Below are 144,179 nucleotides of genomic sequence, written 5' to 3' on the forward strand. Positions count from 1 at the left end.
TGAGCTCAAACCACGTGATGGTCTTCCGGTTTGCAAACACTTAGTTCCAATTATTACATAAGTGAACCTGCACCCATCTAAAACCACCTTTCAGTTACACACCTCTAAGTGTCATGACTATAAGTTTCTAGTTTGTGATTGCTACTGAGCTGACAAAGTCTATCCATACACAGACATCTGCCAAAGTTCTCAAACAGCCTTTGTGGTGGTACTTTCTACTACAAAAGGTGTCTCCAGGAATACATTTTGCCACAATGACACACGAGAACACAAGCTTAAATGGTGAGAACAATACCATATCTGTTATCACTGCTGGTAACAAAAAAACGTTGCTGTGACGGTAATCCAGGTAGCAGGTTTTTTTTGTGCCTACACATAACTGGAATGGGTTGGGTTAGCTATTTTGAAAAATACTTGAAGCAACATGAACGAGACAGATGCGTCAAAGATGTGGATTACATGTAGGGGTCTTTTGTGTAAATAGGTTTCTAAAAATGTAGCTCTCTTAGATAATTTGTTGATATGTAAAGCTCGGACAGATAGACAGTGGTTGTGCTTCAAGTTTAAAGGGGTCACTTACTTATCTATTTATGTATTCATTTATTAGTTCTTAAAATAATACAATACCTACATCAGTCCATAAGATGTTTTGTTTAGTGAAGAGCACCTTTGACAGATATGGCAGCCAAAATGCCACCATGTTTTTCCTACTCTTCTGGGTAGATATGCCAAATGTCAGACTGGTTGGATGAAGTATCATCGATGTGCAATAACTTTTAGGCTCTGTAGAAATGCCCTACAGGTTCAGAACCACATCTTGGCTAAATCATATCAGAATTTCACATTTTTTCTGAAGTAAATCCTCGCAAGTCCCACTGAATAAATGAGCATGTGTGGAGATGCTATTAGTAAAGTTATATTCATTACCCATTTTTCTCCATACAGAATATTAGATACTGTGGCCAATAACGATGAACTGATAAAATCTGCATTTCATCAGATCACATGAATCATCTTGTCTTTAGCAGGTTAGGTGTTCCCCAGTAAGGCAAGGCAAGACTATTCTATTTACAGTGCTGTGAAAAACAGATTTTTTTTTTTCCCTTCCTGATTTCTTACCATTTTGTAAATTTGAAAATGTTTTTAGATAATCACAAAAATTTGAATATTAGACTAACATAACTTTTTAAATTGTGATTTTATTTATTAATGTAAAAAAAATGTCATAAGAATGATGAAAAGGACAAATATAAAGTGCATTTTAAATCAATATTATTATTATATTGTTATCATTATTATCATTATCATTATTATTCATTGCTGGATTTATGTGTCAGATGCTTCTTTTGTGGTCAACCACCTTGTTAAAGAACAACTTGTTGTGCAAGTTAAATTGTAGTAGAAATGAGAGAAAGTCAAATAAAGTTCACAGATAAGTGCATTCTGATATAACAATAAAAAAAAAGCACAATACCCCTAAACTTTATGTGATTAATCTATATATTGACCCAGAGACTTTCACTATAGGGTATATTTAAAATCCAAATAAATTATTTGATGCACAGAAAGTCAGTTTAAAGATCTGAGCCCTGCAGTGATATGTTTTTTTTGTTGTTTTTTTTTTTGTATGTGTGTGTGTATGTGTGTGTGTGTGTGTGTTTTATGTTTCTTTTGAGCAAGCAAATCGCTGCATTGTGTGGATGTCTTCATCTCCGCAAAATGATTAATAGTGACAATTTGGAAACCTTTGCGATCAATTTCAAATTTCTCCTTGATTTGAAATTTATTTAGCTTTACGCTGAATTATAATGTTGCACTTTTCATTTTCATAATGCTGCTGGAATCTTTTCTCTTTCCTTCACAGACCCGTAAATCCTTCTCACCAGGAACCATGTGATTCTCCCAGCCTCTGGCTTCATGGCTCAGGTTTCACCCTGACATACAGTATAATATCAGTCTAGAAAGCTCAGGTAGGCAGGTGTTTGCCTTAATTAAGAATGAATTCAAATGGGCTAAAATGTCAGAAGCAGGATGCACCTAATTTCTGTTGTCAGCTTAAGACCAGAGGGTCTGAATATTTATCTAAGTAGGACAATCTTTTAAAAAATGTGCTTAGACTGATTCCAGGAAGCAAAAAGTAGAGGAAAATGTGAAAAACTCAAAAGGAACAACTTGTTGATGTGTCATTTGTGAAGTGTGGTTATTGAACACTTCCATTTAATGTTATTTGACTTTCTTTCTGTAAATAATGAATTTCTTAGTAATTTACATTGTATTTATTTATTTATTTGTAGCTACTAAAAAGTTAAATGCGGTAAAGTGAAATTTTCTTTAACTTGAAGACAACGTGACAGCTGACCTCATAATGTAACGTGTAAAGTGTAAACAGGTACATGTCCACTTGCCAAATGTGCAACCAAACACTATAAAAATAAGAGAAAGTTAATCATGATCTCTTTGTTTCAGGCTTTAGTCTAGACTTTCCGCCGCATTATTTCTCAGACTTCCAAGTCGTATCCGTTGTATTTTTAACTAAGCTTGTCAAGAAAAAAAGCTGCGTAGCTCATAAAAGACGCAGATTAAGGTGACGTCAGAAAAAGATCATTTACTTTATATACAAAGCAGAAGATGTAAGGTGTGAGGAAGCTGGACGTCCATCCCAAGGAATCTCCCTCCATTTGTGACCATTTACCGGCACTAATTGTCTGTTCATACACACTTAATTCGCCTGTTTATTTATAACAAACAAAAAATATATATAATGGTGTTTTGAATCCAGTAACTGGTTGACAGTCATGAGGAATAACCTCCTGTATATCTTTGTTTCCTTCACCAGATATAATCGCTTCAGTTCAAAATGTATTTATTATTTTGTGTTGCTGTTGGTTTGTACATAATCATGATAATAAGAATGACTTTATATATAAAGCACTTTCAAAGTGTTGTACATGGCAATTAAAAAGACGTAAAATAAGAGTAAAACAGACAAGTTTGGCCTCATGGCAAAGTTACCAAGAGGGTCTTCAGTTCTGCTTTAATTACCTCTACAGAACCCACCTGCCTGACGTCTTGAGGAAAACTGTTTCATAGTGTCGACATCCAGAAAGACAAACATGCTCACCAAAACAGTTTTTTCTCCTTGGAGACCAGTTCACAGGGAACAAAAAATATGAGAAGAAAACTAAGATTGCTCATGGTCAACAAAATCAGATGGGGCAAGCAGCAGCATTTTGAGAACTTTACTGTAATTCTATTCTATTCTACAGTCATTTAGCAGATGCTTTTATCCAAAGTGACTTACATACACACATTGGGGGGGAACTTAGGGTTCAGCGTCTTGCCCAAGGGCACTTCAGCGTATAGTCAGGGGAAGCCTGGAATCAAACTCTCAACTTTCCGGTTACAAGCCGACTGCTCTTCCTCCTGAGCTACAGCCGTAATAAATGCAAGAAGTCACAAAGGCATGAAGAAGACTTTAGTATCAGTGACAAAACTGAAAGAATTTGAATGTTTCTACGATGATAAAAAGCAACTTTTGTTCCCTTCTTCATATGAAGGTAAAACGAGAGGGTCTGATGAAACAACACACTGAGATTCTTTGCTGTGTCCCTCCAGTAAATCAGATAACTGCAGATGATCAGATGACTCCGAGTAGATTTAGTTACAGCATCAAATAACAGTTTAGACTTGTGCTTATCATGTTCATGGTGTTAGAATAAGCAGCCTTTGCAGTTGACATGGCTAGTTGATAAAATAACTATTTTTCAAAGTATGAAAGAATCTGGATTGATGCCACTGGAGCTCAGCTTTTCTGTAATTTCTCAGCAAGTTAAACTTTTCCAGACAGGCAGACGATGGTCTAAAACCAATGTATGATCCTAACATGTGAGTACAGACACAAACCGTGCGAGATGAGTTAATAAAATGTATAAAATCTTTGACTGGTGGCTTATCGTCACAACAGAAATTCATGCAGAGCACAAAAAAAAAAAAAAAAAAAAAAAATCAAGTAACTTTTTTTTTTTTGTTTTTTTTTTACAAAACGTGACACCACAAAATTTATCTAAGAGACGGCTAACGAGAACCATATTCCATATGTTGATGTAATTCCATTAATTTATCATAGTACTTTGCTTATTTGTGCTTATTCATTACAAACTACATGTTACTGTATGGACTAACCTGGCAGCGATTGCTAAGGTTGTACATTTGCCGTTTTGTTTCTGGGTCACTTCCTTCATATGTATCATCGTTGGATGTGTGTCATGCATTGTTTGCACCTTGTAGATTTATTCCCACGATGATTGCTCGTGAATAAGGTTTATTGTTTCATTTCATATCCTTGTGGTGGCTTCATCCTTGTTACTGTAACATACAGCCAAGCTTATTCACACTAAACTGTGTCACCATTAGTCTTTTTTATACTGTGAAGCGTTTTTTTCCGCATTACATCCTTATGGTTGCACTTCTATTGTTTCTGGCACAGCTCGATACATAAAACTTTCTTATACAATGAGGTTTATTGTTTCATATAACCTTCTTGTTTGAATGCATTGTTGTTTCTGGCTGAGATTTATTTATATCAAACCCTATTGCATCCAGTTAATTAAGAGAAATCAATAAAACTTAATACTTAATTAAAGCTGATTGCTATGAGCTACTAATTAATGTGACATTAATTCAATACTTTTTCTCCTTTTTGTGACAGTAAATAAAGGTAAGGGAGAAGGAAATCACACTATTCTGTGATTTGCAGCTTAAAATACAAAGTTTGTTGGTCGTGCTACAGCTTTTTCAAATCATGTATCGTTTACATTTCTTTTAGGTTAATTTTACTCAAATCTATTGTATCTGTATTTAAGAACGCCTGCAAAACAATGCTTAAAAAAAAAAAAATAAATAAAAAAAAAAAAATCACAAAATCAAAGACACAGACAAGGATGACTTTAACGTAGTCTATTGGGGAGATATGCAAATAAAATCAATGATGAACAAGTTGCATGCAGTGTTGTGTACGTTTTGACAGTGACCCAGAATGCAACAAAGCAATACCACTTGAACCTTTTGTAGCTGGATTTTCCCTTTTAGAATATCATCCTTGTTGGCTTTGAACTAACACATAAAAAATACCCAAACAACATTTCCTGCTGAGTACAAAAAGAAGCCTTTGTGCTCTGGGACATACCGTTCAATAATCACTCTCTTTAGCTACAAATCTGAAACTCTACTTCAAGGGAAAAATCCAGTGTTTAAAACATTCTTTTTTATATATTAAGGGATAAAAAATAGTTATAGTATAGTTATTGATGTCAGTATTACTGAACAGTGACTCCACTCCTCCAGTTGTCCTGGCAGTTTGGATGTCTGAAGAAAAAGTTTGGTTTAGGAAACTTTTTTAAGATCCTAGCAAATAAAAAAAAAAAGTTAGAAAGACCTTTAGACAACACAATTAAAAGGCTCTGCACCATACTCATCACCTTCCACACATACACGGATTTTCGACTACTCCAGCTTTTGTCTAATAGCTGTTGGGGGGGGTTATGGAGTGGGTAAGTAGCATTAATTAACTTTATAGAACAGATCTTTTTGTTAAATACTTGTTAAAAAAAACAAAAAAAAATAGAAAATCAGGAAAAGAAAAAATGAGCCATCTCACTTTGAACAATCCCATGATGGACAATTTGTTTTCATTGTGATTTACTTTGTTTTGCTAAACAGCAACAGACTCATAAAGACAAAACGAATGGGCACCGAATCTCAGACTTATGAGCTGCATTTACAAGTTCAGATAGTCTGATAAAGCCATGCGCACATGATCAAACGGGCGCACATATTTCTACTAGTCTTGTAATAGGTATCTTAGTCAACGTGTAATTTTAACCTCAGTCAAATTGTTGAGCAATTGCTAAGCAAGAATATTATTTCAAGAAGTATGCAAACTGATGTGGCATCTTGGAAAGATGTGTGACATTCTTCAAATGGCACCTCAGCATGCACTAAGCGCATGAACAGAAGCGAGCAACCAATCAGCTTCAGCCGGGTGCATGCAGCACGAATGCAGGTGACAGATATGTTGATGATAAAAGCTGGTTTATCAGTGAGCCAGGACTGTTTCAGAAGCAGCTACGATGAAGGGGTGAGAAAAGAACAAAATTCTACGGGGTGTCACTTATAATATAACTGGCATTGTTCTGTGAAAGTGTCTGCAGAACTTTGCCGCATACAACAGAAAAACACTTGTTTTGTATATTTCTTATTCAGCAATGCAAAAAAGCAGTTTGCACTACAAGCTATTAAGAACACAGTAGTATTTGCGTCATTTCAACAACCGCATTCCAGCAAGAGTGGATTTTACACAAAAAGCACAACATTGCAAATAGCCCAAAAGACATTTATTCTAGTAATAACCATGTATCTAAAGTATCACATAAGAAAATATTACAAAAACAGACTGAGCACGCTTTATAATATCTCAGCTGCGGCTCACTAATCATAACAAGTGTGTTTAAAAAACAAAAAAACATTTTTCCTTTGCTTGATAATAGCTTGTTAGTCTAGCGGGGTGGGAAACCTCTATGCAGCCCTCCCCTGCCTCTGAATCCTCCTCTATCCCCCCGGAAATTAGGTCGATTTCTTTCTCGGCCTCTGTCCCCGCCTCTACCAGCATTTGGCCCACCGCGTCCCCCTCTGGGTGCGCCACCTCCACGGTCTGCCTTCAGCTTAACAGGAGACTTGGGTCGCAGCCTCTCTATTTCCTCCGTGCAGCCAGACAGGTTCGACTCGGGAAAGGGGAAATGAGAGGCGTATGTCTCTGGGTTGAAGTTGGTGTTTGTCAGAGTAGGGCCTACTGTCAGCCAGCCTACAAATGAGCCCCACCAAGAAAAAAGAAAACAAAAACACATCGAGGTTGAGAAAGCGAAAGAGGAAAGCAACCACTCTTATTTGTTGTTGTACAAACATCGCTCATCTGAACGCAACACAAACCGTCCATCTCACCTGGTCTGATGGTCGAGTCTCTTCCAAACAAGTGCAGCCTCCTGCGGCCCAAGCAGAAGTGTTCGATGATGTGGAAGATTTCTACTGGCTTCTCCACATTCCCCATCTCGGGCTCTTCGGTGATGATCAAATCGATGTCCACATTGGCATGGATGAAGTCCCCATCTGTGCTCCTGCGCACTGTCCCCTTGATTCCCATCAGGCAATGTTCCTGGAATCAAAGTATTTACATCACTGTATGCTGCATTCAGTTTGCTACCAGTGTAAATTTAACAACAGGTCTGTCACTAACGTTACCTTTCTAAAAGGAAGATATATTTTATCAGAGACATGGCATCCTCAAAATGGGCTGTATTAAAATTGCATTTGATTTCAGCTGAACTTGGGAGTCATCTTGTGATATTAAAAAACGCTCCTTTCTTGTTCACCCGAAACCGAAATGTTTTCATGCCATAATTCTAGTCTGGCTGTAAGTCAATTGTTTATTTTGTATGAGTGCGCATATGCACAAAGATGTGGTTTAAGTCACACCTTGAAAAACATCTTGATAGAAAAAGAAGAGCGAGTTTGACAAGAAGTAACAACAAAACTTGGCTCACTTTATTTTTCTTTATTTTTGCTCCGTGTCCAGGTCTACAATACCTGCAAGAAATCTGGTTTCTTGTTCTGTCTATAAATCTATCTATCTATAAATCTATAAATAAACCTATAAATCTATCTTTAAATCTATCTATAACCTATAAATCTATCTAAAACCTATAACTATCTATAACTCTATAAATCTTCTACCTAAAATCTATAAATTTATCTAAAATCTATAACTATCTATAACTAGCTAGGTAGCTAGCTAGCTAGATAGATAGATAGATAGATAGTTGCTGCAAATTGCGGCCAAGTTGTTGCAATAACTATTTGTAGTACTTTAAATTAGTTTCAAGCAGACTTACAATGTCCCATCAGTCTTATACTTACAGGATATAAATGTACAGTAGATTTAAAATGTCTACTGGTTCTATGTGTTTCTGTTCATTGTACCTTGGTCCTCTGGAAAACCGCTTTTGGATCCAGTGCCTTGGTTTTTCCAGGGTTGTTCTTGTTGGTCTTGATCCAGCAGATATCCTCACACCTCCTGAAGCCCCACTTCCTCAGGCACTAAAAACCAGAGTGAAAAGACAATGACAAATGCACCATATATGAAACCCAAGGATATAATTTGACAAGCATTAAAACCTTTAAAAGGTCATACTTTTTTATTAATCTAAAATGAATGTATTAAAACATTGAGAGAACAAATGAACAAGCAAATCCTGAACTTCTAACTTAAGTTAATTTAAAGAAAACGTAAATAAATTCTGCTGTCGCTGATCTTTGGTTCCAAGTCTGATAATGGTCCTGCTATGAATATATTTACTGACTGATGTGATAATAACTGAATTTTACCAATAAAAACAAACAAAAGATCAAAATCATGTTGTCAGACACAGCAGTGAACAGGAAGTAAACCACATTTATGGTGCAGAAATCCAGCCAGTTGAGTCCTATACATACCTGGCTATACCTACACTATAAGTACCATGTTTGACTCTAAAATGAAACTTAAAGTAAACACTAAATAGGTGGTAAAAAAAAAAAAGCAAACAAAAGAATTAATTTATTGACTGATTCAATGTTTCTAACTCTATTTTAAGCCTCTTATATTGTTCATTTGTTGAAATTTCTTAAATGTTTTCTTTTCTATTGGTTTTATGGACTCTTAGGAACAGGAAGAGCCTGAACGACATACAGTTGTTTCTCTGTGTCCTTTATTCGCTCAGCTATCAGGTTTGTTTTAGTTCTGACGGCGCTCTTTCACTAAATTTATATTTTAACTGCAACTTTTATCCACATTCAGCGTAGATATTATTGCAATCTTTTGTTTATCTTTAAAAAGACATTTTGTGTTCATATCCATATCTGTCTAGACTGCTGAAGCACAGACATGTTTGTTTCTATCCTGATTGTTGACGTGATTTGGAAGCAGGCGAGCTGTAAATCAATAGCTCTTTTGAGATCAATAAAGCTGTCTTTTAACTTGAAATAGTTGTAGTTTTGATGACAAAATAAACACTTCACTTTTGTCTGCGAAAGAAAACTACTTATGTTACTTTGTGCTGCTTTAAAAAGATAAATGACAAGAAGATCAATTACTGTTTTAGTTTTACAACTTTAATCTCTGCAAACATCACCCTGCTGCCAGTTGGACTGGTTATACTGTATTGTGTGTATTGTATTTATAGCCTGCACTGGCTTCCCAGCTTTCGCAACACAGGGCAGTACAACTTGGACAAACAAAAGATATCACCTAAAATTTCATTTGCTTTAAAGGTTTCCAGGCTTTGTTCTTTGTTCATTTTCATGAACTTATTTGTTAAACAAGTCAAAAATCATCAGACTTTGTCAAACACTGATTTTTTTTTCCCCTTGTAAAAATCATTCTAGTATAAAAGCATCTGCTTGTTTCATAAAATTAATAATAATCATTTTAATAACCCCCATGTTCTTGTATTGTAAAGAAGTGGATGGAATGAAACAAATGTTAAACACAGTGTTTATTTTAGAAAAATAAAAGAATAAAGCTACATAAATTCCACAGCTGAGATAATAGATATAATCGCCGGGCGAGGCTGTGAATCATTGCTGCTGAAAAGTTCACAGGACATGCGTCACAGCGGACTTTACAGCACTGCAACAAAGGAAAACAAAACCCCTGCTTGTTGACATGAATTGGAGTAAATGTGCATATGCCTTAAATAACTAAAGTAGTAAGACAAACACAAAAAGGTAGCAAATGACACTTAATCCTTTTACATCATAAAAACTCTTATATAACTAAAAGAACTAAAGTGTACTAATCCAATCACCTTCAGAGACTTATAGGATATCAATGAACATGGAGTTTAAACAATGATTGCTTATTGTAGAAGAAGGAAAAAACAATGTGAGCAATACAGCAGACAGCTTGTTTTGTGTCCAACGCATGTTTACGTCTAAATGTGGAGTTGGTGTTCTGTATAGATTAAATTAGATTGAGTTACCATCCTGCCCAGGTCAAGTCCTTCTCCAGAGCCACACCAGAGAAAGACGAAGGAACGCGGCGCTGATATCTCCTCAATTTCAAGTCTCATGATCTACAACAGCGGAGAGTAAAGAATAATGAAATGAAGCCATAGTTAATATCATTGGAGTTTGATTATTGATTCACATACTAGTCTGAACCACTGAATGCAAACTGGCCAGAGATGCAAGCAAACATACGTCATCCCAGGTCCAGAAACGTTCAGTGTGGCTGATGCCTGACTCTCTGTAGTATTCCTCTAAGGGAGGCTCAAGCAGAATCACATCAAACTGGCACTTCAATTCCCGCAGGTCAAAGTGCTCTGGATCAGCCTGGAGATACCTTAACGGACACATAAAAACACCTTTTTTAGATCCTTTTTTTTTTTTTCCATCTCAACACTGTAAACATTCATGTCATGACTACTGGGGTGGGAAAATTGAATCAAAAAATTGAAAATCAGAATTTTCTGTTTCACAATTTCAAAATCGATTTTTTTCTTTCAACTAAACAAAATTAATCCAAAATAAAATTTTTGTCATTTTTATTGGTTTTATTGGTCTTTTTACTTGTCTTCTTGGGCATTATAGAAGCAGAATGGTGGTCAGGCTACTGTGGTGCTTTCTCCTCACTGAAATCAGGAAAAATAACTTGCAAAAAGAAGTTTTATAATTTTCTTTTTTTTGTTTTGTTTTTAAGCTACAAACTTCATCAATATATGAAGAATTTTGAGAATCGCAACTTAAATCGAATCGGCAACCAAAAAAATCGGAATTGAATCGGGACAAAAGCACATTGTCACAGCCCTAATGACTACATACATGGGAGGGATGTTGGTGCTTGCAATGAGCTCATCTTTCAGTCTGATCAACTCTCGGAGTTTAGGATATTCCTCAAATCGATCCGCCAAGCCTTCAATAAGTAAAGAAGGAGAAATGTTAGAACACATGCACAAGCACACATGCATGGTTATAAACACGAAAAAAAGAAGGCAAGCAGACACTCACCAACATCTCTGATGAAGTTCTGTGGCCTGTGTCCTGTGTCCACAAAGTGTTGACAGTAGTCATTGTGAGGGTTTAAACTTTGGGTGCCCTGATGGAGAATGAAGAGGAGAAGCAGGACATGGAGAAATGGAAAAAAAAAAGAAAATAAACAGATGGATGTTTGTGTCTATTTCCATATATATTTAACACTATATAACCCCAGAGAAACTTTTAACATTCATTACTTTGCAGTTTCTGTAACAGTTAAAAACATGTGGCCATTTGTGATAATATGTCTGGATGAAAATGTAACATGAGTTATGCTTCTAATTTTTACAACAACTTTGTAGGGTTGATTTTTTTTTTAAAGTTTACATCACGCACACCCTCATAAAGATAAAACTAGGTGCCGGATCCAAAGGCAACTCATGACAAAAACAGAAAACTAGGTACGTATTGTGAGTTACCTCTGGTGTGTGGATCTACTTTTCTATTTTTGATTATGATGTACATCATACACTCTTCAAAGATTCTCCAGCTCAGGGGTGTCAAACTCCAGTCCTCGAGGACTGGTATCCGGCAAGTTTTTGTTGTTTCTCTGCACCAAAACACCTGATTCAAATCACATGGATCTCGCAACTTCTTGTGAAGCTATTTATTCATTTCGGTCCAGTGTGTTGGAGCATGGAGACAACAGAAACCTGCAGGATACAGACCTCCAAGGACCGGAGTTTGACACCTGTGCTTTAGCTCATTAAAAGCATATCATTGGATAAAAGTTGGAGTTTAAAGTTAAAATTCCTGACTAAATAACTAGATATCTATGTAACACATTGATGCATTTCAATTAAACTCATGACAGCAGCAGTGGCTGAAGCTGCTCTAAAGCATATTTTCTTAAGATGAAGAATTTGCAAGTTAATCTTTGTTTTGCAAAGACATATATATATATTTGTAAATCTAAAATCAACTCAGGAACTTGCTTTTAGAAAGAAGAAGTAACTTCATCTTGTTCACGCTGCACATCTTACTGCAGCCTTGTGATGAAGAATATTCAAGAATTCCAGTTTGAGTTTCATTTTCACCAGCCTGTTTTTTTTTTTTTTTTTTTTTTTAAACATAGATCTATGAGTTTAAAATGACCATGACTACCAGGCTGATGCGTGACTAGTTTAATAAACTTTAACAGGAATGGTTTCAGGCACTTTTCACCTGCCTGTTCTCATCAAAACAAACAAACAAACAAAAAAAAAAAAAGATAGAATGGGGTTATGGAATAATGCCAGATGAATCATCTGACTTTGCTTGGGACATTCTTCCGACTACACCCAAACTCTGTGTCACTAAAACTCATCTACCAGACTTGTCCTTCAACATTCAAAGCAGCTATAATAAGACTTGTTTATCTCAATGTTTCCATCATGTGATAAATGAATGACAGGTTTTCAGGTAAGAACATCTGATGACAAAGCAATATTTTTATTTCAATCACTTGCGGTTTTATTTTAGCTTCTTACGTCAGTAAATTCTAACATTTTTTTCTATATTAACAACATCATGTGGCCACCAGAAATATATAGAACATTGTGTAAACCTAGTGAAAAAGAGACTTAGGGCAGAGTAGAAAGTGAGTCAACAGATGGATATCTTTGCAATGTCCTGTGCCGATGCAGATTATTCACTAGGGCAGCCGTTGGCTCATACTTTCTGAACTTACAAGAAATTTTAATTCAACCTTATTCTGCATTATATTCTGCACTCTGTCAAAAGGAATATCTTTTAATACAACTCAAAGTATCTAAATAAGTTTCCCAATAAATGTCCCAACACAGCCACACCTGTCAGGCTGCAGTGCACATTTCCCTGCATAACGTTTTCCAACTGAGTCAACAGCAATGACCTCGAAACAGCAGATTATATGCGCCATTAATCATTTTACCAAGACATAAATCTGTCCACATAAATAATAGCACAGAGGCCAATGAGTGAGCTGGAACAAATACAAGATTGTTTTATGTATTTGTTTTGTGAAAGAATGAACTTCCTGGAGCTGAAACCGATCTTGGCAGCATTATTACACCAAACAAAATGAAAAATACTTCAGATATGACAGTGTAGATCACAACAGGTTATGTTTTGTTCCTTCTAAAATACCAGCTGCTGGTATCTATAACATACTTGTGTTGCAATGATGCTGCCTTAAAGTTCATGAGATTTATATATGCTTATAATGCTTGGCATGTAACACTTTGTTAAGCCATGTAAGAACAGAAAACAGTGTAACAGCTTAAAAAGTGATGAAACATTATATCTATTGTATTTTAATCAAAAGATAGTTTTAAGTGAAAAGTTACAATTAGCAGGTTTTGATTCATATGAAATCATTTCAAATAATTCAAAGATTATGTGAAATTGATATGAACTGCTATCAAACTTTTAAATTTTGTTTGGAAGATATTGTTTTCCTGGAGAAAAATAGTCAGTCGTAGCTATACGTCATCTTTAAAATTGGTCAGGATGGCGGTAAAGGTGTGGACCCATATGCAGAGACGAGAAACTGGAATGCAGGATCAAGACTGTGGTAATCGGTTTCGAAGGAACTCAGGCAATTAACACAATGATCCAGCAACTGAGAACACAAACCAAGGGGTAAAAATGCAAAAAGGAAGTAACTCGACACAGATGAAACGAATCAGAAAGTCAAAATAGGTGAACTAATGAACGGGAACTTAGACATGAGAGAACTAAACAAGGAAAACTACAAACTAAAACAATAAACCAGAATTACAGAGAAACGCAAAATATCATATCATGACAAAAATCTTTTTTTTTTCTTTTTTTTTTTTTTTTAACAATTCACAATTAGTGCATCTATAGCAATTACTAAAAATTGAATGAATGTTGATCATGTTTAAAAGAACGTTTTCAAACCTTGAGGAAAGTACTGGAATCCTTATAAACTTCTTCATATGGATTGCTCTCATCTGGCTGCTGCACCTCCACTTCATCCTAACAGACAAAAAAGAAAGAATTTTTTTTTTTAAATGAATGTACAAAATGCTCAATTACTATAACCTGAAGAAATTTCAGTTCAAATCAAACATTTTTTTTTATAAAGTGCTTTTCCTGCCAAAAGCAACATAAAAGGCTTTACATAACAAAAGCAGGTATTCACACACAAGTACACAGTAAAGCCGTGATCCTAACAAAACAGATAAAAAGCTTTATAAAATAACGTGCTAAATTTGACAACAGTATCATATTTTAAATAATATTAAAATTGCCCTGATTATTAAAATACTACCAATAGCCACAAATGTGAGAGAGGTTATCTTAGGTTTATTTTAGGTTCAAATCGGCATGTTTCTTTAAAGCTGGAATTGATCCTTATTTTATCAGTCTTTATTTAATGTTATTTCCTTTTCTCTGCTTTCTTGTTTTGAATTTAGATTTTGCTTCTTATTCTCTAATGTTTAATCTCTGTAAAGCACTTGGAATTACCTTTTTGTTATGCTATATAAATAAACTTGTCTTGCTTTGCCTAAAGAACTGTCGGCTTAAAAAAAGACACGTGGCTGCTTTTCATTACATGGCTCAACACAAGTAACTCCAGTTTATTTTTAGGGGGTTTTCTGGTAAGTAGTACCTGGAATGAAACACTTTTCTCTCTTCCTTTTGAAGCCCCAACCCAGTTTAGGTTACTACAGGTTACTTGGTTACTGGCAAGTTGAGAGGATACTACATGGTGACGTAAAAACACGTCACCAACCGGTTGACAAAATTCTCATCAGCAACAAAAACAACAAAGTTTCTGCAGGCCTGAGGCTCTGAACATGAACTGGTGCACCACCCCCTTTTTTCTGCATAAAGAAGTCATTTACAAAGCAGGAGTTTTTAAAACTGCCGGTGGGAAATGCAAAATATCGCATGTGGATATCCCTTCTGTACATATGGATAAAATATCCACATGCATGAGGATTGGAATTCATAAACATGGTTTATAAAGTTATATTTCGGTTCAAGAACCAAAGATCACAATCAGACAATGTCTTCTGATCAAAATCTTAAAATGATCAATGGTCATTGTATAAAAGACTTTTAAATAGCTTTAAATGGATGATGGAACACTAAACACACTCACAGGTAAGACTAAGCAAGGCAAGAAGTGGGGTACTTATTTTGAACTGGAGCAAATCTTTTAGCTAGTCATTTAAATTGTAAATTTTAATTAATGAGCCAAAAACTAGAAGTTAATCGCCATTCTCTGAGGCTTTGCAGCTTCCTACGCAGAAAGTATTTCACCAAGTTATTCATAAATCCTTACTCAAACACTTGTCATTATCATACCAGGTGGAAGGTAATCATTATATCTTATATGCCAAGTTTAAGGCTTCTTTAGCCTGTATGGACAGAAAATGTTCATATATTCAGATGTGATTGCACTTACTTTCTGTTCTTCGACATCTTCCTCTGTCTCCTCTCCTTCCGTTTGAGGCTTTTTTTTGGAAGGTGGGGCTAAGTTATCATATGAAGCCCTGCAAAACACAAAAATCTTATTTGATTTCCATCTTTCACTTTTATAATGCAGTATCATCCATGTTAGGGGATTATGGAAGATCAACCTAGCAGGGGAGATAACACATTATCATTGGATAATATGTTAAGCGCTGCATGATACAACTTAAAGTCGTAGTGAAAACACGTGACCAATGCAGAACTGGCAAAAATCTTTGATGTAGTTCTATGATTTCATGGACTAGCTATGTGGAAGCATTCTTTTTTTTTCTTAGGTCCAATGAAGTGATCAAATATAGTCATGTGCTCAGTGAAGGGCTAAGCTAATTCTGGGCCAATATTAAATGATTACAGCAAAATCTTTCCAGAAGATATCACACCAATTTTAATGTGTTCAAAATTTGGATAGATCCACCCATGAAAATCACACCCTTAAAAGGTGAAGATGGTGTATTTATGCCATTTCATTCCCTGATTACCAGACACCTCATCATCCCCTCCTGGTGCTGCAAATAATATTAATGAAAAGTGTTCAATGTAAAGAAAAACATTTTCAGTCAATTCAATTGTTGCTGAAGCATCTAAATAAAATGAGCATTTAGCTCTGATCATGACTAAGCAAAACTATGTAAACTCGTCTGTAGTATTTTAGATTTCTAGAAATGCAAGGGAAATACTTATCAGCAGTCATATATATATATATATATATATATACTACAACTGTTAAATCACTGTCAAACTCGCGCCAGCGTGGTATTTGTTGGTTCTGGTTTTAACACGTGTCTGTATTGTTTGTGCAGAGATTTTTATCTCACCTGCATGTTTCTCTTGTCTCTTCGATCTCTTTTAGCTCATCTTTACTGTTTAGGACAGCTCCGATACTGTCTGCGCTCTCCGCTCCCAACTGTGGTTTGGAAAAAAAACCCCAAAACAAAATATGAATGAGCAGATTTTGGATCATCTCTATTATGGTGAGTATTGCCTGCATCACTAGTCTACACCGTTCTTGTCTAATCAAACTATAACATAGTTGCTGCAATTAGCTTAAACCACTCGAATAGCTCCAAAATGCTGTCATATTTCTATTTTTTCCTGTTTTTTTTTTTTTTTCTTTCTTTCTTTCTTTTTTTTTTTGGTAAACAGTGACCACTGAAACGTTTGCTAAGTCCAACAGTTACGTTTGCTGGCTGGTTAACAACACAACTTGCTAATAGCCGGGAAGGCTACTTGCCTGTTGAGCTAACAGTTGTCGCCTAAGCTTTTGTTTCTCCCGAATCTCTTGGAGTCTGCTGTTCATTTCTCCTGTAGACCTTTAATAGAAGTATTCAAACCCCTTAATCGTTTATGCGTAAGTCTTTAAATGGAGCAAGTGGTAGCACTCATCCGCTAAGTTGAGATAACTGCTTGAATTCACATTGGGTTCGCTCGTTTTTCTACACCAACACATACGGTGATGAATGTTGCCTTGTATTCATGAAATCGGTGATAACCTGTGTTACTGGTACTGGGGTTTTTTCGCCTGGGATAACCTTGGCCTCTGAATAGGGTAGATAAGGGGACAGAAAATATAAAAAAGAACTGGAGTTAAATTTACGGAGCGTTAACTCCGCTTCTCTGGACTCATACCGGCTTACGTCTTCAGTAATAGGAGTTAACATTCCTGAATGAATGGTCACTCTATGATGATGTCATCAACCGGGACGCTTGTGTTTGACGTTTTCTTGTTTTCCTTTCAAGTCTTGAAGCGTCGGAAAAGGAAAATACTTGCTGTAGACAGACGACGAGGGTCGCTGTGACATCGATTAGCTCCGTCTGTCTGCAGAAATACTCACAAAAACTGCATGCTTTACGGCACGATAAGAACGATGTTACAGATTGCATAAAAGTGTCACACAGAAAGTTTTTTCTGTTTGTTTGTCATTTTCCTTTGGTTGGTTTTTGCGCCAACAAGCAACTAATGTGGTTTTCATAGAAACTTTGCAGACTGAACAACAGGTGCATGAAGCAATACTGCAGGCTGTTGAAGGTAAGTGCTTTACCTAACGATTTGTACAATCATAATCATAATCAATCCTCTATATTTCCTAAAAACTATACACTCAGAAGTCTGGGATCTTGTTCACAATAATTTTTCAAAGGAATCCTCCTGCAGTACATGTTTTCAATTAAACCATTATTGCAGGGGGGTATTTTTTAATGTAAAGGGTAACTCATTATTATTATTATTATTATTATTATTATTATTATTATTATTATTCATAATATAATAATAATAATGATAAAAATAATATCATTATTATTATGAACCCTACAGGTGATATTATGGGGTGGGAAGGGAGTAAACAACAACAACAACAAAAAGCCTGTTGCACTTCATGGAAGGACCTGCGTCCAACTGGACAGTCCACTAGCACCCTCCTACGATGTCCTCTATGGTTTGATTTTGTGCTTGTGTTGTTCACACTTGATGTAAGTCGCTTTAAAAGATAAAAGCACCTGCTAAATGACTGTAGAATAGAATAAATTAAGCCTCCAAATCAAAATAGTGTTATTAATAAATTATCCTACAATCTAATAATAAATGAACATGCACAGTTACTCATCATTATTTTTCATGTGGATTGAGTAAAACAGGCTGGATCCAAACTTTTTAGTCCTGCAAAGCTGACAATCTGACATCATGATGAGGTGGATTCATGTTTTACTAAGCAGATATACCACAGCAAAACAATAGTTCCTAGATGATACTGAGCAAGAAGTAAGATGAAATAAACAACAACAAAAACAATCAAATAAAACAAACCAAATAAACAAGTCAGTCTACAGCAGTGTTTTTCAACCACTGTGCCATGGCACAGAGATTATCAGGTGTGCCCTGAGAAATGACCCCATTTCACTTTACTGGTCTAAAAAGCAGATCTGTGTTCATCCAAACAGACCCCAGTGAAAGATAATAAAATTCCTTCTTCTTGTGTTTATCTGATTTCTATTCAAGAGGCTTTGACAAGATGGACTTTATATTAATAATAATATGTTGTTGTTTTTTTGTTGTTGTTTTTTTAAAAAAAAAATATAAACATGTTGGTTTGTGGTGAGCCTTGTGATTTTTCAGTGAAAAAAAAGTGTGCCTTGGCTGAAAAAAGCTTGAAAAACGCTTGTCTACAGTCACAGAGCAGTGACTGCCTGATAAATGTGTTGCTGCATTCAGTTTGATGTTCTGTTTAATCGTATTGTGCTGAAAAATCGCAGTTTGATGGAATCAATCACTGTTGATGGATTTCAGTCGGTGGGCTGGCTGCCCATCATCCCACGCAAAGAGAAGAGAGAGAAAGACAGAAAAAACACAGCTCCATCGATCCTCGCAGTCTTCTCTCTCGTCCCACGGACGAGATGAAGCCATGGGACTGAGTGGATGACTGCAACCCCGTTAGCTGATGAGTTCACCGCATTTCTACCGGCGCACAGTCTCAGCCGGAACATGGATGTGACATTTCTTGCTTCTTTAGCCGTACTTGTGGCTTCCAGCGGCTGCTTTTCCAGCACCGTCCCTTTATTCATCCCGCCGTTCACCGATTGCGCCCGGAGCCGTGGGAAAGATGGCTTTTACCGTGGAGCTATAGACGTCACCGAGTCTGGCACCCGGTGCATGAACTGGAGCGAAGTGTCCGGGTTCAAGGAGCGCCATCCGGGTAAAGGGATAGGAGAGCACAACCACTGCCGCAACCCTGACGGCAGGATCAGACCCTGGTGCTTTTTCAGGAATCACAAAGGCAGAGTAGACTGGGGATACTGCGACTGTAAACAAGGTAAACAAACAGGCCTGCCTGGAGAATACATGGCATTGTTTTTGGCAGAGCAACAAAGATCCTCAAATGTGTACTGTGTAAAGAAAATATCAGATCAAACTCATGTAAGCCTAAATTCCCTACATTAATGGAATGCTGATAAACATTTAGTGATGTTATCAATCTGGGCTGATGAGAAGTAACTCTCTCTATTTTGAAGTAACTCTGAACATCAAGATGCTTTCTCTTTCAGAAGTGTGTCTTAAGGTAAACGGGAACAAGAACATGCATGCCGTTGTGACTACGCAGGTATATAGCCTAAAGTAAAACAGCAGGTTTGTCGGCATGCAGTAAAATAAAATGATGTGAGAACATGAGGTACAAAGAGCCTTGCAACTCTATTCCTTCATCTCTAAGTCAATCGCTGCTTTGAACGATGTAGAGTGTGTGATTTCCATCTGGCACAAGCTGGGAAACCTCTTGTATTTTTAGTCTTAGTGTACGCCTCTTTCAACATCATGAGGATAAATTATCACAGTCAGTCATTCATTGAATATATCTTAATTCAGTTATCAGAGATATTTAAACAACTGAATGTCGATAAGTGAGGTGCTGAGTTTGGTTTCTGTATTTACTGGCTTTTGCACACAGAGGACAGACTGAGTACTTTCTAGTGCAAGTTCACATACTGATAGCAGCTTGAGACAGACCTCCACCTGTGCAAAGGACTATTTATGGGTATATGTGTGTCAACAAGGACGTTCATGGAGGCATTCTCAGTTGCCCACCTGACTCTTCATAAACACATACTCATATGTACTATCAAACAGCAAACAGCACAAACACCATGTATAGAAAAAAGGAAATAGCACAGCTGGTCAGTTCTACCCAAAATCCTTGTGTTATTGTCTCAGTACTAACTGCAGTAAAATACAGTCGCAGTATAACTGAAGCACAATATCTAGTAGTTTTCTGGTTGACATGAAGCGCAAAAATCTGAGGATGTGGCAAAGGGTAAAATTTTATTATTTTTTTTTACCTTTTTAGACTTTGTTATAACTATTTCTTCTGTATTATCACATTTGTTAATTTTGTGGAGCAGATTAAACACCATATATGTGTTAACTGTTTTAAACTGAGTACTTTTCAGCATGCAAACCTTTTTAGTCATCATTTTCTTCTCTCTTTGTGGGTCAAACTCTTCTTCTTTTTCTTCTCCAAGATCTAAACTGTCTCCCTTTTTTTCTGCCCCGCTACTGCATTCTCTGGTCTTTTAACCCCTAAAAATAAACTAAAATTGTTTTTTTTTATCAACATAAGACTTGTTATGTAGCAAGTATTTGACTGTACGACTTTTATTGGACACTTTTTTATGTAACTGGATCCTTTCGTTGCAGCATCACCTGCTACTGGAGAACAGTGTGGCTTCAAAGATCAGTCCCATTTGTTACTGGTCTGAAATAAGTGTTTACTCAATCTACAGTTATTTTTGTAGCCTGGAAATGTGTACATCATTCAGATCTAAAAAAAAAAAAAAAAATCTCAGCTTTCTAATGGTGTAATTGAAAAGGAGACTGAGTAAAATACTCATTTAGTTTCTTGTCCAGCTCATAGGACGTCTGGTAGCAGATTGTTTACGGTTTCTTTTTCTCCACCACAGGCTCAGTGCGTCTGCAAGGAGGCCGCTCTAAGCTGGATGGCAGAGTGGAAGTGCATCTGGGAGGAGTTTGGGGGTCTCTGTGCAGCAATGACTTCGCGGACAAAGACGCTGCAGTGGTTTGCAGACAGCTGGGCAAGGGGTGAGCAGGGGCACACATGCATTCACTTGTTGCTCGTATGTGCAGGAGTCGCTGCTCTTTCGGCCTCCTCCTCTCAGATACATGTGCAAACACAGGCGCAAGTGCAATCACCATCTGTCATAGAAATGCTCAAACTGAAGCTGTATGTGGACGTCTGACAGACGGAGCAGTTTGATGTGAATGTCAGGAGTGTTCCCAACACGGCACTGTACTTCAGGCAATCTCCTCCTTTCTCTGCAAAGTCTTTGTACTTTTCTAGTATGACCCTTACATTCCAACCCTTCATTCCCCAGAGGTATTTAAATACCTTTAGAGCTAAGCTATTTGCGCTTTTACAAGCCTACTCTTTTCCTCAAGCTTGTTTCTGTTTCACACATGCGGGTTTTCTACACTATGGCATACTGTCATGTTGGAAGAGCTCACAAGGGAACCTGCAGACAGGTCATACATATCAATATGTACTGTGCCTACTGTGCCGACTTGAGAACACAGTGGGCATTCACGGGGCTGCCTTGGAGTGGTTCCGTTCCTACTTAGCAGATAGGAGTTTTTGTGTGAGATTGGGTGACTTTGCTTCATCCTCGGCCCCCTTGAATTGTGGCGTGCCGCAAGGATCAATCCTTGGTCCGCTCCTTTTTTCATTGTATCTGTTGCCGCTGGGGTCTATTCTCCGAAGGCTTGGTGTGTCTTTTCATCTTTATGCTGATGATAGCCAAATTTACATTCCCCTCAAACGTCAAGAAAGCTTCAGTGCCACTGAACTCTTAAAGTGCACTGATGAAATTAAAATTTGGATGTCAATAAATTTTTTGCATTTTAATGATAAAAAAACAGAGGTTCTTCTTCTTGGACCTAGCAGTGTTGGTGATGCTGTCTCAGTTAACCTTGGATCCTTGTCACAGTTTGTTAAGCCTACTGTCTGCAATCTTGGTGTGAAAATGGATCAGGAACTTAAATTGGACAAACAAATTAGTGCTGTGGTGAAAGCAAGTTTTTTCCACCTGAGACAGCTTGCAAAAATAAGGTCCTCACTCTCAAGACATGATTTTGAAATTTTGATCCATGCTTTTGTAGCTACACGGCTTGACTATTGTAACGCCCTGTACTGTGGGATCAGTCAGTCCTCTCTCGCACGGCTGCAGCTGGTGCAGAACGCTGCAGCGCGTCTTTTAACTGGATCTCGAAAGTCTGACCATGTTTTACCAATTTTGTCTTCCCTTCACTGGCTCCCTGTCCGTTACAGAATTGATTTTAAGATTCTTTTATTTGTTTTTAAATGCCTGAACGGTCTGGCCCCTCACTACCTGTCAGACCTGCTGGTGAGGTATTCCCCTACACGCTCTCTGAGGTCCACAGATCAACTTCTGCTTGTGGTTCCTAAGACGAAGCGTAAACTGAGAGGTGACCGAGCTTTTTCTGTTATTGGTCCCAAGTTGTGGAATAAGCTGCCCCTGTACATTAGACAGGCTGAATCGCTTCTTGTTTTTAAGTCTTGTCTGAAGACTCATTTTTTCTCTTTGGCGTTTGACTAATTTAAAGGGTTGTTTTACTATTAACAATGTGCTGATGCCCCATTATGATGTAAATATGTATGTTTTATTGTTTCTTCTGTACAGCACTTTGGTCAACTTTGTTGTTTTTAACGGTGCTTTATAAATAAACTGGATTGGATTGGATTGGAATAGTGTTCATAAGACAGGTGTCGTCAGTTAAGAAGGATTGCATTCCCTAGAGGGCCGACACACTATGCATGCACTACACGTGCTGTCACTGACACCAGTCCAGGTCCTCCCGACGAGAATGCGTGCCTCTATACAATCATGTTAGTATGTGCACATGCACACAGGAGTCAATGAAGGTCTGACGTGGGAATGAGAGAGGGCAAATGTCAGCCGTATGTCAGCTGGAATCTTTGGCAATGACTTTCACATGGTTAGTTATTGAAAGCTGTTGGTCATAAAACAGTGGACTGCTGTGGCCTCGCATTCATAGATCACCAGCAAGCAGACAGCTACAGATTACTGCTATCAGGTGAAAACAGCTGCTTTGCTTAATGCTCCAATATATTGGAGCTAAGCTGGAATTTGAAGCTCATGTTAGTTTTTATTATTTTAAGTATGTCAGGTCGTGCTCGTGCGGTTCCCCTGTTTCGGCCAGGCATGGCCAAGCTGCATCAAATAGCACTCCACTGTCAAGGGGAAGAACCAGACCTGCTTCAGTGTCCCAAAACTATCTGGAATGGACAGGAATGTTCTCTGGCTGCAGCCATCACCTGCATTCAGCAGCAAGGTAGGCCAACCATCTGGGGAACTATTTCATCTGGGATTGATATGTTGATGTATTTGCATAAATGTGTAGAATCTGATGAGTCTGAAAAACCTCTATAACTACAATGAAATGCCTTTTATATGTCATTCAAAATGGAAAAATAGTCCCAACAGCAGTCGTGACGCTTCCTATACGGCTCGTGGGAGGTCAGTCGGAGTCAGAGGGCACGGTCGAGGTGTTCCACGCAGGACAGTGGGGCACCATATGTGATGACCAGTGGGATGACAGTGATGCAGAGGTGGTGTGTCGACAACTGGGCCTGAGGTGAAAAGACATTTTTTTACAAAAACACACAAATAAAGTGATGTTATTTATCATTTTTGTATAAATCTTAAACAATTAGCATAAATTAAAATATACTGTTGAATGAGAAAATTAGGAATCAGTGCAAAAGAAAGGAAGCGAAGCCGTGTTAATGTGGGTGTCAAGCCATTTTCTCCCTCTGTCTCCAAAAGTATGACAAGTATTCTTTCCATTCAGACACACAGAGAGAAGAGTGAGCAGTAAAGAACATCTGGGGGTCAAACAGTGAATCAGGCTCATTGTTCCAAGATGAATCCTCGCACCATGGAAATGTGCATATTTAGCAACACTCTATTCTCTGCAAATGAGTTGCAGTGTTTGTATTTGTTCAGCAGTGTTACGCCGTTTCTAAGACATAGATATGACATGTAGCACGCCAATTTTATGTGATCTATAATTGAAATAAACTAAAAAAAAAAAGAAAAAAAGTGGAATACCCAGTTATTTGTCAGGCATGACCAGTCAGCACATCTGTTTTTCATTCCATTCGTGCTACTATAAAGCCGACTTTCTATTCTTCTGTATATGAGGTGGTGTTTATTTTAGCTTTTTTTTGCTTTTTTTTTCATAGCGGTGTTGCAAGAGCTTGGGGCCAGGCACACTTTGGCAAGGGCTCAGGCCGTGTGTGGTTGGATGAGGTGCGGTGTACAGGCAACGAGCTCAGTTTGGAGCAGTGTGTAAAAAACGCTTGGGGAGAACACAACTGTCTGCACTCTGAGGATGCAGGAGTGTCCTGCAGCCCACTTACAGGTAGGCCAACAGGTTTGCTAAGCAATGCAAAAATGGCAAAAATGCAAGTGTCATTCACACAGGCATTTTACAAGCTATGTAAAATGCCACACCTTTGCATGTTAAAGTTCGTACTCATGACCATGAACACTGTTATTGCAGATGGTTGATCTTTTTTTTTACCTCCGGTTTGAACTTGTAAATCTCAGGCATAACAGACAAGACAAACTTACATTTTTATCTTACAATTGTAGATGTCAATGTAGCTTAAAAGAACATTTGTTGATTAATTTCTGCATTGATATTATGACAGGATGACGTATATGCAAAAGAAAGAGAGTAAATAAGAAAGCTCCTTTTATACATTAGATTTAGGGATTTAATATGAAGCTAGACTATTGTTCAGGTGAGCAAACAATTTAAGAGAAGGATAAGATTTTGAGGTGACTATGTATATATATATATATATATATATATATATATATATATATATGTATATCTTTTTTTTTTTTTTATTTAAAAGAAAACTAAACAAGACAACATACATGTTTGTTAAGATGTATCCCTATAACTCAGCTTAGTTTATCACAGCCTTACTTATATAACACTTTATTAAACACACATGCCCAACCTAAAGAAAAAAGTACACAACATCTACATAAAAAAATCTACTACTAAACTTTGTCTGAAAACCAGAGAGTTCCTGTCTAACAAAATCCAAATCAGCATCTGGTTCCATTGTTGTCTGTCTGTCTTTGTCTTTCACTGCAGATGGTACGACCAGGTTGGTCGGGGGTGCAGGAAATCACGAGGGGCGTTTAGAAGTCTTCTATCATGGTCAGTGGGGGACAGTGTGTGATGACGGCTGGACAGACTCCAACACACAAGTTGTATGTCGGCAGCTTGGTTACAGGTACTGTGCAGGACGTGTAGATTCATGTACTTTCTCATACAATTATGTCTTTTACTAAGAATAAATTTAATTACTGTCTTTGTGACTTAGTGTGTGGGTATGTGTGTGTCTTACAGGGCAGGTGAGATGCTCCTCTCTGAAGGACTAGATATCACTCCAGTCCCACGCTTCGGGGTGGGGTCAGGTCCTATTCTTTTGGACGATGTGTGTTGTACGGGGAAGGAACCCAGCCTATTGTTGTGCAACAGGAGGGAGTGGCTCCGCCATGACTGCACACACCATGAAGACGTTAACATCATCTGCAACCCTGAGCGGGGTGGAGGCACTTTTCCATCTAGTAAGACAGCATCTTATCTCACTGAGACTTACCTTTATAGTAACAGATAAAAGTACTATATACAGGTTTGTTCAAACTAAACTAACCAATGAGTCATGAACATTTCCAGTTACTGTCTGGACTTAGAAACATTAGTATTTACCTTCACAAAAGGGGGGTTGATACGTTTATAATGGTTTAAGTATTTAAAACGCTTTATGAAAATACCATATCATGTACACCAATATTTTTTCAAACAAGATTCAGTATCATACAGAAGGGTTTCTATCAGGACAGTCTTACTGCATTAGATCATTTAATGCAGGAAAAATAAGACTATGATAAATTGTTTAAATTTATTACGTAATTAATGATTTTAATAATAAGATTTAAGGAGGAAGTTGGTTCATATGTGTACGATGTGGAAGGTAAGAAAACTCCAAAGTAATTTTACATTTAAATACAGATCAAATCAGCGAGAGTCACAGGAAAGCCGTGAACAGAAATAAAATGTGAAGGACTGACTGTGTGTCTGCATCTGCTGCTCTGAGAAGCACCATCTGCAGGTCGGAGAAAACCTGGTGCTCCATTCAGGTACCATGAAGTTGGTACTTGTTTTTTGTTTACTGTAAATCTAAATGTAATTGTAATTGTTTACTGTAAATGTTTTAAAAACAGTCTTTTATTTTCTCTTCATTGCTACTTCACTGGGCTGCACGGTGGCGCAGTGGTTAGCACTGTGGCCTCACAGCAAGAAGGTCACTGGTTCGATCCTTGGCTGGTTTGGTCAGTGGCCTTTCTGTGTGGAGTTTGCATGTTCTCCCCGTGTATGCGTGGGTTCTCTCCGGGTACTCTGGCTTCCTCCCACCATCCAAACACATGCATGTTAGGTTAATTGGTCACTCTAAATTGCCCCTAGTGTGAGTGTGGTTGTTCGTCTCTCTGTGTGTGGCCCTGCGATGGACTGGCGAGCTGTCCAGGGTGTACCCTGCCTGTCACCCAAAGCCAGCTGGGATAGGCTCCAGCTTCCCCGCGACCCTGAATTGGAATAAGCGGTTCAGAAAATGAATGAATGAATGCTCCTTCACTTCAGCTGATTTCAGATATCAAACAGACCATAATTGAGTAATTAAGTCTTTAACTTTGTAAACATCGACTGTTTTCGGTAAGTTTCTGTTATTGTTTTTTTTTTAGTTTCCTTTTGTTAACATTCGGTCTAAACTATGGGTAGTCCCACACTCCACGTTCTGATTATAATTTTCAGATAGCATGATACTTTTCTCTTGTTTGCCCAGAAACAAGATAATATTTTGGATGCTTGAAACCAAATTTGTTTACATGCTCTTAAATCCTGATTATTGTGGTGTGTGTCAGAAATACTTAAATACTTTATTCCCGTTGTAGAGCAACATGTTCTTCAGTGGTTATAATCACTTAAGGATGCCACAGCCGAAATAATTTTATAATTCAGTTCAAGAGATGATTATACTACTATGTTAACCTCGCCACATTGGCACGTATGATTTCCATTAGATGTGGATTAGAATCATTTCTACTGGTTATATGGAGTTTCCCCCAGACCACAGTATTTCCTAACACCATGTTCTGCCTTTATATCTATATTTGTTTTTGTAAATTCAATTGGCCCATTTGGAGGTTAACTCTGGAAAGACAAGCAGTTGATGTTGGCCAAATTTCCTTTTGCATCTCCAGTTTTGTGAAAATAACTATGAGAATATATTTTTTTACTTTAAGCTGCTGTACTAAAAGTAATAAAGGACCAGAGAAACTTGGGCCTCCATGTGCGCTTTACAGGAAAGGAGGAGCAGCAAATCAGCTGGTGAGAGAGTCAGTAATTTCCCCTCAGTTTAAAACTAGATAATGGAAATCCAAGCTGACCTGAAATCTGTTTGTATGATCTCTGCCAAACCGAGTCTGCACCTAATTAGATCTCATCTCTAAGAAGGAAAGCCGACATTTTCCAAGAGCCAGACGATGTAATCTGTGAATACCCCAACAAGCATTGCCTGTAGTTGCACCACCAGTCCCAGTTAGTGGCTGCTTTTTTTTTTTTTTTTTTTTTTTTTAAATGGCGATGATTTGATAAACTTACTGGAAAACTTTACCAAATTCCAAAATCACAACAGGTATCAGTGGGTTGTGTTAACACAGTACCAAATAGCACTCTAATGGCACCTCTCTGTACGTGCACACTGACTATTTTTCATACTTGCTGAAACCTTTAGGAAAGCCTGAATTGCAGCATCATTAATCACGTGGCGTCGACACCCTCCAGGCACCAATAAAGATGTGGTAAAACTGGAGATGGATGAGGCAGAGCAGTGGCTCAGATTTCACACCACTGTAAGAGTCTCGATGTAGGATGTCCTGTACGTTGTCAGGATAAGTCAGTTCAATGTCACTGGAAGACTTCTGTGTGGTTTTTATATCCCATTTGATGATAAGTTGGAAGATATTACTGCTTTGTCTGGAGAGCTCATACAGATTGAAATAGCTGTTTCATTAGGTAGGTTTTAGGAGGCTTATCTTGTTTGGCAAGAGCCTGAGGGACACTCGTCCTACAAACATCCCACGTAAGAATTGTGTCATAATTGCAATCTGTGTGTAACTTTGTGTATGTGTTTGAGTGTTTATGTGTGTGTGTAAATCCCTCATTCCCCCCCTCCCACAGGCAGATTGGTCGGTGTTTATTTTGGAGAAGGAATAAAAAAGCAGATAAAGCAGGCAGTGCTTTTGAACTCTTTCTCTCAGCCTGGTTCACTGTCTGTTAGACACTAATGTAATGTTTGTGCTGCATGTGTGTGAAATGTCTGTTTGTGTGTTACCCATGTGGCAACTTAATTGCATTTCCATCAAGGTTTTTCTTTCTTTATTTTATTTAAATTGCTGACACAGCTGAAAGGACACCAAACATGTTAACAAGCTTATAAATATAAAATATGATGTATTGATAGAATGTAAACACTGTTAAAAGCATTGGAAAGGGTTCAACAACAGTTCAGTGCATTATGTGCATTTACATTTAGTCATTATCCAAAGTGACTTATAAGGAAAACCATTAAAGAACATTAAGAAATACTAATGGCTTTTTTTTTTTTTTAATCTGGCAAAATGTTGTTATAGTTTGGTCATTTTTAATGTTTTACACAACTCAATTTGTACATACCCAACAGTGATCCATAATGTTTATTATTTACACAGAGTTAGACACTGTTTCATGTAGAGCGTGACAAAAGATGTCAGTAAAAACCAACCGGGATTGGATAAGTTTTGCTTTTCAACATGTTTCAGCTTGTTAAAGATTTTTACTAAACTTATAACAACAGGTATAGTTGTTATTACTCAACAGTGCTTTGGTTTATCTTCTGGGTTATCTCCAGTCTGGCTAGTGACAGAGTCAAAATGATGGAACAGTGCAGTTTGCACGTCTGATTTAATTATATGATTTTTGGCTCTAAAAGCTGAATAAAATGTCAGATGAATCCACTCCTCAAAGTGCACGGCTTGGGATTCAGTTCAGACTTGTTCCATGTTGAAAATGCTGCATACATGTTGTAAGGTATGACCTAGAAAGACCGCCTTTGCAAATTTAATGAAGAAATGTCGTGAACATGCACAGGAACAGTAAAATGTTGTCAGATTAATGGAAAGGAGTGCATGTTGAAAGGAGCCTCTGCAATATCCTTTTGAGTGTTTGTGTGTTTGTGTGTTTGTCAGTGAGGGGGGAATATTGTTGGTTTTTTTAATCAAGCAAACAAGCACAAGGATTTTATGAACAGCGAAAACCAGCAAAGAAGTAAACATTCCCACAGCTACCTCTTCCACCTTAATCCGACCCCCTTATACTGTTTATATCCCACACAAAATCACTCAGTAAGTGTCTGATTCCGTGTTCGTACTTCATACAGTCGCAAAGAGTCATTTCAGGCTGAAGACGTTAAATAATTAATGGTTTTACCTGGGTTGTGTGATGTCTACAACTGGTCAACACGCAAGTTACATTAGTTTTTAAACTATATGTTAAGAGAAAAAACCCTCTTTCTTCTGTAGCAACCAGAAGTCAGAATGGAAACGGAGAGTGAAAACGTCAACACATGGAAAAGTCATTAGTGTTCACTGTTCACTAAGACAAGATTAGCTTATGTGGTGTTCTTGGGCATCTGTGTGCACAGAGATAATATTCAACATGAAGAATGAGTGCGTGAAGGGAAGCAGTGAGTGAAGAACCAAGCGAGAATGGGAATAAATAATCTGCACTGAGTGAACAGTTAAAAAAAGAAAAAAAAAAATTAGCCATTCAAACAAAAAAAACCCAACAAAAACAGAAAGGTGTTTTTACTACTCCTTCTTTAGTGAACGTGTGTCTACATGCCTCTGTGTTCTCTCAACGTGCTAGCCTGGAGGATCGGGTTTGTTAGGAATGTGTGTGTTGTTACTATGAGCAGACTATAGACTGTATGGAGCAGACTGAGTCTGAAGTAGTTTAAGTGAACATAAATAAATCTTTGCCAACATTGTATGTCTGTATTTTGTCAGTTTAAATTGAGGCAGATGGGAGCTCACCGCAAATCTGGCTCTGTGTTTTCCTCTTCATGGAAACCCCCCCCCAATGATGGATTTATTGGGTTTCTTTCGACAATATTTTCAGGGCTTTACATAGCTACGTAAAGTGAAAATATCTGCTGTCTACTCGGATTCTCTGCTTCGTAAATCAAACCAAAGTGTGTGTTTCCTGCAGGTTTGCCAGTAAGGCTTGTGGGAGGAGAAAGCTCCAGGGAAGGACGTGTTGAGCTCTATCTGTCTGGTCAGTGGGGGACGGTCTGTGATGACGGATGGACTGATCATGACGCTGAGGTGGTGTGCCGGCAGTTGGGCTACAGGTATTTTTTATGAACACCTGCATGTGAATGAATGGGCTCTTTCAACAGCCTGAAACCCTCCTGGAGTGCAAACAGAACCATTTGAAGTGGCTAACACCACACCCCATCCTACTGGTGTGAATTTGAATAATAGCAGATAACACATGACACATGCGTTTGGAGCTTTTACAGCATTTTGTTACCTAATCTTGTATTGATTTATCGTTTGGTTGAAGACATACAAAATAACTTGTTAAAGTTACCATTTGCAGACCAAAGACTAAAATTGGGCCCCTCCTCCCTGGCCAGTAAAGTGAGATTGAGGTGGAGCAGCATCTGTGTTTGAGCTGGACAAACATGATACACTGATAAAGCGCCAAGTTTTCCTCTGTCTGGCCTGCGTGAAATACTAAAGTGGAACAAGTTATGCCATAATATGCGCAATTTTTGTTCTGATTGAATCAGAGAAATCAGGCTTTGTTTGCAAATGTTCCAGAAGCAATCACATCATAAATCACAAGAAAGTACACCCAGCTCTATGTATATCATCACAAAACCTTGACAGAAAGTGCCACACACTCTGCCAAGCTTTATCTGAAGATTATTATTGCAAAAGCATGCCAAAAGAGAAAATGAGAGGATCAAAGAGTGGGAAAGTTGAACCGATTACTTCATGTGCTGTGAGCGGATGATGGCTGTCCAAAGGCCATCACCCAAACAGCTCAAGAAAATAGCTCATAAGAAACTGAAGATAGCAGCCTCAGCTACAATACTTCCAGTGGACCTGAAGACATTTTTCAGTGGGATTACTTTTGTCTGCGTCTACATGTTGTTAGGAATATTTTGATTAGTCTGCCTTTAAAAAGATTGCTGCTTATTGATTTACTTGTTGTGAATGGTTACAAGATTACTCTAAAAACTAGGAATGTGTGAACTTCTAGAAGTCTGTAGTATCGGTTCAGAGACATTTGTCCTTTAGGAATGAATGAAATGGTTGAGTACTTGCATTAAAACTGTTGACTGTTCATGTAATTCAGACATTACTTTGTTAAGAAATCAGAAAGAAACAGTTGAATGTGAGCTTTGAGTTTCCTACAGGAGCCCATTTGGATGTCTTACACCCCAATCCATCAACTGAGCGTCTCTTCAAGCTTCCAAAGATGCATTTAGTGTCTACAACACATTAAGTGTGTTGCACATCAAAAAACCCTTCTCTGTGATACTTGCAACATTTCAAAGCCTCACTCTTTTTCCTTTTTAGCTTTATTTTTGTGTCTTGCTTGGACTCAGGATGTTGGAAAAATGATTCGGCAGTGGAGAGAAACTTAGTTTTGAAATGCGGCTTTGCAATCTGATCGCTCTTTACATTAAACCCACTTAAGTGAATCCAGACTGCCTGGACTGTTTGCAAAATCCATCACCACCTCTTAGACTTGGCATTTGTCTTGTGCTTAACCGCCTGCTTCTTTGTCTGTTCTATGTCTCTAAATCTTTCTGTTTCTACTTCAGACTTCATCACACATGTCCTAACTTTTAGGATTAGCAACAACCCCAATTCCAAAAAAAAAAAAAAAAAAGTTATGCTGCGCAAAATGTAAATAAAAATAAAATTCAGTGATTTCCAAACTTCACAAACTCATATTTTATTCTTAATAGATCTTAAACCACTGAGACACTTTACTTTTTCATGGAAAAGTTGAACTCATTTTTTAATTCACTGGCTGCAACACATCTAAAAATGTTGTAACAAAAGGCAGGAAAAACAATAGTTGTAAATAAAAAATGGAGGAGCATTTGACAACTAATGTTATTTGGCAACAGGTTAAATAACATGACTGTATTACAGGATCATTTTTGAGCGGCAGAGTCTCCCCGATGTAAAGATGGGCAAAAGTTCACCAATCTGCAACAAATTTTATCTATAAAAAATGTGGAAAAAGTATTCCTCTACTTTAAATCACAAAGACATCGGAGATCCAACCATCTAAAATATTGTCAAAAGATTCAATGAATCAGTAGGAATCTATTTGTACATGAAATGAAATGAAAAATACTTTATTACTCACTACAGGGAAATTCAATATTATAGTAGATAATAATTGGACAAGGTTTAATTTCAAATCTGAATTCTTTGTGGTCTTCTTGTTATCAGTGGACAGTTGCTATGGAGCTTACATTAGAGCTTATGATATGGGCAACTTACAAAAGTGTGAAGGCACCATTAATGCTGAAAAGTATATATAGGCTTTTAGAGCAACATCTGCTTCCATCCAAACAACTTTGTTTTCAGTGCATTGCATGTTGTTTTCAGCAAGATAAGCTAAACCTGTCATGATGGTTTGCTGTTTTGTATCTTAGTTCTAGTTCTCTCTCGTCTAGTTTTCTGTTGTGCTTTCCTGTTCATTAGCTCACCTGGTTTGATTTTCTGATTCATTTCACCTGTGTCTAGTTACTTCCTCCATGTATTTATACCCCCTTGGTTTGTGTTCTCAGTTGCTGATCCATTATGTTAGTCTAGTGGAGTCCTCAGCCCCCCCCTTGCCCTGCATGTCTTCTGTGAAAGCTCTATGTGTGGATGAAAGTCACATCTGGAGTGCATCACTGTGGGTGAGCTGAAGGAGATGCTTTAGAGTTGTGTAAAAGTCATGTTAGGACCATCATTTTGTGTTATGCAGGGTGCGGTGTCATCTTATTACATAGCCGATCCCTAAAGAGACATAGGTTGCTCTGATGACCACAAAGCAAAAAATATCCATATATACACACAAAGCTGGATCCAAACATGTAGGAGTTATATTCAAAGTTACAGTCAAAATAAACTTCTTAATTGCCTAAAAATACTATATTAGTATTATTTGTCTCACAATTACTTTTCAAGACAAATAAAAATAGAATGCAATGATTTATTAGAATATTTTGATCCTGCATCTAACTAAGAACAGAGGAGAGATAATATCAACTGTTAAGAAAATGTATCTATAGATTTCCCAAATATTTGCTTAGTAGAAGTTTGATGCTACCAATATTTTTCAAAGAAGTCAGCACAGAAGTTTGTTAACTAACATATTATCTTGAAGAACACTTGTGTTTGGGAACTGGGGAGACTGGTTTCTGTTGTTTAAAGAGGAAATGGTTTCCTCATTCTCACTTAAATCAAAGTTGCTCAACAGTTCAGTGTGTCATTTATTATCTTTTTGATCTTACATTTAGGTAGAAGTTTTCAATGAGCAATATGGGCAATAAGAGGTCTGGAGGGGAAGAAGGCGATCCAGAAGAACTGATGTTTGTGCTTTGAGTCCCTCTGCTCTTTAATCAGGAGGATTCCATGATTTCCAGAAAGATTCAGATGTTTAATTTTCAAATCAAAACACAGTTTTCCAGATAAACCTTTATCATAAATTAGCCCTGTTGTATTGTTTTTTTGTTGTTGTTGTTGTTGTGTTTTTTTTTAATTATTATTATTTTTATTTGTTTTAACCAGAAGCTGTTATACAAATCACAGACAATTCACTTTTGTGTGATTTTTTTTTTGTTTTCACAAATTGCTCTGGACTTGATTCATTTCTTACCAGAACAGTCTGTTGTCAAATCATCCTATTTTCTTTATAATTTTGAGAAGTTGAAAAAAAAATATTTTTAGCCTTCCAGATTAAATTGGTTTTGTTGAATAGTTTAATAATGCACACTGTCTGCAATGAGGAGAAAATAGCCAGCTTTGTGTCCATATCGCCAACATAGTGAGTGCACTATGTAGTGTGCTATATCGTTTATCCCTATGTAGTAAATGAGGGGTTAGGAAATAGACTGGACATTCGGACACAACCAAAAACACTCTCATTTCAGCATCGATGTGCTTCTGTGTTACAAAAATGACAGTTTTCTTTCAGTAAAAACATGATGGAAATGTTTCCAGAAAGCACTTGTGTCTGTAGCCCTTCAGCCACCCTGAATCTTTCATCACCTCCCTTCAATATTTATAACCAATGTACGGAAAAAGTGTCCAGAATAGTTTATTGACAGTGCATGAAATAGGTTCTCTGAAAACTCACTTTGTTCCCACTACTATCTTGAGTTTGTGTCTAAAGAAGACTGTATTGATTTTTAAGCTGTTAGAACTGCGTTGCCACGGAAACACGCCAAGCAGGTGTGATGTCAGTCTCCAAATGACTCGGAGGTTTCCCCTCTGCATGCTAAGTACTGCTCAGGGAGCTATTGGGTACATTGATACAACACTTGATGTCTTAGTAAGAGACATGAGATTCCCATCGGATGACTGGGGTTGCAAAACTCATCGCCCACCAAACACAAGGGATGAAACATAAAACCCTCTCTCTCAGTTATCTATCAATCTTAATTGAAATCAGTTACAGCCTACATTCACAAGCACAGACTCTCAGAGCTGATTGAAAGTAAAAGTCAGAGTTGAGATAAAGACACAAGTTAAGCTGATGTCATGTTGTATAAGTTACACATCATAGCCTGACAATGTTAAACAATATGTAAGCCTGCATGACATCATCTCTTACTCTTCTGACTTTTGTTTTAAAAAGCTGCATTTTTATTGCATTTTTAGCCACCTATGACTGTTTTTATCAGTTATCTTGTGTCCAACACTGATAATCCAATCCATCCTCTCCAGCGGCATCGCTAAGGCCCGTGTGATGGCGTACTTTGGGGAAGGGACCGGCACCATCCATGTGGACAACGTGAAGTGCAGTGGCGAGGAGCGTTCACTCGCAGACTGTATTAAACAGATCCCCGGCACACACAACTGTCGCCACAGTGAAGACGCCGGGGTCATCTGCAACTACGGTGAATCGCTGCACAGCAACAAAGAGGTGAAAGGTCAGTCAAATAGTCAGGCGTGGTTCAGCTTAACGTTTCCCTGAAGACAGATAAACCTTCTTTGGTTGATGTGGAGCGTCGCAGAAATCATAATGTGTTTAGCAAACCTTGCCAGTATGTCCAATAAGCCAAACAGCTGGGAAAAAAATAAAAAGACTGAAGAAAAGTCAAGCAGTAAAACGTTTAGCAGAAAGTGTGGGACTGCTGTGAGCGTATAGACATCCAGATGTTAGAATGGGAAAGCTGTATTATAGCTTCAACCTGTCTGTCATACGTCAGGGCTGACTCACACAATGCTATCAATTACATGCACATGTGCAGTTGCTACCTTTTCTTGCATGGACCTACTTTTGCAGCTAAGACCAGTTCAGCAGTGTGTTTTGTGCAAAGACCAGCATTGCATACACTATGAAACTGATCTCTAGTTTATTTACTTTCTAATCGAATTCAGCTTCACGTTTGGGTTGTAGAAGATTCATTTCAGCCATTATGCTTTTGACTAGTCTAAATATTTAATAAGGGCAACATCTGAGCTGAAATGTATGGTTTAGCAATCATTACCCTTCCACACGCTCTCACTTATACACGACCAGTGGTTCCTTCTTTTGTCTCTGTCAGATCCTGTCAGCTCAATTTGTGGTCTGCGGCTCATACACACTCGCCAGCGTCGAATCATAGGAGGGGAAAACTCTCTGAGGTAAGCGGGAAGGGACAAAGGAGATTAATAACAGCCCACAGAGAGAGCCAGTCGGGCAATGACCACAATACTAGTCCACAACCTACAGATGGAAAAGCTACAAAGAAGGAAATTTCCAATTGAGTAGACTAGGGCTGTACTAGAATTTAGGAAAGTATAATGTGGCTGACACAAAAGCTCTTCATTATAAAGAAACAAAAGTCAAATTCATGGTGTGTGTGAGCTGTTGTTTGCAATCAAGAACCTTGGTTTCAATTAATATTTCTTCTCTTTACAACAAATTACTCAAAGCGATTTGAGGAGGTTGTTAGCTGACTTTTCCTGGGTATAATTCAAGTATTCACAAGATCCAGCAGGGATGGCTGCCAAATTAGTTTTTAAACACATTCATCCTTAAAAACCGAAAAACATTAAAAGATCTGCTCAAAATATGGCAACCTTTTGGCACTCCTGCAGCTTTCATGGCAATAAAACGTATTAGGAATGTTGTACCTCTGTCAGCTTACAGGCAGTGAAAATAGCAGCGCTCTCCGTTATCATGGAACAATGTACTTTATGGAGCACAGGGTCGCCAATATGCCAGAAAATCCAGATTGACTTTTAATCCAAATGACGAGTGACTAAATTTCAGCTGTTATCAACTAATTAGTGGAGAATGAGGGCAGAACCATCCCACTTTATCACCCATCTTCTGTTCTGATAGCATTTTAAAGCAGGAGAAGCCTCCCCCAATAAATTTAATTTTGGCGCTGTTGCGGCTAACTGTCCAACGCCATTATCTTCTTCAGCTGCTGCAGGCTAAACACGGGAGATATTGATGACGCGCACTAAGATGTATGTTCTCCTTTTTGCGTTTGTTTATTTTCATTGTTACTTTAAATAAATTACAACGAACAAACAATACGCAGAGTAGGTCACTATACAAAAAGCATCTAATTGTGGTCAACAAAAAGTTCACTCCTGAGCTCACCCTCACTTCTGCATCCTTAAAGCCAAGCGATGCGCTCAGGTGAGTGCAACTATTTCTAACGTGTGCATTCATACCCAAAGTGACACACCCTCCACCCAAGTGCCAATCAAGCATGCACACATCAGCATATTCTCAGACATTAATGACTTATAATATGGCTCCTACAGGCGCTTTACAACTGTTGAAAAAATTCACAGACTCTACAATGTCATGGAAAACCAACAAGTATTTAAGCATTATGAAGCAAAAGGGAAGATGAAAATATCAGCACAGGTTGGGCTTTTTTTTTACGAGGTTTCTTCAGCTAAAGCCTGAGCTGAATAGGAGGAATAATCTGTGGCCTGCACTGCACGTGTTTTCAGACACAAGACCAAGAGCGAAAGGTCAAACAGGCAACCGGAGGCGCAGAAGTTTTATTATTGTAGTTCTTACTGCAGGAATGTGTACAAGTTTGGAGAGACAGAGTTTAGATTCACATTGCCTTATGTAAACTCATTCCTCCAGGCATGTTAATGTTTTCAACCTTCAAAAAAGAAAAAAAAAAAAGTCACATAAATCACTTTATTGAAACAGCAACATGCTAATGTGAACTCAGTTATGCTGTGAATGACAGTGAAACATATTTTCTAACTTTGACTGAAGAGAGTTAGTTTTGGTTAGTTTTTGCACTAACACATCAGTGTGAGCAGATTTATACACTTTGAGGATTAATGCGTGTATGCTGTACTGTGTGTTCATGTTTAAAAGGAGTGGTTGGCCATGGCAGGCTGCCATTCGCTTGCGAGGATCTAAAGGAGACGGGAGGTTGGTGTGTGGAGCAACTCTTATTGACACCTGCTGGGTCCTCACCTCAGCACACTGCTTTAAAAGGTCAAAAACACACACACCGACTCATACACAAACACACATACTTTTATTTTTTGTTGAAGCGTGGAAGTTTTCATGGAAATGCGAGTGTGCTTCTGCATGCATTTGCCTTGCCTGATGTTTCAGGTTTCATGATGTCTAGCATGAAGTTGATAATGCTGCTTGAAGTTTGACCTCGATCTAAACCCTGCTACATGACCTGCATACATCGTCAATATATTCAGGCCTGTCAGATACCTGAGAAGCTTAAAGATGTCAGCTTTAATTGGTGCTGGTTTGGCTGTGGTTACTGCAGGTGGCAGGGAGAAAATGATTGCATTAACATATACAGTGGCCTCAACACAGTGTAAGCAATTTGAAATCAATCACCTGGAACGTGCAGAAGAGAATCTGCATATGGTGCATGTTGGGTTTCACATTTAATATCTTTTGGTTTTGTTTCCCAGATTTTATTCAAAGTCTTTGAGTTTATAGAAGAACCGCAATTTCTTACAGAGAGTAAGAAGCTCCACCACTAAACACCCTAATGCGACATTTTAAAAACATTCCCTCAAAGCACATTTGGGTTATTTTCTGTGATGGATGTAGAAACTTTAAAGGGGGACCTCCGGTTCGAAATGTAAAGAAACAACATACAGGAACTGTATGCAGGCCTTAGACTAAAGACCACTTGTAACATAGTTGGAATGTCAATGAGCGGTAAATAAATAAGACTTTATAATCAGTACATACATGGCATGAAATGATAACTTCTGCTCAACTTAAATGTCAATTTAAAGGCATATTATTAGTCTACAACTAAAGACTGATATAAGGGTGTTGAACCAGCAAGAGAAAGTAAATTAGAAGTTTTACGCCAACAAAGTCACAATTTATAATTGTGTGTTGTAATAAACAATTCTCTGAAGAGAAAAATCTCTAGTAGTGTGTGTCTGTGTGCTCATTGTGTTGTTTTGACGCCCCTAGTCCTGTAACGCCTGAATTGTATTTTTTCACACTTTTTTTTATGGTTGAATATTTTAATAATCATAGCAGGCAATCATTTTGAAAATGACTGTTCAAGGGCTAAAAGGGACTGTTTTTAACCTCAGAACATCAATAAACTCACTGGTGGGCATAGAGACGGGTGTCAAATTGAGCACAATATGCTTAACAAAAGGTTTAGGTGTTAGGGTTTGCTTAGTTGGCAGGACCTCCACACAAAATGAGAGACACATGAACTTCTCTACCAGGTTCTTTATTATCTACTTTATCTCTAAAGAGGGCAGAGGTGCTGGGCCGGCTGGGACCAGAAAGGCAGAAAAACAAGCAGGATCTTAGATTTTCAGATAAACTGAGAGACACGAGTGAACTGGTTGGGCCGTATGCTGGTAAGCAGACGAACTGGCAGTGGCTGGAGAGCAGTCCACAGTCTTATCCTCCAGGCTGGAATGAGGAACAGCTGCTGCAGCCGATCAGCGCACACACACACCTAGAGAAAATCATCCTGACAGGTCCCAACAATAAGTTGTGCAGAGGTCTGAGAAACTCATGTTAAAGAGTTCAGTTAAATAAAAGGTCCCTATTTCCTGTTAGAAGTCGTAGCAAGTAAAATTAAGTCCACAGCAGAACTATTCAGTCCTGAAGCAAAACTCTGCTTGTAGCATCCCCACAGTGAAACATGGCGGTAGCAGAGTCATGATGTGGGGATGTTTTTTCATTGGAAAGGACTGGGAAATTAATTTAACTTGAAGCAGTAATTTATGGGACTAACTTCAGGCTAATTTTAGGAAAATCTGTGAGTCTTCCAGAGATTCTAGGTTTAGGTTATACATCCCCTGGTATTATGTATTCAGCGGCATTCGTTTGTCTTTCTGCCTGTTAGCAAAGTAACTCAATAAGGTTAAATCATGATGAGGATGAGGACAGTTTTGCCACTAAAGGGTTTAACTTAAATAAAATGCCTCCTATTAAAAAAAAAAAAAAAAAAAAAAAATCATAACAATGCCTTGCAGAAGTCTGCAGTCTCTTAGTGCTTCTAATTAATCCACTAATTAACTGATGAATTTGTTAGTTTGTCTGCATGCATGCTTGTTTGTTTATTTTCTTTTAAAGCTTGTGTCTTTTCTTGTTTACTGTTCAAATATTTCACACTTTCAAGTCGGTACGTTGATGAAAATGTCTAATTCTTACAAGAAAACCATTTTAATTTCAGATTGAATTTAAAGAACAGATGATAAACGCCAAGGTAGATGAATAATTTTGCTAGGTACTGTATGTCGGTGTGTATCGGGACAGATTTTGTCAACAGTTGAGAAGGATTCAGTAATAAAACTTGATAAAGGTGTAATGAAAGCCAAACTGGAAGCTGAGTATGAACAGAGGTTTGGCTCAGTCAGCAGCTAAAAATTCTTTTAAAAATTCTTAATGTAATTTAATTATCATATGATTCTATCCTATGGTATAGTACTGTAAGACTTTTCTGGTCTCTAGTGTCGTTTTTTTTTTTTTCTTCTTTTAAAAGGCATTTTACTCAGTGATACTCAAACACCTGACGGTACTTCTCTCTGTCGGATCAAATATCAGTCGTCCACGCATCATGCTCAAAGCTGTTCTGGCTGTGACAGCTTTGAGAAGTAATTTGCTGTATGTAAGCCAGATCACACAGGACGAAATGGGGACTTCCGACTTGACAGTGTCACCTTTCATGCAGGGTAACCAAAATAATGTCACGCTCACACAAGAACACACAAACACTAAACATACTCTGTAATAAATAAACAAACACATAAAAGCAATTCTGTGAAAATGTTATTTTGCTCCGTTAGAAAAAATATGAAAAAAGTGGAGCGATTTATTGAAATGTGCAAACCTAAATAGAAACACAGTAGATCAGGAAAAAGCGCTGTTCTGTTCTTACCCATTTATATTTAACATGACTCTTTTTTTTCTTCAACACAGTCTGAACCCTTGTAGACAAAATATCCTGTTATCTCTGCAAGTAGTCTCCAGAAAGAGTTCTCCAGGCTTCTTAAAGGACTTTCCAAAACTCTTCCTTGGCTGTAAAAAGGATCAAGCTTCTGGGGAGGATTCATCATTCTGAAACACCTGTTTGCCCCGACTTTCAGTTATTGTGGAGAGGTTCCCAAACTGGGGGGCCCAGAGTTTTCACAGCGCAGCAAGGCTAAATTAAACTTGGGAGTTGTTAAACTGGATAAATTTGTAAAAGTACTCATAGGAAATGATGATGAATCAACAACAGCGACTTCAAGTAATAAAACAAAAAGAGAACAAACTATGATGGAGCAGATCTGTCCCTGCTTGACCAGGAATAGTAATAACCAATGGCGGGTAATAATGAGACCATAGTCTTTTGCATGTACCAAATTTTTTATCATCTAATATAATGAAGTCTGAAGCCAAACAAGTTCCAAAACCACTTGGGGACTTTTCATTCTGAACACAAAGAAAAGCCTGTAAGTTACTTTAGAAATAAACTATCCAACTATCATATATAGCAAAGTTGTTTTACTAAAGGAGTAATAGAAAACTCCACTCACTTGAAGTAGTTTGCAGTGATTCCTGGTTTAAAATGTTTCACACTGAAGCAGAAGAATGAATAATAATACTGACACTGTTTTAATTATAGTTACCAATACAGCCACTAAAACTAAAGAAGCATTTCTTCGTATGTTTCTTTGGTTCACGTGACGGGAGGGGGGGCTCCACATTATTGTCGTCGATGAAGAGTGGGCCCTGCAGAAAAAGTTTGAAAACCACTGCCTTAACGTTTTCTCCTCATTTCCCTTCATTACCAATTCCCATGTCAGATATTGTGTATATACACACCTTTATTCCTAAAGAATTTATTCTTATTAGCCACGCTTTTATGGAGGCCATTTCTGATGATGCTTCTGTAAACAGTATCAACTAAATATCCAGATGCATCTCACAGGTCATCATTTGGATTTTTAAAGTTACATATTTCTTTAAGTTTTCACCACCAAAAAGCAGCTGAAAAGTATTTCTTTCCTTCTCTTTCTTTTCCTTAAAACAAAGAAAAGATTTTTTTTTCTTAATGGATTCTTCTTAATGGTTAAAAAACAATTAATATTGTTAGTATTAACAATTAATGCTGAAAATTTGAAAGTTATGGTTTAAAAGTCACTTACATTTGGTCATGTGATATCTAAACCAAGTGGTACAGATGGCAATGTGGCAGATTCATTCCCACAAATATTAAGATTCACTACAAACATGGTAGTGACTCTGAATAATATCTCAATATTATCATGTTAATCTCATTATTAAACTGTATCTACTTCAGAATAATTTAAATATTGATAACAAATTATGCATGCATCTTTGCAACAGCCTGCTAATAACAAAGTGCTGGACTGATACATTATAAAATGTCTTTTTTTGCTGAGTTGTCTGGAGACGCAGCAGAGGTTCATCCCTTGAGTCTGGTTCTTTTTGTGTGCTTGAATCATTCACAGTTCAGTATTTAACTACTTAATTAAAACATATTTCAATGCAAAAGGACTGAAAATGAGTGAAAAGTCTTGTTCATTGAAAAGTTTTAATAGAGCTTTAGAAGCCTTGAAAACTATTGCTCATGACTATTTGGAAAAGTTCGAATGAAATTTGTCTCCTTGGAAGTGAAATATTAATAGACAAAGCACAGCTCAAGACTTTTGCACAGAACTGTATTTACACACATACAGACTTCACATAAATCCATGAACAAGTTTGCACGCCTGGCTTTTTAATTTGCAGACAAGCTGTCCGGTGCAGTGAGGAAGATCATGTCACTTTGTTTCTTACACTCCCATTAGGAGGTTCATTAAAAGTGCCCTCATGTCAGCGGTCACATGCAGTTAACGCATTAAACCTATTTATACCTTGTAACTGTACAGCCGGGGCCTCTGCCAGCAACAATATAACTGCTTTCAGTAATAACTACATGTAAAAGGTGGATTTCAATCCGGATTTTCCTTCAGCCCTGAAACATTGCTGGTTATCTTATATTACACCATAACCACTACTAACTTTGTGATGTGTGTTTGCGTCCATGTGTGTGTGAATTTTTATGTACTTAAAAGGTTGGTCAGCAGGGTCTGCGCCCTGCCAGAAACTCAGTGGCATTCACAGGTCAAGAGATCTTTCCGGAAACACTCCACCATGTGTAACTGGACACAGACTCTTGGCTCAATCGAAAGGCCTTCTTCTTTCACTCCACTTCTCATCTTTCTCCACTCCCCCCCCCCCCCCCCCCCCCCCTTTCCCTGTCTCACCCCGTTCCCCTCTCTCCGTCTTTCGCACTCCATTTTTAAGAGTCCAGACATGGATGACAAGTGCATGGAAAGCATGGAAAACATTCTGTTACATTCAGAATAAACCTATGTGTCAGACAGAAACAAAACAAAGATACAGCAACAAATTCATGTTCATCATTTATTAAACTATTTCTGAGGCATGGCGGACACAAACACTCCCTCAGTTTCTACTCTTTCCTTCCCTCTGCAGGTACGGAAACAGCACCAAGCAGTACAAAGTGAGAGTGGGCGACTACCACTCCCTCGTCCCCGAGGAGTACGAAGAGGAGTACGGCGTTGATCAGATTGTTCTCCATCCAAACTACCTCTCACACAGCAACGACTACGATCTGGCTTTGGTTCGTTTGTCACCGGGGGCGATGGGCCAGACACCGGGGGAGTGTGTGTCGTTCAGCCGTCATGTCCTTCCCGCTTGTCTGCCCATGAGGAAAGAGAGAGTCCTTAAGCAGGCCAGCAACTGTCACATTACTGGTTGGGGTGACACAGGTAGCAATCTGTGTGTGTGTGTGTGTGTGTGTGTGTTGAGTGGATAGTCTTTAATGCATAATACAATTTTACAGAGAGGAATCAGCACCTGTTGATTAGAAATGCTTTGTTACAAATACACCTGAGCCATAAAAAAGAGAGGGCAACCATAAAAATCCCAATTTTAATGTTTAAAAAAAGAAACACAATGTTTGTTAATTCAATTTTCTTTCAATTCAGCTTTATTTGTATAGCACCACTTCACAACAATGTTGTCACAGGGCACTTTACATACACAAATCAACATACACATCATTTCCAGCCAATTCATACAGATCCTATAATAGAAACCAACTGATTGCATTGAGTCATGACTTGGATCCAATCCCCCATCCTGAGCATGCATGAGGCGACAGTGGGAAGGAAAAAACTCCCCTTTAACAGGAAGAAAACCTCGGGCAGAACCCGGCTCAGGGAGGGCAGCCATCTGCCTCGACTGGTTGGGGTGGAGACAACAGGAAAGACAGAACAACATGTACAACTGCACTTAATCAGGAAGATCTGCTGAAAAAATGAGAAATAAGTTAGAGACGGCAATATTGGCATATATTTATACATTAATATATTAGAGTAATAGAGCGAGGTACTTCTCAGTGCATCAGGTGACATCCTCATTGCTACATAAGTAAAGGATGGCTAGACTACCCATAACTATAAGAGCAAAGAGCATAACCTGGATAGTTGGGTCCCGTACATGCAGACTACAACTTTGGAGAATATAATAAAGGAAAACAAAAACATTTTCCTTTTTAAATGTATTTCTCTTTAACAATTAAACTATTTCCAAAAGAAAAATATACTTTTGAATCATTTTAAAGTTCAACCACAAAGCCAGCTAAAATGAAAATGAATCCCTCCCCAAAACATCGCACATGTTTTACTTCATTTTCTGTCATCCTTGCACATATCACCACACACACACACACACACACACACACACACACACACACACACACACACATCTGTTAGTGATCTTTAAATTACATGCTGATGTCATTTATCATGGCAACTTAAGACCTGCAGAAGGTCACGCTTGCACTATTCGAGAGCATGTACCCCCCCTAAGTATGTTTTTATCTCCGTCATTCTGGTGTGTGATAAAATGTGTATGTTCGTGTGGGTGGGTGTGAGAGAGAGAGAGCGAGAGAGAGAGAGGGCGCTTTGCTCGTTTACTTAAGTAAGGCGACACAGGCTATTTAGAGTGTGTGATGTTTAGCAATGGCAATTTGACTCGAAGCTAAATGTCTGCTTTGTACAGCTGTTTGTGTTTGGCTATCTGCTGCTCTTGTGTCACACATGCAAGCATATTTTCCACATGCGCAGCACCTGGAGCTGCCGCAGATTGTACGGTACGGTGTGATTATAGGGATTTAGAAACAAGAAATAAGAGATAAAAAGAGAACACCCACAGAGAAGTCTTTGTGCTGCTAGCGAGGAAATTCTTAAAAAAAAGAAGAAGAACAAAAAAAAAGGCTGGGAATTCTGGTTGCATCAAAGAAAGCTACTTTTGACATGGTCTGAGACCTTGAAATGGATTCATCGCCATTAAAAACGTGACAAGAATGCAGTCAACATCAATCTGTTGTGCTTTAGCGCAGAAATGTACCTTTCACCAGCCATGTACTTGTGAACAACATACATCTTAGGATTTAAAAAGCAACATATGTGTGTATATGTGGCCAATGAGGAGCTTGATTTTCATTGGCTCAGATCTTTAACATGTTGTTGTGTTGGTATTCTAACATTTCTTAAAACTGTGCATCATAATCTGTGTAGAGAAAGTGGTGCTTGAATATACAGGTGTGTGATTGTTCCAGATGCAGGTGTTTTATATGGAAACAGAGATTAGAAAATATCAGGTTGCTGGAACTTTAACTTTACTCATCACCATTTAAAAATGCCCAATTAAATTCTTCCAAACGTTTCATTTTAAGCTCTTTCTTTTTCAGGACGTTCATACTCAAAGACCCTGCAGCAAGCGCCTCTGTCCCTTCTCCCAAGGCGACACTGCCAACAGCATTACCATAATGCCTTCACAAGCCGTATGCTCTGCGCAGGCAGCATCCAGCCAGAAAGGCGTGTGGACAGTTGCCGTGGTGACAGTGGAGGACCATTGGTGTGTGAGCGCCCAGGAGGGGGTTGGGTGGTTTATGGGGTTACATCCTGGGGTCACGCCTGCAGGACACAACAGTCCCCCGGTGTTTACACCAAAGTGTCAGCTTTTAGTTCCTGGATACGCAAAGTCATTGGACACGAGGAGAAACAGCGATGAAAGGTGACGGAAAAAGCTGAGCGAGCGGCTCTCAGGACTTGATTCGCTGCAACCAACGTAGCAATTATGCTAGTGATGATGTCATGAAATGATTATCTGAGTGAAAGTTTTGGCAATTGATAATCTGACAAACAGCAAAAGGTAAGAGGACAATGCTGGACTTCAATCTCCTGGATTTTTTCAAACTTTTTTTGAGAGCAGAGCTCTTTGCTGTTATCCAAGTCATCAGCACTTATTGTCATAATTTCCCTTCAATGTTTCAGTGTTAAAGTATTAAATCAAGATCACCCATGAATAAGCCATAACTTATAAGTTAAAAACCAAAACTTCTGTTGTTTTGCTCTTGCATACTACACATTTTTTCTAATGTTTTTTGTGCTTACTTTTGTTACAAAGTGATAATTTATGGTAGCAATTATGTAACTATATTGAAAAGGGACCAAACGTGTGAAAACAGAATGTCCATGCATGTCCTCATGCATGCAGCACAAGCAAAGATATGACGTGAATTTGCCTACTTGCACTATAAAAACCCTCTTTGGTGTTTTTACTGCATGATATTCAGTGCTCCTATGTTAGTCAGTGCAGTCACATTGACATTTGATGAAGTGAAATGTCTCTAAACCTCATTTTATTTGTGTTTATGTACATTTCTTCATTCTGTTCATTGTTTTACTGTGTGTGTGAAGCAGATTTCAGGTCTTAATACTCCTCAGGCTTTTTTTTTTTTTTTTTTTACTTAATATGCTACATATATCAGTCATTGCATATGTGCTGAGTGGTGTTTGCTCCGACGGGAAGGCGGTTCGGAATTGCACAGAACAGCATTTTTCTAATGGCGCTTCATTGTAGCGACACTTGGTTTTTACGACATTCATGTTTCTGATACTGAGGGAAAACACTTGAAGAGATGGATCCTACACTTCCTCATTGTATGTTGTGTACTTTTTGTCATGTAATGAACTATAACACCTCCTCATAAACTAACATTTCATAAGAAGTCAGAGTTTGATGTGTTTTTATTCTAAACAGTTAAAATGTTTGATTGATATTAGTTGTAAGCTGTTTCTGTGAATGATGTGTATCAAATGGCTGTTGCACTTTATGTTACACATTGTTGCCCTGTATCTGTCAGAAGGTATCTGCTGCAGCAATGGAGCTCATCCAGGTTTGCCTCTGGCAGTGAACTGTCAAACAGAGCACCCCCCCACCCATGTCAGACATTGTGTATGCACACACCTACACACAGCTTCAGTGGTATGTCACGCAGTTAACATGAATGGCAGCCAGTTTCTGACTTGTCCTCATTTACAAGGCAAACAAGAAGCAGGACCAGCATTTACACCGAGAGGCTGCATGAAATTTGATTTGCGTTTGGTGTGTCCATCTTTTAATCTTTATGTGATTAACCCGGTTTGAAAAATTGGAATAATATTGAACTGTATTAAACCTGTGCATTTAATTATTATGCTATGTGCAGTTTTTAAACTGGATATTTGTAAAAAATAAAAAAAAACAAACACACACACACACACACACACAAAAGGCTTAGATAACTTATTTCACCATTTTCAATTCAAATATACACAAAACTTTTATTAGAAGTTTTGTTTTAATTTAATGCGGTTTAGCCTTTAAAAGTTTCAGGCAACCAAAGATGGTTGAATTGAATTATTTCCCTTTAGACTTGGAAAGCTAGTTTTCCTTTCAGCCATGATTTTGCTGTTAACCTTCAGGCAAGATTGTGTTTCTCTGCAAATTTTCACTTGTAATAAATCAGTATTAGCACAGGTCGATCCTTAAGGAGGTTGTTGTTGTTTTTTTTTTTTTTTTTTTTTTTTACTATAAACAGATAACTTATAGTATTAACACCGTGTCCTGTCTTTACAGTTTCCTGCCTCTGTTCAAGTAGCATTTCAGTCTCATTGCACCCTCTTGTGGTCATTATTGTACATTACAATAACAAAAAATAATACCTGTGCCAACTAATGTTATGCATTTTTTCCTCAATAAATCTATTGTTGTATATTTGGTTCACTATTATACAAAAATTGGACAGACAGATGAGGGTAGGGGGGTTTGAGGATTTTCCATTAGACCTTCGGCCACAACAACAAATCTGAACAACACAAAAGAACAGCTGTTTTTTTTTTTTTTCCATCACCAATAATTAACTAGTCTTTAGTGCTGACTGGTTGATCACTGGTCTTTCTGTGTGTTTAGTATGTAATGAGTGATGTTTTAAATCTTTTATTTCTCTGTAGGCTAAAGGGCTTTGTCTTAGCATGTAACTACTATATTTCACTGCAATATTTTTAAATGGTATTATGCAGTAATTTTAAGAAATCTAAGGTACGATTGAAGTTTTTAATAAAGAGTATACACAAATGAACCTGTAAATGGTTTTGTTTTTCACATTGTAAAGGTTGATAGTTTATATTTAAGAGTTTTCAAATTCCCTGTTCATACAGTGAATCTAACCAGTTAACAATGGTCCTGCTGGGTGTTGCAACGACTGGCGACCACACTTTAATGCATCTTATCTTTGCCACTCCATTAAAAATTTCTTAAACTAACTACAGTAGAATAAGCTGCTGTTGTAGTCAAACGACGCAAAGTCCGCAGAGTAGCAGCAATTCACAGTTGTACTTTATCTGAACTTTTATACAAATAAAAAAAAAAAAAACAAAAAAAAAAACATCACTATAAATTATGCTGGAATGACCCAAAACAAACTGCTGTGAAGAGACAGTTTGTGAATAATTTCTTCCTTATTTTATTGACTGATTAATGTGCCCATGATTTTAGTGTTGACAATCTCCTGTGTTTTAGTGGACTCTTTTAGAGGACTTTAAGCAATACAACACGTCACATCAATGAATTTCAGATATGCTATGCATTATGTAATAATGTATCATTAATATGTTAATTATAATTTGTATTACTGGTATGAATGTGCCAAACAAGGCAGATCCCATGCATTAAAGTGGTAACGTACCCTTGAGGTAAAACTAATCGTCCCTTAAAAACAGCTGTGACCTAATTAAATGCATCCAGTTGAAATGCTGCACACAAGGTCACTCATCTGTTCTGGCATGCTCATTAAAAACAACAATAACATGATAAGATGTCAGTCATATGCATTTCTTTAATTTTGGTTTGGTGTTTGACATATAGGGTTCTTTGCATTCAAACTGAATCTGAACAACAGAGGCCACTGGTTTGAAAAAGGAAATTGTGAATGTTGAGACTTGAATGAAACACTGACTAAACAAAACTTACCTGCAGTTTCATCAGTTTCAAGGGGATCTTAAAGAATTTGTGAATTAGGTGTGATATTTTGGTCGTTTTTACTTCCACAGTTCACATCTCCTCAGTCTGTAGAACTGAGATCATGCTCTGTTAGATAAACACATCCTCTGCATGGTTAACTTAAGAGTATAATGCCTAGGCTGAGCTTTTTGCTTTCAGTTACTCATTTCCAGTCCAAACCTGCCAATGAAAGTGTCAAATGACATCTTGAATGGGCGAAACAAGGATACCAGAACTACTAAAAACTAGTTTTACTTAAAAAAATAATTTACAAAAAGAAAAAAGAACCCATAAAGACAGGTGACAGCTTGTCAATCACCCTGAGTCCATGCACTTATCTCACAACCTTATTCTTTAAATGTGACAAAATTCAAAAGAAAAAACTCAAAAAGGGGGAAAATGCAAACCATAAAGTTGTGAGGCTTTTTTGTTCCTTTTTGTTTTTTTGTTTTTTTTTTGTCTTGAAGAAAGGTGGAACTGAACTTAGTGCAAAGTCATCTTAATGGGAACCACACACAGCTGACCAGCGCTGCTCTGGCAACATAAGTTATAGAAAAAAATAAAACAAAGATGAATCATAATCAAAGTCACTGCAGGTTTGCATGAGAGTCAGTTCAGAAAAGGGTTTGAGAATCAAGGACGCCAAATCCTCATGGTTTCCCATAATCCTCTGCATCAGTATAATGTGAGGCTTGCCTCACTATTATCCAGAGCTGTGTTCGTCTGTAGCATCCATCCATCCATCCATCCATCCATCCATCCAGTTCCAGCTCACAAACTGTCTTTGCGCTATCATGACTTCTGCTCCGTTCAGCAGCATCACAGCTCATAGATGTGATAAGGCATCCCGTCCTTGTCTTCACCTCAGCGTGCGCTAAAAGGTGGCAGCCATTGCATCTGAAAGTCAGGTGCTCCTCGTCTCTTCTTCACTGCCAGCGTCTCCATCTTTAACCCTGGTTCATGGATGCAAAGGTTATCTAACCTTCAGAAAGTGTTAGAGAGGGATTGGATGGGGAGAAAAGCAGAAAAAGAGATGTGAAAATGGGACAAAGTAATTTAATTGCACTTTTGTTTACTTATTGATTTAAATGCCAACCGTGGAAATGGAAAGAAAACATGCTGTGAATTCTGTGAGTGCAGTGGAAAATCTAACCAGACATACCAAGTGGCTCCCTGTGATTCATCTGTATGATTCACTGAGTCCACAAACAGAAAGACTAATGATGTTGAGCAGCGCAGAATAAAAGGGACTCTGCAGAGATCACGGCTGTCATAGTTTATGGATTTTGTTATTTGTTTCTTGGTTTTATTGTTAATCTTTGGATTTACATGTTTGGTATTCAAGTCAGCTTTAGTTTTAAATTGGTTTTCCTTCTGCTTTCAAAAGCTTTTGTTAAAGTTTTATGTTGGTTTTCTTGTATCTGTTGTTTCTGCACTGCTTGTGTTTTCTTTTCAGCTTTAGATATATATTAGGAGTGTGATTATACCTCATTATACAATAATATTAGCGATTAGCAATTAGCATTTAGCAATGAATGATCCAATACCGTGCTCATCCGTCATGCATTGTTGTGTTATGTTGACCTGCAAAGGGACTAAAGACAGCTTTGCTATAATCTGGTATACTTACATAGATGTTTATTAATATGCACTTTCCCTTTCTATGAATAAAAGTAGACTTAAAATAAAGTGAAATTTGAAAGAACATGCAGACTTCTCAACCGTTGCTTTGTTCAAGCAACCACTTCTTTCTTTAATCACATTTGATGGAAAAAAAATGCAGACATCCAAAGGCTTGCTATATAACTCTACTAAATGTAAACTGTAATACCTTGCTTTTTGTTATAACTAAGTTTTAAAAATATTTTTCTGGGACTTTTAGCAGGAGCATAGTTTATATTACATCCTGCTTTTCATCGCTGTTACGGCCCAAGCCTGCTGGAATGTGGAGGAAGATGTCCCAACAGCCGCACAAGACCAGGATTGGCCAGCCTTCTGCATCTCAGCCTCTACCCCTTGGCGCTTTAGGATTGGTGGAGGACTTTTCAGGACCAAGGCTCATTGGCTACCTCCTCTGCCACTCTCCTATTTAAGGGACATCATCAGCCTCATTCAAGGCAGCTGTGTTTGAGTGTGACACAGTTTGCCACTTTTGGACTGTTTGTGGGTTTTGCTGAGGTTTTGCCTTCTGGGACTTTTTTTTTACTTGCTGTAGAGTTACAGAACCTGTTGTGTTTTGTCTGTGTTTACAGAGTTGTTTGGGTTTTATTTTATTAAGACTTTTTGACTTGCTGTAGAGTTACAGACCTTGTAGTGTTTTGTCTGTGATTAGAGTTGTTTGGGTTTTGTGTTATTGTATTAAGTTATCTCTTTTGTATTGGGAAATTTTGAGTTATCCCTTATTGTTTTGGTAAATTCACCTATTTGTAAATAAATCTTATTGGTGAAATTTTAGTTGCCACTCTTTTGTGTTGCAACCCCCTTTTTCCCATAGACACCACTGGGGTCGTAACATAGTGGGGGCTCGTCCGGGATAACTTACTTTTCCCAGTGACTTTGTAGTTAATTGGTTTAATTTTTCCCTGGTGTGTGTACTTGCATTGTATGAGAAGACGAGGCATGGTTCAGTTTGATTTGGAGCATTTCCTTCGGGATCCCTCCCTGGATCAGTTTGACTCGTGCCGCAAGGATGATTTGTTCCTTATAGCAGGTCACTTTGATATTCCGTGTTCTAAGCAACTGGTTAAGAAGGATCTTAAGGCTTTGGTGGTGAAACGCTTGGTGGAGTTGCAGTTTCTGGTGGTGACTGACGTTGGAACTCCTGAAACAAAGGCTGTGTCGCCTGTGAGGTTGGTTCCCTCCACTGCGGCGGTGTGTGATCAAGCCGAGCTTGCTGCTCAACTGGGTTCTGAGGAACCGGAGGTGAAAAAAAGAGATGGAGATGGCCAGCCGGTGACTCCTGCCACTCTTCCCCGCTTTGATCCCCTCTCTGGCAGCAGCTCTGACGGCTCACGAGTTGAGGCACGTCTAAGAGTTCAGCTAGCCCGTTTACAGCTGGAAGCCCAGGAGAAAGCTCAGCAGAGACAAATGCAGCTTGAGATTAAAAAGCTGGAAATTGAAGCTGAGAAAGCTGTGAGACTACGCCAGTTAGAGCTGGACTCCCAAGCAAGGCTTGGGCTCTCACCACCCTCTGCTAGACCTACTGGGTCTGCAGCCTCAGTACAGCCTACCAGTCCTTTGGACATAACCAGGTTTATTGCTTTAGTTCCGGAATTCTGAGAATCTGAAGTGGACTGTTATTTTGCAGCCTTTGAACGCATTGCACATGCACTGCAGTGGCCTCAGGATGTTTGGTCCCTTCTCATCCAATGTAAATTGCACGGAAAAGCTCAAGAGGTAGTAGCAGCACTTCCTCTTACAGACAGTTTAAAGTACGACATTGTGAAAGCTTCGGTTCTGAAAGCTTATGAGCTTGTACCGGAAGCCTATCGGCAAAAGTTCAGAACATTTAAGAAAAGCCCCGCTCAGACCTATGTGGAGTTTGCCAGGGAAAAAGGCAATCTGTTTGACAGATGGTGTTCTTCATGTGGCATCACAAACTTTGAAACTCTAAGAGAGTTGATATTGTTAGAAGAGTTCAAAAATTGTCTTCCTGAACGTCTTGTGGTTCACCTAAATGAACAGAAAGTGCATGAGTTGTCTTCTGCTGCGGTGTTGGCAGATGAGTATACGCTGACACATAAAACAGTTTTTCATTCAACCGTACCAAAAGCTGAATCTGTACATGAAACTGTTCCTGTTGTACTGAAGACACAGAGAAAAGAGGTGAGGGAATGTTTTTATTGCCACAAAACTGGACACCTCATCTCCAACTGTCTGGCTTTGAAGCATAAAACTCACAACTCTCCATCAAAACCTAAAAGTGTTGGTTTGTTAAAATCAGGATTAGGTATGATGAACTCAGTTGACTGCACCCTTGACCCATGTTTTCAGCCCTTTGTAATTACCGGAGCAGTTTTGCTGGCTAATAATCCATCTGAGGAAAAACAGGTATGTGTTCTGCGTGATACAGGTGCATCCCAGACTATTATATTGGCTAACACATTACCTTTTTCTGATGCATCATATGCTGGGTACAGTATCATTCTCCGAGGTGTGGAAATGGGATATGCACCCAGACCAGTACATTTGGTGCATCTGAAAACTGATTTGGTGACTGGAAGTTTTCCAATGGCTGTATGTTCAGCTTTGCCCATTGACGGTGTTTCTCTGCCACCTGCAATGTCATTGCCTAGAAGGAGAGTAGTTCCTGCCCTTGAGGTTCTTGACGTCCTGGTAAAGTCTGGTATTGAAAGCAAAATATCCACGACGTGTGTGCTCACTCGTGCTCAAAAGCATAAAAAGAAAACAGAAAATGTTGAAATTGATTTGTCTGACAGTTCTCTCATGTCACTACTTTCAGGTGGAGTTACACAGGAGGGTACTGCGGAGAACGAAACAGTGTCTGACGTAAAAGTTCAGAAAGCTCTGCAACCCCCTGTTGACCTCACACTTCCGGTTTCACGTGCACGGCTGGGTGCCGAGCAGAGGAAGGATCCTACTTTGCAAAAGTATTTTGAGGAGGTGGTGAGTGCCAAGAAAGCAAGTGCAGATACTGTTGGTTTTTACATTGAGAATGACATTCTGATGCGACGTTGGTGCCCTGTAGTGCTACCAAATGCTGATTGGAATGTAGTAACCCAGATTGTGGTGCCATTGCTTTTCCGACACCAGGTGATGCATTTGGCTCATGATGGCGCATGATCGGGTCATTTAGGCATTACCAAAACCTACCAGCTCATACTAAAGCATTTTTACTGGCCTGGTCTTAAGTCTGATGTGACTAACTATTGTCGTAGTTGTCATACCTGCCAGATTGCTGGGAAACCGAACAAACCCATTCCCCGTGCCCCGCTTCATCCAATCCCTGTTGTGGGTGAACCATTTGAGCGTCTCATTATAGACTGTGTGGGTCCACTCCCTCGTACTACATCGGGAAATATGTTTCTGCTCACTTTAATGTGTGCATCAACTCGGTACCCACAAGCCATCCCCTTACGCCGGATTACTGCGCGCACCGTAATTAAAGCAATGACAAAATTCTTCTCCACATTTGGTCTTCCCCGTGTAATCCAGACGGATCAAGGATCTAATTTCATGTCAACAATATTTAAACAAGTACTACGTGAACTAAATGTTCAGCATGTGACCTCTAGCGCCTACCATCCTGAAAGTCAGGGCGCATTGGAGAGATGGCACCAGACAGTAAAGTCAATGCTACGTAAATATTGTTTAGAGAAAGAGAGAAACTGGGATGAAGGCATCCCCTTTGTGCTGTTTGCAGTTCGCGAAGCTCCCCAGGAATCGTTGGGTTTTAGTCCTGCGGAACTTATTTTTGGCCATACGCTTCGGGGACCCCTCCAGGTCCTCAAGGAGAAGTTACTAGAATCCCACACATCACCAGAAAGTAATGTATTGGACTTCGTCTCCTCCTTTCGTGAGCGTTTACATCATTCACGTGCCTTTGCTGCTGAGACTTTACAGACGTCTCAGAAAGTGATGAAACAACATCATGATAAATCCGCTGTTTTACGTGGTTTTCAACCTGGGGATAAAGTTCTAGCTTTATTGCCTATGCCTGGCTCGACCTTAAGTGCTCGTTTCTCTGGTCCTTACGTTGTCCAAAACAAGTTAAGTGACACTGATTATGTCCTTTCTACCCCTGACAGAAAGCGCAAAACACGCGTGTGCCATATTAACATGCTAAAGCGCTATGTGACACGTGATCCTGTTGCGTCTCCATCAGTTTCAACACCAATGGCTACTCATAGTTCCGCTCTCATCATAGCAGACTCCCCTCAAGGTTCCCCGGATGAGAGTATATCCACTCGGGTTGTGTCCAGATTGACTCCGCGATTGTCAAACTCAGAGATGTTAGTCTCTGCCCTTTTCTCTGCAACATTTGACAGAAAAGCAACATACAGACATTATGTCTCTGGTGCATGAACATTCTCAGCTGTTCAGTGATGTACCAACACGTACGACTGTTATTGAACATGACATTGATGTTGGTAATGCAACACCTATCAAACAACATCCCTTTAGAGCAAATCCAACCAAAAGAGCCCAGATGAGTAGTGAAACTGACTATATGCTTCAACATGGCTTTGCCAAACATAGTTCTAGCCCTTGGAGTTCACCATGCCTTGTTGAGACGAAACCTGATGGATACCCCAGGTTTATTACTGATTATCGGAAGGTGAATGCTGTAACTGTTACCGACGCATATCCTTTACCGCGGATTGAGGATTGTGTTGATACCCTTGGTGCTGCTCGTTTTGTCAGTAAGCTGGACCTTATGAAAGGATATTGGCAGGTCCCCCTCACTGACCGAGCATCTGAAATATCAGCTTTTGTCACACCAGATAGATTCCTGCAATACACAGTAATGGCTTTTGGAATGTGCAATGCACCAGCCACCTTTCAGCGCTTGGTGAATAAGGTCTTGTCTGACATCCCAAATTGCAATGCCTATCTGGACGACTTGGTTGTATACTCCCCTACCTGGGAAGAACATGTAGCTGTGCTCCGTAAAGTGTTTTCTCGTCTTGTGAGCGCGTCGCTTACCTTAAACTTAGCCAAATGTGAATTTGGCAAAGCGACTGTGACGTATCTTGGCAGGCAGGTGGGACAAGGTAAAGTGCGTCCAGTAGAGGCAAAGATTGCTGCGGTTAGCTCTTTTCCTGTCCTGGATACCAGGAAAGCTTTAAGGCGTTTCCTCGGAATGACAGGTTATTACCGCAACTTCTGCCGTAACTTTGCTACAGTGGCACACCCTTTGACATCCTTATTGAGCCCGAAAGTGAAATTTGAGTGGACCCAAGCCTGTCAACATGCTTTTGACAGTGTGAAATCATTGTTGGTGCATGCTCCTGTCCTTGCTGCACCTGATCTGACTAAACCCTTTAAGCTTGATGTAGATGCCAGTGCTGTAGGAGCTGGTGCCGTCCTTCTGCCGACTAGTAGTGACGGAACTGACCACCCTGTTTGCTATTTTTCTCGCAAGTTTAACCGGCACCAACTTAATTATTCCACCATTGAAAAGGAAACCCTGTCTCTGCTCTTGGCCCTCCATCACTTTGAGGTATACATTGGATCCAGCCCTGCTCCCACTCAGGTGTTCACTGATCATAATCCGCTAGTATTTCTCGCTCGCATGTACAACCATAACCAGCGACTGATGCGGTGGGCTCTCGTTTTACAGGAATTCAACCTTAAAATCCTACACAAAAAGGGTGCAGCCAACATACTTGCCGATACCTTGTCTCGTGTCTGATTTGTTTTGTGTACTTCCTGATTGTGTTTACGGAAACTGTGATTTTTAAGGTTTCCATTTTAAGGGGGGGAGTGTTACGGCCCAAGCCTGCTGGAATGTGGAGGAAGATGTCCCAACAGCCGCACAAGACCAGGATTGGCCAGCCTTCTGCATCTCAGCCTCTACCCCTTGGCGCTTTAGGATTGGTGGAGGACTTTTCAGGACCAAGGCTCATTGGCTACCTCCTCTGCCACTCTCCACCAGTCCTCCACCAATCCTGGGGCGGCTGTAGCTCAGGAGGAAGAGCAGTTGTCCTTCAACTGGTAAGTTGGAGGATCAATTCCAGGCTTCCCCTGAAATGCCGAAGTGTCCTAGGGCAAGACACTGAACCCCAAACTGCCCCCCGATGTGCCTATCGGGGTATGAGTGTGTTGAGTGAGTGTGTGTGAATGGGTGAATGTGACAAGTAGTGTAAAGCGCTTTGAGTGGTCTGTATGACTAGAAAAGCGCTATAGAAGTACAAGTCCATTTACCATTTAAGGGACATCATCAGCCTCATTCAGGGCAGCTGTGTTTGAGTGTGACACAGTTTGCCACTTTTGGACTGTTTGTGGGTTTTGCTGAGGTTTTGCCTTCTGGGACTTTTTTTTTTGACTTGCTGTAGAGTTACAGACCTTGTAGTGTTTTGTCTGTGATTAGAGTTGTTTGGGTTTTGTGTTATTGTATTAAGTTATCTCTTTTGTATTGGGAAGTTTTGAGTTATCCCTTATTGTTTTGGTAAATTCACCTATTTGTAAATCTTGGTGAAATTTTAGTTGCCACTCTTTTGTGTTGCAACCCCCTTTTTCCCATAGACACCACTGGGGTCGTAACAATCGCAAGATCCTTAATGTTCTCAAACATCCTGCACCTTTTCCCTTGTTCTGTTTCTTTTGTTTGCTTCTAAAAGGCTTGTTAGTTCTTGCCTCCTGCTAGCAGATTTGCTTCCTTGTTCATCTTCAGGTTTGACAGAGACGACACCACCTCTTGTATTTCACCTCACAAAGAGCCTCACACATTGAAATATATAGAATCTGGAGGTCATCCTGTTCAATAGATGACATTTTATACGTGACTTATACATTAAAAAAATAATTAAAATATTTACAGCTTGTTTAATCTTTTTTCTGACTCAGGATATAATGACTGTATAAAAACATTTTGATTTATCTTTTATTTTAATTCAGCTTTTGATTTCTTTTAACATGTTTGCATTAGAGGACGTTTGGTTACAAAATGCAAACCAAAGCTGGACATAAAAGATGGGCTACAGGTTTGGCTTTGAGACAAGAAATGTAGAAAATATACTAAAAATGTAGATTATAGGTGGTTTGACCAGTAAAATTAATTTAAAATCCTGAAATAGATAAAAAATTAAGTGTGAACTCAAGCTGTCGTCTGTTGTAGGGATTTACAAAACAAACGTTACAGAAATTACTGGAAAATTTAAGATTATAAAGCAAGTTTCTGGAGTTTTAAGAAACAAATCACTGTTCAGTCTAATCTCCTGTAAAATTTCTCAGTGATGGAAATGGATGATTTTAGAAAACTATCGGGTGTCACACAACAGAGTAGAATAAAGGCTTCAACGTTCGTCTTTGCTCCAAGGGCTAAAATATTCCCTACATAACCTTTAGACAACATGTATGATGGTGAGATGAGCATTCTGCTGACCTTCTGCAGCTCCTCTCTAAGCCAAGACGGTAGAGGTTGTCCGAGGCGATGTAGCAGCTTTGACAGCTCCACGTTGTGGTCTCTATAGTACCTGGAGAGGAACGCTCGAGCCTGGAGAGCAGCAGGGACATAAAAGAGGTGGGAAAAATAAGATGTGGGAAAGACACAGATGTGGGAGGAAAAAAGAAACATGGTATTTAATGAACTGAAGATTAATAATAAATGTATATATAAAAGAAAAATCTAGTTTTTATTTCTTTTCAGTAAGAATTTCTGCAACACCAACTGCTCTGTGGTATTAACTGAGCAAGAAGAGGGGAGAGAAGAAAATTACATGAAGAATACATGAGACACCCCCCCCCCACCCCCCTTCCTCTCTTGTCTCTCCTCCCTGCTGCTCACTCCATCACCTCTGTCCTCTCCCGGCCTCTCCTTGTGTCTGCTTGATGAAAGCTCAAATGCATTTTAATTACAGATGACACGGAGTCACAGCCACAAGCCGTGAGTGAGCGCATGTGTGGTGACAGACTGTATCCACGAGTTTGTCTTCCTGTGGGAGTGGGGTCTCTCAGAACACAGAAATCTGGATTTTGTTCTTCTTTCTTTTAACTATTTGTTTAAATCTTTTCCATTTGCTCACTAATCAGACCTCATATTTAGATTGGAAGTGTCTGGTTGGGTCTGATTTGTTGACAGTTTCTAGCTCTAGTATGCTAAGTCTGTTGTTTAGTCTTTCTTTTTTTTACGTTTACAAAAATAAATAAAATTAACTGTGACTTTTCTTATGCTTAAGTCACAGTTGCCCGTATAAAATGTCATTTATTGACGACCCACAGTTTTCTTCATTTTACCATTGATTTATACAAAATTAATAAATGCTAAAATGAAGAAAATCTTTTTTATTGGTCACACTTCAAGCATTTCATTCAGATTTGTATACCTGTCAACTCCAGTGCACAAGCTAGTTAAATAAGCTGAAACAAATTTACCTCCGGCTCCATAGGAGGGTACTTCCTGCCTTTGCTTTTTCCCAAACATTTTGTCCTTCCACCGTCCAGAAGCTGACACCAGAAGCCTTTCTGAGGGTCAAACCTAAGAGGTGTGGAAGAAAGAAAAGAGAGACAGAACAAAGTGGCAAGAAGAAGAGCGAGAGCAAAGTACACATTAGATCACTTTTAAAGAACGAGAAACATTTTTCTCTGAAAAACCAATGAATTTGAGACAGTGACAAGGTTGTGTTGAAAAGACGTTTTATTTTTCCTGATAAATCATGTTGTAGTGGTGTGAGAGCGACACGTTGTCATTTCTTATTTCCAATTTGTTGATACATATTGCAGAATATTTTGTAAGGAAATGTTACAGGATCAAAATCTGCCACTGAAAATGTGAGTAAGTGTGTGTGTGTGTGTATTTGTATGCGCATCTTCAGTTCAAGTGATTAAGATCAGAAAAAACTGTCAAATCTTTAAATAAGAGACTTTATGGACTTCAGCACAGCTGTTTGATGTTTGGAATGGCTTCATCTTTCAGAAACTACCTGACAATAGGAGCCATCGTACTCCAACAAAGCAGACTGAATTGTTACATCTTCATCGCATTCAGTCTGACTCTTCCTCATGACTGCTGTGCAGCGCTGTCTATTTCATTCCTCTTGCTGTCCCTCACTCTGTATTAGTGTAGACACAGTATTTACACACGTTTACTGTCTATCGGGTGACACAATAAATTAGTGATCATATTGTATACTGTGAGAAGGACAAACATCATCTATCTATCTATCTATCTATCTATCTATCTATCTATCTATCTATCTATCTATCTATCTATCTATCTATCTGTCTATCTATATAGCCAACATTTGAGATTTTCTGAAACATGTTTTCATACCAGAATATTACATAAAGTATGCCATAATAATTTTGTTGGGAAAGAGGACACAAAAGATAGAGCTATCATAAAACTACATTTGTTTATGTTTTGTAAATGAACATATTTAAACGGTCAAATGAAAGTTAAATTAATCAATAGAATTAATGATAATGTAATGCCATTTAATGTAATATATTAGACAATTGTGATTTTTGTCAAATATACAAAATAAATAAACAAATAAATAAATTGTCATCAGGACAAAAATGAATTAAATCTGATCTTGACTGATTCTCTTGAATGAACAACAGGTACACGGTGAGGCACACGAGGTGTTTATAGGAAGTAAAGACATTAGAAAAAAATAGATCTAAAAACAAGAAATGCCACTAGGGATTCAGAGGTGAAACCACTTTTTATGACACAATGATTAAAATTCACAAACTTGAAGAATAAATATTTCACTGCCTATGATTCCACTATAAAAACCCTCTTCACAGCTCTATGAACATCCCTTGTGAATTTAATGCTCTTTCTAGCAGAGCGCAAAGACTGTTGCAGCTCCAGAGCTCGTTATGAAACAACCTGCCACAGGCAGCGATGGTGGGTGACTGGGAAAAAAATGATGGCTAAATCATTGTTCTGTGTGCATTTAAATGTTGACATGTGTAGATATTTATATGTTTTATGTATAGTCTTTATGACTATTAGGCCTATTTAAGGGTTACACATTTCCACATACGTTTCCTTATATAGCAGAATTATAGCAATTATATGTGAAATTTAGATTACAAATTTATGTCCATTTAAGCGCCTTAGCCTTGTATTTTAGTGGCAGGAGGTATTTCTGTTGAGGATTAAAGCATCTTCTTTATCAAAAAGGCTAAAGTGTATGTGACAATAATGCAAATATTTTCTTTAACAGTGTGCATCACAAATGCAAAACAAATAAAAGAGAAAATTCCATTAAAGTTGCCCTCTTCAGTTTTGGTCTGAAAGGACAGGAAGAAGAGAAAAGCTGAGATAAATAGGCCTAAATTTGAATGGCCTGTCCTTTGCCATGATTAAACATAAACATCTAAAAACATTAGGCTTTTGCACAACTCAGTTTCTTTATCTAAAGCATGCATACCCAATAAACAAAAAGTGCCCTCATTAGTCTGTCAAAATGCATCTCTTTACAAATGATTTGTACGTATGTGGGTGTGTTTCAAGATAGAGGCTCTCTCTGCATCAGTCAGAGCCAGAAAAATCCTAGATTTCCCTGTCTGGAGGCTTGAGGGCTCACATGCTGATTGCATTCTGATGAGTGGCACTTCAGAAATAAACACTCCCCCACTCTTCTTTTACGCCTTGTAAAGGTCGCATATAACATCTCTAATGGAGAGAGAGTTAAAACAGAGCGACGGTGCGACTTATTATAAGAGCTACACTGTCTGACCAAACGAAGAAAAGAAAAGAAAGCTAGTGTAATATTTTGCTGGACCACTTCGAGCATTGAGCATTTAGCATGCACTGAGTGTGACGCTGTTTTCATAAACTTTTGTAATGTCCTAGCATTTCGCGGGAGTTGGATACATTTTTCACCAGTTAGACCAGTGCATACAGCTTTCTTCCACACAATCCAAAGATTCCCTGCATTGTTAAAGTCTGGAGTTTGTGAATGCTAATCTCTCTTTGAAAAGGACATCTCATGCTGTTTAAATCACTCTCAATGCACACTGACCATAGACTATGGCACTGACCCAACCAGCTGAAGCAATTCCTGATCCTACTGAATGGTTTAGAAACAAAATGCATTCAGGATCTTCTGGTTTGTTACAGACAACCAGATCCCACAGATCATCAGACAGAGCTAAACATGGAGAGGCAAAGTTCAGGTTTTATGCTCCTCGCATGTGGAACTAGAAAAGCACTCGGAGAGCACAAACCTCGGCCATCACCTCCAAAATTAAATCAGTTCTTCTTTATTCCATTTCCAACATCTCCTTAAAAATTTTGTGAAAATCCGTCCATAGCTTTTTAAATTATCTCGAACACAAACAAACAAATAAACAGATAAACGGGTAAAAAAGACCCTCCTTGGTGGTGGTAACAAACTAACAGAAAACTGCAAGTCTGCTGAAACTCTCAGCTGCTTTAAATCAAGAATAAAAACTTTTTTATATTCCACATTATAAAAACCAACTTTTAATTCTTTACACTGTAACTTTTATTTCATGCATTTTATCTTCTTAATTGAATATTTTTCTCTTTTTATTTCTTTAATTTACTTTTAGTGTGTTTTTAATGTTTCCTGCACTCTGCTGTAAAGCTTTCACTGTTTTTATGTAAAGCACTTTGTACATGAAATGTACTATTCAAATAAACTTGCTTACTCCCCCTGCGGCAGCAGCCTCTCAAAGGAGAACGCCGTCGCTTAGGACAGGCTCCAAGATAATGACAGAGATTCTGAGGAGTTCACCAGCATTTTACTCTTTCCAGATAAACATCTGATGCTATTTATGGGAAGTAAACCCAGTTAAAAAACATAAAAGGCCCAAACGATTTATAGCTAACCTCCCTTTATCAGACACTTAGGACACACACAGATGTTTCTTGGCCATGTCCTGACAGGTCCGGGTGCTTTTGGTGGTAAGACCTGGATCTTCCTAATGTTAGACACATAGTTAACTTCAGGCTGATTGATGTATTTATATAAGATTACGAGACCTTTAAGTTAGCTTACCAAAAAAAATAAATTTACTTGTGCCTATATTTATCATGATATTATCTATGTTTTTATTTGTTTTAATACAGGATTTACTAAGTAAATTCTACATATGCCATGTGATATGTGTGCTGTCTGTTTTAGAGTATGACAACACGTGGCAACAAACACTGGAGAATCGAACATGCTGTAGGGTATGAGATCTTTTTCCAGTAGGTGTCATCCTTCCCACAGGTTTAGAATTGGGGACTTGTTCCAAGTTTTATCTGGAATGACTGTGTATGACAGTGTGCACCAGGTGAAAGGCGGCACGCTGTATAAGACACTTACGTAAGAGCCTGGGAGTAGTTGAAATGAGGAGTGACGCCCAGGAACTTCTGCACTTCATCCATCACCGCTGCAGGGTCAGTTCTCAGCTGATGGCCGTCTATAATCATCACCTTCACACAGATACATCCAAACAGTGACACCGGGTTCTATTAGATGGCTGACTGGTGCAGCGTGCATGCAAAGCAGGTGACAGCTACTTCAGTGAAACTTGTGTTTATTTTTACCAGCTTCAGCATTTGTTTGACTTTTGCTGTTTGCAGCTGTGCATGTGCATAGGCTCGCATTTGTGATCACATTACCTGGTTAGCGGGATAGTACGTCAGCCACCTCTCCAAGTGAGTAGCATAAAGTCCAGGGATGAGACAGCGGCTCTGCAGGGAGCGCAGCTCAGCGGGAGCTCCCTTTCTCGCACTGATGACATCATAGAAGGTGAACTGCAGGGCTGCCTGGTCCTCATGAGCTCTTTGATGCTACGGAGGAAACATAACAGCCAAATAAGCTTCAAAGCTTTTACTCTGGACACAACAGCAATTTTGCTTTTTTTTTTTTTTTTTTTTTTTTTTTGTGGTGAGGAATAACAACTTATTTCAGATGGCAAGCTGTTGGTATTTACATCTAATTCATCAAACTGACTCCAAGAAAAGATTTTAGCATCTTCCTAAATTTGCTATGTTAAAATTTATAGATAAGTACACGCATATTATGTAACAACCAAATATAATCAGACTCATTAGCTGTATTCACAACCAACCTGAAGCACCATTTAGGTTAGAGAATTCTCCTTCGATGCAGGCACCTAAAGAGGTTTAAAAATAATACAAGTGCAAGGATTTACAGCTAATATATTCTTTGTGTGCTTTTGTGCTGTGCTTACCTGATACCAGCTGTAGGCCCTGTCAGAGGGGTTGATGAGCAGGGTGATGATCTTGGCCTTGGGCAGCAGGACAGCAGCTCGCCGTGGGGTCTCCTCTGAGGGGAAGTAGTTGGCACTCTTCTCAAACAGGAAGTCCGTGCTAATATTAGAGGGCACCGGGAAAAACTCCATGTACCTGAGGTAAAACAGAAACGTGCTCAAGATGCATGTCTCATGCAGATATCTATAATTACTGCAAGCTCGTGTTTTTTTTCCTCAAAGTCAAATACAGTTTCTAAAGTTGCAAAACTGTCACTTTTATTTGCAGTTACACAATGCTGGCATAAACCTGATGATATAGTTTGAACAATGTTTTTTGAAGCGTTTTCCCAGAGCCAAGTACTTATGGATGACTTTGGAAATTGCACCAGCTGCATCTGTGTCAGCTAAGTAACCCATTTATGGGTCAATTTAGACAACCATATGTCTCTTGGCTTATTTCTGCTGGCTTAAAAGATCATTTTGTGGATGCTGTTGAGCTGTTGTAAACAGCTTAATGAATCACCAAAGTAGGCAAGCCTTACAACAATCTATAAAAAGCTCAGAAATAATAATAATAATAAAAAAAAAGGGTTGTTTGTTATGTTCCATTTCACTTTAGGTACTGACTAGTGAAAGACAAGGAAGGAAAGATAGGTGTGTGCTTGCGTGTGCTGTCACCAGTCAATTCCTTTGTGGTAGTTGTTGGTGTTGAAGAACTGGACTTCCTCATAAGTCTTTGGACTGGGGAAGTTGCTGGAGATGGAGGGATGCATCAGTAGGAAGAGATAAAGTGCTGTCGTTCCTGGAAGAAAGGGCATAATTCATAACTGGCTCGTTAATTCAGCTCAGCAGAGGGAAGTCTGTGTGTGTGTTTCAGCATGTGTGAAAGCCATCATCTACTGATCCATACTGAATGATCTTCCCTCTGCAGATTTATATGTTGCTGGGAATTCACAAAGTGTGTCTACGTGTGTGTGTGTGCGCGCCTGCACAGATCACATGTCTCTTCTATCAAATGATTTGGAACCATCTGACACTAATCAGCAGTGAGGCCACGGTCCTGCCCTCTGTCTCAGCCTCAGCAGCACTCCTTTCACCCAGTTCCCTTCACACACTCTTTCACATAACCTCTAATAAAATGGGAATTTATTGTAATCTAATTGTTGTTGGGTTGCTAATGTTGCTATAATGACCTCTCCTTCCATTTGGAAGGTTATCACCCAGTTAATTAACAGTTATGCTGGACCTCCTCACCTCTCACCCAAAACGCCAGCAATTACAATTCCAGAAATCACACAGAGGCAACATCCAGGATCCAAATAATGCAGACACATTTTTAATAACCTTCTCTTTTTCAGTCTCTTTGATGGAGGCAGTGAGAGAAAAAGAAAAGATAGAGACATGGCTATATCAGTGCTGTATCTCTATGCTTCTACAGAAGACAGCATGTGGGTGGAAGAAAGGAGGTAAGAGCTTTCTCCTTTGTCTCCCTCTGACAGGGGTAAAGGCGCGAGAGGGGGGTTACATGAAAAGGCTCTGATGTAAACACCTGTGCACATACAGGGAGTCTCTGTGATGCATGTGCATGTCTGAGCATGTGTTTGTGTGTGTGTGTCTTACCTGTTTTCTGTGGTCCTACAACCATGAATTTGGGCAACCTGTCGCAGGTTTTCTCTTTAGACCAGATGTCTTTATGTCGTTTGTCATCACATGGGTTCTACAAAGGTGCAGGAAAGCATTCATGTACATGTAGAAAAAGCAAACATGCAATGGAGGATTCACCACAAAGAACTCCTGAATGACTTTTGATTTTCTTTGTGTGTAACTTGAATACTGCTAATAACGCTCTAAGCCAGTGCTGGCTTTAAAGACACCGGCAAATCATATCAGTTACATGTATATCCTCAAACATGAATACAAAAGAAGTCCAAAAAACTGAATCTACAGACTTTACTTTTTTTTTTTTACTCTACAACAAAATGAATAAATCAAGGGCACAAAAACAACAAAAGGAAACACTGCCTAAATAGAAGACCTTCACTTGTTTACTTATAACTGAGAAATGCCAACGCAAGGGGATTAAAAATATAATTAATATCAAGTTTTTATTTATCCTTTTTTAATATTTAAAAAATCGATATAAAAAAAAAAACCCATCTATTCACAAAAGCAGAGATATTACCCAGATATGTATTATGAGCAGAAGCATATACATACAAGCTCATACATGCTGGTTTGTAGCTGTCCAAACACACCTGCCAGAGTGGGTTCCTTTGTTCAGGAAAAAGCTGAAAATATTTGTGTGCAAGCTGCAGAGGTGGGAGCGTATTGAGCTTCAGGTTCGTCCATGAGCGTAGGAAGGAGGCCAGGTGGACAAAAGTGTAAAGACCCAGCCGATCGTTGCCATAATTAGACAGGTGGGTCATAAATATGCTTATCTGGAGGGGAAAAACACAGATGAGAGAAAAGGAGTAAATAAAAAGGTGAAGAATTCTGCAAAAACTGTAATTAAGTCCAAATCCCAGTTTTCATGTTTGCCCATATTTTTTTGGGATAACTTCAATAAAAGGCAGACAGATTATTTCTTACTGTGTGATGTGTTAAAGTCACAAACTGTGCAGCTGTCCAGAGGGTATCAATATTTGCGATCACCAGCTTTTAGTAAGGTAAGATTATGCATTAACTTTCAGCCCAGCACAGTTTCAAGTAAAAAAAGATAAACAGATAAACTGAAACTGATGCTTTCACCACTGCCACTAGATAAAGCTGAGGAGGCAGCATAATACTCCTCAGAGGCACTGGGTGAAGAGAGAGATGCGGCTACACACCAGAGAGTGTGTCACACTGTGTATGTGATGGTTAATGTGTGTGAGGAAGAAGGAGACACTCAGAGGCAGCGAAGAAGCGATAGTGTGTCGGTCCAGGCTATCTGTCCACGCCTCAGTGCTTTTATAGGCTGATCAAAGAGACAAGCTAAGATAGCTGCTGGAGACAAATGCACACAGAAACACACACGCGCGCACACACATACGTCTCCATACTTCTTTTGTGATTGCAGAGCTATGGGAATGTGTCTGGATAAAATGGTAACACCAGCCATTAAGATATTAATTATTTGTTGAATCTGAGCAAGTGTTTCTTTGTGCAAGAGTGATTGTGTGTCAGCATGTGGGTGATGTTTATGAATGTGAACACACCAAAACACACACGCCAGCCACACTTTGAAAGATTTCATTTTGACTAACATTCAATTTGACTTGTTCTATCTTACAGTAAGCTAAGCCTGAGCGCACCGTAATCTCGAACGAATCTCGTATCAGAATTTTAGTTTCTTTTTGCTTTTGAGCCTTAATCAAAAAGCATATTCCCAAGATGCATTTGTATAAATGGTTTCTACAGCATGAGCAGTGGAAGTACAGAAAACATACTCGTTCAAACAAGGGCTCATTCGAACATGCATGGTGAATTTCCCGGTGACAGGATTGTCGGTGCTTGTCTTAAACATCCAAGGTTGCTGTAGATACAGAGAGACACACTGTCGGGGCTTGATGGATCAGCGTCCGGCTGACCTGGAAAGCTGTTCAGAATACCGATTGGTTGAGGATGCTGATGGGAGGAACATGTTGGAACAAGTGTGTGAGAGACTGAGGCAGGGGGAAAACTGAAAAAGGGGCAAGTGGCTACTTCAGTGCTGTTTTTTCTTATGAAGAATCCCTACAGAGAGAAAAGAATGACATGGGTTTGCATTGTCAGCCATTTTTTTAATGTGTGTGAATGTCAGCCCATGTCAACATAAATGTTTATGCATTTGTGTATTTATGTATGCAATTGCAGTTTGGTGCATCAACCACTGCCTTTTTATCTTGTGCTCACTAAGCAAACGAGCAGTGCGGCATTCAGGCTTCCCTGCTTCTTATCAATCTAACCAATGTAAGAGCAACAATGTGGAACCACTGTCAAGGCATCAACAAGCACTAATCCAGCAACATTTGAGAGACATGCCAAAAAAACTGTTTGTTTATTCCTTCTGTCAAAAGAAATGGTCATGTCAAAACCCACAAACCTTCTCATTGAAAGTATGAATGAAAAACGTGAGGCACAAGTGTCAGAAAAATCTGACCGAGTGTCACTGCATACATCTATTCAAAGAGACATTTACAACGGCATATTCCAGTAAACAGGAGTTGATATGAGAATATAAACTGTATAAAGGAAATTCAGGAAATCTGACCTGGGTAAATAGGAACCATTTCAAAGTCCTTTTTGAGCCTTTCTTTCTGAAAGCAGGCAAGGTGATCAAAAAGTGATTTATGTTCCTTTCAAACCACTCAATAGCATGATGTCTGACTCAGGCTGTAAGGGAACAGGTTATACTGTATGCAGGAGTTTGTGTGTGTGTGCATGTGTGTTTTGTGGGGATATTCCTGCAGGTGTTTCTGCACAAAACACAAAGAAATAAAAAAAAAAGATGGAAACATTCATTATGGGGCTTAAGCAGTCACAGCTAAGTTAAACAAAAAGAAAGAGAGTAGTTGATTTGTGTTTGTAATAGAAGAACTGCAGCAAAAGGTATGTACACAGGGGGTTGCAAAGAAAAAAAAGACAGTCGGTGAGTCTAAATTAAAAAGCAAAAAAGGCCACTTGAGAGAATGTTAATCTCCTGACACAGGGCAAACTTCAAACTTGTGTGGTAGAAGGACTTGCTGTGGCTAAGAATTCAATTATGTGAGTCATCTAAACCTTTTCTCTGCATCAAGCACCCCATCTCATTTTTTGAATATTGGATCGCTATGAGTCCCATATGTGCCTTTATTAAAGAATACTATGCTCATACATAATTTAACCTCAAATCATACTTGGAAGTGGACTGGGAGAGAAGTGTAAAAATGGGAGAAATAAATAAAACCTCTCAGTCTCCCTCTTTTAATCTCTGCCCCTTGTCTTTTCCTCTCTCATTGCTCCTCTGCAGCTTAATTTCCTTCCCCTTCTTTCCTCAGTTTGTCTTGCTCTCATTCTATCTTCGACTCGAAAAAGTCACTTTATGTTTCTTTTTCTCGCTCTCTCACTCTCCCCTCCGATCTCATACTGACCTAGATGCCCTAATGAAACATGTCAGTCCAACGTGGAGTGATGTTCAAAATACATAACACACACAAATACACAAAAACTCACATATAAACACAAATGTCATCACCATGTCTTGTAAGATTAAAAGGGCATGCAGGCATCTATTTGAGTTTGTTACATGTTCCAATCCCCTCAAACATGATTGCATTTTTGAAGTAATAACTTATTTCCCTGGGTTTTGGTTCAATCTCTCTATATTGTGAGAAGGACAAACATTATCTATCTATCTATCTATCTATCTATCTATCTATCTATCTAGCTAGCTAGCTAGCTAGCTAGTTAGCTATTTAGCTATCTAGCCATGCACTTTTTACTAGGAGGTTTGAAGCCTGGTTAGTGGTTAGAATTAAATTTTTTTGTTTAAATTGAATTAACTAAAACAATACTCCATGTTGGCCAAACTGATAAGTTGAAAGTTAGCTTGACAGAATTTAATAATGAAAGATGACAACATGTACAAATGGACAGATAGCATCTATTGTGTTAGCCCGTTAGCAATTTAGCATGCTACTATTGACAATAAATCTACAGCTATGTTTTAAACAATATTGAATCTGTAAGTAAGGAGCGTTAGTTACTGTTGGAAATAACACTTCATGCTGGCCAAAGTGATTGACTGGTTCTGCCCTCAAAACAAATTCATCCCACTACTCACTGCCCCTCTTTGGCAGCAAAATGCTATACTTATGCAGATGTGGTTTTATAAAGCCCTGTCGCAGAGATATTTCAGAAATATGTCCGAATTTAAACTGTTGAACCAAGGTCTCCTGTAAAGAGTAGAAAAACTGCTGCTCTAAATGTATAATAAACTCCTATTTTATTCGTTATAAGTCACTGACTTCAGTTAATGACTGTTTCTTTATAATTTGCAGTGATTTTGTGTATCTGCATAGTTAGAAAAAAGAAAAATATGTGGCAGCTGCTTTTCTGCTTTATCCTATGTCATGCAGACAACACTATGGCTGAACAACACAAAGGAGCCTACCTCCATAAAAGTTGATAGATTTTGTTGTTACTTGTTATAGTATTGTTGTTTCTTATTTAAATTTACAGAGAAGTCTTAAAACTAACTAGATGCAGAGACAGGTCTGCCAAGTCGGACACATGGCAAAAAGAGGAAACAAAGTAACTTTAAACTTCTAAACTTAACTAAACAAGTAAGCTGGCATTTAAGTCAAATGAAAATGAATTCAGTTGGAAACTGCTGGTCTTTTGTGAAGCATTAGAAAAATCAAACATCTTCGATGAGCACAGTCGAAAGCCGGGCATCAGAACAGCAAATGATTTCAATTCCATTTATTCTTCCTGCACCAGTCAACAACTATCAGCCCTTTCTATTCGCCAATCTCTCACTGTTTTTCTCTCACTTCGTAATTTCTTCTCCTGATTTAACTGTGGTATTGTGTGGTTGTGTGGAGGTGTGTTTGTGTTTGTAAGAGCTTGGTATGTGTTGATGAGCTGCAAAGACCTTCAGCTGCAATCAGCTGGACTCCCAAAAAGGATAGAGCGGAAATGAGACAAAAAGAAGTGTGGAAAGGTTAACATGTGTTAGGGAAGTCAAGACATAGAGGTTTATAATTGTGAAGAAGACAAAATGAACAAATAAATAGCTAGAAATAGGGTGGCTTTAAACTTAATAGTGAAGCGTGCTGAGGATGGAAAGCTTGTCGTCTGTGTAAGTTTGAATGAAAAGGAACTCAGTCAAATACTGTGATATAAAAAGTCTGGAAAATCAAAGATCATTGATGAACATAGCTGGAATGGTGAAACAAAAGGAGAGAGTTGTGCATAAATCATTTCATTTAATGTCTGGCAACAAAATCTGTACGAATTCTTCTTCTAAGAAGAATTAATTACAAAACTGTAGAATGATGAACATGAATAACAATAATCCAAATTACTTTGCCAATTGGATACAATAACAACCTGTATTAAAGAGTAGATAAATTAAAACATAGAATCAAGCAATCCACACGTTGGTCAAAAAGTGGACTTGTTAAACAACAGCTCTAAATAATGTCCTTAAAATCCAAGATAACATGGAGAAAAAGCAATGAAATTAAAACCCTGGCTCTAAGGTATTTTTAATGGAGGAAATAAAACATGACTTTGCGTTGCTCTAATTTTTACAGTCTCTATCTGACAATCTCATGCAAGGAGGATGAAAAAAAAAACGTAGAGAACATGCCACATTCAGGGAGTTCCCCACAGTTACAATCAGAGTCCCCAGAACTGGTTGATGTGAGAGCCGGGTTGGATATTTTGTCACTTGTTCTGTGGATATCGACAGGCCTCTGCTCTGTTTATAAATCCCAGTTTGACTACATGCTATTGACAAAGCTTAAGATATTTGTTTAGGTCTGTTTTTATGCTGTCATGCTGTTGGAGTGCACTCTTCTGTATCTTACTGCCTCTTGTCTACCACCCCCCCACCCCACTCACTGTTCATCTCAACAGCAGAAGCCTGTTTCCCATTACAGACCACTTAGTTCCACATACATTTCTCTCTGATTGAATTGTTATTGCTACTAAAAAGGCTACTACCACCCCCCAGTCCAACCTCCATTCTTTCTCCTTTTCCATCATTGTCCTCTTTCCTCTTGTCCTTTCTGCAGCGGCTTTTTTTTTCCCATATGCTTTTCACAGCCCATCTCACAGTTTCTGTCTCATCAGTGGATAATTGAAAGCTGAGCATCAGTACAGCAAATGATTTCAATTCAATTTATTCTGCCTGCTCCAGTCAACATCTACTAGCCTTTTCCGTTCAGCAATCTTTCACTGCTTTTTCCTCACTTTGTAATTTCTCCTCCTGTGTGTGTGTGTGTGTTTGTGAGAACTTGGTATGTGTTGATGAGCTGCCAAGGCCTTCAGTTGCAATCAGCAGGACCCAAAAAAAGGATAGAGTGGAAATGAGACTAAAAGAAGTGTGGAAAGATTCACATGTGTGTGCAAAGTCAACACACAGAGGCTGACAATTGTGAAGACAAAAAAAAAAAAAGATGGACAGAAATAAGGGGCCTCCAAAGCCCTGATGAGAGAAGAATGGTAAGGTATGCTGAGGGTGAAAAGTGGGTAAAACAGAGAGCTGAGAAAGAGAGAGAGAGAGCGATTGTGCTGATATTTGGTGTTTGCCTAATAAGCTTAGTGGCAGAGCTAAGTGCTAAATGTCAACGGTGATATATGTCTAGAGCCATGCTTATGCCAGCTAGACACACATTCATATGAAACCTGCACACACGTGCAGATTCTGAGATCTTTTGGCCAAACAAACATATGCATTAGTGATGTTTGTGTGTATGAAGGCCTATATGTACATCACTTCCACTCAGTATGTGTCTGGATTCTCAAGTGACACAAGATGCCGTGACCTGAAAATTAAATCTCAATCTGTCTGCCACCTTCTCACCCTGCTCTCCCTGTCTCTCGCCCCCCTTGTCTCTTCCTACTCTTCCCTGTTCTCTCACCGACTCTCTGGCCGTTTATCGGGGAAGGACTTGTGCCCTATTGGCTGTTTGTAGAGTCCGATCAATTGTTGAGTGTACTGTGTATTGTATTTGAGAACTGAGCTCTGTGATCATTGATGCAGCCCTGAATGATGAGGGAGACAAAAAGAAAAGAAAAAAAAAGAAAGAAACCAACCTGCACAGACACATGTACACACATGTGCATCAGAGGTTGGTTGCAGCCAGTGGCAAACTGCTACAAAATGCCAAATGTGATTTAAAGGCCCTCAACAGGAAGTGGCAGTGTTACCAATGTGCAGATCATCAAACAATAGGAGCCCCCCCCGGGGACTTAAGCAGCAAGCTACACAGCATTATTGATTAGGCACAAAGTGCACACACTAATTAAGCTTTTGTGTCTGCAAATTGAAACATAGCAGTGAGAAGCTGACACCAATCTTCAGCGTGCTTGTGTATGCGCATCGTTGTAAGTACATCATGGTACGCTCCCATTTTGAGTTAAATGATACTTTTGTTCATTACATTTTCTTATAATCAACACAACCCGAGTTTCACCTAAGAAATTGAGAAAAATAACGGATAAGTGTGAAAAGACAAAGAGTGAGGAAAACAGGAAGTGAAAGTGTGAAGACGTGTTGTGCTTGGTTTGTTTAGCTCATGCTGAAATGACATCACTGCTGAGCTACGGCGGCAGTGGGTTCCACTTCTTTTCGGGCGAATCACCGAGCACAAGGCTTAATTAGTGTGTGAATTATTATTGTAATGTTTCATATATAATTTCTAAAGTTTTCACAAGGTATTACACCAGGATGGCATCAGCCACGGTGGCGTTTGCTGCTTCAGTATAGCATTTTGCTTCAAAGGTTTTATGACCACTAAACATTATTACTGGAACAATTGAGCATGTTAGGTAAGTCAATGAAAAAGACTTTTAGAGTCACTTGTGACTTGCATTCACTCAATTTGTCTCACTTGCTTTAACAAAACATAACAACTGGCCTCCCTTCATGCTTTTGATTCAAAGAAAAGTAAATTGCCCTCCTTTTATTTCTGGTCCATGCCAACCACTTAGTTCTTTGCCTTTTAGAACAAAACAAAAAACACTGCCGCTGCTGCGAAAGAAGAAAAACCTGAAAAGCTGAGATCTTTCTCCCAGAAAGAAGATATGTGATACAAAGCAATTAGACAAATTCCTTAGAAGTAAATACAAAATGACTTATTATGTAACGCAAATAGATCATGCTATCCTGTTAAAACCGGTCAAAAAATAGAGATACTAAAGTAGCCACACGAGACAGGACAAAATATTAAAAAACTAAAGAATGTCAGAAAGAGAATGGCATAAAATAAGACATTAACAGGAAGTATCAAAAAGAAAAAAACTCAAATAAGAGCAAAGACAGACAAAGTGGTACAGACACATTAGAATGAGATGGACAGCATAGAGTTGTTGTACAAAAGCTGCATCTGACTCTGTGATGTTCGGTGAGTTCTGACAGCTCCTCTGGTTCAGCAATCCCCTACCTGACACTTCAGTACAGCTTACTGCCGGTTCATGAGCACCCTGGTATGTTTTTGTGCACATGCACGTGTGTGGTATAAAGCATAAAAAGAAAGATAGGGGCGTGGGGCGAAAGAGCAATTTCAATGACTATATATGCCTTTCTTTAACTCTGTGCGTGCCTTTACAAGCGTCTGCATGTGGATGAGCGTTTTAATTCCAACCTAAAACCTAATTCTGTTCCTTAATTCAAAGCCAAGTCGAGCTGAGCTGACATACGCAGCAGGGGTAAGCGAGAGGGGGAAATTGTGTGTGTGTGTGTGTGTGTGTAAGCGTGTGTGTGCATGTATGTATGTGACAGCAACCCCCCTGTGGTGAGACCTAATTTAAAGTGGGGAGATGAACACGGCTGCACAGTGAGAAGCTGCCCCTGTCAAGAAAAGAGACAGACACACGCAGCAAAAAAAGAAGAAAAAAAAACTATGCAAGACTGAGAGAAAGTTACCTCAAGAGTGAGAAAACCCTGATAGTGCCTCTTTAAGGAACAAAATGTATCAATCTTCCTTATGCTTTATTCTGTTTATCAGTTTGTGCATGTTCACTTGTGTGTGATGCTTCCTTTGACTCACCGGGTTGAGTAGCACAGTGAGGAACAGTTCTCCCCCGTGGATGCTTTTGTCCAGTTCTTTAGGTCCACCGGGGTATTCCTTATAGTAGATGGTGTGAGTAAACAAGCCACAAGTCTGACGAGGCAGCACCTAGACACGTGTAAATCAGTACACAGGTAAAGGAAGAGCTGTTAATGCCGTTAGACCTTTAATTTTAATTAAGTAAAGCTGCCTATTGATTACATTACTAGTTGTTGTGAGTACAGTTTTAGAAAAACAAACAAACAAACAAAAAAAATGCATTTAATCGGAAAAAAAAACTCACCAGCACAAGTGTTTTGTTCATTTTCAAAATCTTGAATCTACAAAACTGGTAAAGTGGAAATTTCTGGAAATTTCTCTTTATTTATTATTCCAGAAGTGGTTCATGTGGTCTTGAGCTACTGGTCTCAAACCAAAGTGAGGAGCAAGCTGAAAAGGCATAATTACACCCCTAATGTGTAAGTACACACTTGTTTTTCATATTTGTTTTCTACAAGTGGTATCAGCTGAATTTATGGAATTCTTTATGACTCCCTGTGGAGCCACACAAGGCTTTATGCTTGTGCTGTTTTTACACATGCTGCAGTACTCCACAAGACTTGTTAAAACAGTTTTATGCGTGAGGTCCATCCTCAAGTGTCTCTGAAATATGAACGAAAACTACAACCGTTGCTTCTATGCAGATTTGAAAGGACGTATCATTTCAAGCAAATACAAAGGAGACACAAATACAAACTACTCTCCCTTATGTACTGAACCACCTTCATAGTTGCAGCAAAAAATAGTCAGTGCACTTTTTATCTAGAGAATCAAGCATGAATTCAGACAGAAGATTCAAGATTACAAGATCTCTGCTTCTTAGAACAAAAAAAGATGAGTAAATAAAGGAAAATTCAAGTTTACTGTTGTTCACTTCATGTTGCAAGAGTGACAATGTAACAATCCATATAATAATGGGCCTCATCCACCAATATCCTATTATGAAGAGTTGTAATTAAGAAACTTTTTTTTAAATGAAAACCCTGTGTCATATTTACAAATGTGTTCATACACTGTGAAATTGTTTATACATCTCGTCTTTGATTAGTGAATGCATATTGTGCAAATTTCCATTATCACACATATCTTTCCTTAAATTAAAAGGACATGCTAGCCGACTAGCCCTATGCTATCAGAGGTAAAAGCCCAACAATGTTCGTAAAAGGTCAAGACTTGCAGCTGTACACAAGCAGACGCAGACAGCAGTGAAACAGACGAGGAGAACTAACAAACAGAATGCACACATGAAAAAAAAATTCCATATTCAGATTTAAATCATGTAAAAGCAGCTTTATGTACCAACACAAGATTAATTACCCCTGAACTTGGGCACTGTGAGCGTATCAGGATGTAAAACCTCATGGTTTAGTAGCTAAAGAGTGCTATATTTTCATCTCTATTAAAATATTAAACTTCCTATAGTTATTTAAGCAAACAGCCACCTGCTGTGGCGGTACACCAAGCAAGTGCATGCATCTTCAGGTCAGTCTAAAGGCTGGCCCGTGTGTGAAACCAGGAAATCAGAGAATAGCCTCAAATTTCATAATAAAATTAATCAGTCCAACTAAGGGGGTATAGAAAATGAACGAATGAATGAATGAATAAATGAATAAATGAATGAATAAATGAATGAATGACATTTTGTCACATGACTGACCATATATTTTTTTTCTGTAAAAGCAGCTAGCACTAGTTGATATGGCATGATTAAATAGAAATCAAAATTTTCTTTCTATTGGTTAAATGGAAAAATGATACACCTGACAACAACAGTAAAAAACAAACACACAAACTCAAAAAAAAAAAAAGAAAAACATAGAGGCAAGTGGTCTTCCGGTGTACCCTTCTTACATGTTTTAAAGTGTGATCACTTGTGTCTAAAGACACACTGGTGTGTCTGCAAAGTGCCGGAGTCATGAATCTTGAAGGTGACTTCACTGCAGCAGTAGAGACCATATATTCATGCAGGTGCATTACACAAGGCATTGATTTGTACTGGTGATTAGTCAAATCTTCCCAGGGCACTGTTGCACTGCTCCTCCAGCACCCACACCTGTTTGATATTATGGTGACTTGCTGTTTAGTGAAGCAAGAGAAGCTGATAAAGGATTGCTTTTAATCCCATCTCCAGCAGATGTGGAATTCTCCCATGGCAACGAAAATACTCAAATATCCTACCATTACCTGTGTGAGCTGAATGTACTTTATTTTTTGGTTTGAGGAAAAACAGACTCCAACACTTCCGTTTTATATAGTTTTATCTGCTTTGGCTTTAATTAAATGATCTTATATCTTATTTCTTACATCGCCATTAGCATTAGCATTAGCATATAACAAGAATTTGTTGAAGCAGTGAGGGTTGTTGTCCTTCAGAGAATGCAAATATATCTTATTACTTCTCTGAAAACAACCATGAAGATAGCAAGCGTGAAATACAAATATGGTGCCAGATTCAAATGTTTAACAAATGATTGATTTAATGGCTTTTTGTTTGTTAATTAAATAATTAAGTGAAGAGAAAACAAAAGAAAAGAAAGGAAAAGAAAAGAAAACAGGATCTTCATAGAGAGCTCCTTGTGGAGCACTTCACAGTGTGAAATAGAGAGTAAAGGCTGGAAGCGCAGATATTGGTTTATCTATAAAACACTGCAGACTCTCACATGCGCGCACACACACTCACACACACACACATGCAAGAGAGAGCGAGAAGGCCACCATAGCCACAGACACTCAGCACTATTTCACCAAACCAATTATCCACAGAGCTATAGCTCAAACTGATATAGTACATTTTAAAAAGAAATACACAAACACTCACACACAGACAAGTAGGCATGTTTGTACGGTGCAAACACACACCCACACCCACACACACCCACACAACACAACCCCATATCTCAGTCTGATTTGTTCTGATACTGTGGGTCCAGTGGGTGGCTCTCAATCTGCTGACAGAGACACACAAACACCAATTTTACCGCCTAAAGACAACTTCCTGTCCTCCTCTGAGCAAACAAAGATGGAGCGCGCGGCAGGAGAGAAAGAGATTAATGGTCAAAAATGGCAAGAAAAATTGGACATGAAAAATGTTAAAGGAAAAGAAAATGGGAAAGGTTTGTGGCGGATGGCCCAAAGTAATGTCACAAGAGGTCAGGAGGCTGAAAGAGTATCAGAACCGGAGAGTTCATCAATTATTTTACGGCAGAATAAAAGGAAAATGTAAATATGAAAAATGCATAAATATAAATACCAAAGCATATATCTTCATAATCTGTTTTTACTGTATATTCTTATCATTTTGACTAGTCCATTAAGCATACAAAGAGGGCATTTAAAATGTAAATTGTTTGTTTGTTTCTTCTTTTTTTTAAATTTCTTCCGAGTTTTTCCCAAATCCAAACAAGCTGATGCCTTCAATGACAGCAATTTTCCTTCAAATCAGCTGCTGAGGTGACGTGAACACTGCTTTTCCGTCACTTTACAGGCTTCCAGGCAGGCAGTGGGGAGGTTTGAGCAAGTTAAATACAACAAATACACAAAGCTTTTGAGATCACCGCAGGCGGGTCTCTCTCTGCCTTACAGATCTAAAGTCCGGCTGAGGTTGCCCAGGAGTATTTTCATCATATCGTTTTTCATACCTTTCCCCCTTGACATCTAGCTTGCAGCAGAGTTGGTTAGTCTCTCTAGAGAGTCTTTATCCAGCTGTGAAGGGTGTTTCTCTCGGCCTGTAGTCTGACTTGGCATGTAGCATGATCAGCAACTTCCTATTAAGTCTGTTCATTTCCTTACAAAGCAGAGAAGCCAGGGAATTTTGGCTGAATAAATCTCCTTTGCATATGACCTTACTCCTCTGCCAATGTGAACCAATTTTCCAACAAGAAAAAAATAAAAAAAAGAAACACCTGACCTCAATAGTTTTTAGTATTCGAAAAACATTAGGAAGCACATACTTAAAGCATTAGAGATTATGAGCAAGAGAAATTTTGGGAGCATTTGGGGATTAATATTTTTCTGCTATTAATCAAAAACCATTGCGTTCCATATTGTTTTGCCTCTTTCTTTAGAATTTTTTTTCCTTTATGATAACTTGTTATTTTACTGAACACAATCATTCACTGATGCTTTTCAATACCTTTCGATTAATAATGTATGATAACACAATACAGCCTGTCAAAAAAGTCAGCTCATCATTGTGCTGAGAGGATGCAGGATTAAATGGCTGTCTTCTCTGACACAGCGACAAGACGTTAACAAAGAAAAGTGGAGATCTAGGACTGATTAGAAAATTGATATAGCTGTCTCTTCATATTGTTTGCTGAGGAACCAAATATGGCAGAAAAACATGCAATGATAATTTTCGTGTCAGACGTGATTGTCTCTATTGTCAATAAAGAAACAGTTGAGCACACTTGCGAAAAGCCTGACTGACAACTAAATGAATATGAGGAGGAGGAAGAACAGGGGGCGTGCTGACAACATTTACTAACATTAACAACTGACAAAGATTTTTATAAAACTGCTATAACAGTGACATTTGCTTATTTCCTCAAGTATAAAATGTAAACAAGCCCTTATGCAAATACAATACTCCCAGTAAACGTCACTCCTTCTGCTGCGTTAAGCCAATAAATATTGAATTAAGTGAGGTTAGCATGCTAGGTCGAGAGAAGGTCAAGTATCCGAGAGTCATAAACATGAGCATACAGCAGAAAAAGTTACACACCACACATACAGCATTGATTTTCTGTTTAGGAGCACACAAAACAATCAGCACACAATTTACCCTTCAGCCAACACTTATTTGAACAGAGACAGAAGTTAAACACATTTTCTAAGGAAAATAAAGGATTTGAGTGGCCTGACAAGCTATCCAAACAAAGTCTACTCTGATTTAGTTGCTCTGCAAATTAATTATTCATTTTTGAAATTTCAGTCAGCAAATTCTCTTTTCTCATTTGATGTGCTTAAGTGTTGGATTTGATTCAGGACTTCTGTATATGATACGCAGGAATCCTGCAGCCCAGCCGTTAGTGTTGATATTTATGGTTTTTATCAGACCAACTTGACTCACCCCATTTTGTCTTACAGCACCGATGTGTGTTTTGCCTGCTAGAGCCAATATGTCCTATAAAATGTGACTGTGTACAGAACCAACTCTCACTTGTATCAAAGACAGACCCACGACTAGCAGCTGGGGTACAGATGGTTTAATGAATACTATTTCCAGCCTGACGGAGAATGAAAATAGTAAGGAAAGAATAAAAGTGTGGCAGTGTGTGTGTGTGTGCGTGTTTGGGGGGCGATGCAGACCTGAGGCAGAATAGCCATAGAGCTGATTCCATGTAAAATATATTTATATGAGGCCCCTGGTAGTCTCTGTGACATTGATCTGCTCAAAAACAAGAATATGTTCAGTTATACATATCCAGCTGTATCCAGATGTAAGGAAGCTTCTCGGTTTTTATGTACGTGAAGAAACATGTCAGATGATCAAAGCGTATTTATAGATGTGCGCGAGTTGTGAGGGTGAACATGTTTGTAAGTGCGAGCTCGAAGTGAAGGTGATCCACCTCGGATGGGTTTCATGTTTTAAATCATTTATTACGATTAACAATATTTTTCCTCACGCTCACCATTATGTTGCTGTGGATGAAGCCCTTTCGGTAGCGGGCGGGTTTGAGGTGGGGATACTCCTCAGTGCTGGTTACTCGGATGTTCCACACACGTCTCCATGCCTCGTACAGCTGCAGGTGAACCGGGTAGACGCCGGAGTGGTGAGGGGCCACTGCATAACCCATGTCCACTGGGATGTTGTGCTCCTGGAGGGGTGACAGTGGGAGTTTGAGATTCATGTAGGGGGGTGGGAGGGGGCATGCAAAGGCAGGTACATGAAGGTTATACAAATAAACACAGAAATAATGGCATATTTACAGCTCACAGACAAAGAACTTCGGTAAGACATAAACACACGGAGCCCAGAGGACTGACCTTGTAAAGGAAGCACGTGGTACGCGTTGTGTGTGTTATGGTGCTGGCCTTCAGGTTAGAAATTAGAAAAAATACAGTTTGTGTGAGAGTGGGTATGTGTGCAGGCTCTAGGGTGGATGCTTGCTGGGTGCATCCAGAAGACTGATGGTGTTGTCCTTTGCCCTGACACACACCTACACACACTGTCAAAGCTAAGCATCAGCAGTCAGGGGAAGAAGGAGTGAAGCATTTGTGTGTGTGTGTGTGTGTGAGAGAGAGAGAGAGAGAGAGAGACAGTGTGTGTGTCCTTGTATGTGTACAACAGAGGCTAGTGATCACACTTTATGTTCAGGCTCACCTTTAATGGCATCAACCAGTCGCTCTTGCCGTATTGTATGTGTGGCATTGCTGTCCAAAGTGGTCGTACAAATCATCTTAACCCACTCATATACCAACAACAAAGCACACCAAAATAAAGCAGAGCAGTGCAACCTTGTGAACTTCAAATTAACCAGTAGCCATTAAATAAGGCTCAGACGTGGCAATCCAAATAAATGCTTCACTCCCTTCTGGGACAATACATTTTCTTTGTTTGTTGGAAGGAAAATGACACTGCTGAGTCCAGACCACAGTCACCTGCAACCACCTAACATAAACAAACATGTAATGCAGGAAATATAAGCATAATTTGCTCTGATTATTTATTGGCAGTTTATACAAATGGTCTGGGCAAACACTCAATTCTCCCTGGCCGCAGGGTGTCCATTTATTCCAGATAAAGGATAACTTGTAAGAGTTTCAGTGAAATTATCCATTCGCCAAGTTAAACGATTGTGCCATCTAAAAACACTGAGAGCTGAACAACTCAGTCATCATTTAACGTGTGTAACCATAGCAACCACAGTCTGTTCAAGTTTATTGCAACAGTTAGCAGACTGACATCAAATTAGCTGCAAAAACGAGTGACAAGAGTCACTTTCAAATTAGGACTGTATAGAATATAAACAAAACAAACATGAAAACATATGCTGCTTCTCTTAACTGACTGACATGTTGAGTCATGTAGTCAAGCATCTCACTTTCACTTCACTATATGGCTAACTACTTCAGGCGGCAGCTGACATGATGACATAACTAAACAGTTTGTTGTCTTCTTGTTAAAAATGTAATAAAGTTTCATTTAGTGGTTGGCACCTGTGCATAATGTTCCTAGTTTTTTAATCTTAGCAAGCATCACAATTGCTTTCATGTCAATGCTTTGCTTAAAGTAGGGCAGCGGTTGCTTAGGTGGTGGATGGGGTTGTCCAATGACTGGAAGGTTGGTGGTTCAAATCCCACTCCCCAAACCATCTGTCATTGTGTCCTTTGGCAAGACACTTCACCCTCCTAGCATCCAGCGTAGGGATCACTGGTGTATAGATGAGTATGAATGTTTCAGTGATGGTCGGAAAGGCCTTAGGTGCACATTGACTGCCACGTTTCCATCAGTCTGCCCCAGGGTAGCTGTGGCTACACATGTAGCTTACCATCACAAAGAATGAAAGTGGAGTGGATGAATAAAGAAAAATGAAGCACTTTAAATGCTGTCCACAATAAAAGTGCAATATAAATCTAAAAAAACATATATATAAAGTAGTATTATATAAGATTCTGACCTAAAATAAGGTTTCTGACTTGTTTTGATGATAAACTGACCATTTAGTACAACTCTGGAGCCACAGTTGCCCAGCAGCACGCAGAGGCTAAGAAACTGCATCACACACTTGCATTATCTAGTTATCAACACACAAACAGTTTTGAACGTGCCCTGTGGCTGATTCTTAAAAGAAACCGAAAAAATTCATTATTGTTGGAAGAGAGGAAAAGAAACAGAGAAAGCGACAAATCAAGAGATAAGACACGAGTCAACATCCGACTAACTTTTAATGGCGAGAGACTACTCAGAGTAGAGCTAGGATGCAAGATGGATGCTGCCTTACTGAGAAAAATTGCTAAATTTCAGTACTGTAGCTTTAAAGGTTCTATGAGCTCATTGGACTTTGTATCTTTGTACCTAAGACTACAGCTGTTACATAGTCAATGCATCAAGATGTTGACTGAAAAACAGAGTTATGGCTTGTAAAAAAAAAAAAAAAAAAAAATACAGATTTGTACTGAAAAGTATATCAGAATTTAAGATGATGATCTGAACTTTTCCTCTCTGTGAAGCACACATTATAAATCAATTATTGGATTAATTGATTTTTTTTCTTTTCTTCGTTTTTGTAACTAGAATTATTATTATTACCATTTTTTTTCCAGTGGAGAAGTCTTTGGACTCCATCAAGCTTGTCTGAAACCCTGAAGAAGGTTAGTAAGCAGAACATGTCACTGTTTAACAAATCAGCATGACTGCACCATGAAAATAGCCCTTTTCAATTCTTTTTTTAAGAGAGTGCCTTTCAGTTCTTTTTTTGTTTGTTCGCTTGTTTTGTTTTTTCATATTTCAGCTATGCCTCCCCCTTCCATAGTGCCCCTCAAATAACTATTATCCCTCATTTACGAAGCGCTTCTGCACAATTTAAAATGCATGCTTGTGTGTGTTAGAAAACATCCAGTGTTGTGACCAACGTGGTGCCTATAATCTGCAGCAGCAAAAGGAATGACAATTACTTACAGTGGAAGACACAATCATGGGGAACAAGTATGATTAAAAGGACACACAAGACAGAAAAAAGCAACGAAACAGACAGCTGTAAGAAATATGTGCATGTGCTAGTGCATCCATCTCACCAGAGCAAACTCCTTGTTGAGGACCATCTGCTCCAGCAGGGAGGACTCATTGTGAAAGAGGTGAGGCTGCATGTGGCTCCACATGTGGGGGAACCACCAAAACTCATCTACATACTTCAGCAGAAGATCATCTCCCTCATCCTCTTCTAGTGTTCCTATACACACACACACACACACACACACGTTTATACACACAAGGACAAAAGGACAGAAATAAAAAATGTACTGCACAATAACATGGAGATTCAGGAAATGTTGAAATTGCTGTTTTGCATCATTTCTTGCTAATATGCCATCAATAAAATGGGTTGTCTTGACCTTTTGCGGCGATGAAAATGGCCTGATACCATGTTGATAAAAAAAAAACAATTCAGATGATATGGCAATGGATTTTATTTTACTGCAGATTTCTTCTAATTATAATCATCTTCAGTTTCACATCACTTTTTCTTTTCTGGTGTATTTTCCACCTTTGTTCTCTTTGTGCAGATTAAGAGACTTGTACAGGAAAATCAATGAAATCTGTCCTTGGCATCACAGCAAAAGGAGAGTATACTCAACAGCATGCCATGACCTCAAAAATATGCCTTGATATATATTTCGATACAACTCTACATTAAGATGTAGTAGGATATTATTTCTTTGAAATAATGGCAGGGTTGCAGAAGAAATGTTTAGGCCATGCTGGACTTTGCACTTCAACTAAACAGCAAAATAAAGGTTTTTCTTTCTAAAACATATTCAGGTTGAAATACTTGTTTATTACAGCATTTTCTTACATTTATGACAGAAATACTGACATTTCCATATTGCCACAAATTTAAAAGCCAAATTGTGACAAAATATAAATATATAAACCACAAATTTAATTTATAACAGTTAATATTATGAGCCGCTGTGTTATTCACACAGTTACATATGGGTAAAAAAAAAATAGTGTTGACTAAACTTACTGACACAGAGAGACATAAAAATCCAAAGTGGTAATCTCATAATATGTTAATTCCAACATACACCAGCACAGATTGCTCCACGTAAGACAGGAGCACAACCTACCTGTGTGGTAGAATTTTCCAGAGAAACCCAGATTGAAGGTGAAGTTATGGATGAAGGAACGCAGCTGTTTCTGGGTATCAAGGAGAGCCTATAGATAGATAGATAGATAGATAGATAGATAGATAGATAGATAGATAGATAGATAGATAGATAGATAGATAGACAGACAGACAGACAGACAGACAGACAGACAGACAGACAGATAGATAGATAGATAGATAGATAGATAGATAGATAGATAGATAAAAATGAGAGTATTAGAGAATTATATTCAGCCCCTTGAACTGCACAGACAGAACATACAATTGTATATCAAGTTCATGTCTCCCCAGCGTGCACTGGCTGGAACAGATAAAATCCTGTGTGATTTAGATCTTATGTCTCTCTGTTGTATATTTAAGTGACCTCTGGTTCATTCGAGAACTATCATGACGGCTGTGTGTTCTCATCAGTGCTTACCCTCTGGCCTGACAATAGCAGCTGTCACCAACATGCTGCTGCTGCATGTTTCATTACTTTAGACCTGTTATTCAAAATTCTCTGTGAACAACTCATCTAGTGGCTCTCCCTGTCCTTAAAGCTACCTCCGTCTCTGGTTTCAATACTTGCATCAGGATTTTCCTCACTTATTTAATGACTTCATTAGTTTGCTGGCCTTTAAACAAAGACTCTGTAATGAGTGTTAACTAAAGAGAGTTGTACACTGCACGCACACACACTGACGGTAATGCAAGTTAATGAAGGTCAGTGCATTAGTAGCCTCTGGAGGGTGGACCCCCCCATACCCCCCACCCCCCAACACACAACCTGCACACACATACACACACACACATTTTCCTTCTCATCATTTCCTCCTATCCATCCCTAACACTACCAAGTAAAACCGTGAAAACCCCACCTCCTTCCCAGCCACCACTTCCCATCTTCCTCCTCCTCCTCCTTTCACTCTGGTTCTCCCCCATCTTTCTGAGAACCTGCAGTCGCCTCCTCCCTCCAGCCCCCCCCCCCCCCCCCCTTCCGCATTTGTCTTCCACGCCTCCATCTCTCCCCCGCTTGCTCCGTGAAAATGTCACATTCTCAGGAGACAGGGCTGTACTAATTTGAAAGGAAGGCTGAAGCAGCATGGAAGAAAGATCGCTCCCTCTGCCTCTATGACTTTATACCCTTGCTCGTTCTCTTGCACTCTACCACGCCGTCTCCTTGCTACCGTTGCAATTCTCACTCCCACTAATGTTCTGTTTATTAGGGAAGCCTTTACTTTTCTTTTTATAATTCAGTCATCTGGTTCATTATGCTACAAACCACACCCCGACTACAAATCTTTGTCACGCCCGCTTTTAATCGATCACCAGGAACCTTTCCTCGTTTAGGATATCTGAGCAGCTGGAGCCAGAGAAAGCATTGGCTCTCCTTCCCTTTTCACAGTTTCTCGTCTTCAATGCGTGTCTCCCAAACCAACAAATATCCAGACAGATGCAAGGAGTGTCTTCATTAGCCTTAATCTAATGGTGCTGAAGATGGCTGCATGCTGACAGATGTGCACAATTCCCTAATCTGATCCCATGTCTCTTCTGCTGTGACATCCGCTAAATCTTACAAGACATGCACACGCAGAGCCAAATGTGAGGATACAAAGACTTAAGAATGAAATTAAGTTTGGAGCTGAGTGCTTTGCATTGTAACTCAATATGGGCTCCCCGATGCATTTGGCTGAAATGCATTATTAACGTGTGTGGTAGCATGTGTTAAAATAAAAGTAGGTGTGTTTCCAAGTGTGCCGTATATTACTTGAAATGTCTCATTTGTATTCTGGTGCCTAACATTCGCAAGAGCAATAACAAACCCGTAACAGAAAAATGTACAGGGTGTCTGCAGAACCAAAAAACAGATTTTTTTTAAAAATCTTTTACATTTTTAACCGTGACTCCTCAAAGTGATGTTTTGTTGTATCACAGATGTACCAAGCTAAAAACTATTTCTAAAGAGCTGTGTGTTTGCTGCTGTTGTAGATGATTTCTAATAATCCATAACTGCTTTGAAGATCTTCTGAAAGGGATTGCACTGACAAGCCACGTTTAGGAAAATACTAAGCCAATGAACAAAATAGTCATGATGGATGTTTTTCAAAAGGACAATGAGAACTTAATTTATGCAGTAATAAAGAGCATAGGCAGAATAATGGTGTAGTGGTTAGTGCTGAGGCCTCACAGCAAGGAGGTCACTGGTTTGAGCCTTGGTTGGGGTGAGGTTCAAACAGTGGCTCTGTGTGGAGGTTGCATGTTTTCCCTGTGCATGTGTGGGTTCTCCGCCTTTCTCCCAAAGTACGATGATATGCATGTTAGGTTAATTGGTTACTCTGAATTGTCGCTAGGAATAAGTGTGAGCATTGTTTGTCTCTCTGTGATGGACTGGTGACCTGTCCAGGGTGTACATCTTGGGAGATGCTCCCGCCTTCCCTGCAACTCTTAATTGGAACAAGCGGTTAAGAAAATGGATGAAAATGGAAAAAGAGCATTGTTCAGCAGAAAACTTTCCCATCAGAGAAGACACAGAAAAGAACAATATTCTTTCTGCACCTGCAGAACAGATTATACCACTTTCAGTCAACAAATCACTTATGGACTCATTGACAAAATCTAACAACTTGCTTTATTCAAATGGTTTTCAAGCAATTTCAAAGCTTGCTAAATCCTTCTCATCCCAGATGATTCAGCAGGAACATAATTTATATGAGCTGAAATATGTCAAAAATCTACTGAAGTGAAGAGCTGTCACTCAACTTTTTTTTTTTTTTTAAATGGAACTTTAAACATTATAATGTTAAAGTTTTATTGTGAAAATTATAAATATATCATGTTATAACATGACAAATTTTATTGTAAGACATGAACCGTATTACGTCGCTGCTATCGTGCTACGTTTTGTTGTGAAAACATGGAATATGAACCGTATTTGTCTTTATTGAGGAAACATCAGACAAATGTCTGTTTTACAGAATGGGCTTAGGCTGTACTTCATAGGAGAAATTGTGATGGTGAAGCTTAGTGGATAAAGCAGACATGACTACGTCTTCATGTCAGCAGCTTAATTCTTAATTTTAGTTTTTAGAAAACCGCAAAGTTATAGGCGTAACCACTGGAACATATTATATGAAAGCAACACACACGCACCATCTCACTGCATGCAGGCAGGTGGCGTACCATGTTGCATGATGTACCACATTCCTGTATGAACAGCAATATGTCATTCAGTATCCGAACCGCTCAGTCCGATTAAGGTCGCGGGGAGCTGGAGCCTATACCCAGCAGTTTTTGGGTGAGAGGCGGGGTACACCCTGGATAGGTCGCCAGTCCATCGCAGGAAGGAAGGAGAATGGAGGGCTTTAAACGTGGAGCCTCTCACTCCTATGGACAATTTAGAGTAACCAGTTAACCAAACATGCATGTCTTTGGATGGTGGGAGGAAGCCGCAGTACCCAGAGAAAACCCACGCCTACACGGGGAGAACATGCAAACTCCACACAGAAAGACCCCATTCGAGGCCACAATCCGAACCACTATGCCACTGTATAGGGGTTAGTGGTTAGTATTACCCAAACAGTAAATCAGACTAGATTAATAACTTAATTATTTGATGCTAGACAAAAAAGAACAGAAATGTTTTTGCCTAACAAGAATAATAATTCCATAAAATGTATTTTACTCCAGTATTCTAGATCCAAACTACACCTGTATTCAGTACTTTGTGTTTCATGTTCTTAGAATAAAACTTATGTTATAACAAGATATATTTCGCATTTTGTTATTGGTGTGACAGCTCTACACTTCTGTAAAAATCGGATTTACTAACCAAAAACATCTAAAGACGATAAAATCCACACAATTAGACCAATGTTGATGCTTAATAATAGCAAATGTTTAAAAAGCAATACCAATTAATATAGAAAATGGGGGGGGGGGGGGGGGGGGGGTGCTGCTGTTGATGACATCTTATTTTTTGGGTTGACAGTTTATCAAGGGAACACAGTATAGTGAATAATGAATATAACGGAACTGTTAGTACTTCATATGACTGGCCATACAAAGACATACAGTTCTCGTGCAGAATGCTCCAAGTCAGGCTTTACGGAACTATAAAGTTTTCTCCTGGTGTTTGTCTGAAGGAAAATGGTGGCCAATCTGAGAGAATGGAGGGCTTTAAACATGGAGCCAATCTCCTGCGTGGATTCTGTACTCGAAACAGAGAATAATCTTAACGTGGCCCATATGAGCAACTTTAAAAGAAAGAAGGGGAAATTTGGATTTGAAGAAGGTAGGATTGCACAGCATGTGGAAGATCTTGACAATCACAGTGATGAGGATGAACACACACACTGGGATTAACAGCACACAACAGTCCCTCATTTCAGCTCCCAATCCCCCAGTTTCTACACACTGCCAGTATCAATGGAAACGCCAGTTTATTTCAGTGTGCAGGAGAGTGTATGTTTGTGTGCACTTGCATGTGTGCATGTGGTAAGCCCCTGCAAGAGGTGCCAGATAGATGTTGGGGTTCAAACAGATGGGAGACAGGCATCTGGACAGCTGGCATTCACTGCCTTTCAAAAACCCTTTACGCCAACCACCTCTTCACCATATCCCCATTCTGTCATTCTCTTCTTTGCACTGTTTCATTTTTCATGTCTTTTCGCATAGCCCTAAGCCTTACTGGGGGATCTAAAATAATAAAAGTAATTATAAAATAACCTTTTTGCAAGTGGTATTTTATGCACCAGCAGATTTGAAAGCGAGAAGAGGAATAAGAAAATTGAACATGTTAATGGGGTTTAATTCCTGAGACAAGGCGAGTTAAAGTTCCTGATTCATCTTCAAGAATGCTTTATGTCTTTGACTGTATATCTGTGGCTACAATGTGAACCCTAAATCAGCATATACTGTCAAATTTTTGCCTTTTTTCATCAGTTTTCCATTCACAGTATGCTTGTAACAATGAGGCTTTAATAAATACATAATTATTGTATTTTAAATACCTAGGGGGGTTGTATTGTTCTGTTTTGTTTTGTTTTTTTGTTTTTTTTGGTCTTCCATACTACTACAGAATATCATATCCCATCATACCTAAGACAAAAATCTACTACAATGTGTTATTTACATGGAAATAGAAGCAGGGGAACTGATTTATTACTTCATTACTGTCCTGTACATCATTATACTCAACAGTGCATTAAAACATTTACAAGAGCTTATGTGTCTCATGTAAATGTGTTTCCCTAACGGTTGTTATCTGTTTTTTCAGTTGTTTTTACAAACTTCCTGTGTGAAGCAAAAGCTCCACTTTCTCCTTTGTCTCTTTGTGTTGCCAACATCTGGACTGCGCTGATCAGTGCCAGGTTTGGCATGCTGCACTGCCTTAATGCAACTGGGCCTCTCTGTTTGGACATCTTACCATAAACTAAGTCACTTGGGCCTTTCCAAGGTTTTTTAATTCTACAAGTATGGATTTAGCTCAGGACACATGACAAAGGCATTGCTGGACGATGGCCGAATAATGTTGTGAAAATATAGCGGGCTGATTTCCTAATGCATCTAAGTTACCAAGGTTATCTTCTGACATCTTTATCAAGGGAAACTTTCTCTTAAAGGTTCCTTTTCACCTGCAAATGTTCAACAACAGGGGAAAAAACTGCTTTCACCGTCCGATGCATGAATTAATAAAAATCAGTGTCTTATTTTATCATATGCAAAATTTTACTTCAACAGACATGCACAAAGGAGTTTTTCTATGGCTTTAGTATTATTTGACTTTTTATTTTGTTTATTTGTATAATCTATTTTGTAGAAATATTTATAAAATAATATATTCATAACAGAAATATTCTATAAAAATTGTATTGTCCATTTTGTAAATATCATTATCAAGTAAACTTGATAATGATATGTTCCTGTTTCTATTAAATTTTATATAGTATTTGTTTATTCTTCAGTGAGTGGCAGCGTATTGAGTGACTCTCCTAATGTCCAATAAAGTGGCAGAAATGCAAATATACCTCCATCAATTATGAAGATACTAGAAAACTGCTTTTAAATAGGTGTCCACTGTAGTGGACATGACGCATGAAAAGGTTAATATTAAGTCTTTTGCCATAATGTGAGCCACAAAAATTAAAAATGAGGTACTTAATGATTTTATGATCTAAACATTTATTTTATTACTTGGTAAGTTATGGCTACACAACGTTAGCCTCATAGCATAATAGTCTATAAAGTCATTTTTTAAGGTTTAATCAGCAATGATGCACAGTCAGTTGTATACATACTACACAGTTAGATATCACAATAAACCCAAAACATGACTTTGGTAATTAGGCTTTGAAGCACTTAATAAGCATTTCATCTTGATCCCCAAAACCAAATGGTATGTCAATACTCATCGCTGAAAAGCTCGATAACAACATCCGACTTCACAAATGAAAGGGGGCACTTTACCCATGTCAAACAGAGAGGTAAGGCCAAGTGATGAACTCAGTGACTCCATTTAGAGCTGACTATTACTCTTTGCCTCGTTGTCCCACTTACAGTCTTCTTGTCAGATTCAAGTTGATGTAGCATATTATTTTTAAATATTTTACAAATTCATCTATTCACTTGTATTTACTTATCTGAGGTAACTTGTGATTGCTTTGACATTGATATCCTGACACTAAATTCTGCTTGGCAGCCCCTCAAGGATTTTAACTTTCAGTGACTGCTGTGACTGCAAAAACCTGCCACGTTTTGTGAAGGCTGATTCATGGCACACAGCCATGCTCTCAACTTATTCTGAGTTGGAAAAACTCAGATGGAAATTGTTCATTAGACAAAATGAGACTGGTTTTTTTCTTTTCTTTCAGGAGTACAGATGAATCCCTCGTGGACACAAACATGTCGTGTTTTTTTCTCCTTTATATTTGTTTGCTTGATTTTTTTTTCTAAGAATATAATTGGGAAAACCTTTAGTTTAGGCTGATTGAGATCATTTCACTTGTCCTGATGAGGACCAGCAATAGATGAATCATGCTGGGAACACATTGCTCCACACTACAGCACATGTCATCTCCTTTCACGCTTTTCAACATTAAACTTTGTCATTGTAAAAACCATTAAAATCTAACACCTTATGAGTGAAAGGAATATCCCCCAGTAAATTAAAAAAGCAAGAGCTTTGTATGTCTCCTGTGGCAAGCTGCTCAATTCAATCTTTTTAAAATGTATTTCTCTTTCTCTCTTGCTTTCTCTCTCTCGCTCTACCCATTCTTAAATCTTTCATCCATTGTCTATGTCTTTCTTTATTATGTATGTAATAACACTTGGCAAAGTAGGAAACAGATACAGAGTGGGGGCTTAGCTTGATTGCCTTAATTAGTTCTAAAGATTAACTTTAAATAAAGCTGCACAATAAATAACAGATAGCTGAGCCAAAATCCTGTAAAGAAATCGAAATGGTGCCCATTTTGTCTGATGCCATTTTTGTTTTGTTGCTGTTGTTTTTTTTGTTTTTTTTTTGTTGTTGTTTTCTTTTAAGATCAATTAAAATTATCACAAGGGCTAAAAAATAACAGTTTAACTGGGACATTTGCAACAATGCATTGATTTAAAATTGCAGTGTGGTGAAGTTATATAAAAGATAAGTACCCTCCAGTTGGGTAAGATGTTTAAACATTTTTCCTTTTCCATGCTATGGGCATAAGAGCACTTTGTTGAGATGTGAAAGTGGTAATTACTTGAGCAGCTACGTTCAACTAAGTGAGGAAAAATGGCCAAACTGCCGCATTTATCCACTTATTTCTTTCAGGTGCACAAAATATGGACTGTCACAATGTAAAATTGGGAAAATGAAGGACATTTCATCTAACAGGACAGTCCCTCACTGCATGCTCTCATACACTGCACACAAAGTTCTGAGCAGATACATGATCGCTGTGCAAAGCATCCAGCCACTGCTTGCTTTTACTCAGCGCGTATGTCGCCGAACATGAGAGCGTGTCTCGGCTTCTGAATCTAAGTGGAAGATGTCTGTTTGCATGCATGTGTCGTCTAAACTTAGATTACACCTCTGCAGAAAACACCTTGGGGAGGAAAAGAGTGGGAATGAGTTGAGCGAGAGGTTTAGAGAGGAATACAAACAGGCCGGAGATAGCGATCAATGACTCAAGCGAGGAGGGAGTGAGGAGGAAGCAGAGCGGAGGAGGAGGAGGAGGAGGTGGACAGGGAGAGAGGAGGACGGTGATAAAGAGGAATCCGAAGACGGAGATCTGACACCTCCCTAACGATGACTTCGAGGGAGAGAAGAGGAGAAAGCCTCCACGCATGAATTAGAACACGAAAATGCAAGCGCCGTCACGAGCATCATTGATGTAGGTTTTTGACTGGCATCATCCCTCATTTTGAGAAATGTCATCCATGGGGTGCCTCCCTGTGAATCATTTTAATAGAGGAAATACAGCTGCGTGTGTGAGCGCGTGCACAGACAGAAGGGGGTGTAGGTATTGTTTGTCACCAGATGAACTCGTGGGGTGAGACTAATGAAGAGTGCAGGGAGAAGGAGGGAGGCATTTTAATTGGCCTCTCTCTTTCCGTCTCACTCCTGCCAGAGCAGGAGATTGAATGTTGTCTTTAGAAAGGTAAGAGAGGACTTCTAACAAACTGTGATGTTGTCTTTAACATTGCTGGACCTCAGGACTAGATGACTTTTACTTTTTCATATTGTTTCTGCGCTGCTAATCTTCACTGCTATAAATTTTGCCACTGGAATCCTGCAAGTAATAAATCAGTGCCAAACTAACCTTGGGGCTTAAAAAATTGAGTCAAAAATTCTTCAGATAATGGAGTTATGGAGAAGTTGCTAATCCGATTACCAACACTTGTACATAAAATGAAAATTTCCACTTAAGAACTAAGCAATATCTGGATTTTAAATGAGTTAATTAAAAATGTTCCGTTTTACTGATCACATCTTCCTAAAAATGACATTTAAATTGCCATAAAGAAGTTAATATGATGTACAAAGTAGTTGAAAAATTCACTTTTATGGCCTTTATGATTTGTAAAACTAATAAAATAAAGTGTTGTTGAGATGATAAAATACATTACATATCAGAACTATAATAGTCATCTTTTGCCCTATAGTTATTTTAAATGTTTAGGAAAAACTACAAAAAAAATGTACAGAAACAAGTGTAGTTTTGTAAAATGCTGTTGGAACCGCAAAATGTTTAGATATGAAAACAATGTAAAAATTAAATGAAAATGTTACAATCTACCTAAAAACTCAAAATGTAGCAAAATAAACAACAAATCTGTACTTTTTATGCTATTTTCAGTCACTGAGAAGACATCTTCTGGAAGTTTGAAAAAACTAAAATTTCCAAACACACAAGTGTTTAGGCCAGTGATGGACTGGCAACATGTCCAGGGTGTACCCTGCCTTTTGTCCAATGACAGCTGAAATAAGCTCCAGTTCCCTGCAAACCCAAACTGGACTAACCGGTTCAGAAAATGACCGACTGAGAAGTGTTCAGATCCAAGATGTTTCCACAAACCACAGCTTTACAAACTTTCCATATAATGATTTAGCGATATATCATGTGAACAGTTTAGAAATGAAACGATATTTCGTGGATAAAGTGAGTGTGAATTTTCCTGCCGTAGTGAATTAAGAACCAAAGTTTATCACCATGAAGGTCATCGGCCCATCCGCTCTGATTGTTTACAAGTTTTAACACCATACAGCAGACCTGGGCAGTTTTACACAACTTTATCTTGCATTTTTTTGCTTGAACAATTCCCTGATTTCCACACGCATTCCTCCTGACACATCCTCTCAGCTGTTACCTTCACCCGATGCTGGATTTGCTTTACATTTGACATGTGGTCATCTAGTATGAGTCATCCTTTTAACAGCTTTCATCAGCAGAAGGGAAAATCTTTCATTTATGAGCACCTCCTGATGAGTAACCAACAAGGTTTTTTTTTTTTTACTAAAACTATCCTTGCAGTATAAAACTACAGGCTAAAAAGTAATAAAACTGCTGATGTTATCATTGTGATATCCGGCGTGTGGTTTCCCCCTACTTACACGACTTGCACCTAGAAGAAACCTTGAATTTTCTGTACTATGACAACTCTAAGTCTCCCATCTATCTAGTGCAAAGATTCCTCTCCCGCAGCCCCTCCTCCGTTCCTTCTTTTGCCCTCAGCATTTTGTTTTTCTGAAATTGCAAAGTTAGCTACGAGCTCTTCCCTTGGCACCAAGCTCCACCTTCCTCTCCCTCCAACTGTTCTCCTCATGTTTTTTCTTTCTTTCAATGACTCTCTGGGATTGCCAGCTATGATATGTGGGGGAAAAAAAGTGTTTCAAATGGCAAAACTTGCCCTCTTTTTCTGACCCTTCGTCGGTCTATTTCTTCCATCTCCCCCTCTCCCTTCAATACCATCTCCCTTCCCTTCTGTTATGGCACTGGCTCATCCTCATGTATATTTATGCTACAAAGCTGAAGAGTCAGGCAGACTCAAATGAAAACTCAAACCAAAGAGCGCTTGTGTGCTCATTTTGTGAATGTGCTCACTGGGTATGTTTAGCTGTGTGAAGGAATATGCAGTCTTTTATCCTTTTTGATTCAAGCTTCTTTTTTTTTTTTTAATATTCAGAGGTAGAATTCCTCTCTGCCTCCCTACCCGCTACATGTTTTCCTTTTTTATTTTTTTTTTATTTTCCCCAAAAACCTCCCTTATTTCCTCTCATCTCATGCCAAACTTTTAGCAATGGACAGGTGGCTCTTTTTTTCTCCCCAGTGCCTGACAGCACAGCTGAAAGTGACATTTTAATTTAAAGAAGTGATTCTGGAAACAACCACACACACACACACACACAGAGGCACACTCATATAACCCTCTTTTCTGTTTTATATACCCTGTGGATGCAGTGAGGCGGTCAGATGCCACTGCTCTCACTTCATGTGCATACAGCAAACATGGAATTCCTTTTGTCTAATAAATATTGCATATATTAAGAAATCTGGATTATTATTTTTTTTTGCATGTGTGCAAATACTGTACTTTTGTATGTAAACAAGGGTGCAGAAACACATCTGTCTGTATCTGTGCTCGCTCATGCAGGCGTATGTGTTGAAACAATAGCCGTCTTGAGAGGCGGGCGGCACGGTTGACTCTCTTTTAGTTTCTCTAAGAGGAGGAACGTGGGAAAAGAGGAATAAGTGCCATTCATCTTTTCACTGCCTCATTCACTACCTCTCTTTCTTACTTTCACCCCTCCTTCTTCCCTCTTCACACCACATCTTTGTTCCCTTAAATGGCCTCTTCTGGCTAAACCTCCATTTGAAAATACTCTGTCGTTGTACCCTGCCACATATACACTTGAGGCAAACACACTGAGGCATTCCACACATACACTCGCACACTATTCCAAAAAATCCCCTCGGTGCACCCATGCCTGAGTTAGAATCCTCTGAAAATGCAGTCCTGGAACAATCCTTTGCTGAAGTGGCTCACACTTCAATAAGAAAACCCTCCTTATCTCCGCTACTGCACAGCCATCAATTACTGGTTTTATAAATTGACACCAGAATAAAAAAAAAAAAAAAATCTAATTCTACACTAGTGACCTGACAGTAACTGATCCTTTCTATCCCCTTCTGTCTCTATCTAATGCATATTATCTCACAACCCCCCCATAAATACCTTCACATCCTTGACGTTCATGCGCGTGCCCTCTTTGCCAACAAAAATGTCATCTATATCCACCAGTATGTGCCGGTCCAGACCCAAAGTAAGCTTCCTGTCTGTGAGGTAGGAAATAGCATCCACCAGGATGAGTCTGTGGAGCCAGTAGCTCAGTCCCTGGCCAAAGAGCACTCGCCTCACTCCATCATAAAGTCCCATGTCCTGCACCACTGTGGCCTGGAGGCCAAGGCTGAAACCAGGCCCTGGATTATCACCGCTGCCTGCCCCTGTTCCTTCCTTAGACCGTGCATGCAGCACAGCCTGGTATGTGGAGTGATTAGAGGAGAATGAGGTCCAGTCCTCCCCAGGTAAGGCCCCTCGATCTGTGCCAGGTTTGGTCAGGTGGAGAAGAGGCGAGCTGGACACCACACAGCAGTCCCATAGAGCTTGGTTGGTCCTAAGCACCAGCGGTAGGCCTCTGAGTTTTAGGACAGATGGGGAATTCTCAGTGGAACGGTAGAAGCCTATGATGCCAACTCTGTACTCAGTACAATATTGATGCAACAGCTGTCTGTTCCATGTATCTGCATTTGCATACTTTAATAGATTCTCATAAATGATGAGTGCATATCGTCCACGGCCCTTTTCTGTTAGCGGCGGAAGGTCACCCTTTCCTGAGGCAATCTCCATGCGGAACTGGAAATGGGCTGACTCCAATATAGCAACAACGTCCTGACCCAGCTGGGAGTACTGTGACTCCACCAGCACCAGAACGACTGGTTCAGTGTGCACATGTGTGTGAGGGGGGTTAGGAGGGTAGGGATATGGAAGTTGACGATACGGAGACATGGAGAGAGGCTGGGAGCAGGCGGGCTCAGCGGATTGTCCGAGTTGCATGGAAGGGGAGGAGTTCGTAAAAAGAAAATATGCTGAGAGGAGAAGGGAAAGGAGGCAGCAGGAGGCCAGTAAGAACAGGAGCCTACGTAAGTGGCGACGGAATCGCACAGCCACTGTCATCGCGAGTCAGGAGGGTTATGGTGCGCCACAAAAGTAGAGGTCTTTTGTTGGGTCTGCAGAAGTTATCGCATAAGTCCAAGAGCAGGGAGGCTAAAAACCCAAGAGATTGTCTATGTATGCCGGACAGAAGCAAAAACCACTTGTGTGTGTCATGTCACCATGGCAGGAAAAGAAAAGAGCTGCACCAGATTTCCAAAAAAGGGGGATCTTGCTTGAGGCGTTGCACTGCATTTGAGGTACTTTCCTTTAAGTCCTCGTGGAGGAATCACACGCACAGACGGAGCGAGTGATGATTAATATCTGCAGAGAAAGGGGACAAGGAGAAAAGAAAGAGTGAATTTTCTGGGCAAGGTTGAATAGTAAGCTTTAGTTCTCCTTGTGAGTGTCTACCTAGGTTGTGCAACCCTGGGGAACGTAAGGGCACAGCTGGTAACTACAGAGCTGATTGAAAACAACTTGCATCCTTTGGGCTTAGTCGGACTCTGCCACACACAAACATAATGACATCCCAGTTAAAACACGACACAAAAGTCCATCTCCACAAATAAACAACAGCTGGTTGTGTGTTAATATGGCAGTGTGGGGAAGTGGATGGAGCTCAACTAATCAGTCCCATAAAGCTCCACAGAGAATTCCTCTAATTGTGCCAAACTCTGAGCACCTCTGTCCCATTTCTGAGCCTAATCATCTGAAATACCACAAAATTAGAGTTGGAATCCTTTTACCAAGAGCACTAATCTGGGGGGAGCCGATGACAGTACAGAGGAAATGAAGTGCAAGAAGAAATGGAGTAAAAGAGAAGAGAGAAGAACAAAATGCAATGAATTATAGAAAGAGACAAAAAAGACCAGGATTAGCATCTTAATGTATGTGCCGGGAGCCAGGGAGAAGAGAAGATCCCACAGCATCTCCTACTCTCTCTCTTTTCTCTCCTCCCCCCATTCTGTGTTTCTACTTCTGTCAGTTTGAATATCAATAGCCTTTCCTCACATTTCCCATCCCTCTCTCCTGATTCCTTTAGCGAACACAAGCGAAGAGAAGGTCATCGAAGAGGGGACTCCAATCGTATTTCTAAAATATGAATTCAGAAAATAAGTTAAAAAAAACTCTTTGTAGTTCTGCCAATATGGAGAAGAAAGCTGTTTTACTTGCTTTAATCAAAGTGTGTCATACTGTTCTAACAGATAGTTTTGTAGAGTCAACACAAAGCAAAAAGGAGAAATAAAAAGAGGAAATTAGTTCACGAGTAAAGTTAAGACTTTTCATCTTTAAGAACTGAGGTCTTGCAATAAGTCTGTCTGGGAGGTGGATGGTTAAAACTGGGGATTTTTAAGGAATGCACAGGAGAGTATGTCAACTGTCTGTATGCCAGATGTGTTCAACCTGTTACTAAAGGTATGCACGCGCTTCATTGTTGGGATCCACAGGAGGGCGCTGGTATTGATTAACATTGACGCTTCACGTGGAAGTTTTCACTTCTTATATTAACAACTGCGATGGACTGGTGAGCTGTCCAGGGTGTACCCTGCCTTTCGCCCAAAGACTGCTGGGATAGGCTCCAGCTTCCCTGCGACCCTCCATTGGATTAAGCAGTCAGGATAATGAATGAATGAATATTTGCAACTCACATTGTGCATAAGAAAACCTCAATCACCAACACTCACTGCAACTCTTAATGATAGCTAGTCACCTCTGGTTTCCAGTTTGAAATAGTATTTTAAAGCTTGCTGTATTAAACAGGCTGTTTAACAATAAAAAAAAAAAAAATCAGGTGCGATCATGTACACACTGTAAACAATAGAGGGAAAATATATTTATTAGTATTCTTATCTGTTCAGCTTGCTTTCCAAATGAAACAGCCTACAATAACCCTCATCACCCAGAAGTCAAACTAAAAGCAGGTAATTCCTCAGACTCCCGCTCCTTGAAGTTTCTGTTGTAAATAATCAGCGACTCGCCCACTTACCTCAAGCCGCGTCTGAGGCGCTGCCGCGCCGGAGGAGGAGACGCGGTGAGGCGGTGATGCTGCTCCGGTGTCGGTAGCGCCCCACTCCCGTGTGTTTCGGACGCTGAGGCGTTCTGCCATCTCCCCCCCTCTCTCTCTCTTTCTCTCTCTACTCCTCTACTAGAGCGGCAGGAGCGGCCAGCCGGAATTATCCGCTCTCATCCCTCCTTTCATTATTCTTCTCTTTCTCCAACACTCGCCACCCCCACGATATCTCCTCTCTGTGTCTCTCTCTCCTGGTATAACATTTCCACGAATCCCGATTAATAAAGGTGGAGATTAAGCAGCCTTCAGACGGAGGAGCTCCGATGTGTTCCGCTGTCCGTGATCGACTGGTTGCCGCGCGTAAACGCTGCGCTTTAATAGCGCCTACACAAGTGGAGGCGATCCGGGGGGGGTATCTAGAAGCAAGAGGAGGGGAGGGGGCTCGGTTTGATTGACACAAACAGCCTTTTTCTCGGGCATCAGCGTTACAGAACACCGAGTAAAAGCTCACGGCCCGTTAGTTGGTGTGAGTTGGATAAGAGATGTCACAGACGGATACGCACCGGTGCAAGCTGATTGCGCGCCGCACCGATTCCCTCTCACTGCTCAGACAAGTTATAGCACTCAAGGATGAAAGGAAGGAGAGGGGGGGGGGGGGGAAGACACGCAGTTTCTGCAAAGAGAGAAACCGACTTTCACACAACAAAAAGAAAAACAATTAGAAACGCAGGTCGTTCAAGTTAAAAACGAACCCATTTCCGCATGTCTGTCCACGTATGAATCCCATCAGGCCTACTTCTGCAGTGTCCATCAAGCAGCCACGGCTTGTCACTCAAAGTGTTTTAACTTGATTAGGTGTTCCCTTTTCTGGCTGCTAGTTCATCAATCTCTCTAACCTATTTGCACTGACACACTCTTTACACAAACCTCAGTGGAACTGGTGGGCCCCTCATTCACATCATAATGGCCTTACAATAGAGCTTATTTAGTGTGTGTGCGTGCATGTGGTGTGTGTGTTTGAGACCAGACGGTGAAGAAAATGTGTAAAGTTTAAGAGAGACACATTGTTGTGCTCCTACAGAGCAGCTCACTAATGGCTGATGTGGGAGGCTGGTTTTCAACTACAAATAAAGAGCTGCATGAAAACACATCGTGGCTTTTACTGTGGACCACTAAGTCAGTATAACATTAACTGAATTAAAGAAGGTGTAGTTGGTGATGACACATTTCATGAATAGGCCAGCTTTGAACAAGACTGCTATTTCAGGATTTCGTTTTAAAATAAGGATGTGAAAACACTCCGGAAACCCTGCATGTTCAGTATTTATACCAAATACTTTGACAAGCACAGTTTTTGTGGTCAAATTAGAGTTTAATTTTGTTTTTCATTTTTCAGGAATTTCCCTTTGCTTCACAGATAAATAAATAAATAAACATTACTAACACTCTAAGTTCTTTTAGTCTGCTGGTCTGATTTTTTTTTTTTTTTTTAAGATCCATCCAGAGACTTTTGCTGACATTTAGGTCAGCAAACTTGAAACCATGTCAAAACCTTGTGTGTGGTAAAGGGGTCAGCTGAAGATCTTTAGCTGTGTTTATCAGGATGCAATGTTGCTACAGAAGCCAATTCATGTAAAGCTCAGTTTTACTCAGATTGAGCCTTTTCCTGTACCTCCTGTTTGTGCAGGTGTGCTTCAAGTTTAGGACAGAGGCCACGTTCTAACAGGGCAAAATCTGAATTACATGGATCAACACTGAGATCACAGCTCTCATGAACTTTAGCACCGATCTTTCTGATTTCTCATTCTTTGTCCTACACATTGAAACTAAAGTTTTGATAAAGTTATGGCTTGACAGACATTGAGTTTGGGCTTCAATTTTCCTCAATTAAGCAGTTTTCTTAGTCCCCACCAATTCTGTTGGCTGACATTTTTCATTTATACAGTAAACAGAGGAAATAGCTCACCTGAAACACTTTGCCATCTCCTTGTATTAATTTGTGTTCATCAACTATTTTGATTGTCAGAAGTAAAACAACTTACAGTGTCCATGCCTGCTGATTTGAGGAATTTTGATTTTTGTTTTTCCACTGCACGTTTCAAGATAGTGATTTTGAACAAGCCATTGTCATTATGAGCCAATTAAGGTTGATAAAAGTTATTTCAGACAGTATTGTCTGGAGTTATTTCAGGTATGTTGTTATAAAAACACAAATCAAGCCAGTGGGAGTTTCCAGTTCTGCAGGTGACATCCTAAAATTCTGATGATCTAATTACTCAGCAGTATATCATATTAATCAATGTCAAAGAAGCAGTGGCACATATCAATACACAGCCATAAAGAAGGAGACACGTTGATAATCAGGAGCCTGTATTTCCATCAGTACAGGAGCAGGAGTTGATTGTTAATCACAGGACATTTAAGCATGAACTAGCATACCTGTGTTCAGATAAAGTAATGCTACATGACGTAAACCAATTCTACATCCAACCTAAAAACAATGTTTCTGACTCATTTTGAAGTCACACTGACATCCATTGTGTACATTTTTTTCCTGGGGGCTAAAAACTGCTCTTCACAGCTTTGTGCGCCAGCCAAGAGCATCACATGAAAGCTGCATCTTGCTTTATGGAACCATGTCACATGACAGCCATTGGAAACCAACACAATGGCTGTTTTGCACAGGGCATGGCTGATTTAGCAAGGGAATGCTACGTGACATTGTTGGAGGAAGTGAGACAAGGAAAGAAACTGATCACCAGATAAGACAAGAGTAAACATGAGACTGACTCTTTTTCCATTCTTCATTATTTTTCCCAATAATGAAGAACGCACTACCAATGGCACACAAGCCTTTGTTGGGGTGGCATCAAAGTGTGAAAATAGATCGTAGTTCAGTAATACTGCTTTAAAGTATTGATTGGCTCACATCAAAAATGCATCAGACCTGTTTTAATAAATACATTGCATGAGTGTCAGAACGATTTTACTTTTTAGTTTGCTTATATCTTCATTCACTCATCAATATATAATTCATGGTGATTCAGGATGGGGCAGCACATACTGGTTATTGCCACATAACATCAAGCCAGTGGCAAGAAACAAACAACAAACAAACAAAAAACACCTGTCATATCATTTTCATTCACGTCAATCGAGCTATAAATATAAGAAAAGGAAACGTGAATTATTACATGAGGTGATTAGATGCTTCACCACCAACTAGTCAGTGACTAAATGAAGAAATGTTTAGATTCCAGTAATATCTCTTTATGATATCAGAAAACACCATAAAACTGCTACAGCTGCCCTTAAATGCAAGTATTTAAGCACTTGATTTTAAACAATCGTATGCTGAACATTTTCTCGACCTGTGAAAAGCTTCTGAAACAGCTGATCAAAGATTACTGTTGAGTGTCCTCCACAGTGCTCAGTGGTGACCCGTTTTATGGCATGTGTTGCTGACCTCTTGGCCAGGTCACCCTGAAGGAGATCAGCTTTTATCAGGTTAAATAAAAATCAGCGTTCAGAAGAAAAATGCACTTGAAAAAATGGATGATAAAATCTATGCTAACCTGTAATGTTTCCATTATAGGAAAACAAATGAACAAATTTTACAAAGAAAAAACATGAAATGTTACAAGAAGCTTGGGTGCAGCGCTGCATGACTTCATCTAGTTAGAGATTTCAGGCCATCTTAATTTCCGCCAATTAAAAAGAACATGGCTGAGCAGTTGTTAACCAAATCTGAATGAAAAGAAATGAAAATCTCCTCCTTCATATTCTCACTCCTCTGCTGCTGCAAAGCAACATCTTTCTGATACTGTCAAAGCTATGTCGTATGAAAAATTAGACATGCCTTTATCTCTGTTTTAGGCTCCAAATAATGGCACAATCGGTGAACTGTGAGTGCTAAGCTGTGAAAATGTCTGTGAAATTTAGTTACACTGAATTTCTTACCTTGAAATTAAATTTATAAATAAAAATGCAACGGGACAAAAATGCGTCTACACTTTACAGTACAGGGATCCATTTACATTTACAGTTTAAAACTGTTTTTTTTGTTTGTTTTATTTTCAAACAACATTTGCACAAGGTGTGATAATAAATCTCCCTGTAAATCTTCTTATATCCTCCGTAGCTTGGTGGGTTTTCTTTCGGTATTCCAAACAAATTCCCCTAAATGAAGAATTTCTTCCTTCAGACTTTCCTTCCACCAAAGAGAGCAACACCTGAGCATCATTCATGCAGTTTGTCACACCTGTCAAAGCAATATCAAACACAAAAAGAAAATAAAGAGCAGTGAGTCTGTATGATTTGTTCAGACCATCCTCTCCCAGAATCTTCTGCCCTGAAAGGGAAACACTCATAAACCCTCCATACTGAATAATGTTTCCTCTTTTTAAAGTCTTTTTTTATGAGGCACAAAGTGTAATAATTCATGGTTAAACAGACAAGACTCAGATGTCTGTTCCAAGACAGGTGGGTGAATTTAACTACTTGATTAATGATTTTACTATTGATCAAGCTCCTTTTAGCTCCACCTTCTTTGTATGTTTGTTTACACTGGATGAGTTTATGCACATTCTCCACGTGTTATTCTTGGTTTCTGGTGTATTTCTGTAGCAGAGTTACAGCATGACCTACAGACTGACGTATAACCTAGAGCACTTCAGTGGTTTTGTGTGGATGCACACATGTACTGGAAAGACTCATCTTCATAGAAAACCTTAAACTCAAATCAGATGTAGCTTGACAGACTGACTAAGAAATATCAGACTATGATTTTGCAAAGAAAAATGTAAACCAGGCAGAAGTCATATTGAGAGAATAATAATAAACAAGGAGCAGGTTGGATAATTAGCAACTAAGAGTCAGATGTAACAGTAGGGCAGGATGTAAACACTACAGAAAACACCAAAACCTAAAACAGGAAACGAGACAGTGCAGAGGACAACTCAAAGACAGCCTGAACTGAAAACCAATGAGCACACTGAGAACATATTACAGTATATTAAGCCGACATCTAACAAAAATCAAACTCTACGAACCAAAAATTTACACACCAAGACAATAAATGTGAGGGACTCAAACGTTTGCACAATGTTTTTCTTTTTCACACTAAGATTTGTCAAATACATCAAAAGTAATACAATCATTTTGGTAAAAATGTTGAAAATAAAATTTAATACCTTTCTTTGGAGCTCTGTAGTTGGTTGTACTTAGTAAACAATTCACAGTAGCAGTGGGTGACCAAATATTTGCATGCCATTGTGCATGGCATAAATATGGAGAACTAAAGAAAAGCCCTTTCTGGTTTGCATCATAGTCATTTAGCATTCTCTTTACTTAGTTTGTTGAATTTACACATTTTATTGTGTTATACTCACAGCGAGTGCAGTGAGTAAGTAGTAGTGGAGAAAAACAGCGCTTGAATGAAATATAGCAGCCAAAATATCATGCCCGACAGAATGAAATCCAGAGATAATGAAGGTTTGGACTGGAGTGCGATTGTGTTTGTATGTAAATTAGTGTCAGTGGGTGAAGTGTAATTAGAGAGGCTGTTCACCCATTTCCTCTGCATGACAAGCAAAGAACCTTCTCCAGCTATGGTGCTAGTTTGAGACAATAAGCCAGAAATGAAAACTAGACAGCTGCACACAGGGTGAAGTGTAGGCTGTATGTTCCCATGCATGTGTGTGTTGATGCGTCATGTAATTACACCAACCTTCACTGCCACAAAGCACACAGTAATAACTACAGAGAACTGAGAAAGCACGAGCGCACATGTGCCAGCATATGCCCTCTCTAACTCATCACAGCGCGCACAAGGATGCGGTGACACACACAAATGCATGCAAGAGCAGACACAACAAAGAACTATGTGAAAAGTGTCAGAGCTGCCATGTTCCACTAGCACTCTGACTGTTAAACAGAGGGGAGCATGGAGATAAATGAGAGGGAGCAAGAGTGCGGGAGGGAGAGTGCTTGTTGTCTTCATCAGAGGCTTTTGTTAAGCGAGAGATAAGAGAGGAGGAGCGATTGATTCCCCCTCTTCTCTCTCCCTGCTGAGAGCTAAATGGTGGCTCTGTGAGTGTCTGGTCCTGTGTGAGGCACTGAGGAGAGCAAATGGATCTAGAGTGCAAAAACAGGGAGAAACATTAACATCGCAACGCATCACGTCGTAGCAAGAGTCGGGGCAGCGGGCATTCACACAACATTCACACCAGAGTTCTTTAATTAAAGCCAAAACATTAGGCAGCTTGTTGCATGCTGCACACTCAACACATAGTGGAACACGCGCCTTGCTGCTGCTCATATAACAAAATTTTTCTCTCCTGTCACTATATATAAAGGACAATACACACACACACACATATATATATTTATGTATATACTTTATCTATATACTTGACGCTCTGAGATGTTTCAGCTCTTCCCACCAGGTGAACAAAAACAAGTTTGCTGTGCTGCTGTGTATTGGATGCTCAATGTTGTTTCTGATTCAGTGCTTTTAGATACATGTTGAGCCAGCTATACCCACTTCTAAACCTTCCCCAAGTCTGGAAATCTTGATAGATAGATGTTCTTTCAAGAGCTTGGAGGCTAAACGAAGGCAGCCCCTCACCCATCAACTCCATCTCTCACTCCTCACCCCCTGAGTGCATTAGAGAAAATATTCTTAGGCCAATCAATACAGCACGTGCAGATTGATAACCCATAGATGCACATGCACACAAACACACACACACACACACACACACACACACACACACACACACACACACACACACACACATACAGAGAAAAAAAAAGATGCTTCTTGCATCTAAGGTGTAGGGTATAGAATAACCAGTGCTGAATCAATCTATTACTGGATTGCTGCCAGTGGCAAGATTACCATAGCAACATACACCAGAAAACTATTTTCTGCTAAAAATGATAATGCTTGGATTTTTTTTTTTTCCTTTCAACATCTGGATTATTTCTTTATTTAAACTGAATATATTATCAAATAAATAAATAATGACAGAAAAACAAACAAAAAATATCCCATTTGGTATAATTAGACTGAAAAAGTTGCAGACTTCATGAAGTTTTCTTACTTGTGTACATTTTTCATACATTTTCTGCCTGTACAGTTTGTGTGCAACTTTCAGGGACTTTTACGAGTCAGAAATTGTTTGCTGTTGGTAAGTCATTAGGTTTTAAGTCAGAAATGCATATTTACAAAACAGTTCAAGGTCACAGGAATAGAAAAAAAATCACAATGCATTGACGGTGCAATCTAGCGCTTGTGAGTAGGATCACAATATGTGTTTTGGTTTAAGCATGTTGTTCTTTGTGACTCATTGAAAGACAGGATGTGGTTCACCAATAAGAACATAGTGTTTGACATATTCGAGAACAATATTGCCTCCTTACAAACAGAAACACACATAAATGCACACACATACCCACAAGATCATGCTTAACGCCCACACATCTCTGTAAACATCCCAACACTCCCACACTTTTACAAGCCGCAAACGCTGGCAAGTTTGTAGCTTGTAGAGTGACAGCGTGCAACTTCAATTCATATCCCATCCACACTTCATCCCAGCTCTGATTATAAGTGATACTTTTGATAGACAAGAAAGGCACGGCGCTTGCGAAGGTTAAATATATAAATGAGTTTAAATCTGCTTGCACAATCGGCACCATATGGTCATATGAGGATTTGAAAAAAAAAAAAAAAAAAAAACTAGGAACATGTGTTGAGAGGAAAGATAGAGGAGGATGTCAGAAAGCACAACAGTGATCACATCGCACAGCACTCAAGGGGAGGAGAGGTAAAGTGATCCATCTCTGTCTCTCGCTGACCTTGTTCACTCTTGCCAAAAACCTGCCTTACAACCCCAAACTAAATATGATACCTCCGTACTTGATCCCCCCCACCCCTCTTCCCCCCTATTCTCTGCTAATAAATCGTGCTGTAATTACCAGGCAGGATCAATAACAGTCACATCACTCGCCTCCTCTGCCTGTCTCTGGTCTGCAACTGACACTAACGTGTTCATCCCTTGCTGTGTGCCACTTTTATGGATCTGCGAGCGATAAATCGCATCCTGTTTCATCTGTGTGCACACAAATACACATGCAAAGTGCAGGTGCACAATCTGAGGCTACACAGACACACATGCAGATCCAAGCACACAGAGAGAGGTGGACACTCACAAGCAGAAGGATGAGACTTGGACACCATAGAGGGAAGACCATAGGTCTCAGTTGCTATTGGAGACGTTTCTTCAGCTGAGCAAATGACAAAGAGTTACCGTTCTCTCCCAGAATAGATCGCTCGGCCTCTTCTCTAATAAAAGGGAGGACAAGGATGAGAATCACATGGTCAGTCATGCAAAGTGAACTTGGAGAGTTTGTCTTTGACAGAGAGAGGGGGTGTGAGCATGTGTCCATACTACACTGGGAGTTTGTGTGTGTGCCCATGCATAATCACGCAAGTGTAATGATGTTTGATAGGAAATTAAAAGTATCCTGAGGATCAAGAGGAATATTCACAGCTCAGAAATGCTAACTTAAAACAATTACTCACACCTTTCTTTTCATGGACACTTGATGGGGGTGTGTATATGTGAGAAAGAAATGATATGTGTGTCCCTTGGCATGTCATGAGAAAGAATAAATGGGGTTTATGTATGTGCTTTATTATATGTATGAAAGTTGCTGTAAAGCTTTAAAAATGTGCTATATGAATAAATCTGACATTGACATTGACATATTTATTCATCTGCAGCCCTCAGTGAAATATGTTTGACATGAGAGTGCTTACCTTATCATATTTCTATAAGGAAATGTGCAGATGGTTGCTTACATTACAGTTGTGAGAAAAAGAAAATACAACCTCTTTCAATTCTAAGGTTTTACTTATCAGTTCATCTGCTTCTCACCAGGTCTCAGATGAGGTAAATACAACCGCAGATTAACAATGAAATGTAACATAAGGAAATATTTCATGACAGCAAAGTGTCAAAATGCTGACACAGTGTGTGGAAAAACAACAGGCTCTCACAAATAAATCATTTTTATCTGTTGACACTCTTTAAACAAAGTGGAAATATTTTTTTGTCTGAATGTCCAATTTGTAATATACAAATAAATAAATCCATGAATGTCTTTTTTTTAAGCGTCTTTTAAAATATGTTTAAAAATGTTTTTCAGCTCATAAATTATGTTTTATCATTTGCAGTTGCATGTGAAAAAAATAAGCACTCGTTTATGGATAAAAAAAAAAAAAAATTCTGATCTGCTAATTAGGTCATTAGATAGTTAAGTCTTATCAGGTTATGATTGCCCTGGCTGACAATACCAATAAACTGAAAGCAACACATTTCTCACCACATTTGTAGTTTCACACATCTAAATCAAGCATAAGTCTAACAGGTTCACACTTCACAAGCTGAGATATTTTCCAAGCCTGATTAAAAAGAAGAAAAAAAAAAAACTTAACAACTTGTGTTGTGTTGCTGGAAAACCCTAAAGGTGATAATTTGTGAAAAGTTAGAGATTTCACCTTTAAAGCCGGATTGGACTCACAACAGTCAGTAATAAATCCATCTGATAACATCTGATTATACTCGGTAATATTTAGCTTTCTCCATCTGGGATCGACCTCGCTGCTCTTCCATCCCCATGATTTTGTTTAGCTCCGCCTCGATAGTTTTAATATATGTTGCGCAAGACCTTCCAGTTATCCTTTAATAAATCTGCTCAATCAGTGATAACACATCACATGTTAGTTTGATTTTTGTGCTCTCACAGGACCTATCATCTGTGATACCGATGAGTCATAATCAGATAAAGAATAAAATAAGATAATAATAACAAGATGGCTTATAACACTGAATTAGATTATTTTTTCCACCAAGGAGGTGGCAGTTTCTGATAGCGTTCATCTCTTTGTTTGTTTGTTTATTAGCAACTTTACGCAATAAACACTTGATTGATTTTTATGATTTTTATTTTTTCTGAGAACGGGTCTAACTAAGAGTCTATTAGATTTTACAAATGATCCGTATCACCTCCTGAATCCAGGAAGTTGTTGAAGGATTCTTTATGATTGGGAGTCAGTGCCATTTTCAGTATGTATGCATATAACTCCACATTAAATGGTCTGGGTGCTTGGCCACGAAGTACAGGAGACGTTCCCAACAGGCTCTACAAAATATCTCGGACAGATTTCGCACTCCAAGACAACAAATGGAGATATAAGAATGCAACAAACAACACAACAAAGCCAAGACACTGTTGGTTCATCATCAGTGTATCTAGGAATCTAATAGTGTATCCATATAAAATGAATAAGCTATAACATAGGGTGGAATCACAATATGGGTGAAAATTCTTGTCTGTGGTCACTTAATGCTTTTTCAATTTTTTTTCCATTCAATAATTCTTTCATTACTATCATAATTAAGCTTTCAATATTTTTTTTTCCCAAGTTTTGGGACAAATTAATATCAAACTCCAGTTACCTAAGTTAAATTCAGAAAATTAAGAGAAAAAAATGGTCTTTTAAAAAAAAAAAGAAAGAAAAAAGAAAAGGGCGATACAGGGTGGTTGAGATCTCCCAAAAGAAATAGGGGCTGCAGCTAAATGCTTCTGGATTCAGGTTCTGGGAATTTTTGAGAAAATGAATTAAAACTGATCATTTGTAATTGTGTCCTACATGATAATGAAATGATAAATAAATTCTCTGAAAAAATTCAATGTAAACAGAAATATTTACTCACAGCTCTGATATGGTTATTCCCTCTGGTTCTCTCTATTTTATTTATTTATTTATTCAAATAAGTCATGGTTTACATTAAAAATTTTCACTCCTATTACACTACCCTACACTACAAATGAAAATGAACAGGTTGAAGTAAACCTAATTTTAAATGAATGATGACCTAAGACACACCTGTAACATAACTGATATAAAAGTGCATCATGTAAGCTGTTTATCTGATTGCTCGTGGTCTGCTGCACATGTGTTGCTGTGCAAGAGTTTGGTGCCACATCAGCAATTTTCCATTACTAACTCGAAGTGAACTTAGTTAAACAGCAATAAAGCAGCTCCTTCTCATCTCATCAGCACCCTCGCCCAGTTATTTTCCCCCACATAATTATAAATGAACCATGAAACAAATGAGTTCATTTACCAGCCATTATACGTATTTTAGTTAATGCTTTAAACCTCACCTGGGGAAGGATATAGGTATAGTAGACGGCAGTCAGATGGTATGTTCTGCTGAAAGTTTACACCTGCACACGTGCGCCAACACACAGACATCCACACACATGTACACATAGGATAGGATCTGCAGGGAGTGCATGATTAACTGTTCTGTCAGAAGTGAGAACTCTCTGGGGTGGGAAGTGCCAGAGGAAGGGGAAGGATGGAAGGAAGGAGGGGATGAATTGGAAAGGGAAGGAGGAGTATTAAGATGGAGACTGAGGTCTCTGGGGTCTCTAAGAGGACAAGTCATGGGACCGGGAAGGCAAACTACAGCCAGCTGTTGCTCCTGTAGGACTTTCTCTCTTCAATGTGCAAGAGAGTGTGTATTTGCGAATGTCTCTTTCCTGTGTTATTACCTCGAAGACTCCTCGCACATTATCCTCTTTGCAATCTATATGCAGAGCAGAACGGATGCTGCAATACGCAATGAAGTTGCTGATTAAGTGAATGATTGCGTCTGTGTGGGCCTTATCACAATTCTGCAGTGCAATAGAGATGGGATGGTCAACTGAGTCTCCCTCGGTCTCAACAAATCAGAATGGGAGACGTGTAGCAAAGGACACACACGGTTGCTCACACACATACACATTGCTTCTCCTCTATTTTCTCCCATTCGTCACAGGGCTTGTTGTTCTAATGCCTCGGAAAGGTCTGGGTTCATGGTCCCCACGCTGGTCGGCTTTACTCATGATGACTGGCATTTCAAAATTTGATACTGAGCGTGGGATATAGACATGCAGAGGGGGAGAGGCTGGTGGAAAAGAAAGTTGAAAACATAATTAATATTTAAGTTCAAAAGTTTGAAACCATGCAGCTTCTTATCAAAGTGGCCGTGTCACTGATTGGTTTTCAATTTGAAGTAGTTTGGAAGAACTTAAAGCTGTTGATTGGAAGTTCACAGGGAGAAGAGAAAGCATCTCTGGGACACTGAAAACCAACAAGAAGCAGGCAGAGGTTCTTTACCAGCTGTAGAAAAATAGCAGTGGTGTGCTAAATGTGATAAAGCTGCAAGCATTTTTGTCATTTAGAGAAAAGATCCAGACTCAAAACAAGACTTAATCAATAAAGTAGGTTTAAAATTTTTAAAAAAAAAGGGCAGACGGTATCGCTCTGCTTGCTCTGTTTTTTGTCACTGTCTTCAGCACACTTTTGCCATCTGTTGGGGTGTTTCCTTCCAGATAACCACCAGTTTCCAAATCACTTTGCCCCACTTCAGCTCCAGATCATGGTCCAACACATTTTCTTCTTGTGGCTGAATGTTGCATTTGAAAGAGTATTGTTTGCCCACTTCAGCCGATGTGTCCTTGGTGCTGTAAATCACCAGTTACTACTTAGCTTACTAACACTCCATTCAGGAGCTGGGCACAATAGATCCACAACACATTCATTCAGCAGCTCTCCCACTCCCGCCTTGCAGCTATTCAACATCGCTCTCCTCCTGTGTTCCCCCCCCCACTTTCTCTCTTCACCCTCCTGCTACGCGAAGCTGTTTTCTCTCTTTCCCATTCTTTTCTTGTGGGTTTCTTCCCCCATCAATTCCACCACTCTAGTTCCCGATGTGGTTTTGTTTGTTGTAAGGGCCAACAGTTTCCCATGCACCTGCTCGGTTATAGATGTCAGAGCGCGCTCACAGGGAAGTGCACATTCATACATGCACAAAGTCAGCCCTAATTAATCTTCAGAGTTTCTGCTGCTCAGCCAGTAAATTCCATCTGCTACTAATGTTGATGTGCGCCACTGTTGTGTTTGCAAAAAAAAAAAAACGCATGTGCATGCACATGCACATGCACATGGAGCAAAAAGAAGAGACAAAAAACAGATCAAAACTGCACCACCCAGAGAGGCATCACTCCTGATTGGTCTTGACTTTTCAATAGTCTTTTTCTTATTAGCCCTGGCACTTCAAGACCACGCAGTTTCACTTCCTATCTGTTGGATTTTCAAACCAGCGATAACAACACACAAACTCGTACTTGTGCACGCAAACAAGAGCAGCAAGGAATACCAGCTTTCACTGTCAGCTACAATCACTTTAAAGCATGCTCTACATCCATGCAGCAGGCACGAGCAAGGCAGAAAGAGAGGGGAAAAGCAAGGGAGATGAAGAAAGAAAGAAAGAGAGATGCCAAGCGGTGATTTATGACCTGAAAAGACAGATTAACTCCACTGGCTGCCTAACTGGCCCTGAAACAAGCTGAATTACAGCCTGGACCAGGAGGAGTGGAGAGGTAGAGAAATGGAGGAAGAATGAAACGGAAAGGTCAGTAGTGTGGCAGGACAGACACAAAAAAAGACGACAAGATGAGGAAGCAGATTGGTACGAAGAAGCTTAAAAGTGAAAGGTCAGAGGTAAAGAGGGAGATAGATTGAAGACAGCAGGGGTAAGCAGAGATTGAGAGGAGTGGGTATTGTCCAAAAAGACACTCTGCTTGATGTGGATTTTGTATTTGGCCCTAAAGTTTGTGTGATCTGATGAACCCTATCAGATCCCATTTCCGTGACATGCTGTGGAAAAGCAAGGTTTGGGTCAACTCCATTTCACCTGCTTCTTGGCAAGAGGTGAAAGGTCAACATAGGATGTGTGAGCAATTCTCACAAATCACACCAAGTACCCCCCGGCAGAAAAAGCCCCTGGAGTTACACTAAAGCTATTTTCTGTTCAGCAGGGAGAGGAAAGCAACAAACAATCTTGTTCTGCACCACGTTTGGCCAAGGTGCTAAGCTCTACTTTCAGTCTTTCTGCAAATACAATGAAGTCAGGAATTTAAAAAAAAAAAAAGCTCCTTTAGTGGGTGGAGATGTATGTTTGCATGTTTTAAAAATTTAAAAGACAAGTGCAAATTCTTTTTGAGAGCAATTATATGCAGTTATATGTTATGTTATATGGAGTTTTATGCATACAAGTTCTTTCACAATTTCAACGACCTCCAAAAAAATGCACTATTTAGATATCTTCTGATGTGATGAAGGTGATGATGACTCTCATTGTTGCAGAAGAAGAAAGGAGCAGAGGCAAAAAGACAATTCTGTTGCAGAGGAGATGAAAGACAAGAGAACTAGGAAGGAAATAAGGAAGTGGGAACATGTGGACGAAGCACTCAGAGTACTTAACTCCATGCGGACAGCTTCATTAAAGAGTGAATAGACTGCACATGTATAGTACATTTTTTATAAGTGGTTTACAAAGTATGTTATGGTTTTTGTGTCTCAGTCCCACACACACTCACATCATGTAAGGTATAGGGAGATATTTGCTGTTCTGTATTTTACTTTTACGCCTTTAGGCACCCGCCATCTCTTTGGTATTTTGGAAAACATGCACTGAAATTCAGCATAAACACATTTATGGCTTTCATCATCTTGTTTTACTAAAGCTAATATTTAAAATCCACTCAATAGGCCGTAGGACCATATGATGTCTGAAGGAGGACGGTGCAGGCCAGCTGGCAGGTGTGCCCATCACGTGTTGTCCTCACTTCATTTAAAACTTCAACCATACCACCAGTGTCTAATAGAAGCTCATCGAGCTGTGTGATAGACCACAACACAGCAGTACTGACACCCATTATTACAAAAAGTTTTGAGAAATTTAATCTCTTACGCGTTGAAGCATCTTTCACCAGTTTGCACAGTTTTTCCTTCCCACTGTTGCCAGTGTGCTTGCTCAGGATGGGAGATTGAGTTGGACCCAACTCAATCTGTTGGTTTCCTTATATAGGCTATTATGAACTGGCTTTCATTGTGTTTTCTTCTCTGTCTGTAAAGCGTCTTGAGATGGCATTGCCGTGATTTGACGCTATATAAATAAAGTTGAATTGAATTGAATTGAATTGAATTGAATTGAATTGCACATCAGGCTAAAAGATCAACATGATACCGTCTCTACAGCTCTTCACAAAGCACAAACACATGTGGATCGATACATTTCATTTGTTTGTTCACACTTTTAACACAATTATTTCACACAAGCTAGTTGACTAACTTCGCCTTGGCAACTACTTTTGCACATGGATACTGGACTTATTCGCTGAGGGTCAGGGTGTGACACCACATCTCAACAACTCTAACCTTAAGTACTGGAACAGCTCGGGAGTGTGCCCTTAATCCTGTCCTTCCTCTCTTCACATATGACTGCTCATCCATCTACACCAGTAACACCACTGTAAAATTTGCTGACAGGACATCAGTTGTTGGTGTGATAAGTAGCATCAATGAGACCACCTACAAGGAGGAGATTTAGCGTCTGGTAATATGATAATAATAAACTACATGAAAATAAAATGACTGAGCGCTTGGGACCTAACATCTGTTGGGAGGAAGTAGAGAGGATGGACCGCCTCTGATAATTAAGACTTAACATCACGACTGATCTTATCTGGCCAGTACATGTTGCACATCAGCGGGTTAAAGTCACCAATATCTGCAACAATAGCTAAAATCTAGACTAACCAACTTCTAAAGAAAGCCGGCTGCAAAGGTCCAACACGTCCTGGAAACTTGCAATAAGGACCATGAAATTAGTTATTTACTCAGCATATAATGATGAGCAAAACAGGGACTAATAAGTCATTCATGATTACCTTAGCTTTACATTCCTGTCAAATCAGATCATTTAACTAATGATTACTGAGTGATTACTTATTTGGCAGGTGGTTGTACAATGACTGGAAAAATAAAGAGGGAGTGATCATTAAATGGGTAATGATTAATTACGTTAATGATGATTAACTCACATCTTTTCTGATGAGTGGTTCAGATGAACCAGCTGGAGAACAGTAACAAATCTGTAATGACACTGTTTTACTATTTGCTTAAAGATTGATCTTGATCTACAGTAGTTCTGCAGGACATCATCAATAACTGCACAGTCATTGACTTTTTTGTGGCCCCTGAAGCTGGAAGCTCATACTGAGTAACAGATGAATACTGAACCATTACCTGTTCATTAATTGACCATTAGGTAATCATTTGAAGTAAAGTGAAAACTCTGAATCCACTTTATTTGGGTAAATGTGAAAGTGCAAACTAATTCTGATGCTGACGAGGTTCATTTAGTATAAAACTTTTTGATTTTAACATTTCAAAAAAACAAAAATGTTTTGATGAATATAGGGGCTCATCTTAGAATGTTATTCTATGTCCTGATACATAATTTTATGAAAACAACATAAAATGTTTTAAAGTCAAATGAATTTAATAAAGAAAAGTCTTACTTTTAAATAGCTTATAATAACAAACTTGAGAATAATCATATGACAACTGTCATGATCCCTGCGATGAACTGGCAAGCTGTCCAGGGTGTACCCTGCCTTTTGCCCAAAGACTGATGGGATAGGCTCCAGCTTCCCCGCGACACTTCATCGGACAAAGCAGTTAGGATAATGAATGAATGAATGAACTCCCATGACCCTGCTTGTCAGTAAAACTCAAACTTCTTTTTTATTTTTTTCCCAAAATCTGAGACAATACAAACTGCTAAAATACCTTTTAAATATCTATATTTTCCAAGACAGTGGATTCTTCTCAATGTGTCTGATATATAATGAACTATTAAAATACATTACTAAGCTGCAAATACTGCTTGTGGTACAGTTACTTTTTTTATCATTTCAAAATATACAAAGAGTGTAAAAAAGGCAATTAATGACACATATATTCACAATAATGAATACAAGCACAACAAGTCAACCACAGATGTCAAGTTTTCCTATCATTACTTTCCAGTAATGAAAAAACAGCAACAACTTTTTTTTATGTTCTGGAGTTGTTTTATTCACGACGGATCTGATCTTGAGTTCTATCAAACGGCACAAAGAGCAAATTCATGCTTTGAAAAGAGGCACTGAAAGGAGACCACCCTTATCCACACCTATATTATTCATCATTAGAAAGTGTGCTCTCTCAAGGACTCACAGACGGCTTTAAGTCACCAGTTTTCTCCCCAACATGAATGCCTGGCACACGATGACATCACAGATTTAACCATGCATTAAGATTTTCAGAAAGCTGCTGAGAGCATTCAATAAAAAAAAAAACAAAGAACAAACAAAAATCTCATTAACCCTTTAATTTTCACACTAACAAAATGGCCAGACAAAAATGTTCTGTGTTTTTCCATTTCTTTTAGTCAGTAATAAACAGAAGAAATGTATTTTAGCAAATGTCTGACATGTTAAAAAGAAGAAGTTAATAAAGATGTAACAACAGTGAAATGGTTGAAATTTGAAACAATGTTATAACAAACACTTAGTTTGGTATTTACTAACCCAAAACCAATTGGTAGAGATGCTTAAGCAGGTTAATTTCCAGAGTATTTTAAAGAAATTCATCAAAGTCACTGCAAATTTACCGCTACCAAATGGGAGACCAGGACCTGCAAAGGTTAACAAGGTGATAGAGCGGCGTTGACCCTGTCATTACAGCAACTGTCTCACAAATGAACTCACAAACTTGCCTGTAATTGTCTGATATGTTCGTAGGTAATTAGTTTATGAAATTAGATGATCATTATTACAATTGACAAACTCATGTACGGTGCAGTAATCCGCTTCAGTGTGACTGATAAAAGTTTATGCAAACTACAAATCCTGTGAATCCATTACGTTTGATCGTATGGGGAAAGAAAATTCGTCTATCTTGGTCTTGTTTTGCTCTCTCCTTCAGTTCTACAATACAAGTGTGAACAAATGACAGTGAAAAGGTCATAAATACAAGCAGCTGCCTTTCAGCGAAAGCGTTCAATAAGAGCCGCTGACAAATGAAGTAGCTGTTCACCAATTGCCCTGGATGCTGTTAATGTCTCTCAGGTTTATTAACTTACTGTTTTTATGGTTATCCTGCCTTGTATTTCTGCTCACACACAAACACACACACACACACACACACACACACACATACGCCAACATGTCTTGTTTCATTAAGCGTGAATGTGTTTATGCGAGCTTGTGTGTGAGTTATGCGACTGGTCTCTAATTGCAGACAAATCGCTTTGCCGCACACAATCATTCCTGGGTTTTTTTTATGTTTAATTTCACCAGTTGATTACCGGCAGAGTTTAGCGCCACCATTCCTCTTCCTCTGCCACTGGAACGACTCATCCGTCTTCTCACACCCTCTCCGTTGCGCATACATAATGAGCTTGCATGGACGAACAGAGGGATGGATTTCATAAATCATGTTCTTGTTTGTAACAGCTTTTCTCTCCCTTTCCTTGTCTCTCTTTCCCTTTCAATTAAAGTAGCAGAGCCCATTCTAAATGTGGACTGCTTAGAGATGTACAGTCCAAGTGAATTTACTTTATAGTTTTGCGATTTGAGACAGTTTCGCAGCTCCTCTTCCAGCACACCTGCCAAATGACACTCCAAAACATTGGCTGGGCTTCTTTACCCTTTTATGCTCGTTGACTTTCCATTGAAAAGGGCCATGAAGAGAGTGGGGGTGCAGACAGTGCATAAGAATAACAGGGTGCCAGGCATGGAACCAAAACATTGTTTATATCACATACCACAGCAGTCAATTCTGCATCGTTCAATGGACCCCGATGGGATTTTAATGCGTATGCGATAAGACTGTGCTTAAGCTGCATGAATAGAAATGCACATTTCCGCCACAAGGCCAAAGACAAGAAAATCTTATTGCAACAAAAGCAACTCCTTTACACAAACACGCTCTCACACACACAGTGCTACGTGCACAAAGAGAAAATGTAAGTGAAGCTCTGCATTGATATTACGCAGTTTTTTTTATTACTGTCTGTGATCAGAAAATCAATCTGGCAGCTAAATTGATTTATTTGCTTTTATCACTTGCTCTGTTTTTCACCCGTTGCAGATTGGCTTGTTGAAGCAGAGATACACATTTGCAATCTAACTGTTAAAGTGTTCGGGGGAAAACGGTAGGAGGTGAAAGAGGGTTGTGTGTGTTTGTCTGTTTTACAAAGACTCAGTTTTCTTTTTGTGATATTTTGTCTTTGCACTCAACCCTCTGTGACCTCTGGGTTTAAGAAAAAGAAGCCAGTTCTTTGGGGGTGTTAGTATCATTTCCTCTCTGCCCTTATACTAACGGGTTCAATCTCATCAGCCAAACAAATAGCAGCTGTCACTGCTTCTGCTCAGTGCAGCCCCAGGCAACATAGGTTCAGTTATACAGTGCAGAAATCTGAGGTGCACCAGGATAAATAGAGAATGGGTGGCCGACCCTTTCTCTCTCACGTTCCCAGTGATGTGGTAAGCTCGCCCTTGGCATTGAGGAAATTGGTCTTCGATCCTCAGCAGAGCTGGCGTGCCTTCAGGCTTGCTATTAGCCATGTGCTAAGCTAACAACAATGCAAATGTATGCCCAGGGTCAAGCAGATGATCATTAGCAGGTATTCACCCTCTTCAATTATACAACAGGTGATGCATGGAAATGTTTCGGGGATGCTTACACCAATTATTCCTCAATAAAACACCAGTGACAAACTCACTTACCTAGCAAAGGGTCAAGAAAAGTGCACTACTCTGAGAATATTTACAAGGAGGGACCGACTCTAAAGGCTGTTATTGAAAACCAGACTGCAGTCCATCGTATGTTGGGCTCAATTTAGAGGTACTGATAACATGGACCAATGAATGTTTCAAGACAGATTAAGGGACTTAAGAGTTTTTGTGGGTTTTACAGATGATGCTGCCTGCGAGACACAAGCATTTAGCTTGATAGTGGTTTTCTGAAAGAACAAAAGTCACAAGCAGGAAGGAGGGATATTCTTGAAAACGTTTAATGCCAAAGTGCCATTGCTCAACAAAGGTACTGAACAATTTGTTCCACTTGGTGTGTGGCCCTTTTTATTTTACCTCGTGTTTTTCTTACTTTCTTTCTTTGTCAGAGCAGGGGCAACATTTACCCACCAAGCTGCACAAAAGTTAAATCTGGAAAAAGCTAAATGTCTGAGATATAGTTTCTTCAAAGGATGGGAAATAAAGGTTTTAGTGGTTAGTTTTTCTGAATACCCTGAGGTTTTAAGAGGTTTTTTTTTTTTTTTTTTCCAAATTCCACTTGTCTTTGGTCTGAATGGGTTTAACTAAGATACAGTCCTATGTACACATGATACACAAGTGTATGCGTGGAGCCGATGCTGGCCACCACTGATATTAATTCGTCCAGACTGTGTGCACTGTGGACATTAATAGAGTCTGGCTGTGAGTGTGTTTGTACATGTACTCTATGCTCAGTGTGTGGCAGTGACTCTCTTTGAATATCAGAGAAGATTTTACACATTAAAATACCGTTATTGGCCGGGGTATGTTTGTGCGAGCTTCTAGACACACAAGTGTGTGTATATATATATATATGCATGTGCACAGCATATCTGGTTGTTCCAGTGATTCTCCGTTTTGCTGACAGGAATGAATGCACTGTTGGACTGGGAGCGCGGTGAGCCGAGACAGAGGAGGAAGAGAGTGGAAGAGAAGAAGAGGGAAAAAAAACGACAGGAGAGGAGAAGCACATCGGACACCACCTATTTATCACCCTGACTCCCTCCGTCCACTGCCAAGGAGAGAGAAAGACATGCAGCAGATGAAGACAGCAAGGCTGGAGAGGAGAAGGTGGAAAAGCAAAAAAAAAAAAAAGGAGAAATAAATAAATAAAAACAAAAGGACCTGTACCTTTCCTTAACTTTAAGTCTTGTCTTCATGCTTTTTGCTTCTTGTGTTACTCTCCAAGCCCACCCCCGTTTTTAATAAACCCTTCATCCCTGGCCGATTTGGTACAGCAGCAGTGGCTGAATAGAATAGGAGGGGGGGTGACGGAGCCAGTGTGGGTGGGGTGGTGGTAGTAAGGGGGCTACCCGCAGGGAAAAGCCACTGTTTCCAAGGAGAGAGTAAAAGAATGTGCATTTCAATGGAAAAGAAAATCATCTGAAGTAACAAATTTAGAAGGGAGGGAATTTTACGTCAAATAAAGCCTTGATGATAAATTGATCGATATCCAGCATAATGCTGTGATCTCCCACTGTAAAATGATACATTTAACTTCCATATCTAAACTCATCCTCCACACCAGTTTTATGTGTAAGGGTGCGCGCGTACTGCGGGGCATACTCAATAAAGGTTTTTATGCTCACAAACCAATTTAGGCCCTGAAATGAGATCTAAAGTAGCGTCTCACCACGCTATCATAATTAATTGAAAAGAACTAAAATAATGATATCTCGGCAGTGATATTGATGGACATGGTTTATTTCTGACAGCTGCCTCATACTGAGTCCTGAAACATTTTTTTTTTTTTTTATTATTATTAAACGAGAAAGAACAAAAGATTTCAGATTTCCATGGCTGCTCAGCATGTCTTCACCTTTTTCTTCTTTTATGTTAGAACATAATCTGTCACAGTTGTCAGCATATGGATAGTGACAGACACAAAGAGCGGGCAGAAATAAGAGAAACAACAATGTTAAGTAAGCAATAACGTCAAAATTATTGCATCATTACTTACTAGAAATAACAGGACAAAGAGCTTTTCTGTGATTTGCTCTCAGGTAGGGGTCTCCATCACCAGTGGGGTGACAAATTGCATGGCTAAAAAGAAGGGACACCTGTCAGCTATTCCCTTCTTTGACCAACATAAGAAGGAGACACTCACATAAGAGCTCACGCAAACATTCTCACACTCAAACACACCCACGCATACACGCATCCACCACACAGAGCTCACATCACAGTGCGACACTGGATTGATTGGAGGTAGCTGTCACCTTGAACTGTCAATTCTTTCATCCAGAACATGTACTGAGCTGTCAGAGCTTAAATGAAGTGTGTGTAATAACCAGTCACAGTGTGTCTGTGAGCAGTGGCATGCTAAAGTAAGTATTTATGTCAAACTGTCCACATGAATGCTTTCTTTGTTACAATCCGTAACTTATGCTTCCACATTACTTTTGTGCTTTGAGAACTCTAAAAAGAAATTTTATGGAAATGCTGCTTGCTAAAACTTGAAATGAAGAGCGAATACTGTGTCATTTCCATACGTACTTACATTTACATATGTATATGTAAACATGCTCCTCATGTAATAAAACATGTAAGGAATAAAACACTCAAACACAAAGGCAAGGCAGATGTGTGCAGCACACAGCTGCACACATACAGCATATGTATCTCTGTACTGCAGAGCATTTATTTACCTGTGTGAGGACATCTATTTACAAGCTTTTTTCTTGCATATTCATGAATGAGGGTGGTATTTTTTGTAAATAAATCACTTTAGTGGAAGTTAGTTAGTCATCCAAGACATATTATATATGATATAATTGAACATAATGTAATTACAGAAGTTTCCCTTTGCAATAAATAGGAAAAGAAAATGATATAGGTCTATTTTAATATAAGATTTACAAAATATAATTATGATTATATAATATTTTATAGAATACATTAAAATAAATTGTAAGTTTTGATAAATTCTTAATATCACTACTAAACAAAAAAGTATAATTATGTCTATAGAGGTAAAGTATGGTATTTAAATAAAATGTTGCATTGGTTTTTATTTATTAATGCATGAAAGGGTTAATAGTAATAAGCCAGCTCTTAACATGGGATATAAAAGTGGTCTATTTGTTGTATTTTTTTATTACAGGTGGTATGGTGTTACAGATGTTACAGCCCCTCACAGATATTCCAAAAGTGATGAATTTGTCCCGGACTTCATAGTCCCCTGTTGTAGTGGCTCATAATAATTTAAGTTTGAAGTATTGTTTTAGAGGGGATGCAAGTCCATTTAATGTTTTGTTTATAGAAAAGGCATTCTAAGTGCTTTATAATTCTCAAAAGATAAAAACATATTTAATGAGGATATGACAGCAGTGATATGAAATGCTTCCATCAAAGATTAAATGGCCTTTTTATCTTCATTTTAGAGGTTTGAGTGGAGTTTCGTTTGTAAGTGACCTGATTGTGAAACAATAACCACAAGGTTACATGGAGTGATATTTTTATATGTTATATAGTATTTATCTATGTGTTTTGTGAAGGTAAAGAAAGAATCTGGAATAGTGTTGAGGTATTGAAATGCTGAGACAAATTCAGCTCTTCGTCTATTACAAAAAATTAATAAGAGATTTTTATGGGTTGTTTGCCAAACATTGTGCATACTGTTCTTTTAGTGTTTAATAATATAATAGACCAGACTTACTGTCAGTGGTGGATTTCAGACATCCCTGATGTCAGAATGCTGGTTTCCTCAGAGTTTCTGGAAGTTTAAAAATTCCTGCTTTATCAGTGTACATTTGAAAATGAATGTTCCTGCATGTGTTATGTTAGTTACTGATATACATGGAACATTGTGGGACTCCCAACAATCCAGCTATGATCATGTGATATGTGTTTTCAGGAGATGTATTTTCTTTAATGGTATTCACAGATAAATTAGGTTTTCTCAGTCAACCTGTGTGGATTTGGGAGCAAAGGCCTTTTTTTTAATTCTGAATTAAAGAGAACTTTTTACAAGAAAATTAAGTGAGATGGTTGTTAATTATGTAATGATTGGACAAAACTCATGCACATCCATTCACACACAGACATGAAGCCAGTCAACAGATTTTACACTTGTCGTGATATAAAAAGCATAAATTAGACGTAATGATGGCTTGTTGTTTAAACATGAACCCTGTTGCGGCAGTGGAAAACTGCTGCATTTTGTTTATAGGCTTGCCATCAGTCTCTGCTGCTTGTTTTCCTGGAGTCCATTAAAAGTGGCATAAAAGCTGAATAGATCAGAGACATGCAGAAAAAAGGAAACGCAGAGAGAATGAGTAGAGTTGAGTTTAGCATAAAGTACACAGAAGCAGAATGTAATAAAGAAAATATATAATTGTATTGTAGAAAGTAGAAGATTTCCACAAATAAATTAGGCAATGAGGAAAAACAGGCCATTACACTTAATGGGATGTATGAGTCAGATGAACCAACTACTATCTCTAAATTTATATTTCTCCTGATTTGAGAAAGGGTTGACTTTTCTGATAATGTCCTTGTTTAACAGCTCATCTCCATCCAAAAATAATGTAAAATAAAAATATCCCAAGCTAGTGTGACATGTAGGTAAGATAATATTAGGAAGTTTGTGGGCACCCACTATCCATGTAGTCAGCAGCTCAGTGATTTTTTACTAAACTTCATGTGTGTGAGCAGACCAGACACCTACTATCTATAAAAACATACATCATCACATTGTCAAATTCAAATACACTAAGGGCCTTAAAGTGGAACTATTATGTGCATTTCAGGCTAATTTATTTTTATTTCTGAGACCAGAAGGCCTGGGATTGATTGAGTTATTGTCACAAATCGCTTTATTTACTTCAGACCGACCCTCTCCGTAGGCTGTCAGATCAGCCTGTGGGCAAAACGAGTGGATTTAGACTCTTCCGCATTAAGCCCCGCCTCCCGCCACTGCACTACATCGGGAGCGCGCACCGCACCTGCTTTCGCCGCCATTGTAACATCTCATAAACAGAAGGATTAGGCTAATATGAACTCAATAAAAAAATAAAAAAAAAACCAACGTCAACACATAGCATACAGCCCTACATGCATTTGTACATGCCCTTGTTAACCAGTAGAAGGTAACCAATCACCGAACCTTATCCCCCGGGACATCGCAAGGATTTAGTAGTAGAAAAAACTCTCTAAAACATGCGTTTTTCGTTGCCATGGAAACCGAACGACGAGAGTGCTGGAACTCAAACTCAAACATGCGTTTAGGTGATAAAAAAAATAGTGCCGTTCACATGTCTGATGAGGATTCAACACTAACACTGTAGAAAGCTCGGAAAACTTGAAATACCATAATAGCACCCCTTTAAAGATAAAAAACATTTACACTTACAGTCCTGATTATGAACATTCATTCATTTTCTTAACCGCTTAGTCCAATTAAAGGTTGCGTGGAAACTGGAGCCTATCCCAGCAGTCTTTGGATGAAAGGCAGGGTACACACCGAACAGCTTGCCAGTCCATCACAGGGCCACACAGAGACAAACAACCACTCACGCCCAAGGGCAATTTAGAGTAATCAATTAACGTAACAAGCATGTCTTTGGATGGTGGGAGTACCCAGAGAGAACTAACACATACGCAGGGAGAACATACAAACTCCACACAGAAAGGTCACTGACCAAACGTCACCCCAGTTGAGGATTGAACCAGCAACCTTAATCTTGCAGTGAGGCCACAGTGCTAACCACTATTCCACCGTGCAGCCCTGATTATGAACATATCTAAGAAAATCTTGAAAATCTTGATAGACATGTTGCTTTTACTTACAGAGAACAAATTAGACCCCTTTCAGTTTGCTTACCGAGACGGTGGGGCACTGATAATGCTGACTTTTTTTAAAAATTATTTTGGTTTAAATGTTAAAAGCCCCACAACTTTATTTTGGCAGATTTTCCCACAGTGGCACCCCTTTTTTTTTTTTTTTGTCAAGATTAAAAGTTTTCTTATGGCATTTCCCTCCTGTACTTTCAGGATTCTGATCATTTAGTACCTCACCTGCTTCTAAATGACAACTTAATAATGCTTAAATTCATTTTAGGCAAATAAGGGCACAACAGAGTAAGTGTTACTCACAATGAAATTTTTTTGTTGAATTGAAATTTGAAAGTTTGCTTTAAACCTGACCTGTTTGAGTTGCTAGTCAAGCAAGTCCAATAAAGGCCTATTTAAAGCAGAAACTTGACTCTGGATGATTATTATAATTGCCATTTTCATCAACTGCTTTACAGACACACCTTTAATCTGTTCTTTTATCTGCATGTCATGTTTACTGGGTTTTCTGTGAAGGACAAGAACTGCCGAAACTGTGTAGTTAAAATGTGCTACATGATTACTGGAGTTCAGCAGAGGGACTCAAGATTCCTCTGGGGAAAACAGGTGGCTGAGAAAGCAAAGAAAATTATCAGCCAACCAGACCACATTCTCTCGATGGAATTAAATGACTTTGGGCCTTTCGCCTGATATGCCCCTGATGAGAACTAATCACTATTCCAAGCCCTTCATTCCTCTGCTATTAGCCTTAACACACAATGCTTATCTAAAATGATCACCTCATACATTAATAGGACTTTTTAAACATTTTTATTTAGGCCTACTGCTAATTATTGTTTTTTTTCCCTCTTTATTAGTGCTTTGATTTATTGGAATTTCTTCCATACCATTTCAAATGAATGTCCTTTTTTATTAATGTGTCTATTTCAACCGTTTGTATGCTGTTTGCTGGAAGTGAATGTATGGATGACTACACTAAAATTGTACATTGGGACTTCTATAGAGCAGAAAAGGAAAGGAAAGTATTGCAACAATAGCCATCTTCACAGCACAATGCTCCCCAGCATTATCATCATGACAAAGGCTTTAGGCACAAACACTGGATACCTGAGATAAAAAATACAAATTATTCAGAATAAAGCCAATATCTAGACACAAAATATGTCATCTCAGTCCCTTTAAAATGGAACCAGAAAGTTTTGAAGACATTTTCTGGATAATGGCTATGAAACAGAGCACATCTGAGTGTTAGCACTCATATGTCTCCTTTTTTCTATAACTCACTTTTTTTTTCCATTCATCACCAGAGAGCCTTCATGTAAGTAACCAAGCTGTCTAAATTAACTGAGCCCAGGCGACTTTGGTGCAACTTGGCTGAGTTAGACTCCTGTGAAGACTGGGATTGCAATTTCGCTCTTCATGTGGAGAAATTTTAATGTGGGCTGATGTTATCAAAATTACTCGGCAGGGAGTTCATTTACTTCTTCACTGTGTGATAGTAGAGGACGGCGGTCTATAAACTCAATAATAATGTCAACTAATTAACTTCTCATACTAATTGGTCCTTTGGGATGAGGCTATGTACACAGTTAAAAACGCAGCGAAATTCTCTCGTTTTGCAGTGAGATTCGTTCTTTAGAGATATGTTATATTCACTAAATACAAGTTTGGATTTACATTTAAATCCATAAAACTGGTTTGTTATTTCTAATCCACGTCTTAAACAACATTTGAAGTATTGTCAGTATGTATTGCAGAAGTAGCTCATGCTTTATCTCTTAATGTCTGCAAAATGTTTTAACTACTTTAGCCAGTTTTCAAACCTACCTTCATGCATATGTGTTTGTTTCAAACATGAACAAAATGAATGACATGGCAGTAAATTTATTGCAAAATCAGTGTAAAGCTACACAAACCATTTGCTGTTGAAGAGCATTTGAGGATTTTTTTTTTTTTTTTTTGTACATTAAGTAATTAGATGAGTATTGATGAGTCTTGGCAACGCTCCCAATGATCCCTATATTACATTTTATTATCTTTATCACAAATATGGCATTCATGAGATTCCTGTTATATATTATATAGCTGGGTTTAATTTATGTAAAAAAGCCTGAAAAAAAAACATATATCAACATTATTACTGTTGCAGTGGTTTTATATTCTCAAACTGGTGAGCATACATTAAATGCTGAAAGCTGCATGATAAAGCCACACAATTGAATTATAGATGTAAATGTGTAAATAGCATATTTGATTTGCAGGTTGTTTAAAAAAGCTAAGGGTTTAAGGAAGCATAAGAGATGTCATTTGTTTTTATGACCCTTGAATATGTCATATTATTCATGATCTCAAAATAATTATATGAAATGGCTTCCTGGAATTCAGCAGCACAGCTTGTGATGCATGAAAGACAATTTCCATTCATTTACCTTGTATGAATGAATCCCAAAGGAGTTCTTATTAAGCATTTCCACATGATCCTTTCTAGTTTATCCTGCAAATCCATGCAGCAGGATTTCTATGGCTGAGGGGATGGAAATAATGAATATGAAACTGTTAAACACAATTAAAGGAAACACTAAAGGCGAAGCATAAAGAAACATGTCAGTTTCATCAGAAATGTAATTTTTGTTCATTTAAATGAGTAAAAATAAAATAAAAAAAGACAAAAAAAAAATCAATAAAATAACAAAACAAAGAAAAAAAGCGCCAGCTGTTACAGATTATCATAGTTTACTGTTCCAGTAATACACATATATGCAAACATGTTAAAATTACTTGACTATGGTTATGATTGTCTTCCACATATTTCTTTTTTACAATCAGTAGAAAAATACAGGTTCCTAGATAAATATAATTCTGTATAAAAAAAAGACCATTAATAATAATCTGTGGCAGTGAATTGTGAAACATTCACAATCTCTCTGAGAATCAATAATATTTCTGAATAGGTGTAAACTGTTTGTTTTCTATTTAGTTTTTAAATCCACCACATTTATCCATTTTTAACCCTTGCTATAATCACTGTGGAGAGGTGCAAATCTTAGTCCAACAACTGGGAATTTAACCTGGCCATTTAACTGGATCATAATGATTGTCCAACTGTCCTGCAAGCTACATGGGAGGCTAGAAAAGTTCCTGCTAAAGTATGTCTGGTTCCCTTGATGCTGTTAACTTCGTGAAAACAGTGTGAATATTTTAGACATTCTGTTACTTTTATCGTTCTCAGTGGGAAAGCATAATAAATGCAAGTGTAGCTGAATACACTGCAAAGTTATTAACTTGAATGGTGTTCCAATTTTGTCTGATGCCACTGTCAGTAACACTATTTTAAAATCTATAATTCACAAAGTGATTTTTCTTTTTTTTTTTTTTTGCTGGTTACATGTAAACAAATGATCATAATAATAATGAGGATAGTAATAATAAAATAATGAATGTAAAAATAATTTCAAGTGGGGTAAGCAAGACAAAGAACAGCTGCCATCTAACTAAAAAAGAAATGAGTCTGAACAAGAGCTGCTTCTCATGTGAAAAGCCCATGGGTCCTCTGCTCAGTGAGCAAATTAGTAGCCTAAAATTCACAATATTCAGGAACACAGATGACTCTTTCTGAGATTAATAACTACTGGGACTTTAAAGTTATAAAATCAGAGCTCAGCTGTCATTTTGTCTCAGTTCGGCATCAAAATCAACATAATTTCCAAAATTTCATAAAAAGGCAATAATATGCTCCTTATGATTACTTTGCCTTGAGACTGGGGCCCCCGTGGTCATCGAGGCTGGGACAAGGACTTGCTAACCCAGCTAGATACTGCAAAATGCCATAAAAATGAAAACTATAAGTGAAATGAGGACCCCAAACTTTGTGCTATTCAATATTTTATAATGTTTCACCAAACAATGCTTTGTTTTTTTTATTTTGTTTTGTTTTTTCTTTATTCCCCATCCACACTGGATAAGAGGGAAGCTGTGGAAGTATGAGTATTTCCCAACCCTTTAAATTAGTTAAATGATTATAACTTAAAATGTTACTGGAAAACCTCGGCTAGGGGGCACAAATGGTGGCCTTTCTGTGTGGAGTTTGTATGTTCTCCCCGTGTATGCGTGGGTTCCCTCCGGGTACGCCGGCTTCCTCCCACCATCCAAAGACACGCATGCTAGGTTAATTAGTTACTCTATTGTCCCCAGGAGTGAGTGTGAGTGTGAATGGTTTCTCTGTGGTTGTTTCTCTGTTTTGGCCCCGTTATACACTGGCACCCTGTCCAGGGTGTGCCCTGCCTCGTGCCCATTGCTGGGATAGGCTCCAGCTTCCCCATGACCCTTAATTGGAACAAGCAGTTAAGAAAATGGATGGATGGACGGTAATGGGAAAAAATTGCTTGCTTTTTGCAATTAATACCCAAATCAATTGATAGAAACAAACTTTGGTATATTTACCTCCACAAAGCTTTTGATAAGAATCCTTAGAGTTACTGTAAAGTTTACCAGTATATAAGAAGTTAAAAGAGTTAAGGTGCTGGACTTTGTGGAGTATTCAAAACCAGATTAATCCAAGGCTAAACACAACCTTGAGTAACGTCAAGTAAAGTTGTCAATGTGTATGCCCTTGTATTTCTCTTAATTATCCTGCAAACTTATCTAAGTGCTGATAAACATTTGTTGTCATAACTTTAATTTGCAAGATAGTTTGAACAAAAGAAAGTGCTTTGAGCTGTATTATCCCAAGAAAGAAAAGAAACAGTGAAGATATTTCAGCATCCAATGTACAAACCAACATGGAGCTGGAGTTTTTTTTTTTTTTTTTTTCTTTCATCAAAATCCTAAGGAGCTTTTGTGAAAGATATATGTGAGGCATGCAGGGAATTAAAGACTAGAACAATAAAAAAAAAAGATTGCTTGATGAACCTTATGAATAAATATTATGTTCTAGGTTAACCAGAACAATGAATGGTGCATAAGGCCCTTTTAATGTTGCAATGCAAGAATTACTGCTATTTTTTTTAAAGAATCTGACACACAAAATGAATAAATAAAAAAAATAAAATAAAAAAAAAACTAATGACATATCACTCTATTTTTTTTTTTAAAGTGAGCAGTTAGCAGACTTGAAAGTGACAATAGAAGAGGCATAACTGGTGTTATTCCCATAAGATACCAACATGTTCAGTTGCGTCCCATTTCAATGGAAACAGTGCAGAGCTGAAAGAAGCTTAACATACCCTTGTGTGATTTTCCAGAATTCCCCTTCACCATTACTGTAACATAAGTTGCATCCACCGATACCATTGTAGGAAGCAAAAGAGTTCCAGTGTGACATTTGAATAGATTTATCAGGATAAACCAACCAAAAGTTTTGGATCATCAGGCCTTACCTTCTACCCTGTGTTCTTACCTGCTTATTCTTATTTACTGATGCAGGCAGTCGCATAAGTGGTCCCTCAATAAAAGGTATACTTCCAGTTTTTTGGCCTTTTTTTAAAAGGAGAAAAAAAAAGTTGCCCAGAAAAACACTCTTTTAGAAAAAATAACATGTAAGACTACTCTATGTAGTTTACCACAAAAATTCATCCATATATTTGTTCATTGTCACATAATTACTGCTCTTAGGATTTAGGAAGGAAAATTTATGAATACTGGCACACGGACAAGTGAGAGACAGGCATATAGACATGGTAGACCTTCTTGTCCCATGATGGACACCGGTTTATACAAATGCGCATTTTAGTGCAGGCCCTCTCTCTATGGTTCCTGCAACGAGATGGTCACGTTCTGTATGACAGATGTCAAGGCTTAAGAATAAAATCAACCATGCTGTTGTGCCATTGGTTGTGTATCCTTTTATCATTATAAACATCCAACAGACATATAAAAATATATCTTAATTGTGTCTATGTTCAGGCAGATGTTCTACAGTCTTCCTTCTTGAGGCAGGAAATCGGGTACCTGTCAATCAAAAGGGCACACCCCTAAATTTGCCAAATTTTGATATGAAATTACTTCTTAACAGATAAGTAAAATAAATAAATCAAAGAAACAAACATGTTTACTAGGCTGTAAACATGTTTGTTTCTGCCAAGAAGTTGGCCTTTTTAACATGGGAGTCTATGGGGATTTGCTCTGTTTTGGAGCCCCTAGTGGATGAAGGGGGAACTGCAGTTTTTTTGCACTTCCAAATATGCTTCACTTTTTACTGCTGGAGGCTCCGTCCATCTTTCATATATGGTCTATGCACACACCTCTAAAAGGAAAGAGAAAAATAAAGTTCTGCAGAAAAGCATAAATACAATTAAATGCATCAAAAACAACAGGAACGAGGGAGATCACTTCCTGCCGAGACTCTTTTAGCTCTATTCATCATTTCCATAGGAATATTCCCAGGAGGCACTTGGTTTTTTTTTTTTTTTTTTCTTTTTTTTTTTTCAACAAAGCTTTGCTACAATTCTGTTTAATTAGTTTTTAAACTTACAGGTTAAGGGACCAAACTAAGCAAGGGGATGACAAAAAAGCTCCCTCTCCCCAACCAACAGAGTGGCCGCAACAGCAGCACTCAACTGGGGAATAAAAAGCTGACTTGTCACCATTAAACCAAACGTTTTCAGACAGTTTTTTCTGGATTACATTTAAAGATGTTGTGTACTTGCTTATTTAGTATAAAAGCTCTGACTGAGTTTGCATATTTGTGTTCACTTAACCTCAATACTCTTATCATTCCCGAGAACACGACAAAAGTTAAAAGTAGAACAGCAATGGAAAACAAATCCAAAATGGTGTCACGAGTTGCTGAATTATTAAGGCCCCCTCTTACTGTATAGTTATGATGTTCCGCATTTAATTAGGTGTGAGCTACATTTACTGTAGTCCTGCTGAATCTGTTTAAAATGGTGGCAAACAACCCACGTATTTGTTCTTCTTCTCTTTATCCTGCAGCAGTTAAGCTTGCAGCGGTGCACTGCATGACTTAAGCACCATCATATGACACTGCAGACATATGTTTCAGGCAGTGGTAAAAATAGCCTTCTATAGGGAAACCAAACAGCCACAGGAAGAGTCAAAAAGAACGCTGAGAGACACTCTGTAAAAGACAAAAAGACTGCAAGCTTTATTAAAGCAATATTGTCACACTCCTGGTCCTACATGACCTTCATCTGGTATGTCTTAACACAAGAAGAAGCCTTAAAACTTGATTAAATGTGCTTCAACCTCATGCGCAAAAGCAGTTTTCTTTTCAAAGTTCAATATAACTAAATCTTGATAGTGTTACGGCTTGTCAGCTCTCATTGTCATGCACTTTTTTCAACCTGATTGCATGTAGAGCTCAAAAACCCTAATATAATTATCATGAAGAAGATGGCAAATAATGGAGAAAAAAAGAACTGAAGAGCCACTGATAAGGAGCATGGACTGTAGAAAACCAGTGCTAGTGAATAGCTTTGGGGCATGGTGGTGCAGGGCTATAGAGGAGGTTAATAGCTATTCCAACATACAGCAGCTGATCAGTTTATCGTTTTTTTGGGTTTTTTTTTTCATATTTTTAATACAATTTCTGTGTCTGGAGTTTCAGGCTAATATGAAGAAAAACAAAACAAATAAACCACAAAAGTTTTTATTAGATCATGTTGTCACCAGGTTCTACTTCTTTCTCACACCTGTCACTGTGAGTGTTAGCCACTGTGTTCCCTCTTCTTCAGCCACCTCCTTTCCCAGTCTGTCACAGTTGTTGGTGTTTGTAACTCAATGAAATTACTCTGCCACACCCACACACACAGATACACACATGAGTCAAACTCCATTTAGGATTTAAAATAGTTGCATCACTGACTAATAAATTATTCATATTACAGTGCACTGAATATTCTCTGACCTTTTGACTTATAAAACCCAGGAGGCAAATTTTGAACTGAGCAAAACATGTGTCTGTTGTCTTGGTAACAGATAAGTACAGAAATACTGTATTTTTCATCAGGGGAATTGTGTGTTTTGAGAGGGGTTCATTATGAGTGTTCACAAGGAAAAAAAAGTTTATACTGTATCTCAAATTAAAAGGTGACTTTACTTTACCATTCTGTAAGTTTTGAAGAGAACTTCTCTTATCAAAAAGTTGCTCCCCCCTCCAGCGTACATCTATCTCTCTTCCTTCCCCTGTGTATCTGTCGCTCTCTGACTGTCTATTTCATGCAATGAGAAGTTTCTCGAATTTAATTTCGTCTTGACCCATTTTCAGGGCATAACTGTTGAGTAGGCAAGATAAAAACTTCTTGTGCATATGCAAGAACAAATGTGTCTCTGCATCTGTCTGTGTGTGTATTTGCGGACATGTAAATGTGCGTGCTGCAGAGTATACTGCAGAGACAGATATTCTTATCATTGGGAGATGAATTATCTTGATTAATAATTCAGGTGATAACATCCCCAGTTCCTTTCCCTTGTCTTTTTTTTTTTTTTTTTTTGGATGCCATATTTCTTTTAAAACAATATTTTAACTTTCATGCTTTTTTTTGCTGTTATTTAACACACACACACACACACACACACACACACACACACATATATATATATATATATATATATATATATATATATATATATATATATATATATATATATATATATGTACACATATATATGTATATATACATATATATATATACACATATATATGTATATATATGTGTGCCTTATAAATACATATATATATATATATATATATATATATATATATATATATATATATATATATATATATATATACATATATATATATATATATATATATATATACATATATATATATATATATATATATATATATATATATATATATGTATTTATAAGGCAGCAATGTAGATAATGTATGAAAAACCAAGATGTCTGGTCTCCACTGATGACAGTTAATGCAAAGCAAAGCAGTGTAAATGTCTGTGAAAACGTTTGCACGTTAATTTGGTTAAGTTCTAATATTAAGTAAAATCACCTCGCAGCATTTAAGAGCATTGGTAATGTTGGTTATGCAGAAATAATGGCTTCTGTCTCTTTGTGAATATTATAGTGCACATCAGTATGGCTCAGTGTGGTAGCAGTACTGACTTAGTTTAATGTCCTGTAATGACTGCTGATCTTAACTTAGTCTTTTATATACAAATAAATTAGAGGATTATACAATAAACACAAAAGGCTGTTTCTTTGAATGTTTGTGTGTGACATTTAAACAAAAGTCACCAAAAAAATTGATTTTTATCATGTGAAAAAAACCCAAAACTTTAGTTTAACCTATCATCTCTAACTATTTTTAGACATAGCTATGAGTTCAGTTGTGAAGTGCGTTCACAAACACATTTAAGCATGAGGATCCCTCTCAAAGCTGCCAAGGATCCGCCATTTCTCCATTTGCAGCAGTTAGAAGGAACATTGCTTTCCTATTTTTCCCTCTTTGTCTACCCCTTTAACCCTTCCCAACTGTCACGTTGTCATGCCAACATGTTCTCTGAACCAGTAGACAGGAAATGACTGCACCCCAACAGCACTTTCGCACACACACACACACACACACACACACACACACACACACACACATCCACAAAAACAACCACACACCTGTTCACTCCAAAGAAAGGAAAGGAAACACTCCCACCCACAGACTCCAGTGCTCACACACATACACACTCGTGAAGCAAATTCATCTCCCACATACAGTTAATAAATTCATTTAAATATATGTGTTGGAAATGCAGCAACAACTTGAATCATTTATTATCTATCTATATATAACTGAATACGCAAACTTTTACATGTATTCTTGGCTTTCAGTTGTAAGTAAAAAATCTACTTTTTGCGTAGCGCCAACTACTGCCAGGTTTTGAAAAATGCCAGGAATTGCAGGTGTGGAGCTGCAAGGTGTCAAGGTGGGGTTTCAGGGGGCAGTAAGTGGTGGTTCATGAATGCACATGCAGGAATTATTGAATGCCAAACAGTAGGTTAGGCTGCTAGCAAGAAGCTACAGTAGCTACACCACAAAGTGGTCTTTGGTGTTGAGGACTTTCCCCCTTTGAAATCCCCTCAGCTCCACAAGACAATGGTGGAAGAACACCGTGGTCCTGAACTGTGTCAGTCTGAGTTGTTAGCCTGTGACAACATCTCCAGCAGACTTTGGCGAGATGTGGCAACATGCAGCAGGTGGATACAGATGTCAGTAAGTTGCCTCTGCTACGATATCAGCCTGCAGTGTGTCGCTAGATGAGGATCGGCAGATAAGAACAAAGTCTGTTGTTACTTTTACACCTCATTCAAATACACAAATCTGTCCCATTGCAGTGATGTTTTCTCAAAAGTTCTGTAAAGGTCTGAAAATCCGAAACTACAGAATCTACGTCAGATGTTCACATCCATACATATGAGTCGGTGGATGTGGTTTCTATGCCTGCAAGGTGAGTCTGTCTATTTTTAACAAAAGTGAAAAGTTTGTGAGTTTTTTGTCAATTTTTTTGTGACTTGTGGGAGGCATCAAGTTTGCCTCTAAATCACAAAAAAACAAAACCTGGCTTTACTCCGTCGGAAGTGTTTTGAGTCATTTTTAAACATAAAATCCAGATTTTTAAAGAAAACTACAGGTGGTTTTAATCACAGTTAAGTAATACTATGCTCTTCACAGCTCAAAACACTCATTTTTGGGTGAATTATCCCTTTAAGAAAATAAAAAATCTATGACAAGGGTCTGTTTTACCTATTTATCCATGACAATGCCATGCTTTGAGAGGCTTGTATATGATGGTTCCAGTAACAAATACGTATTGTTTATTTATCTGTTTAAATGTAAACATAAACTGCAAGACAAAACTTTTGTTGACACATAAAGAATAAAGAAAACAAAAAAGTCAATATTGACACAGATTTTTGCCAAAAAGATAAAGAAAGTCACACAGAATATCAAACAAAAATAAAAAAAAAAATATGAAGAGAATAAAGATTAATGAAAAAAGAAAAACATTTTAAATCATACTATCTGCAATTAAATCCTGAGAGATGTCTTGGTCTGTTCTTTGTTTGAATTAAATGAATTAAAATATACTTTATTTATTCCACAGGGAAATGATGTAGTAATTTTTGTTGTTGTTGTTGTTGTTGGTTTTTGGCTACAGGAATGACTTCATACAAATGTTAAATGTGACCCTTTTGTGACACATCTGGCTCACATTTATTTGATCCAACAGCCAATGAAATTCTGCAGTGAGTAATTTATTTGAGTCAGGTGTGTTAGAACTGGGATACATGGAAAGGATTGTGGCCCATAAGGACCAGAGATAGAACACCTGGTCCAGCTTGACTCCAACATACCTGTATTCCTCCACAACCTTCATTTCTTCTACCAGGATGGAAACAGTTGTTTATGCCTGTTCATTCTGAAGTCAACAATCATTTATTTTGTGTTTAAGATGAGGTGATTGTTTCTTCACTATCTTTCGAGTGACCGGCCAATTCTCTGTACTCAGCTTCTTGGTTCTTGTACAGTTTCAAGAGAAATGGTGCGAGTACAGTCCCTTGTGGTGCTCCTTACCACAATCTCATCTTTCACTCTCACAAACTGTGGTCAGTTTGTTAGGTAGTCATAAATCCAGGAGATTGAAGAGGTCTCCACCTTGAATTTATGCAGCCTCTCAAATAACAGAGCAACTGAATTGTATTAAAAACAATTGAGAAATCAAAGAACATGATCCTCAAAGTGCTGCCTGATTTGTTCAGGCAGAGTGGGCTCTCTGAAGCAAGTGGATAATGGTGCCTTTAACCCCAAGCGCATTGTGAAAACCAAACTGTAATGGGTCCTGAAAGGCATTCGCTTACTGAGATGAACCAATAAGTATCTCTCAAGGGCTTTCCTGATGTGAAATGTTAGGGCAACTGGTCTATAGTGATTTGCTTCAGATGGTTGGGATTTTTTAGGTATGGAACCAGACCTGACTACAGAAACAAATTTGGGGGGGTACTTTTTTAACCTTCATTTTCATTAGCCTCAGGCATGAGCAGAGGCTCTGCGGTACAGTGAGCATATCTGAGCTTTTGAAAATAAGGACACTGTATTTGCACACTGTGACATTCAAGGCAGCAAAATTATTGTAAAGATCTTGATTAAAATATAAAAAACAAAGAACAACTTAATAAATATCTACACAAAAAAGAAAGATTTTCTTTATGCTGAACTGATGCGAGCTTCCATCTTCCTGCTTTGCATGTCATACACTGAGCTTCCCATGCATCACCACCAAAACCAGAATGGGGATTTTCTTTCATGTAGTTTGTTTGTGAATTTACATTTTCTCTTCTGCATTTTCTAATTTTACTAGATACTGGACACTCAAGTCCAGTAAAACTTCTGAACAGCTTCCTCCCTAAGTCATCAAAGCCATTAGTGCAAAGCATAAACTGCATCTGCACTTCGTCTTATTACAGTGTTTGTGTAAAACTATAGAAGTTGAAACCTGTCAATGTGAAATGTTTGAATGGCTTTGCATCCCCCACAGGTGCAAAGCCCATCAGAGTCAATGAGAAAGTACAGTGATTTCTCCGCAGTTTTGCAACAAACATAAAGTTACTGCAGCTTCTGTATACTGTTTGTGCTGTGGCATTCACTAAAAGGGACAGTTAATCCTAATATATATATATATATATATATATATATATATATATATTTTTTTTTTTTTTTTTTTTTTTTTTTTATTTTTTTTTTTTTTTTTTTTAAATAGTGCTGTGTGGAGCTGTGTCTAAAGTCAACAGGGGTGCACAGAGAGCAGCAGCATGCAGCTTCACAGCACTGATGTCAAATTGACAACAAGGCAGTGTGACCGTTGTGTCTCCAAAAGTATTTCTGTAAAAGTTTCTGACCCTTACAATTTTTCTTTCCAGGTTTTAGTGTATGAAATGATAATAAAAATCAGACACAAGCAAAAAGGAGCAAACACATTTAGAAACAGAAATACATAATTACTGTCACTGTGCCTCTTGCCCAATGTTTGCTGGGATAGGCTCCAGCTTCCCTGTGACCTTTAATTGGAACACGTGGTTAAGAAAATGGATGAATGGATTATTAAAAATTGGCCAAAGGGCTCATTTATGCTGCCTTCATGTACATAAATGGGTGCATCCAACTGTTGTCAGACATCACTGCTTACTGCCATGCATCTTTTGCACAAGTTATGAGCTAATAGTGGGTAGTGCACAGATCAGAATTCACTTCCAAGTTCCAATGTCAATTTTAGACAATAACAAATATAATTGTGGAGAATACCATGAAAATCCACATTCTCAGAGAAATAAAAAGATATGCTGGAGTATCTGGAGTATTACAACCATTGAATCTGCCCTGGCTTCATATTTGTTTTTCCTTTTGCTGGTTGCAGATACGCTATACTGCACAACACCACCCCCATGGTTTCCACTGGAACTGCTCTGTTTGCTATGTCTGTGTAAGCTTACTCTCTTAAAATGAACTGGAGGATGGACAGAAGGCTGCATATCTTCATGCATATTTAACACTGAGCAGAAATGAGCCCTTAATAGGAATTTTTAGTTATCTTACTTAATGATACTTCTCTACTAGTTTTTAATATTTTATGTTTGTATGATGCAACAAAAAAAGCTTTAAGCCACATTATTTTATGAAAGTCATGACCTTTCATCTGAGGTTGGAAAATAGATATTATACTCTGTTAATTTAAAGTAACAATACGTACAAGTATTTGATCTCAAAACGCTTTGCTTCTGATTCATTTTAATAGCACAGACATTCATTTAGCACATTCCTCATCTCTCATTCATCAATCCTTTGTAGAAACTGTTCAAAATGAATGAATGAAATTTATGATAGTCATAAATACATAAAGTATCTGAATTTCTTCTATTCTATTCTATTCTATTCTATTCTATTCTATTCTATTCTATTCTATTCTACGGTCATTTAGCAGACGGTTTTATCCAAAGCGACTTACATATGAGTGAGAACACCACAAGCATGAAATCAAACAGTAGAGGACATTGTAGGAAGGTGCTACAGGACTGTCCAGTTGGATGCAGGTCCTTGAAGTGCTACAGGTTTTTTTTTTTGTTTGTTTATTTTCTCCCTTCCCACCCAATAATATCACCTATGTTAAAATACGAAGAATTAATGTTTGTTGCAAAGAACTGGGCTAAGTTCTCCAACTTTCCAACAAATATAGCTATACTAAGTGTGGAAGTGCTCCTTGAAGAGCTGAGTCTTCATCTTGCTCTTAAGAGTAGACAAGGACTCTGCAAAGTGAACAGAGTTTGGGAGATCAATCCACCATCATGGCTCAACAGAGGAAAAGAGTCTGGCAAGTGATTTAGTCCCACGAATTGGTGGTAACTCGAGGCGTCTTTCACTGGTGGAACATAGCTGTCGAGAGGGAGTGTAGATCTGGATTAGGGAGTGAAGGCAGACAGGAGCTGTTTGAGTTCTTGTTTTGTAAGCCAGAAGCAAAGCTTTAGATTTGATGCGTGCTGCAACAGGAAGCCAGTGAAGTTAGCAGCGGAGTGACATGAGCTCATTTATGACTTCACCAGGTGAGGAGGTGTATAGTGAGAAGGGAAGAGGGCTGAGCACCGACCCTTGAGGCACCCCTGTTTTCAACTCATGTGAGCTGGACACTTCTCCTCGCCAGGATACTCTGAAGGATCTTTCTGAGAGGTAGGATGAGAGCCATGAGACGACAGATCCAGAGATGCCAAGCTAAGAGAGTGTGGAGAGGAGAATCTGATGGTTCACCGTGTCAAAAGCAGCATACAGAGTATCAGAACTGAGGATTGACCAGTGGATCTGGAGGGAATCGGTAACAGACAGGAGAGCAGTTTCGGTGGACTGGCCTTGCCTAAAGCCAGACTGATATGGATCAAAAAGGTTTTCATCATGGAGGAACTGCAAGACTTGGCTGAAGACTGCCCGCTCTAGCAGTTTAGATAAGAACGGCACCAGTGAGACCGGCCTATAGTTTTCAGCCTGGGCTGGGCTGGATTGAGTGTGGGTTTCTTCAGCAGTGGGGTGACCCAAGCCTGCTAAGACAGCGGGAAAGACCAAATTTATTGACCAAACAACGTTAGAAAGTAATCAGCTTTTGAAGAATAACACATGTACTAAATCGCCTGTTCAGGTTGTTGATAGGCCTTTACATCCAGAAATGACTCTCCATACATAGAGACAACATCTCCCTTCAAAAGTTGCATGGAAACCGCTGTGCTTCTCCTTGTAGTGATGGAGAAACAGAAAAAAGAAATCTCTGGTGATCACTTGTAAGAAGTGAACTGCATCAGATACATATTATTTAACAACCCTCTGAAATAATATACTGTGTAAAAATGCTAAGCTAACAAAGAATAAATAAACACTTCATAGAAAAATGAGAGCAGTAAAAGTAAATTGACACATTTTCTTTTTAAATAGCAGAGATAATATTAAATCATCTGATATCTGTTAGGTTGACGTCAAGTGCGGGGGATTCATATGCGGACTCGGCTTGGAGTTTCAAACAATGCTTTATTTGCTTCCTTCTGATTTCGGTTTCTTTCCCAGGTGGATGCGGAAGATAGGTTAGTCGGCAGGCAGACAAGCGGGGAGGTAAACCTGGCGGACAGAGAGGCGGGCAGGCAGGCAGGCAGGCAAGCGGTAGGGCAGCAATCGGGCATGCAGGCAGGATCTCTGACGGGGAAAAAACACAGGTTAACGATCAGGAAATCACACTGGGAAGAATCCTTCAGGCCGAGAGTTGTACCAAAGGCGTTCAACTATCTGGCGATGAACAGCAGGCTGGGCAGATCTTAAATAGTGCTGCTGCTGATTGCCAAGATTCCGATCAGGTGCTGATCCAGGTGCCAGGATGCCAGACACGCCCACCAGGGAACAGGATCACAACAATATCAAAACAGAAAAATGTATAAAGTGTTACATCACCCATACAAGATGTATGCACAACTGGAGAGGACAGGACAGAGACCAACAGAACTTCCTCCTCTGGATGGTATGGGATTCTTTGAAGCTCTTTGGTTAACCTCTAACATATTTTGTAGCAGTCAAGGCATCTTGGTTTGATGTAACTCACACACATGTTCCTTGCATCATTGCAGCAGTTTTCCTTTGATCTGATTTTGAATTGTTCAGGTGGAGTTAATGTATTTTGACATATTCATGGATGTGTAATCCAGCTCAGTGATGGTCAGGTGATGGATGTAGGTGACCAAAACCACCTAGATGTTCATCAGAACAGAAATGATTATAGCTTTGCAACACTAATCCCAAATCATGGCAAAACTCTAACAGGATTTCTTTCAGGACACAGCATTAGATCAATTACAATCTTATCAACGAGATCAGCTTATTGTCTGATCATATCAGAATTCGTGTTTGAACTATTACATCATAATGTTGCATCTTGTATTACAATATTACATATTTTTATGTCAGTGCTAGCCCAGGCCCTGTTCACACAAAATTTCCATGAAAAAAATGCTAAACAATTTTTCTTTTCCATGTATTAAGAAACACTGTATTTACACAACAGCAGAATGAAAATTATCTCTGTGCAAGAGAACATGCAAGAAAGACCAGAAACAATGTTAATGCCAAGACACTAGTATGCAGTGAAACACACCCAAGGGTGCATTGCATCCTCATCAGCCTGGAAAACACAACGCAACAGATGTGTTGAGTGCCAACTGATAATTATCTGGAATCAATTTATTTTATATTTAGCCGTGCCATGGGAGGGCACACATGTTGTTGACATTTTTGTACTTTCTCACTACCTCAATGAGCGGTTCATTAAAACCTATTGTTCAACCTCGTATTAGCAAACATGCAGAAGCTACAACTTTGCGCTTCAGGTTAACCACACCCATGTGAAGTGTCCAACCAGTCACATTAAACTTCTCAGAGCTCCACAAAAAGAATGTTCTCCTCAGCGAATGCCTCAAGTAGGAATTACAAGACGCACCGACTCCATCCATTAAAACGAAATTCTGTTGTTTTGTTCTGGCCCTGAAAACAAAGAAAAAGTTCTCACTTCTCTTTTAGTTTGTAATTTAAATTGAGCTTTTTTCTGTTTCATTGCGTCTTTGACTCTTTGATCGCACTGCTTTTGAATTTACTATACAAATGAACTTGCTTCACCATGCCAAACTCAATCAGAGGAGAAATGGGGGGGATAATAAGAAACATTTAAAGACAGTGTTGCAGTCCAAAAACATGATGCCTCATCCTTCCTAATTGCACAAAATGATTCTTTTAAAGTCACAATGGAACAATCACAGTTGGATATTAAATGTTCTTATTCAAGGTTTTTAGATTGTTCTTTCATTCTAGTTGTTCATGCTCTACTTTGTATAGTTGTGAAGAATTGTGAAGCAGAGTAGAAAAGTAAGGAGTCACAATTGATAGTGTAGAAAAGTAAAATGACAATTTGAAACTTTTCAAACCAGCCATCTCTAGCATGAAGTGCATCACAAATGCCAGTGCAATTTGTCATGTAGTCCTTAATCCTCTTAAGCATTAGATTAAGACACGGAAAGTACAGCAGATTAAACATAAAACATATATGAAGAAGCAGAACATTCACTTGCTTACAAAAGCCGTTAACATGCAAACAAAATTGGAACAAAGTTGTCCATGAATACTTAATTCAGAACGATTTAGCACTAAAGGATGATTGTGTTAACACAAGAGAAACAGAACATGGCGAAGTCCTAATGGTCATTTGGGTGGATGATGTAGTCATTGCAGCAAGTGATTAACATGTTTTAAATGTTGTAAAGAACATGTTTACTGCAAGGTCTAAATGAAAGACTGAGGAAAGGTGACACACTTTCTTGGTATTGTTTTTATCCAGCGTGAGAACTCTGTGACTATGTCACTGAGAAGATATCCATTTTGTTTAATTTTCTGCTGCTTATCCAGGTTCAGGTCACAGGGGCAGCAGCCTAAGCAGGGAAGCTCAGACTTCCCTCTCCCCAGCCACATTTGCCAATTCTGCCAGGGGATCCCAAGGCATTCCCAGACTAGCCAAGAGATATAATCCCTCCAGTATGTCCTGGATTGTCCCCGGGGTCTCCTCCTGCAGGAACGTGCCTGGAACACCTCATCAGGGAGACGTCCAGGAGGCATTCTTACCAGATGCCCAAGCCACCTCAACTGGCTCCTCTTGATGTGGAGGAGCAGCAGCTCTACTCTGAGCCCCTCCCTGATGACGGAGTTCCTCACCGTATCTCTAAAGGACAGTCCAGCCAACCAACGGTAGAAACAGTATTGTTCAACTGACAAGATGTTAGCAGATTTGATAACAAAACCTGCAAGCTAGACAAGTTTGCCAAATTTTTGTTTGTGCATGAGTAAAGTGTGTTTTTTGTGTCATTCCTTGTCCCTTTTGGGTGTAATAGATAAAGTAGGGGTGTTGACAGGTGCTCTCAGTTATTGTTGTTTTGTATTTTTGTAAACTCCTGTTCATTTATTTATTTATCTATTTATCTTTTGTGAAGGGAATTTGTATTGTTATTTGCAGATTGGAGGGCTGCTGGCGCAAGTGTGTGTAATCAGACTAATTTGTTCATCAAGAAAGCAGTTGCTGTCTTCCTTGTGTTTCACACTTTCATCTTTACACAGAAACGTTGTGAATTTTTAACATATCAACAAAAATGTAGGAAATAAGGAAAATGCAGAAATTGTATTCTTTGTTGCCTTTTGTGGGAATCTGCTATGTCAGCTGTCAATTCAGTTATTTGAAAGAATGAAGGCTTTATTTTTGGTTTAAAATCCATAAGTAAAATAATAATTCTTCAAAAAATTCATCAGTCAGCAAACAAAAAGGAATAGGCTGAAGCCCCAAGGCTTATTTTTGCCTATTGTCTCCACCAGGTGTAATAATTTTTCTTGCACATTTTTGTGGCCGTTGTCAGACTTACAAAGAGGGGGGAAAGTGTGTATTTGT

General features: G+C 38.7%; 3 protein-coding genes across 4 annotated transcripts; 1 reads left to right on the top strand and 2 right to left on the bottom strand.

The window, feature by feature from the left end:
- Window positions 1-6,375: 6,375 nt before the first annotated feature.
- Window positions 6,376-16,981, bottom strand: mettl14 (methyltransferase 14, N6-adenosine-methyltransferase non-catalytic subunit). The gene is made up of 11 exons (XM_079265196.1): window positions 16,823-16,981; window positions 16,407-16,495; window positions 15,524-15,611; window positions 14,008-14,085; window positions 11,098-11,185; window positions 10,912-11,002; window positions 10,291-10,432; window positions 10,071-10,163; window positions 8,032-8,148; window positions 6,997-7,207; window positions 6,376-6,859 (listed from the first exon to the last, which is right to left on the bottom strand). Exons 1-11 carry the CDS (start codon window positions 16,886-16,888, stop codon window positions 6,555-6,557), a joined length of 1,368 nt encoding a protein of 455 aa, XP_079121322.1. The 5' UTR covers window positions 16,889-16,981; the 3' UTR covers window positions 6,376-6,554.
- Window positions 16,982-18,345: 1,364 nt separating this feature from the next.
- Window positions 18,346-47,051, top strand: prss12 (serine protease 12). 2 transcript variants are annotated; one of them, XM_079261600.1, is made up of 13 exons: window positions 18,346-19,397; window positions 21,037-21,175; window positions 23,292-23,464; window positions 23,608-23,767; window positions 24,378-24,556; window positions 25,307-25,448; window positions 25,565-25,785; window positions 30,524-30,665; window positions 35,284-35,489; window positions 36,108-36,186; window positions 37,904-38,026; window positions 43,532-43,827; window positions 45,816-47,051. In XM_079261600.1, exons 1-13 carry the CDS (start codon window positions 19,004-19,006, stop codon window positions 46,136-46,138), a joined length of 2,577 nt encoding a protein of 858 aa, XP_079117726.1. In that variant the 5' UTR covers window positions 18,346-19,003; the 3' UTR covers window positions 46,139-47,051. The 2 variants fall into 2 exon arrangements, with proteins under 2 accessions (XP_079117726.1, XP_079117727.1); XM_079261601.1 differs by having other exon boundaries at window positions 43,532-43,679.
- Window positions 47,052-50,397: 3,346 nt separating this feature from the next.
- On the bottom strand, window positions 50,398-97,631 carry ndst3 (N-deacetylase/N-sulfotransferase (heparan glucosaminyl) 3; the record flags this gene model as incomplete). Its single annotated transcript, XM_079264382.1, has 14 exons — window positions 50,398-50,427; window positions 58,518-58,628; window positions 59,507-59,609; window positions 63,427-63,536; window positions 63,726-63,896; window positions 64,301-64,475; window positions 65,000-65,123; window positions 65,942-66,038; window positions 66,577-66,759; window positions 75,043-75,171; window positions 80,736-80,921; window positions 83,842-83,996; window positions 84,898-84,985; window positions 96,633-97,631. 14 exons carry the CDS (start codon window positions 97,629-97,631, stop codon window positions 50,398-50,400), a joined length of 2,661 nt encoding a protein of 886 aa, XP_079120508.1.
- Window positions 97,632-144,179: the final 46,548 nt, after the last annotated feature.

Source organism: Telmatherina bonti, assembly GCF_933228915.1.
Source record: "Telmatherina bonti genome assembly, chromosome: 3".
NCBI classification, from domain to species: Eukaryota; Metazoa; Chordata; class Actinopteri; order Atheriniformes; family Telmatherinidae; genus Telmatherina; species Telmatherina bonti.

Coding starts and splice junctions, on each gene's coding strand:
- mettl14 (XM_079265196.1), bottom strand. CDS start 16,888: ATGAACAGCAGACTCCAAGAGATTCGGGAGAAACAAAAGCTTAGGCGA. Junction 15,612..16,406: donor GAGACAAGAGAAACATGCAG/GTGAGATAAAAA, acceptor TGTGTTTTGCAG/GGCTTCATATGATAACTTAG. Junction 10,164..10,290: donor GTTTCTGGACCTGGGATGAC/GTATGTTTGCTT, acceptor CCGCTGTTGTAG/ATCATGAGACTTGAAATTGA.
- prss12 (XM_079261600.1), top strand. CDS start 19,004: ATGACTGCAACCCCGTTAGCTGATGAGTTCACCGCATTTCTACCGGCG. Junction 19,398..21,036: donor ATACTGCGACTGTAAACAAG/GTAAACAAACAG, acceptor TCTCCACCACAG/GCTCAGTGCGTCTGCAAGGA. Junction 43,828..45,815: donor TACTGGTTGGGGTGACACAG/GTAGCAATCTGT, acceptor TTTCTTTTTCAG/GACGTTCATACTCAAAGACC.